Source organism: Trifolium pratense, linkage group LG3, assembly GCF_020283565.1.
Source record: "Trifolium pratense cultivar HEN17-A07 linkage group LG3, ARS_RC_1.1, whole genome shotgun sequence".
Classification (NCBI taxonomy): Eukaryota; Viridiplantae; Streptophyta; class Magnoliopsida; order Fabales; family Fabaceae; genus Trifolium; species Trifolium pratense.
The window spans coordinates 50,672,649-50,787,147 of record NC_060061.1 but is presented as its reverse complement, the minus strand read 5'-3'; the positions used below and the strand labels follow the sequence as shown (position 1 = coordinate 50,787,147).

The 114,499-nt window shown below is 32.7% G+C and overlaps 16 protein-coding genes and 1 long non-coding RNA gene across 19 annotated transcripts; 7 read left to right on the top strand and 10 right to left on the bottom strand.

Moving 5' to 3' along the window:
• The first annotated feature begins 3,962 nt into the window (after window positions 1-3,962).
• On the top strand, window positions 3,963-7,410 carry LOC123916358. The gene is made up of 3 exons (XM_045967801.1): window positions 3,963-4,198; window positions 5,258-5,752; window positions 6,757-7,410. The coding sequence occupies exons 1-3, from the start codon at window positions 4,111-4,113 to the stop codon at window positions 7,275-7,277; spliced, it is 1,104 nt and encodes a 367-aa protein (XP_045823757.1). The 5' UTR covers window positions 3,963-4,110; the 3' UTR covers window positions 7,278-7,410.
• Window positions 7,411-26,736: 19,326 nt separating this feature from the next.
• On the bottom strand, window positions 26,737-30,034 carry LOC123916160 (ent-kaurenoic acid oxidase 2-like). The gene is made up of 8 exons (XM_045967540.1): window positions 29,788-30,034; window positions 29,037-29,361; window positions 28,598-28,747; window positions 28,080-28,337; window positions 27,512-27,674; window positions 27,273-27,379; window positions 27,022-27,140; window positions 26,737-26,829 (listed from the first exon to the last, which is right to left on the bottom strand). Exons 1-8 carry the CDS (start codon window positions 30,012-30,014, stop codon window positions 26,739-26,741), a joined length of 1,440 nt encoding a protein of 479 aa, XP_045823496.1. The 5' UTR covers window positions 30,015-30,034; the 3' UTR covers window positions 26,737-26,738.
• Window positions 30,035-33,693: 3,659 nt separating this feature from the next.
• Window positions 33,694-37,735, bottom strand: LOC123916161 (ent-kaurenoic acid oxidase 1-like). The gene is made up of 9 exons (XM_045967542.1): window positions 37,417-37,735; window positions 36,040-36,364; window positions 35,663-35,812; window positions 35,316-35,567; window positions 34,934-35,017; window positions 34,767-34,845; window positions 34,381-34,487; window positions 34,003-34,121; window positions 33,694-33,908 (listed from the first exon to the last, which is right to left on the bottom strand). The coding sequence occupies exons 1-9, from the start codon at window positions 37,641-37,643 to the stop codon at window positions 33,818-33,820; spliced, it is 1,434 nt and encodes a 477-aa protein (XP_045823498.1). The 5' UTR covers window positions 37,644-37,735; the 3' UTR covers window positions 33,694-33,817.
• Window positions 37,736-41,410: 3,675 nt separating this feature from the next.
• On the top strand, window positions 41,411-49,858 carry LOC123914007 (DNA topoisomerase 2). 2 transcript variants are annotated; one of them, XM_045964969.1, is made up of 20 exons: window positions 41,411-42,366; window positions 43,489-43,781; window positions 43,876-43,942; window positions 44,031-44,301; window positions 44,392-44,591; window positions 44,905-45,114; window positions 45,261-45,374; window positions 45,536-45,643; window positions 45,864-46,028; window positions 46,125-46,466; window positions 46,546-46,679; window positions 46,768-47,116; window positions 47,200-47,386; window positions 47,476-47,525; window positions 47,617-48,057; window positions 48,154-48,319; window positions 48,435-48,530; window positions 48,636-48,697; window positions 48,785-48,863; window positions 48,994-49,858. In XM_045964969.1, exons 1-20 carry the CDS (start codon window positions 41,827-41,829, stop codon window positions 49,596-49,598), a joined length of 4,479 nt encoding a protein of 1,492 aa, XP_045820925.1. In that variant the 5' UTR covers window positions 41,411-41,826; the 3' UTR covers window positions 49,599-49,858. The 2 variants fall into 2 exon arrangements, with proteins under 2 accessions (XP_045820925.1, XP_045820926.1); XM_045964970.1 differs by lacking the exon at window positions 48,435-48,530 and having other exon boundaries at window positions 41,691-42,366.
• A 222-nt stretch (window positions 49,859-50,080) lies between these two features.
• Window positions 50,081-53,065, bottom strand: LOC123915327 (cation/H(+) antiporter 28-like). Its single transcript, XM_045966459.1, has 3 exons — window positions 52,801-53,065; window positions 51,039-52,631; window positions 50,081-50,707 (listed from the first exon to the last, which is right to left on the bottom strand). The coding sequence occupies exons 1-3, from the start codon at window positions 52,972-52,974 to the stop codon at window positions 50,081-50,083; spliced, it is 2,394 nt and encodes a 797-aa protein (XP_045822415.1). The 5' UTR covers window positions 52,975-53,065.
• A 1,057-nt stretch (window positions 53,066-54,122) lies between these two features.
• Window positions 54,123-56,679, bottom strand: LOC123915877. Of its 2 annotated transcripts, XR_006811999.1 has the most exons (5): window positions 56,400-56,678; window positions 56,056-56,107; window positions 55,354-55,872; window positions 54,669-54,820; window positions 54,124-54,564 (listed from the first exon to the last, which is right to left on the bottom strand). It is a non-coding gene; the product is annotated as an uncharacterized LOC123915877 (long non-coding RNA). The 2 variants fall into 2 exon arrangements; XR_006811998.1 differs by having other exon boundaries at window positions 54,123-54,564; window positions 55,354-56,107; window positions 56,400-56,679.
• Window positions 56,680-57,127: 448 nt separating this feature from the next.
• Window positions 57,128-58,395, bottom strand: LOC123917079. Its single transcript, XM_045968701.1, has one exon. The coding sequence runs from the start codon at window positions 58,386-58,388 to the stop codon at window positions 57,198-57,200; it is 1,191 nt and encodes a 396-aa protein (XP_045824657.1). The 5' UTR covers window positions 58,389-58,395; the 3' UTR covers window positions 57,128-57,197.
• A 3,115-nt stretch (window positions 58,396-61,510) lies between these two features.
• LOC123919068 (protein TAB2 homolog, chloroplastic-like) lies at window positions 61,511-64,537 on the bottom strand. The gene is made up of 5 exons (XM_045971290.1): window positions 64,102-64,537; window positions 63,195-63,264; window positions 62,408-62,579; window positions 62,181-62,324; window positions 61,511-61,829 (listed from the first exon to the last, which is right to left on the bottom strand). Exons 1-5 carry the CDS (start codon window positions 64,404-64,406, stop codon window positions 61,570-61,572), a joined length of 951 nt encoding a protein of 316 aa, XP_045827246.1. The 5' UTR covers window positions 64,407-64,537; the 3' UTR covers window positions 61,511-61,569.
• A 1,630-nt stretch (window positions 64,538-66,167) lies between these two features.
• Window positions 66,168-67,710, bottom strand: LOC123916835. Its single transcript, XM_045968397.1, has one exon. It carries the CDS (start codon window positions 67,548-67,550, stop codon window positions 66,273-66,275), a length of 1,278 nt encoding a protein of 425 aa, XP_045824353.1. The 5' UTR covers window positions 67,551-67,710; the 3' UTR covers window positions 66,168-66,272.
• Window positions 67,711-71,445: 3,735 nt separating this feature from the next.
• On the bottom strand, window positions 71,446-75,193 carry LOC123916593 (protein TAB2 homolog, chloroplastic-like). The gene is made up of 5 exons (XM_045968082.1): window positions 74,674-75,193; window positions 73,771-73,840; window positions 72,609-72,780; window positions 72,198-72,341; window positions 71,446-71,776 (listed from the first exon to the last, which is right to left on the bottom strand). Exons 1-5 carry the CDS (start codon window positions 75,156-75,158, stop codon window positions 71,517-71,519), a joined length of 1,131 nt encoding a protein of 376 aa, XP_045824038.1. The 5' UTR covers window positions 75,159-75,193; the 3' UTR covers window positions 71,446-71,516.
• A 1,739-nt stretch (window positions 75,194-76,932) lies between these two features.
• Window positions 76,933-78,455, top strand: LOC123915326. The gene is made up of 5 exons (XM_045966457.1): window positions 76,933-77,031; window positions 77,205-77,435; window positions 77,520-77,608; window positions 78,095-78,239; window positions 78,354-78,455. The coding sequence occupies exons 1-5, from the start codon at window positions 76,993-76,995 to the stop codon at window positions 78,453-78,455; spliced, it is 606 nt and encodes a 201-aa protein (XP_045822413.1). The 5' UTR covers window positions 76,933-76,992.
• A 3,757-nt stretch (window positions 78,456-82,212) lies between these two features.
• LOC123913800 (tRNA-dihydrouridine(20/20a) synthase-like) lies at window positions 82,213-89,839 on the top strand. The gene is made up of 13 exons (XM_045964660.1): window positions 82,213-82,350; window positions 82,463-82,575; window positions 82,673-82,799; window positions 83,050-83,177; window positions 83,267-83,336; window positions 83,438-83,540; window positions 84,310-84,427; window positions 84,504-84,585; window positions 86,061-86,122; window positions 87,584-87,656; window positions 87,797-87,877; window positions 88,412-88,492; window positions 89,384-89,839. Exons 2-13 carry the CDS (start codon window positions 82,541-82,543, stop codon window positions 89,540-89,542), a joined length of 1,119 nt encoding a protein of 372 aa, XP_045820616.1. The 5' UTR covers window positions 82,213-82,350; window positions 82,463-82,540; the 3' UTR covers window positions 89,543-89,839.
• A 338-nt stretch (window positions 89,840-90,177) lies between these two features.
• On the top strand, window positions 90,178-90,675 carry LOC123913803 (photosystem II 5 kDa protein, chloroplastic-like). Its single transcript, XM_045964663.1, has one exon. The coding sequence runs from the start codon at window positions 90,249-90,251 to the stop codon at window positions 90,564-90,566; it is 318 nt and encodes a 105-aa protein (XP_045820619.1). The 5' UTR covers window positions 90,178-90,248; the 3' UTR covers window positions 90,567-90,675.
• An 896-nt stretch (window positions 90,676-91,571) lies between these two features.
• On the bottom strand, window positions 91,572-92,080 carry LOC123913802 (photosystem II 5 kDa protein, chloroplastic-like). Its single transcript, XM_045964662.1, has one exon. It carries the CDS (start codon window positions 91,993-91,995, stop codon window positions 91,678-91,680), a length of 318 nt encoding a protein of 105 aa, XP_045820618.1. The 5' UTR covers window positions 91,996-92,080; the 3' UTR covers window positions 91,572-91,677.
• An 83-nt stretch (window positions 92,081-92,163) lies between these two features.
• LOC123913801 (F-box protein SKIP23-like) lies at window positions 92,164-94,924 on the top strand. Its single transcript, XM_045964661.1, has 2 exons — window positions 92,164-94,276; window positions 94,662-94,924. The coding sequence occupies exons 1-2, from the start codon at window positions 93,196-93,198 to the stop codon at window positions 94,733-94,735; spliced, it is 1,155 nt and encodes a 384-aa protein (XP_045820617.1). The 5' UTR covers window positions 92,164-93,195; the 3' UTR covers window positions 94,736-94,924.
• A 2,056-nt stretch (window positions 94,925-96,980) lies between these two features.
• On the top strand, window positions 96,981-103,791 carry LOC123913799 (actin-related protein 7-like). The gene is made up of 7 exons (XM_045964659.1): window positions 96,981-97,308; window positions 97,401-97,631; window positions 98,680-98,821; window positions 101,040-101,284; window positions 102,021-102,204; window positions 102,873-102,940; window positions 103,337-103,791. The coding sequence occupies exons 1-7, from the start codon at window positions 97,231-97,233 to the stop codon at window positions 103,487-103,489; spliced, it is 1,101 nt and encodes a 366-aa protein (XP_045820615.1). The 5' UTR covers window positions 96,981-97,230; the 3' UTR covers window positions 103,490-103,791.
• Window positions 103,792-105,684: 1,893 nt separating this feature from the next.
• On the bottom strand, window positions 105,685-111,435 carry LOC123916874 (polygalacturonase QRT2-like). The gene is made up of 9 exons (XM_045968448.1): window positions 110,999-111,435; window positions 110,549-110,674; window positions 110,268-110,435; window positions 109,534-109,554; window positions 109,215-109,422; window positions 108,688-108,769; window positions 108,475-108,583; window positions 107,019-107,135; window positions 105,685-106,181 (listed from the first exon to the last, which is right to left on the bottom strand). Exons 1-9 carry the CDS (start codon window positions 111,212-111,214, stop codon window positions 105,960-105,962), a joined length of 1,269 nt encoding a protein of 422 aa, XP_045824404.1. The 5' UTR covers window positions 111,215-111,435; the 3' UTR covers window positions 105,685-105,959.
• Window positions 111,436-114,499: the final 3,064 nt, after the last annotated feature.

Below are 114,499 nucleotides of genomic sequence, written 5' to 3'. Positions count from 1 at the left end.
ACATGCAATACCTCAGTAATCAGAACATGCCATTTCATTGGTCCCACCCAAAATATTAAAATGACTATAATAACAAAAATAAATACTTGCACCGTGTTAATTTGTTTCTATTTTGAGGACATGATCTTAGTTAAGCCCATGATTATTAATTTAACAAGGATCTATATTCAATTTACGCCTAAGATCCATTTGACACGGAACAAACACTTGCACCCGAGAGACGCATATAGTAATTAATATTTCCTCAGGAACACATATAGCAAAAATTTCCTTTCTAGATTTGTATAATTAATGTATTTGCTTAATTAATTGAGTCCGGGTAACGAGTGTCCTGGACATTCTTTAACCATTCTAGTTTTTTTTAAAAAAATTATTTTAAAAGTTAAATACTACAATTTTTAATGAGTTGATTTTATAAATTTTCAAAAAAAAAAATCTATAAAAATTACTATTTAAGATCTTAAAGAGTGTTCCGAGACGCTCGTTATCATTTACCTAATTAAAATTAGGAGTTGTTGTGGTGCATAAGCGAATTCCTTATGCACCATGTATAAATAACACACAAAATTATTCCATAGCAAAATGATTTTGGATCACAATCCTCTGAAACCATTCTAAAGTAAAAATGGTTTCGGCATTATTAAGTACATCTAATGTGAAACCATTCAACAACAAAAATGGTTTTGGCATGATTTTAGTTTAAAACTAACTACAAACAATCTGATGACATTCAGGGGTTGTTGTTGATTTGAGGGTGAGAAATGGTGCGTTTAGAGATTTGTTATATTCAATTTGATGGTGGAGATTTGTTTATGCACCATGCATAAGTTTATTCTTTATGTATAATAACTCATGCCTTAAAATTATAGTGTTTAAACTTAAACAAACTCCGAAATATTCAAAGTTTGTGCTCACAAAGATTTCATTACAAAATTTTTTATATAATCCAATTCAAAAGCTTCGTGCCACCCTAAACTATCCTTAGATTTCCTCGAATTGTAACGCCTTGGCGGCATTTAATAGTATTAGATCTTGATATTGATGAGTGTTGTCTCGTAAATGGCCACACATTAATGCTTCCAATGCACTATCAATCACTATAAAAGGCGTTCTCCTATAACACCACATTATATACAATTTCTAATACTTATTTAAACATCACAGTGTTTGCAGGTACTCCCATAAACTACAACTTTGACAGGTACTCTCGACGTTGACCATCGATTATGATCATTCCAAATCAGTGGAGTTATTTGTGCGGACCTAAGTTTTCCTCATTTTTTCTTCAAAAGATAAAAACTTATTTAAAAAATTTAAACACCTGAAATGACCACCGAATAGAACTGTTCCAAAAATACCATTTGTTTCATAAATTTGGAGGATGAAAGAATCGCCTCACCTTTGCCAAATGGTGCTCCACGAATGGCAAGGCCGCCACCGCCACCGTTGACAATAGTATCTACACCATCCAAACTTGTAAGAGGTGAAGGTATTATGTGTAACTTGATTCAAATTGTGAAGAATCAAAAATATATCATATATAGAGAATTAAAACTTACATCGACAATTCTAGATTGTCGAAAGGTATGTGCTCACCACTTTAACCTGACAAATTCCCCCGAATCATAACGTGCGCCTCCATGACATTCAATAACAGCGATCACTGGGACTGAGGCTTAATTTTAATGAATGTTGTCTCGAAATGGTCACACATCATTGTTAGATAATAGGTTTGGGGGTTGATAACTTACATAAATAGTTTTTATCTCTTCTATTAAGTGTATGTTTGGTTTCAATTCTGGAGTGGCCATAATTGATTCTGGACATGTAGAATGAAGTCTGACTTGTTTGGTTCCTCAAAAGTAGAATTGATTCTGCCTCCAGAATGAATTCTGCTTGAAGCTAGAAATTGTAGCTTCTCATTCTAAAATTGATTTTTACACTCAAATTCTTTGTCCAACTCATTTTTGTATGAATATATCTAAACATAAATCAATTCTATCAAACTTAATTTTATCAAAATCAATTATGTCAAACTCAATTCTATCAAAATCAATTATATCTACCGCAGAACCAAACACATACTAAGCTTCTCTACCAAAAGTTTATGAAAAATAGATTGCGGATAGGAGGATTATTATTTCTACTCTTTGTCATCATAATCATAATATCATGGAAGAAAGTACTTTACTTAACATCTTCAAAAACATACTAATAAGTAATAATCAAATAAAAAGGTAGTAATATTTTTTCCACGGATTAATTGGGACCCAATTAAATTACCCTTCTTTAAAAAAGTAAAATAAAAAGATGCATTTTTTGTCCTAAAGAAAGTGACATACTACTGTATATCAGATTGTGTAGGCCCATTAGCACATGCTATTGTCTCTTTTCCCATAATCCTCTATAATTCAAAATCTTCAAAATGTTCTTCGGGCTCTAATTAAGTGGCTAGCTAGACCAAGTATAAGATTAATTTAAGGTAGACCCTAATGTTTAATCTCTCAAATTTTTGTTTTTAAATGAAATTTTGATCTCATCTCAAAAACTACTAATTTAAAAGGTGAAAATGTTCAAATACATTTATACATTTAATAGTTCAGAAATTTGTGCAATGTGCGACTTAAAATAACTTCTATAATAGGGACTAAGACTAAAATTATTTATTTTTTATAATTCACCCAAAAAAATCAATAGGCCCGAAAATACTTGCAAAAAACTGTGTGTTCTTTTTCTTGTCAAGATAAACAGTGAATTTATTTAAGATTTAAAAGAGTACATAGAAAAAATGTAATAGACTGTAGTAGAACATGAGATCACCTTGACTTGCGTTTGAAAATTGCAACCCATAATAAAAGATTAAACAATACACCCACCGACATTATTGAAAAACAATAAACAAAGAAGAGTTAGTGAAATATACATTATGATATTTTAGTGTGTTTTGGTTGAAATGGTTCTAAGCAGGGACGGTTGTATGTGTATATGAGACTGGGGGCAAATGGCTCCATTAAAATTTAAAATTTAAATAATAGTATTTCATAAACAACTTTTTAGTATTATATAGTCCATTATAAAACCATTTTATATATGTAGGTATGGTTTGAAGTGTATTTTCTGAATTAGGGGTTAGTGATCTTATTCTATAAAGCTTGTGGAGGCCACAAAATATTGCATAGATTTCTTGGTGTATTTTATTGGTGTATTTATTTTTATAGTTAATGTCATACTAACTAATGTTTTAAAGACACTTGTTTCAATTGATAAGGAAATAAAAATAAAATTTTGTGTGGAAAATATCACTCTTACCTTAAACTTTTCTCATGATCCATTAGTAATATCATAATCTGATTTGACGTAGGGTTTAACCAGTTCTTTATATCAAAAAATTTTCTCACAATTATGGTTAAACAACATTTGACATGTCAATTGAAGAACATGTAAATGATCTTCCTCTGACTCTCTTATGACCCAACAAGATTAACATAATTTTACTTACTCCCTCCGTTCCAATTTGATTGACACACTTGACTGTTGTGCACTATTCACACATGTTGCTTTGACCTTATTTTTCTACTAATAAACAAAAATAAATATTAGCATATAAAATGTTGTTTAATTCGTCTCGATAAGTATTTTCAAAATATTAAATTTTTATAATTTTTACTATTATACAATTAAAAATATTAATAGTCAAAATTATGCATCGACATAAAATGATCAATTGTGTCGATCAAATTGGGACGGAGGACTAAGCGAGTATAAGAAAAGAATCGCAAGACCAATTGAGATCCTCTCACTCAGTCACTCACAGCATGAATTATGGAGAAAAAGGCGGTTAGAAAAAATAAATCAAAACTTTGAACTTTAGACACAAAACATGTGCTACTAAATAGCTTTTTCTACACATATCAAGAAAAAAAATTAAAAATAGCTTTTTCTAAATTATTATTTTTCATTTTTGGTAAGTGCTATCCATCATAAGTTCCATTTCTCTCTCCAATATAAAAACCAAGCCAACCTCTCAAATGTATCTATCTATCTATCTACTTCACTTCCATTTATACTTAGCGCTGCTTTCTCAGAGCAACCAAACAATACACTCCTCAAATGGCGGTGACTCTCTTTTCTACAATCTTTTTAGCTTTTCTTTTTGCTGTTTCAGCTTTTGCTTCTCTTCAGCCTAGAATACCAGAAGGTAATACTCACATATCTAAAACCTTTTCAGTTAGATATTTTTATGTAACAACAACAATGTTCAACATTTTTTTATGTTCCTGTAGGAAAAAAAAACATTTTGCTTATGCTTTATTTTTATATTAAGTTGAATCGATGTTACATTTTTTACTTTCATATATATTCTTTTGTTGGATTGGGTACATTTTGTTAGAGGACTAAATTATGTTTCATACATTTATTGCATTTCATGTGCGTTCATTTAGATAAGTTTATTTTTTTAAAATAAAAATAATCAATGTTAGTCATTTTTCACTATACTTTGATGTGAATGTGATTGTTGGAGTCATTTTATTGGTTCATTTCATCTAAAAAATTTGTGGGTAGCCTTAAGATCTGTCATTTATGGTGAAGCTTGAGTGAGTAGAAAAGACAGATACATATTGTGCTTGACTGCTTGGATCTGATTGTTTATAGGCTAAATTACATTTTTGGCCCTATAACTTTAACCAACTTGCACTTTTGGCCCCCTAACCGTTATAATAGCATTTTTTACCTTCTAATTTTAGTCTCGTTTGCAAAAAAGCCCCGTATTGATTTTGACCAAATTAACGCACACGTGAACAACATATGTGGCAAGACATGAGTCACTATCTAGGTGTGCGTTGAATTTGTTCGGTTCATAGCATCGTTTTCTAAGGTATTGTCTGGTTTGTCCTTTGTTAAGGTGTCTCTGTGAATTCAGGTAAGTGGATGTTTATAAACCACTTTTAATCTCGGTGTCAAAAAAAAAAAACCACTTTTAATCTCAATGGAAAGACATTTTTATGTATCGGAACAAAATCTAAAGTTTGTTTTGGTGTAATGTTTTTTTACCTTTGAAGCGCTAACATAGACAAGGATTCTGGACACGACATTAATACTGACACATCGATACATGTAATAATTTGAGAAAATTGAAGTGATTGAACATAAATATATCACACACATAAGATGCCTTTAATCTGAAGTGGCGGTGCTATATATGTTAATAGACCTAATCTAAAGTTACTTTTGTGAAACTTTTTTCTTTTCTTTGCAGTTTATCTTCAAAATGGAAACTTTGAGGAGAAGCCAAACCCAAAAGACCTGAAAAATACAAAACTCATAGGAAAATACTCACTGCCAAAATGGGAAATCAATGGTTTGGTTGAGTATGTTTCTGGAGGTCCACAACCAGGAGGCATGTTTTTCCCAGTGTCTCATGGAATACATGCTATTAGGCTTGGAAATGATGCTTCAATTTCTCAAACAATTAAGGTCAAACCTGGTCAACGTTATGCTCTAATTCTCGGCGCATCAAGGACTTGTGCACAAGATGAAGTTTTGAGAATCTCTGTCCCTCCACAAACCGGTGATGTTCCTTTGCAAACATTGTATAGTCTCGATGGCGATGTTATTGCTTGGGGATTTAAAGCTACGTCTAATGTTGCTAAAGTGACTTTTCATAACCCTGGTGTTCAAGAAGATCCTGCTTGTGGTCCACTTCTTGATGCAATTGCCATTAGAGAGTTTTATCCTCCAATGCCTACAAGAGGTAATGAAACTTCTCTAGATTATTGTTGTTAAATCATGATTACAATAGGGATTTAGATTTGCCGCAGTCAGCCATCGACACATTCATACAGTTACTACATCGGGAGCCCTTGTATCGAGATCAAACAATGGCTACCAATGCGGTGACTGTGTGAATGCGTGGATTTGCTGATTGCAACAAATCCATATATACAACTGAGCTATGGCGTAGCGGAGTTTGAGCAAAATGTTAATACTGGCTGTAGCGGTACTATATCAGTGTTGCTTAGTGGTATTGGAACAAATCGCTATTTTCTATGATTGAAAACACTGATCCACACGGTATGCCTGTGCTCTTCACGGCTAGGATCCTAACATAATTAAATTCGAACAAGTACTTGATAGGAAGTTAGGAACTAGTTTAAGATTGAGAATGTAAAAAATCTTATGACTATCAATTCTCCACTACTTAGGTATGATATGTGAGATTATATCCATGTTATTTGGTTAGGAGTTCCTTAGTTATTAAATTGCTAAGGAGTTTCTTAGTCAAGGAACAAAAAATGAATATTATTGTTTGAAAAGTGCAGCAGTTAATGCATTGATAACCAACTGTTTATTCGGTTGGCATATCAACTTCAAATATTTATTTATACCCCAAATGTATGTTTTTTGCAACTGCAATACCAAACACACTTAAAAACCCTGCACTTTTTAATGAATCTTATCATTTTTGTCAATTTCTTATTTAATGCACTGAAAGTGTTTGTTTTGCATTCACCTTTACAAAATTAAGTTACATTTATGCAGTAGAAGGAAATTGGATCCCTACCTATGAAACATCGACACAGACACATATATCCGGCATGTTCACACCAATTATAATGAGAAAATGAATGCACCCTTATGTGTTGGCGTCGTGTCAGACACCGGACACACTTTCAATATAAAGTTTCGGTACTATTCTTTTGCTGTATAGTGATTGAAACTCTCAATCTCTGATCAAAATATGGTTTATTCTTGCAGCTAATTTGGTGAAAAATCCTAGCTTTGAGGAAGGTCCATTCCCAATTTTCAACTCAACCAATGGCGTTTTACTCCCACCGCAACAAGAAGATCTCTTTTCACCACTTCCTGGTTGGATCGTCGAGTCTCTCAAAGCAGTGAAATTCATCGACTCAAAGCATTTCAACGTCCCATTTGGACTAGGAGCAATTGAGCTCGTTGCCGGCCGAGAAAGCGCCATCGCTCAAATCCTCAGAACAGAAACTAACAAAGTCTACAAAATGACATTCTCGGTTGGAGATGCGAAAAATGGCTGTCATGGATCAATGATGGTTGAAGCATTCGCTGCAAAAGATACTTTTAAAGTTCCGTTTAAATCGGAAGGGAAGGGTAAATTCGTAACTGTGAGTTTCAAGTTTAAAGCTATTGCACCAAGGACTAGACTTACATTCTACAGCTCTTTCTATCATACTAGAATTGATGATTTTGGATCTCTTTGTGGTCCTGTTCTTGATCAGGTTATAGTCTCCCCTTTGGCCTAAATATGAATTTAAGTTATAGAGTTTTAATGTAAGGTATGGTAATTGAGATTTTTGCAAGTCTTTTGAGCTGTGTTTTTTGTATAATTGCATGAATATTAAATATAATATTTTCTCAACTATTATTCAGTTATCATTTTAGATTTCTGTTTTGCTTCTTCTTTTGTTGAAAACAAATAATTTGAGTGAACTCAGAGTTTAAATCATTACTAAAATATTTATTAGCCAGATTTTACTCATCTTCGGACTCAAACTATTTTTTCTTGGAAGTGGAAAATAAAATACAAAAGAAAGAAAACACTGAAACACAAATTAAGAAAGAGTCACGATCTATCAGGATTGAAATACATTGGATTGTTAAAATTCTCTAAATTGGTGTGAAGATAACGAAGAAGGAGAATTACATTCCATCCTTTTGGTATATTATAAACTACAGAAAAAGAAAGAAAGTGGGTTCATCACAAAGAGATATTAGTTATAGTTATAAACTCTATATTAGTAAACATGTCATTATTACCGGTTGTTAGTTGGTTTAGTGGTGATTAGCGCTAAAGTTGATAGGGAGGATCACGGTTTGATCTCTCGCAACTGCGATCAAGAGGGAGCTGGAATCACTTGATACTAGAACTGACCCCGAACCATTGGTGGCAAAAAAAAAACACATTATTTAAATAATAATTTATTCTTGCACATATTTTTTTGACAAATTGCACATCATTGAAAAGGCCTTCGAGGGTGTTGCGGTTCTAGTCGTATGCACAGACTTATCCCTTATAAAGGTATGATGTTCCAGTTTTGTTAAAACAAGTAGTTTTTATAAAATTCGTATTCGGCAGATCACTTGGAACATTATACTTTCAATCTAACGGTAAATTTTATAAAATTCGTGTTCGGTAGATCACTTGTTCACGGTGAACCACTTGTGAAGGCCGTCTAGCGTAGCATTAGCCCACATTAGATAGCTCTGAACATTATATAAATGTTTAACGTGCAAAACGTAAATTTCCCATAGGGCATCTAGTAGGTCGTGCGTTCAACTGATCCATAAAGAAAGAACGCATCCGTTATTTAACTGACGGACGAATTCCACTACCCCCTATTTTTTTTGGCGGATCCGTTTGATACAACGGAAAGAAAATTACGCAAATCAATGCATTAATTTAGACTAAAGTTAGTCCAAGTTCATGCATTGGTTTGCGTAATTTTCTTTCCTCCTACTTTCTTTCCGTTGTAACAAACGAGTGCCTTCAAGCCTCATTTCCATTAACAAGTTTTTTGGAATTTTTTTTCCAAATTTTGATCCTAAAACAAATTAGAAACTTGTCAATTTTTTCTTTCTAAAACTTTTTTACTTACCCCACCCAGCGACGACCGATGCACTTAAACTAGAAAAATCAAAACATCAAAAGAATATCCTCAGCTGAAATGCAATTGAGGAAAGAAAAAAGGATTATGTTATTTTTGTGATGATAAATGTTAAGATTTCCATGGTTTGGAGAAAATGGAGAAAACTTTAGAAAGTCTTCAAGATAGTAAAAATCATAAGGATTCATATTTGATAAAAGATAGTGAAAATAGTATAATAGTGGCTCTTATATAGAGCAATTTAGGGGTTAACTAACTAACCAACCTAATAACTAACTAATGGAAGTGTTTGTCAAAAAAAAAACTAACTAATGGAAGATATTAGCTAATCACCATTATTCTTAACATCCTCCCTCAAACTCAACATTGGAAAATTTTCAATTTGAGTTTGAATCACAATGAAAATACAAACTAAAATTCTATTGCAGCAAACAACATGAGACCCACATCCAATAGGAATCCAACCATGCGATCCAGGGCTCAAACATGAAAAGAATCCAAGTTTCGTCATTCTCCTAAACCTTAAAGTAGTAGTACGGGCATTCCATCATAATATGAATTTGCCTCTAGAACAAGCTTGAGATCATTACAAAATAATCAACAAACTCTAACCAAGAGCACTTCATTCCAATAATATCTGTAATGCCCTCAAGCAACGAAACAGAGAGTTTGAGGCTTCAAATTAAAACGCCAATCACTAATATCTGCTGCTCCAAATTGAATTCCTTTCAAACACATCTAACAATCCAACACCAGTAAGCTAAAATCCACATTGGAAAGTAGTAAATTCAAACCAACTTTACTCTACAATTGATGCTGCCACTTGTATGCAACCAAAAGTATCAATAACAGTGATACAAAAGCCAAACCTTCAACAGCCATTTGATTGACGAAAAACATTCAGAACCTAATACATTCAAAACCTGATAACGCTTCAGACTCTATAAACCTTCAGAATCAAACTTGAACAATGTTGTAGAACTAACTTCTATATTGTAATAGTCTCCCTCAAACTCATAGTAAGAGAATTCTCAGTATGAGTTTGGAAAACAAAGACCAAACAGAACCAAAACGGATCAATCAACTTCAACAAATATCATCAACTATTTCAATTCTTAGAGTTGCTCCAAAAAAAATTCCAAAACAAGGATGAAATTGCAAACTCAAGACTGTAATAAAATCCAATAACAGATGATGGATACAAAAGTTTGAAGTTGTATCAGAAGGTATACCAGAGGCCAGATTGAGTTCTGAAGCAAACATGAGTTCAGAATCCAGATTGAGTTCAGAGTCAATGAAGAACGATGGAGATTCTGAATCACTGACTTGTGTGTGCTTTTCTTCTGAAGTGAGGATAGTAGTTAGAGACTTTAACTGCGATTGGTGACGATTCCCGCCGGGATCGAAAACAAGGACGGCAAATTCACCGGAAAATTCAACAACTAACACGATGAGCAAACCAAAGGTTGACGGTGAGACGAATATCATCGCGCCATAAAGTAGCGTTACAAAGAAAGGCGTAACTACACCGCCGGGATCAAAAACAGTGTCGAGAATACCATAGAGATCGAGATGCTCAAAGTGATTTGCAGCAGAAACAGAAAAAATTGAATTGTGAGATTCCAATACCTCTACAATGATGGCAAGACTTTGTTCGATTGATTCCAATCTTGACGAAATCGGATCTTGTTCGATGAAGACGTCAATGAAACGATCAATTGCAGAAAAAGAATTTTCAGATAACACGTTATGATTCGATGTTTGTGTCTTGAATTTATGCAATTTTTCTTCTACCTTTGCCTCTTGATTCAACAGATCAAGATTCTTCAATTTCTCATTTTCTTCTGAAGCGGAAAACGCAGATTCGATGCTGCAGCTTGAAATAACGAGAATGCATGTTATTTCCCCGATCTTGACAGTGCGGTCTTTGATCTCTGGTTTCACAAACTCAATCGATTTGATCGAAACAATTTCCGAATGAAAATTACCAAACCTGAAATTGTAGTGATCTTTTGCTGTAGATGAAACAAGAACAGAGGTAGATGGTGATGAAATCTCCCCCTCTGCCTCTGGAATTGAAACACTCAAAAGTTCTTGAACATGAATCGAAGATTCTTGTGGTGATTTTCGAAGTGGTGGAAGTGGCAAGAATTTCTTCTCCATCTTCGATTTCTTCCATAAGTGACAAAAAATGGAGTGAACCATTAGAAATGAAGGTGGATCAAAAAGTACAGTGTAAATTTCTTTGTGGTAAGCAATGGAGGGATTCTCCGGTATCGGTACAATGGCGGAAGCGGGACGGATTCTCGGTGATCGAAACCGAGGCAATGATACCATGTTAAGATTTCCATGGTTTGGAGAAAATGGAGAAAACTTTAGAAAGTCTTCAAGATAGTAAAAATCATAAGGATTCATATTTGATACAAGATAGTGAAAATAGTACAATAGTGGCTCTTATATAGAGCAATTTAGGGGTTAACTAACTAACCAACCTAATAACTAACTAATGGAAGTGTTTGTCAAAAAAAAAACTAACTAATGGAAGATATTAGCTAATCACCATTATTCTTAACAATAAATTCTCTTTTTCTCACAAGTGCCCCCAACAAGTGCTCCAATTTTATGATGAAGACTTGCCAACTGAACCAGACCTTGACCCACTAATTCAATTACATCCACAGAATTTCCAAATACAACTGAACATCACTTATCCCTGAATGCCATGAAAGGAGGGGGTGTTTGGGCATAACCAAATTTAAGGGCAGCATTGGCTTTTTAAGTGGTTTATTTTAGACAATTTTATGCAACCTCGCATCATTCATTACTTGGAACTTCCCGATGAGGCCGAGCCGATCAACAGTGTCAAGTATTAGTGGGGAATGGACAAAAGATGATTGTTGAGGGTACATGCAAGTATTAACCATGCAAGTGAATGATGAAGATATCGCAGTTTCTAATCAAAAAGAGCAAATAGAAAAGATGGTACATGAGATGTTACAACAAGGTATCATTCAATCTAGTACTAGTCTGTTTTCTTCTCCTATTGCATATGTATCTTCAAACAAAATATTCATATTGGCTGATATTGTATCACAATGGAGAGGAGTACCGATCAAGTACATACAAGCATGTTTGGTGACATGTTAACAACTAATATTAGGAAGTAAGAACTTCAAACATACTATACTACTAGTAAGTGTTGGCTGGTGTTTTAGATTACTATGTCTCAATTGAGATGCTAATATTGGACAGAAACAAAGTACTCAAACTGAAGGAAAAAAAAATTCATGAGAATTCTACATACATACTGAGACATCCTGTTATTATACTAGATACTTACTATGCAACTATTATATTTTCTATTATGAATCAAGTTAAAATACTAATATGTGAGAGATATTAATTGTTTCAAAAAAAAAAAAGAAATCCAGAATTTCTTAAAATTCACATATGGAGTATACAAGATGCAAACTCTATGGTAGGCTAATAAAATGCATGGTAGTTCAATCAATTAGCTCAAACTCTTTCCGGGGTTAATTTTATCAGCAGATCTTACAGTGGAGATTTGTGTTCTATGTCTACTCTTTTGAGCATTTCTTATGCAGATAACTCGATCAATATGCAAACCACTCCATCAAATTATTAATTATTAAGAACTAGGATGTTAAAGGACAATCACCTTTTGTTATTAATATTATGTTTTCTTGTTCCTTATTTTGCTTGTCAACATAAAAAGCAATTGGGATTTAAATAGAATACCTCAATTTCTTGAAGATAGAATCCTTTGTTGGGTGCTGGTACAAATGATTCCAGGTCTCCACCAAGCTTCTCCACAAATTTAGTCAAACGATAAAAGAATTCCACATATTATTGTTTCAATAATTTTGATTTTTCTTTCTTCCCTGCCTTCATATCTCTGAATTATTCACCTTTCACAATTCTCATGCAGATAGAGAAGTCCACAAGCTATTCCAAAAGCAACTTTATACCTTTTACTCCAATCCAATTTGGTTTTATTTGAACCATGAAGAACAGATCATATACTTCCCAGTAGACAGTTCAAAGACGACTGAACCAGATGTCAATGCATTATTAATACTAATACTCGTCAACAAAACAAATCAGAGATATTAGAAAATAGAAATAAGAATAAATCATAGGTAGGATTGACTTGGTAGCACAACTAGAAGAGAGGAGGTATTTGTGATTTCTCATAAAATAAAATGCAGTAGAATAGATCAATTGAATATATTCTTAAACTTGTCACATTGTCATGAAGAAATCAGCGAACAAAATTTTCTACAGCACAGGAAGAGTAACTTTGAAGTACATGTGCTAACACTTACTTTAACCGTTTTTGCTATGTTAAACACAAACAAAAAGAATAACACAAATTTATCACATGACCAAATCTTATGAAGGCATTCCCTATGATTATTAATTTCACGTGTATTCAATTCTTTTTATTACTTAAAATTGCTGAAGGTTCAAAACAGAACCATCAATCTATGATAGATAAGCAATGCAAACCAAAGTAAAACATCTTTAATAAAAGGATGATTTCTTCAAACAAAAATATAAGTCAAAGGTGGTGCTAAGCACAAAAATCTGAAAGGTAAGAACAGGTGCATCTTTCTAATTTCTTCAATTCTACTGATAGAGCTTTGTTGTGCTCTCTAGTCTAGACATAGTTAGCTGATACTACTTCATCACAACCACCACCCATTTAAGTAATCATTGCTCTAGCTTTCAGTTCACAACCCAAAGGTCCTGCAAGTGCATTTTGAAAAGCATCTTTTCTACCTCTAAGAATATAACCTTCCTCAAACATATTCAAGTATTGAACAAGCAGCAAAGGAAACAATTCCTCCCAATCAACATTGTGGTAATTTTTTACAGCATAGGCTGTGACATCTGCCCACTGACTGTTCCAAAATTGACAATTTGGTATAGATTCCCACAAGTATATACACTATGTAATCCAATCACTGTGAATTCAACTGAAAGACTGCACATGAAATCAAATCAGATATTACACAAAATAAATTTTCTATCAAACTTATGCTTCTTAGTGTGTATAAAAGGCTCGATTGTGCAGATTTGTGGGGAGAAACAGTCTAGCAGAAATGACACATTCAATTAAGAGCATGAAAAGTCACTTCATATCTCATCAAATACAAAATGCAGCACCTGAGCATAAAGCTTATTTTGTGACATTTGAAAAGAGAGTAAGAACACTCAATCATATATTGTACTAAGAGTGAGAAAAGTGGAACACTCAATCATGTCCTAAGAGTAAGAAAACATAACATATACAGTATGTATTCAGCCAATGACAAAGAGAGTAATCAATCAAACACACTTCACATTTGTATCATTCATCAGCTTTATTTACGTTTCTCGACAAATTTTCTTTAATCAGTTGATGACAGAAACAACAAACATATCATACCAACTAATTCAATTTCTACCAAATAGTGTCTATAAATGTTCAAATTTATTTTCCTTATCTCTACAGTATCTAACTCAATTCAACTACTTGTCCTCACTGATAGATTATAACATATAATTTCAATTCCCATGCAAACTTTTGGACATTGTGACATTCATTGTACACCTCTTATTCAAATAATAAATAAATATCAATCTAAAGTAAATGGATCATTAGATGTTCATCAGCAGTCTGATGATTTGCATTTCAGATTATCATCATTCCCTTGATCAAAATCATAAATTGAGGTCAAACAAATCCAAACATTTGTCAGAATAGTTCTAATTGAGGTCAAACACATCCAAACATTTGTCAGAATAGTTCTAATTGAGGTCAAACACATCCAAACATTTGTCAGAATAGTTCTAACTTCTAAGATATCGGGAAAAAAATAATAAAGGATTGAAGGCACCTGAACGAAATTGGTTCACACCACCAGGGCTACTTCATAACCGCTCCAAGACAGAGTCGCAATCGTCTAGGCTCCTCCCATGTAATCAGCGAAGACATCACACTCCACCTAACTTCACTCAGTGCCAGACTCATCATCAACTACTTTTCCAACTACAAGCCATAATAAATGTCTGCGACGACATCTCCAATCCAGTCGGTGTAAAGTTTCTCTTCGATTCCGCCATTGAAGCCTTCACATCTTAGTCAACTAAGCTGGCGTCACCGCCGCCGAGTCACCTACCATAGAAGACTGAATGCTAGAGGACTGGATTTTTGAAACACAGAGCAAAAATTGAAGCCTTTGAAAGTGAAAAGTATTGCTCTTCGTATGATGGCATCGAGAAAAGTTTGATTGATGACACATTTGCTGCTGCCTCTTCACTTGGTAACTTAGTTTATTTTCCCGATTTTGCTCATTGTTCGTTTCACACCTGTCTTCTTTGACATTTGTCTTCCCTTTATGATTGCACTCATGTGCTTGTCTACAGGTGGTTTGAATCGTGTGAAGAGCCTCATGAGTGGGAAAGGGGATTTGAAACTTTCTCTCTTCTAGATCACAACATTTTGCTAAGCCCGAGTATACATTTCAGTTCGTCAACACTTAGGTGGCCATCACTTTGGTTTAAACTTAAACAAATAAAAAACCATACTATTCAAATAAAATATCATCAAAATTCAAAAGCATCATGCCAAGTTTGAGAAAAACAACTAAAAAGGCATCCAATTCTTCGGAAGGTTTCTAATCTAGTAACTATAAGTCGGCTTATTAAAGGCATCGTTGCCGATACAAAGGGCTTGATCGGCCTATCTTATCAGCATCTTAGCCGACTTATTAAAGGCGATTATACTTTCCAAGTGTTTTACTCTCTTATTTGAAATGATCAGCAGCAATTCGGGCCCATCTCTCCGGATGGAACAAGCCGACTTATAAAATCTTGAATCTTGCCCAGAACAGTATATAATAATATTCCCCGTCAATTCAGTTTATCAAATTTAGGACCACATAATTCCAATATCAAATTTCAAATACAATGCCATTCTCCATCAATTCAGTTTATCAAATTTAGGACGGCATAATACAAATATTAAATTTCGTATCCAATCTCATTTGCGCACAATATCATCATCCTACCAATTTTGAACCATATAACTTCAAATATCATATTTTCCATCCAAAGAGGCACAATACGATCATTCTAATTTATCAAATTTAAAATCATGTAGACTTAAATGTCAAATTTCACAACCAAAATTAGTCATCTCAATTTATCGGCATAGATTAAAGTGTTTCTGTTGTCATTCCATTAAGGGTCTGTTTGGTTCGGGGGTTTTGGAGGGGAGGGGAGGGGAGGTGAGGGGATATTTTAAATTAATTGTGTTTGGTTCAATTTTTAGGAGGGGAGGGGAGGTGAGAGGAGGTGAGCAAAATACCTCCAAATCCCAATTTTTGCTTCCCCCCAAATTGGGGGGATTTGGAGGGGAGGGAAGGAGAAAGATATCATTATCATTTTAATTATTTTGACATAATTGTCCTCATAATTATTTTAAAATGCCAAAATTATCCATTTTTTAGTTCTAATTTTTTTTTCAAACTTTTTTTTATTGTTACACATGTCTTTTTATATTCATAAACTGTTGTGCTAATTTTTTTTGTATTACATTGTTATCTTGTAAAGTTCATATAATTTTTTGAATCAACGTTGTTATATTTTTTTTATAGAAAATCAACGTTGTTACTTACTTTGTACCTCCATCATATTAGTTAGTATTTATATGCACTATTATATTTTTTAAAATATCATTAACTTTGTTACGTTATAACTTATAATACAAGAGTTTTTTTTTTTTTACAATATTAGTATTAGTACAAGATCTTTATACTTATAAATAAATATTACTTTTTTTGTACAATATTAGTATCAGTACAAGGTTTTTTTTTTTGTTAATAATTATCAAAAAATTCTTTTAAATATATTTATAGGTAATTTAAACTTATAAATATTATTTTTGGGTTAGATCAATCATAAAAATTGAGAAAATATTGCGGATATATAGGTTAATTCACACCAAGTAGCTATAAAATTGTCAGACTACATGAAAATTATAAGGATAAAAAAGTAAATTAATTTTAAAATCTATCCCCTCACCCTCTTGAACCAAACATATATCTTAAAATCCCTCACCTCCCCTCCCCTTCCTTCTTTTGAACCAAACATATGTGTAAGTACAAATTTCACCTCCCCTCCCCTCACCTCCCTTCCCCTTCATTAAAATACCTCCCCTCCCCTCCCCCTATGTTGAACCAAACAGACCCTAAGGATCATCATAACATGCATTTCATTTTATAAATATGTTTGAAATGACTGCAGATTCAGTAAAAGGTCCAATCAAAACGGAGAAGGTTTGTCAACCAACGACAAAACTTGGTAGACAATGCATCCGTCCAGCTATCACTGTGTGCTATTTAGGCACAAATAAGAAACCATGGAAAAAGAAAGAGTTGAGCAACGACTAAAAAATCAAATTAAGACAAACTATCAGGTAAACTTAAAAGGACATCAAATTCATTGAAGACCCAATCTAAAAACAATGTATGTTTGCTAAAAGAAACACAATACTAGATAATTCCAAAAGATGGAAAGAAATCAAATTCAGAATAGTTACAAAGCATACCTTTAAGGGACAGCAGACTTATTGAAGGTTCAACCAAAACGTTTTACATTTCTGTTACTCAAACTATATCTCTCCTTTTATTAATATTTCGCATCTGAAGGAGAATATCAAACACTAAAACAGAGATGAACAATAGATCAAATAAATCAAATTCAGATGACAATCATTATAAGACACAGTACTATCAATTCCGTATGAACCAAATATCAAATTTTGTATCCAATGTCATTCGCCGTCAACTCAATTTATCAAATTCCGAACCACATAATCCAAATATAAATTCGGTGTCTAATGTCACTCTCCGTCAATTCAGTAAATCAAATTAGTACCACATAATCCATCTCCGTCAATTCAATAAATCAAATTTAGGACCACATAATCCATCTCCGTCAATTCAATTTATCAAATTTAGACCACATAATCCAAATATCAAAAACTGTATCCAATATAATAATTCGCCGTCAATTCAGTTTTTCAAATTTCGAACCACATAATCCAAATATCAAATTCCGCAGCTATTGTCATTCTCCGTCAATTCGATTTATCAAATTTAGGACCACATAATCTAAATATCAAATTTCGTATCCAATTTCATTCGGCACAATACCATCATCTTTCCAATTTATCGAATTTTTAACCATATAGCCTCAAATATCATATTTCCAACAAGGCATAACACAATGCAATCATTTTCATTTAGCGAATTAAAGCCATGTAGGATTAAATGTCAAAATTTTGCACCCAAAATTATTTATCTTAATTTATCACAATAGATAAATGTGTTTCTATTGTAACTCCAATAAAGGCTGTGTCATAACATGCATTTCATGTTATCAATATGTTTCAGAGGACTGCAGATTCATTGAAAGTCCAATCAAAACAATGTTTCTCGGCCAAAGACAAAACTTGATAAATAAAAAAATCCCAAGGACAACGGGTCAAAAATGGAAGGAAAAAAAATCCAATTGATTTATTAAATTTAGTTACATCACATCATAACTTGCCACTTATTTTAAAGATTGCATTTGTTCAACTATTAAAGTGCTACTTAGGCACATATAATCACCAATGGAAAAAGAGATAGGCGAACAACAGACTAAGAAATCAAATTCACACAAACTATCAGGTAAACTTAAAAGGACTTCAAATTCATTGAAGACCCATTCCAAAAACAATGTATGTTTGCTAAAAGAAACACAATACTAGATAATTCCAAATGATGGAAAGAAATCAAATTCAGAATAGTTACAAAGCATACCTTTAAGGGACAGCAGACTTATTGTACTCATGTGCTTACAGGTGGTTTGAATCGTGTGAAGAGCCTCATGAGTGGGGAAGGGGATTTGAAACTTTCTCTCTTCTAGATCACAACATTTTGCTAAACCCGAGTATACATTTCAGTTCGTCAACACTTAGGTGGCCATCATTTTGGTTTACACAAATAAAAAATCAAAATAAAATATCATCAAAATTCAAAAGCATCATGCCAGGTTTGAGAAAAACAAATAAAAAGGCATCCAATTCTTAGGAAAGTTTCTAATCCAGTAACTATAATTCGGCTTATTAAAGGCATCGTTGCCAATACAAAGGGCTTGATCGGCCTATCTTATCAGTAACTTAGCCAACTTATTAAAGGTGATTATACTTTCCAAGTGTTCTACTAGCTTAGGTGGATTAAGCCCTTTGAAATGATCAGCAGACCTTCAGGCCCATCTCTCCGGATGTACCAAGCCGACTTATAAAATCTTGAATCTCGCCCAGAACAGTATATAATAACATTTTCCATCAATCCAGTTTATCAAATTTAGGACCACGTAATTCCAATATCAAATTTCATATACGATGTCATTCTCCATCAATTCAGTTTATCAAATTTAGGACAGCATAATACAAATATCAAGTTTTGTATCCAATCTCATTTGCACACAATATCATCATCCTACCAATCTATCGAATTTTGAACCATATAACTTCAAATATAATATTTTCCATCCAAAGAGGCACAATACGACCATTCTACTTTATCAAATTTAAAATCATGTAGACTTAAATGTTAAATTTCACAACCAAAATTAGTCATCTCAATTTATCGACATGGATAAAAGTGTTTCTATTGTCATTCCATTAAGGATCATCATAACATGCATTTCATGTTATAAATATGATTGAAAGGACTGCAAATTCAGTAAAAGGTCCAATCAAAACGGAGAATGTTTGTCAACCAAAGACAAAACTTGGTAGACAATGCATCCGTCCAGCTATCACTGTGTGCTATTTAGGCACAAATAAGAAACCATGGAAAAAGAAAGAGTTGAGCAACGACTAAAAAATCAAATTAAGACAAACTATCAGGTAAACTTAAAAGGACTTCAAATTTAGGACCACATAATCCATCTCCGTCAATTCCGTTTATCAAATTTAGACACCATAATCCAAATATCAAATTCTGTATCCAATGTAATTTGCCGTCAATTCAAATTTTCAAATTCCGAACCACATAATCCAAATATCAAATTCCGCATCCATTGTCATTTTCCGTCAATTCCGTTTATCAAATTTAGGACCACATAATCTAAATTTCGTATCCAATATCATTCGGGCACAATATCATCATCTTTCCATTTTATCGAATTTTGAACCATATAGCCTCAAATATCATATTTCCAACAAGGCACAACACAATGCAATTATTTTCAATTATCGAATTAAAACCATGTAGGAATGTCAAATTTGGCACCCAAAATTATTTATCTTAATTTATCACCATAGATAACTGTGTTTCTATTGTAATTCCATTAAAGGTCGTGTCATAACATGCATTTCATGTTATCAATATGTTTGAGAGGACTGCAGATTCATTGAAAGTCCAATCAAAACAGAGTATGTTTGTCAGCCAAAGACAACTTGATAAATAAAAAAATCCCAAGGACAACGGGTCAAAAATGGGAAATATCCAATTTGATTTATTAAATTTAGTGGCATCATATCATAACTTCCCACTTATTTTAAAGATTGCATTTGTCCAACTATTAAAGTGCTAGTTAGGCACATATAATCACCAATGGAAAAAGAGATAGACGAACAACAGACTAAGAAATCAAATTCAGACAAACTATCAGGTAAACTTAAAAGGACTTCAGATTCATTGAACACCCAATCAAAAAACAAGGTATACAAAACTAGATAAGTCCAACAAAAGATGGAAAGAAATCAAATCCAGAATAGTTACAAAGCATACCACCTATAAGGGACTGCAGACTTATTGAAAGTTCAATCAAAATGTTTTATATTAAGATGACAATCTTTGTAAGACATGGTACTGTCAATTACGTATGATCCAAATATCAAATTTTGTATCCAATGTCATTCAACGTCAATTCAGTTTATCAACTTTCGAACCACATAATCTAAATATCAAGTTCCGTATCTAATGTCATTCTCCGTCAATTCAGTATATCAAATTTAGCGCCACATATAATCCATCTCCGTCAATTCAGTATATCAAATTTAGGGGCACATATAATCCATCTCCGTCAATTCAATTTAGGGCCATATAATCCATCTCCGTCAATTCAATTTAGGGCTACATAATCCATCTCCGTCAATTCAGTATATCAAATTTAGGGAAACATATAATCCATCTCCATCAATTCAATTTATGGCCACATAATCCATCTCCTCCGTCAATTCAGTATATCAAATTTAGGGCCACATAATCCATCTCCGTCAATTCAATTTATCGAATTTGGAACCACTTAATCCAAAGATCAAATTTCGCATCCAATGTCATTCTCCGTCAATTCAATTTATCAAATTTCGAATCACATAATCCAAATATCAAATTTTGCATCCATTGTCATTCTCCGTCAATTCAGTGTATCGAATTTAGGACCACATAATCTAAATATCAAATTTCGTATCCAATATCATTTGGGCACAATACCATGATCATCTTTCCAATTTATCGAATTTTGAACCATATAGTCTCAAATATCAAATTTCCGACAAGGCACAATACAATCATTCTAATTTATCGAATCAAAAGTGGAAAACAATTGATTAAATATTTATTTTACACCAATTACATCGCTCTCTTTTATTTGTATTTCCCATCTGAAAGAGAATATCAAACAACCGTAAAAAAGAGGATTGAACAATTGATTAAATAAATCAAATTCTGACGAGCATCACTACAAAACACAGTACAGTCAATTCAGTTTAGCAAGTTTAAAAGCAAACAATGAAATTGGAGAAAACAGTTTACAGTTTAAACATTTGAAATTTGAATTCAATAAATCCACTATTTATCATAGGTTTGTACGTGTTCATAACTCATCTATCAAAAATCCCCAATCACAAAGGATGGCATAAAACCCCACCCCATAACAAAACCACTATCCTCCAACTGTTTCTATGAATCCTCTCCACATATGACCAAATCACCAAAAAATTCTGACCTTTGGTGCGATGGGAGAAAATGGAAAATGAAAAACTCTGACCTTTGATTCCTATTCCCATACTTTCTCTACTAAAACCTCAACACCATAAGAAGAATCCGATTTTCTAGAACATTAGATATTGCACAAAACTAAAGCTATGATGAATAAAAAAATAGAAAAGAGAGGAATGAACCAAAATCAAATTCAGAAGAGTTACAAAGCAAAGGTTACCTTGAGAGACCAAAGATTCGTTGAATGTCAAATCAAGAAACTATCTCTATGTCTTTTATTCGCATTTTTTTCTGCACGAATTCAAAACACATTTCTAGGGTTTGAAGATTCTTCAAGAACATTGACGCCAAACACGAATCCAGATGGAGAAAAAGAAATCTCCTTTTCATTTTCTTAATTGATTGCAAACACGAATCCTGAAGTATCAAATAAAAAAGTGAAATCAAACGCCAAATTCAAAAATCAAACGCAACAGTTTCAAAATTCACCAAAAGCGATTACAGGATAACGCATGAAAAAGCGATTACCGTTCGAGTGAACTTTCTCCGTGCAGATTCCGATATGTAGAAACAATTTTGAATTGCGATTCCGACGAAAGCAATGAAATGAAATAAGGGGAAGAATTGGAAAGTGATTTGAAGGGATTCGCGAATTCATCATCATCGTCGTCGTCGTACAAGAAATGGAAGATTGTGGATTTGGGAAGATCGGACGGTGTAGAAGGACTAGGGTTTGGAATGGGAAGAGGGATTAAGATGGCGGTGATCGGAGAGAATCCCAAAAACATAGTCAAGGGTTTCACTTCACTACTTATAGAGTTATAGTTTACTCTGCTTATATTTTAAGCCAAAAGAAACGTTAACCTAAAAATCTAATTGTGAACAAAAAAGCTTAACGGTTATTTATAAGTGCCAGCTACACAAGACTTTTCTTAAAGTACATGCTTTTATTTATATAAAATTATTTTTAATGTGTATTTTCAATAAGTTTATTTATTTTTCTCTTTTTAAATATTTATTTTATAAAATTATTTTTAATGATAAGAAAAGATGTAGTAGTATATTGCAATTTGATGAAAAAAAAATTTTTTGCATGAACAAAATTAAACTAACAAAGACAAAAATGAACGGAACGTGAAAACTGCCATAAGAGATAAAAAAAATTAAAAAACTTTGTCGAAACTTTATCAAGAGTTTACAACGAGTCCAATCGATTAAATTCTCATATTTTTTAGTTTATTAAAATTCAAATTTACGGTCGAGTCAACTTGAAACTGTTGTCTAGGCTCTTTCAATTGTATTGTTTCTTGAGTTGATTTGAGATTTTAACAACTATGAACCACGATAAACACTAGTTATAATTAAGAAAGCATCAATAACAACTATAATTCAACTATCTCTTCTTCAACACTTTTACTTTTCAAAGAAAACTTCAATTTTCCTCAAGTTAGCATGTGTTACAAACTTATTCCAAATGTCTATTGTACATACAGGGTCGTCCTAACACATTTTTAGGCCCCGGGTAAAATAGTCATAACACGGAAACTATTCAGAACAATGGTAGCAACAAGCAAACATCAATGTTCAATGCTACCGTTTTATTGAGCACGATCTATTTCCCATGAATTTCCCTTCACAATTCGCTGAACTTGACCTCAACCCCATCAATAGGAGCAGGATGTGGAAGATAAGTTATATCCGTGTTTGGATTAATGAGCTCCCACCTACATTAAATTCACACACACACAACACACAACCATTAGATCGAAGAAAATGGAGAATAACTATCTTTGGACTTTACTTATCTTCGGTTGAAAATGGAGAATAACCATTAAATTCACACACACTTTTACTTATCTTCGGACTAAAACCATTTTTCCTTAAAAGTGGAGAATAAATACAAAAAAAAAAAAGAAAAAAATCATTGAAATCCAAATTAAGGAAAAGTCACAATACATACATTCCATCTATCAGGATTGAAATAACGAAGGACGAGAATTACATTCCATCTTTTGGTATCTTATAACCTACAAAAAAAATTGGTTTCATCATAAAAATATATTAGTTATAAACTCTATATTAGTAAACATGACATTATTTAAATAATAATTAATTCTTGCACATATTTTTTTGACAAATTGCACATCAGTATATTGACGGTTGGAAAATATCTAACTGCATCGTTATTTTGTTCATCGTTTTAGTACAATGTTGTTTTATTTTCAGTTGGAGCTTCATATCTAAGTGTCTGAATTGAAAAAGTTTAGAACCCACATTACATTGGACACATTGGTAATTAGCTTTTAACTCTATAAATACTAAAGTCTCATGGTGGTTATTCTTCACACATTAGATAGCTATCAACCATTATATAAAGAGTGTTCAATCTTTTGTGAAAAGTACACAAAGTTGAACTCATTTCTCACCTTTCTTATCTCCCTCTTTTGCTTGAAGCATTTCCGAGCCATTTGTCTAAGTAACATATATAATTGTTGAGTGACTTCTGCCAAGACATGACAAAATAATTTTTATCCGTGCGGTCTCATTAGAACCCGCCCCGACTTTGAATGAAGAAACCAAAATGTTTTAGTTTGGATTTTTCATTGATTTTAAAAGACGGGGAATATGTAATGTGGACACGGATATCCACCCAAAATATCCCTACTTAAATAGTTTGAGTTTTTTATTTTATTTTTTTTATATAAAAAAATAGTAAAATGTATTCCAAGTTCACGCGGGGATACCTAATTCCCTTTGAGGTATGGAACTGAAATCAGGATGAATACGTGAATACCCAAACCCCATTGAATTGGGTGACAGTGAAAACAAAATCCACCCTATTTTCATTAGATCTATTGTTTCCATTAGATCTATTGTTTCCACCCTATTTTCATGCTTTCTCTTACTTAACTCCACCCAAAAAATGTCCTCAAGATTTCTTCTACACTAAAATGTTAAGGACAACATGAGTTATTAATTATGAAAATACAATCACTATACACTAATGACTAATTAATTATGGATCAAGATTTTTCGTCGAAGAGATTGTACGCAGTTTCACGTTGTTCAGCTATTAATTTTAATTCGAACGACTCATAATATAAGCTCAATTTTATACTGAAAAACAATGTTAACCGCCAATTTGAAATCAAACGGGTCAGATTAAATATATAGTATTATAGAATCAAGGAATTAATTGAAGCAAACTTGTTGACAATTGAAATGGGAATTTAATTAAACATCAACCTGAAGAGCATGGTTGTATGCAAAACCAGGAATATTAGTTGGATAGGCTCTCACTCCTGGAAGCACACCTTGATAGAGCTTATCCAAAGAATTTATAAAAGGGCATGGCTCCTTGCCCAAGAATAATTTCACAATGTTCTCAACTCAAGTGTCAGCTGCATTCAATATTATATAATATATCTATATGAGTTAAATATCTTTTTTCCTATAAAATTACCAAATTTTATTTTTATTCTCTATAAAAAAGTGACATGTTTTGGTCCTTATAAAATTATTATGCACGCGATTTTAGTCCTTAATATTAAACCAATGCGTATTTTTGAATGATTATTTCACAGATATGTTTAGAACATTGTAAAAATTTACTCGAAAAAAAAAAACTCAAAATTTGATTTATAAGTCAAAATTTTCGTTACTTTTATCTTTATCTTTTAAAATTTTAAAAATTTATAATTAATTTTTCTCATTTTAATTTTTTTTTGAAAGTTTTGTAAAGAAACTTTTTATAGTAACTATTCTATCTAAATATGTCTCGAAAAAAATTATTCAAAAAATTTAAAAGTTTAAGGACAACTAAATATAATTTTCCGGCTGATTTCGTGCCACTCTACTTTGGACTCTCTTATAGAAGCTCGGACTGAGTCTAGTTTAGGTCTATCTGAGGTAAAATTAGGAGGGAATAAAACTGCATACATAAATTTTTTACGGGGATTAAAACATGTCACTTTTTTATAGGACAAAAAACCAATTCAATGCTTTTAATTATTTTTATAGGAACAAAAAGCAAAATTTGGTAATTTTATAGAAATTAAAAACATATTTAACCCCTCTACCAAAAAAAAACATATTTAGAGAGAACTAAACAACATAAATAAAAAGGAAGAAAAAACATAGAGATAGAGAATAAGAGAAAGAAATATAATAACCACCTATTAAATATCCTAAGACCACCAAAAACTCCCCAAAGATGGTACTTGGAGGAAAAAAAAAAGAATCTGATTCAAAGATAAAAACACCCCGAAAAGACAGCTCAATCAGTGCCATGAAAAGCTTGATAAAAAAGTCCCACCACACCCTAGCGAGCCCAGCACAAGAGGGATTGCATCTCCCACTCACAAGAGAGGATGACCATATGTGAACGTGTCTATTTTCTAACCGCAACAAATCTCTACAACGAAGCTATGGCGTACAAATCGCTATTTTATGTGAAAACTGATCCACATATATGCTTGTGCTCTTCACTTCTAGGATCCTAACATGATTGAATCTTAACAAGTAATAGATAGGAACCAGTTGGGATTAGTGATGTAAAAAATGTTATATATACTAACTATAATAAATAGATCTATCACACTGCAAGAAATTTTGTTATTACTCACAAAAAAAGCCGTCTGTAATTGACCAAAGTCTTGGGTAACATTGAATTAGTGATGAATTACCCACGACATAGATATATATTAGTTCTTCACTATTTAGGTATTATGTGAGTGAAATTCTTAGAAGCTAGAACAAGTTACACAAATTTATTTATTTATAGTATAAGAAATCTAAACAACTTGTTACAGTTATCACTATTCCACTACACATACAAATGTTAAGGAAAATGCTAACTATTTATAGGATACAATTCTACCACACAACCAATTCGACTATCTCTTATTCAACACTTTTATTCATAAAACACTTCAATTTTACATTTTCAAACATACATCAAAGTTCAAAGCTAGCATCTTCTTAGTTTACAACTTTACATATTTTTTTCATTTGTTTTCCATTTTTTTTTCCTTCACAATTTGCTGAACTTGACCTCGACCCCGTCAATAGGAGAAGGATGCGAAAGATAAATTATATTTGCGTTCGGATTAATGAGCTCCCACCTGCAACAAATGTGTAAGATAGTCAATTTAATTTACAAAATTACTAATATATAAGACTTTTTTGAAATTTAAATACATTCAAATTCGACATTGATACCGTCTCACACTTTAAAATATCAAAAAATCAATTTAGTCATTCTGCCCTATTATCAAAGTAATAAAACCAAAAACATGTTATATATCAAACATTACTTGTATCCTATGGACAAATGATGAAGCATAAGTGTTAGTTGAATTCTTGCAAGCATGTTTCCAGGGCATAGTCTTTGTCCGCCACCAAACACTTGGTATGTTCCCGGCTTTGCTGGCTCCTAAGAATTTATGGATAATAAAATGGTCACTCACCGGCTTCATAAAATAATTATCAATTTAGGAAATTAAAGTTAACTAACAAAAAAATAATAATATCAAAACACTAATTATGGAAGAGTCACCATTCGTACATTCCATCTATCAGGATTGAAATATAGAGGATCTTTATAGTTCTCTGGATTTGTATGAATATAACGAATGAGGAGAATTACATTCCATCCCTTTGGTATCTTATAACCTACAAAAATAGTGTTTTTATGATCACATAATTAGTTGTAAAATCTATACACACATAAACATGATATTTTTTGGTGAAAACATAAACATAACATTATTTAAATACATAATTAGTTCTAGCAACCATGTATACCTTTATAGTCGACTTCATTTACGGCTTTTCTGAAAATAAAAGGTGTAACATTAGTTATTCTTATAACTTCTTCAACGACCTTGTTTGTGTATTTTAAATTTGAAACATCTTTAGTTGTAATAAAATCCTCTGGACTTCCCTTTTGGAAAGCCATGTTCTCTTCCTACAATTGCAAACAGAAATTAGTAAACAAAGTTAAACAAATTATTGTTATAACTATAAGCTTAAAATCGTCGTTGCGATCGATCTATATTTAATTATAAGAAAAAATGAGCCAACAAAAATTTATGTAAAATATATTAACTTTTATTGACTTGGTTTTTCTTATAACCCAGGACGAAGGAACAAATATGCAATTTTAGAGAAAAATTATTATCAACTAGCAAGAAAATTAGAGACAAATAATTTTAGGATGCAAAATATATCAACACTTAATTTTGAAATTTTAACATTTAGAGAACCTACTTTTTTTTATCACTAATTGTTATCATTCATTCAAATTCTTTTTGTATACCGCAATTTAAAATCATGAATGAATATAAGAAACAAAGTTAATATATATATATACCCTTAGCTTTTGTAGCACAATTGGATTCTTGGCAAGAAGGTAAATAGCCCACATTGATACAACAGATGTAGAGATATATCCACCAAACACTAGAGAGACAATATTGTCTATAACTTCTTTGTCACTTAATTTGTCACCATCACTATCTTCAATTTGTATCAACCCGTCCATTAGATCTATTAATGTTTCCACATTATTTTCATTATTCTTTCTCTTATCTAACTCCATCAAAAAAATGTCCTCAAGCTTTCTTCTACACTATAATTTTAAGGAGCACACATGAGTTAATTATAAAAGTAGAACTATCAATACACTAATTTCATTTAGAGAAGAAAAACGTGAAATCGCTAATTTTGTAACTAAATTTTGCGAGGAGATAATTAGAAAGTCATTTCATTTTTCCATCGCTAGTTTTCGTAGCTAATTTTTTTTAGTAGTCCATATTACAGAATCAAGGAATTAATTGAAGCAAACTTAACTATTGATGATTGAATTGAGAATTTAAATAACGTATTAACCTTAAGAGCATGATGGTATGCAAAACCAGGAAAGTTAATTGGATAGGCTCTCACTCCAGGAAGCACACCTTGATAGAGCTTATCCAAAGAATTTATAAAAGGGCCTGACTCCTTGCCCAAGAATAATTTCCCAATGTTCTCAAGGGTTAGCTGCATTAAATATTTAATAATTTAGCTCACAAATTGCTTAATAAGAAATTCCACATTACTATATGCATGTTTGATATATCATTGCACGTTTGAGATAAAATTAAAACTGTGTATATTAATTTTACATGAAGTTTTTACAGAATTAGTGCATATACTATATAATTTAGAGATTAATTTTATGCATCAACGATGATAGTGGTATCTAAGTAAATTATATTCAACAAACAATAATGTGTGCGAATAGAAGCACAAGAGAGTTTTACTAACAACTATATATATCGGCTAATACCTTTTCGGTTTCAACCTTGGCATTGATTTTACCCATTTGTGCCCAAGATCGAAGAGCAGCGACTTGTCGAGGTTGGACAAGAGCAGCAATGCGGGTTAGGGCATCAGGACGATTAATGGCATTGGTGATACAGTTGCGGACCCTTGTATGGGCCTTCCCATGGACGGCCGCTATTGAAGTTTGGCCCAAAAGTTCAACACTAGGCCATTCTAGTTTGAAGTTGGTGTCTGAGAATAGCACAAATTTGTTAACAGCCGGAGTGTATACTATGATAGATGGCTTTCCAAAGAGGTGTGTCCTAAACATGCCTACTCCATCTCCATATCTGTTTCATTGTTTATCAACAATTGTGTGTCATGATGATATTGAGTATAAATAACAAATGTATCAAATATATAGTGTTTGATTAAAATTAATTATTTTTTTGATTTTTAAATGTTTAAAAATGTTAACCTATCTTTATTGGTTTGATTTAGTACGGATTTCGCAAAAATAAATTATACAAATTAGACCAACTATATGATGGGATAGGTAGCTCAATTGGTTAAGCTAGTTGAGCTAAGGGGTTAAAGAATTGGAGGTTCAGGGTTCAAGTCCTGACAAAGTGGAAAAAAAACTAACGTAACATTGTAATATACTAACAATTTGACATTAAAAAAAATTAAACCAACTATGTTTCATGGTTCGAATTTATTTTCAAAAAAACTAAACTAAATCGACGCTTCACACCTTAGACATGGGGTAAACTTACTTGCGTCTCTTAGAATTAATGAAATCATCTGGACGTCGAACAATTTTGAAATACCAAAGAAAAAGAATCATTTCTCCAATGAAAGGGAATCCCAAGTGACCTGGTGGCAATTTTGTAGCTGATTTTGAGCATTTAAACTTGAGAGGAACAACATACCAATACTCATTCCACCACCATAACACAAACCCAATTACTAGACCAAACCATCCTATATAAATTACATCCATTGTAATATAATTCTCACTGTGTTTATGAATTAATTTACATGTCATGAATATATTTATAACAATAGTACTCATTTGTTTTAGGTAAGATTCTTAATCGTTTATTCGTTTAGCCTAGGGTTACTTGCAAACAAATATATTGAACCTACTTTCTTTATTTGACAAAAAGACAATTGGAAACAAACAAATATCTTATTATCTTATTGTATTCTATCCACAATAATGCTTTACTAAGGGAGGACATTACTGAGGGAGGACATTAGTAAAAAAAAATGCTTTCATTATCATTATTAAGGGTGGACATTATTATATCTTAAATTAAAAGTTAATTAAATTGCAGAAAAGGATGACAATTGGACTCATATTTAATAAGTATCCGCAAAAAATATCCATATCAAGTAAGGTAAAAACCTACCCAGGTATGGGTAAAAAACCTATATCAATTATGATATAATTTCCATAGATTCTTCCCCTTAATCAGTTCTGCTTTTGAACCCTAACACAATCCATCTAGCTAATTCAAAAGTTAGTTTCATAGAGTTAGTTAACAAGTTAGTTTTGTTAGTTAAAATTGTTTTAGTGAGCTAACCAATATGCATGGGACTTTCATAGAGTTAGTGTGTGATTGGTTTTCTACAATACGGGATTCTCTGACCGTTTATAAATTTGTTGAGATTTGTAGGATTCTTTTTTTGAGTGTTTATTGATGTTGAGTTAGAGTCTAGTGACATTTTTATGGGTTGGGTTGATGGTCTTTTTTGGTGCTCTGGAGGATGAGAAATGTCCTTCTAAAAATGGGATTAGAAGTGTACCTCAATTAGGTGGTGTCTGTTTTTGGCTTTTTTCATTGGTGTTCTGCTTATATATGACGTCTTTGTTTTATAGTTCCGCTTTTTTCAACCTCTGTTTGTCTTGAGAAGAGATCGGTTATTAATAATAATATTTTTGCCGTTAAAAACAAAAGGACTCGTGTGTATTGCTTGTATATATAAAAGCTCCTTGATTAGTGTGAAATAAACAAGCATTGAATCATTGAATTTTACTCTCTCCTTTTCTTCACATTTCATTCATTATTTTTCTCAAGTGTGTGAACTCTTGATCATAATGCAATAGAATTGGCATCAGAGGGCGAGCTAGGTTCTGATCCTGAGAAAACAAAATGTTTTGGATGTGTCAATGGGAAGAATTCCGAAAAACTTTGTACTCAAATGAAGGTATTTTTGGATATCAGTATGTATGGGAGATCATCACAACCGAACTCTCGAAAACTTTGGCAACAATGCGACGATAGATGCACAAAGATTTGCATTCAAAGAATTAAAGAAAAAAGACTGCAAAGCGCTCTTCATCCTTCATCAATGCGTGGATACAACGAGTTGTGATTGAAAATGAATGTGTGATTTATTCTTATACACAGTGCCTCTAGATTAGCAACCTTAATGTACATTTTAATTAAGAGTCTTAACACTTTCTAATTAGTCAATCTAAAAGTGTATTTGACTTGAACTTTTTTAAAAAATTTGTTTTACACGTCTTGGATAATCAAAATAAACCTTGTTCAAATTGTGTAATCTCTAAGCGTGTGTTTGGTTCTGCGGCGGAGAGAATTGATTTTGGCAGAATTGATTCTGTAAAATTGATTCTGGCCAAAATTGATTTTAAGCTGAAGTGGTTTATGTTTGGATATATTCATGAAAAAGTGAGTTGAACAAAAAATTTGAGTGTAAAAATCAATTCTAGAATCAGAAGCTACGATTTCTAGCTTCAAGTAGAATTAATTCTGGAGGCAGAATCAATTCTACTTTTGAGAAACCAAACAAGTCAGAATCAATTCTACACGTCCAGAATCAATTCTGGATGCTCCAGAATTGAAACCAAACATACACTAAGAGTGTAAATTTGGCAAAACAAATTGAGGGTTTTTAAGAATATATAAGGAGAATTTTTTTTCCCTAAGCTAATATAATTCCTTCTAACTCACTAACTATAGAGATTTTCTTTTGTCACCTTACCAATTTCTTGCGCGTCCTACAAGTTTTCATTTTTACCCTTCCGCTATTTAAGCAACGGACGTTATAAAAATGAAAAATTTTGAGAAAAAAAGCACCCTACATGAAATTCAAGATTTTTAGGACATCCGCTACTTAAGTAGCAGACATTATAAAAATCGTGAAATTTGAGAGAAAAAAAAAACATCTACCTAACATGTGTTTAGACCAGCCATCTCACATTAATTTGATTTTGTCAATTTATTGTAATACCTATAATCAAGTGATTGCTTACTGTGTTGTAATTATATGAGCTACAATTAGGGATTTGTTTTGATTAGCATTGATGTAACTATATAGGAATTATCTCATTGCATTCATTCGATTGTATTGACTTTTATCTATATAAATAGAGCTCTCCTCTCATTGGTGATCAAGAGAGGAAATTACCTTCATTTACAACATGAACATCCACGCATTGACCTTTTAAATTGGTTGAAGTTTTAACCGATTTCATATTTAATTTTTTAGCATCAGCAACTACTAATGCTAATTAGCGTTAGTATATTGTAGCTTCGGTTTTAGCGTCCATAACAGTAAACACCAATTAACGTCAACATGGACGCTAGTGTTTAGCATCAAAGCTTTTACTGTCCTCAAATTTTTAGACACTAATTTTGACGCTAAAGTGCTTTGGCGTTCACATTGAGAAAAACACCCTCCTAAAAAGAAATTTTCTCATTTTTATAACGTCTGATACTTAAATAGCTAGCATACGAGAGTATTTTGATAATTTTGTAAAGCGCGCGAGAAAATAAGTAGAGTAACAGAAGAAAATCTCCTAATCATTTACTACATTACAATAAGACAATAAACCCAACAAATCATCCCTTCACTAAACTTCGAGCTTGAAGACAGTTTATCAATTTATGTAGGGCCCAATTTATCCCACTTCAAAAATTTGTGATTTACTCCCTCTCTTATAAGGTTATGTAGAAAATAAAATCCCACATCTATATATTTATTTCTACCATGAAGAACTATATTATCACAATACACCACAATAGATGTACATTTCATGTGAGTTTCCAAACTTATCAATAGTTCTTTATGAGAAAAAGTCCTTGACAAACACAAGATGCAATGCAACTGCAATAAACTCTGCTTTAGTGGTGGATAGAGTTGCTACTTTGTTTCCAAACTAATAAAAAAAAAAAATCTCACTTTAAATTTTACACTTACTTGAAATTACAAATTATATGGAAAAGTTGATAATATGCACTCCATTGTTTTGTTAGCAGATTCATTTCAACTGCAAGACCAAAATATACAGGTTTTATTTTTATATTTGTTTTTCCTTATTAAGACAAATCAAGATCACAAAACAATATTAATAATATTTGATTTTATGTTATATTTTAAATTGAAACGAAAATCACACAATAAATACAATAAGTGATAAAGCACAATACATTAAGCGTAACAGAAATGAGGACAAACACGTGTCTCCCTAATTTCGCACTAGTCGTAAGTAAAATAGTAAGAACAATAGTAGCAACTACTATAACAAACATAAGGATCACAATTCGATCTTCCACGATTGCGATCGAAGGGGTTGAAATCATTTGATGTCAAAACTGACCATCGAACTAGATTATGCGATTCAGTAGGTCGGATACTGATGACAAAAAAACTAACAAATATAAAGGCTTAATATCAGCATGTTCATTGTCTACAATTCTACAAATAGAAAGGAAAAATGATTGTTTGAGTACATATGGTCAAATTGGCAAACAATCCATATTTCATAATTTTTCTTCACAATGTGCTGAACTTAACCTCGACCCCATCAATCGGAGCAGGATGTGAAAGATAACCTATATTTGCATCTGGATTAATGAGCTCCCACCTGCATTAAATTTAAATATAAAAAAAATTAGATCGTAGCTTGAAGTTTTCTACCTTGAATGTAACAAAGTTATAAGACACTGATCAAACATTACTTGTATCCTATAGACAGATGATGAAGCAGAAGTGCAAGTTGCATTCTTGCAAGTGTGTTTCCGGGGCATAGTCTTTGTCCACCACCAAATGGTTGGTATGATCCGGCCTTTGCTGGCTCCTAATTAAGAATTCATATATAAACATTATTATCACAAGAAAATAGTTTGGGAAAAAAAAATTAACTAGCATATATGACATTAATATTATGGTGATCTTCAGTTAGAAATAAATTATTTGAAAGAATTTGAGTTAAAAATCGTGCTGATTAAAATAATTATTGTCTAAATTTATTAATCTTCTGATTGAAATCACTTTCTTATGAAAGAAGATAATAAAATACAAAAAATGAAAACAAATTAAAGAGTCACGATACGCACATCCCATCGATCAGGATTAAAACACGTTGGATCCTTGAAGTTTTCTGAATTTGTATGGAGATAACGAAACATGAGAATTACATTCCATCCCTTTGGTATCTTGTAACCTAAAAAAACAATTGTGGTATAAATATAGGAAAACTTGTTAGTGTACCATTAAAAGGAATTTGGTATTGAAACTTGTGCATTTCATACTTTTAAAAGTCAAACATTGTATTTTTCAAGATAAAATTACTATTTAAAGTAGTCTTAACATGTGTCTTAATGACACATGTTAGCATGACCCTTTTTAAATAATGAGTATAAATAATCTGGAAAAAAAATGTATAATCTTAAATGAAAAAAAATGAGACAAGAGAACTTTCTCAAAAACTACAACTATTTACCTTTATAATTGACTTCAGTGTCAGATTTTCTGAAAGCACAAGCAGCAACATTGGCCATTCTTATCACTTCTTCAACGACCTGTGTTCAAATTAATTTATAATGAAACTAAAGTTTTGCACTACATACAAAAGTTTTGCAAAACCTTAGTACTTAACAAATGAAATACCTTGTTTGTGTATTTTAAATTGGAAATATCTTTAGGTGTAATAAAATCCTCTGGACTTTTCTTTTTCAAAGCCATGTTCTCTTCCTACAATTGCAAACAAAAATAAAGAAAGTTAAACTTAATAACCGATGTTATAACAAAGCTTAAAATCGTCGTTGCGATCTTTAGACGAATGCAATTTTAGGCTAAAAAACATATATAATCAACAAATTAGAGAAAAATTGCAACTCTAACATTTAACAAAAATGTTAGAGATAGACTTATTTTTTGTCTCATTTTTATCGTTATTTCAACTTTTTTTAATAAAATCGAGACAAATGCAACCGTAATTTTTGCCACAATTGCATATAAACAAAACTATAATAATCAAAATTTAGCATACCCTTAGCTTTTTTAACACAATTGGATACTTGTCAAGAAGATATATAGCCCACATTGATACAAGGGAAGTAGAGATATATCCAGCAGCCACTAGAGAGACAATGTTTTCTACAACTTCTTTGTCACTTAATTTGTCACTTTCACCATCTTCAATTTGTATCAACCCATCCATTATATCAATTGTTTCCACCTTATTTTTATTTTTTCTCTTGTCTAATTCCATCCAAAAAATGTGCTCAAGCTTTTTTCTACACTATAATTTAAAGAACACATGTTAGTTATAAAGTCCAATATATATATTTTTGGTCTAGATAAAGTCCAATATTATAGGTTAATTAAGATATGTACCTGAAGAGCACGGTGGTATGCAAAACCAGGAATGTTAATTGGATAAGCTCTCACTCCTAAAAGCAAGGCTTGATAGAGCTTATCCATAGATTGTAGTAAAGGGCCTGGCTCCATGCTCATGAATAATTTCCCAATGTTGTCAAATGTCAACTGCATTTAATATTTATAAGCATCTTGAGTGCTTAATAATGAGAAGAAATCACTTCTGACCACATCAATGACAAGAAAATAATGGGGAAAAAAAAAACATGGTATCACTTCCTTTTCAATAGTAGTTCCTAAACTAGTTATAAAAAAATTATCAATTTAGTCTTTGATATTTTAATAGCAGACACTAAAATGACGGATTTTATATAGATTAAGATATAAATAAATACCTTTTGAGTTTCAAACCGGGCATTGATTTTACCCGACTGTGCCCATGATTGAAGAGCTATGACCATGCGTGGTTGGACATGAGCAGCAATGCGGTTTAGGGCCTCAGGGCGATTGATGGCGTTGGTAACAAAGCTACGGACTCGTGTATGGGCTTTTCCGTGGACAGCCGCCATTGAAGTTCGGCCCATAAGTTCAATAGTGGGCCAATCTGCTTTGAATATGTCCTCTTTATGTAGCACATATTTGTGAACGCTTGCATTGTATACTATGATTGATGGTACCCCAAAGAGGTGTGTTCTAAACATGCCATCTCCATCACCATATCTGTTTCATTGTTTATCAACAAACATGGGTTAACATGAGTACAATGAATGAACATAACAATATGAAATTCCATCGATGGGTTATTTAAATTTTATGTTTTTTTTTTTACAAATTTTATGTTGTGAATGTGTGATATTGAATTATATGGTTAGGTTATATAAATGTTGAAGTTGTCTTAAATTTTTTAATGTATTTTTTTTTATAAGCAAATTTTTTGAATGCATAGTTATTGAAATTGAAATATTTCTCAAAACATGATTCAACACTTTGATCACTAAAATTCACATTCTACACAAAATTAGTCTAGATATCATCGCGCTAAGTTGGAAACATATATGATTGGTGTCAATAGACCGCCTCATATATTAAGGCTTTGATTTCCTTCAAACTTCAAATTTTCGACTTCTCCGCACTTAAAATGAATGACTCTAACCATTAAATTAGTGAGCAAAGCCATTCAAAAAGACTATTATGGACAAAAAAAAATCTAATTAAACCTTAAAATTGTATAATGATCACTAAAATCATGAAATATCAACTAGATTTTTTTTTGTCAGAAAACCTATTGACTAGAATTTCACATTTAAAGCGAATAAATGAAGTATTTGAAATTAAAACTTCAACTCATACATATAAAATATAATGTCCCTACCAATTTAATTAAACTCACATGACACGACTTAGATTAATTCTAAACATGCCTAAACTAGTATGGTAATATTTAATCGAATATTTGTTCTTTTGATAAAACTTAAAGCATGTTATAGCTGGTCCATCTAAAATTAGGTAGTATGTTTTGATAACTCTAATTTTTAACAACAATAAATTAATATTCAAAAATGATTATTATTTTAAAATACTTAACAAATTTATATAAGAAGTTAGTTAATCTTAACGTATCTCAGTTACAAATAATTTTATTATTAATTTTAGAAACTAACAAGGTTTTTCCATAGAAAAAAGGTTACCTATAATTAGAGGGAATTTTTTTTAGTAATTCATTTTAAATTAGAAGATATCCCCTTGACACAGGGCTAAAACCTAAAACTTACTTGCGTCTCTTAGCATTAATGAAATCATCTGGACGTCGAACAATTTTGAAATACCAAAGAAAACTAATCATTTCTCCAATGAAAGGAAATCCCATGTGACCTGGTGGCAATTTTGTAGCTGATTTTGAGCATTGATACTTGAGAGGAAAAACATACCAATACTCATTCCACCACCATAACACAAACCCAATTACTAGACCAAACCATCCTAAATAAATTGTATCCATTTTAATTCTCACTATGTTTCTGAATTAATTTACATGTCATGCATATATTTATAATAGTACTCCTTTCTTTTTAGGTAAGATTCTTAATCGTTTATTCCATCAGCTTATAGCTACTTGCAAACAACTTTCTTCATTTGAATAAAAAAACAATTGGAACAAACAAATAGCTTATTGTATTTTATTCACTATGATGCTTTTCATTCCTTAGGGGGATATTCTTTGTGTAATCTAAAATAATTGCATAGTGACATACACAAAAACTATAAAACTTATTTGAGAGGTAGTAAGCAGGGACGGACTTACTTGTGTGCCTACGTTTGTCAGATATTTGAGTATTTTAAAAAAGTTATTACAAAATTAATTTTTTATCATTAAATTAACATGTCGCATCATATTTTATTTGATTTAATGATAAGACTTATTGATTTGAAAATATAAATTTGTATTATAATCGGAGTTCGAATTTCGATGCTTCAAAAATTGATGTTAGTGTTTAGGATCTAGACTTTGATCCATTTCCCATTCATAATCGGCATTAATTTATTCATTCATCCTCCAATTCCAAAGAGCAATATGAAAGCATAATACCAAGACCCCACTTATTTAATTGGAAAATGGTGGTCCCCATCAAGTGTCTAATTGGGTGTGGTTTATGAAGTACTAGTAGTTTTATTTTTTGGGTTTTGAGTGTCTCGGGGCATTTTTTAAGCATTCTATTAAAAGAAATTTTTTATTCAAAAAATTAAACACTCCAATTTTCAATGCGTTGATTTTACGTATTTCCATAAAATTTTATAAAAAACTTATTATTTAAGAGTTTAAAAAGTATCCCGAGAACACTATTTAGTATTTGCCTTATTTTTTTTAGTTTAATCAACCAAACAGCCAAATAATATAAATCAAAACTCTAATTTGGTACTACTAAGTACTAACTCTAATTTGGCACAAGATGTATACAAACCCCTAATGCACATCCCTCGTCCCCAAATAATACAAGGAATTATCATATTACATGCTAAAAATACAATCATAGTTTTTATCTTCAACTTTAAGTGTTAAATAGTATTTTCGAGGTACCAGAACAATTTAATATAGTGAAATTACATTAAATTTTTTGTAATTAAAATTTATAAAATATAAAAAAAATGTTTTCATTTTGATTTGATCATAAATTAAGTACAGAAAATGTATGAAATTCATCTTTAAAATAATAGGTGCACAGTGCACAATGGATTGTATTCTTAGATAGTGGGCAGGGTTTTGGTCTTAGTGCGCGCTATTTTTATTGAGAGCTGTTGCTTAAACTCTTCCTCTTGATTTGGTATATAAATATATTTTGCCTGTTTGTGATCGTAGAAAAGAAATTGTGATGTTAAAATAACATTTTATATAAACTATTAGGTAGACAATAGTTTGGTATTCAATTGGTTAGTGATTGAGATGCCAGTTGCATTACAGAGATTCTTCAAAATCAACTTGATTTTTATTTTTTAAAAGAAAAATTATGTATAGTGACATGACCTCCACATAAAATTATGTGGCGAATATTATAAAATGAGTCACTTTTTAATTTTTTAGTAGTTTAGTGATTAGACTCACGATAAAGCTTAAATAAAAAGAAGATATTATTATTTTTTTAAGAAACCAAAAGAACATATTAAAATTAAGTATAAGATTTGTTAATAAGAAGAAAAAAAAATACAAGTTAAAAAAGAAAAAAATATAAATAATGTCAGTTATCCACTACTAAGCCCCCAAACGATTCAAAGGGTTATACCACTACAAATTCAAGTCATACGAAAAGCTTTTCTTTCGAGACTTCATCCACTACCAAGATACAATATTCACCCTATCAACCACAATTTTCAACCGAAGACTCTTTGTGTGCAAATGACCTATTATTTCTTTCTTTCCAAAGAATCCAAAAACATGCCAACCAAATCATTCATAAACCAGATTGTACATCCTTAGCAAAAACATTAGAATTAAAAAATTGCAAATCATGATCATCAACGACATTGGCTAAAGGGCATAAGACACCTAACCAGCTTAAAATTTTACTCCATACCGATTTAGAGAAATCACAATCTAGAAACAAGTGATTGGAGGTTTCATCGACTTTGCAACCACATGCATACAATAACAAATCCTAAAGAATCATTCTACGCCGCACCAAAATTGTCCTTTGACGGTAATATATTATTTAGTAGTCTCCAAGCAAAGAGGGATACCTTGAGCGAGATAATCGTGTTCCAAATAACATCCTTGTGGGCAGCCATCGCAACCGAAACTAGATGAGTTAACAACTGATAAGTTCATCGAACTAAATACCCTATATCAGGATGCCGCATCCATTTTTCCGGTACATCAGCTTGCAAGTAAAACCGATCCAAACCTGCACAACACCCCTCATACAACTCATCCTCCCACACATAGAAAACTATGTCGCCATCTCCAACCCTTACCCCCAACATCCGCATATCCGCCACCATAATATTTTTTGTCTACGGTTAAATAAAAAATTATATTAAATCTAATGCAAAGAGCTTCCTCACCCATCCATCTATCCGTCCAAAATAGTGTTTGCTCTCTATTCCCCACCTTTCTACTAATATTATCTGCAAACCATCAACCTACATTCAACCCAACCTCTTCTCTAACATCACACATCTTTCAACAATAAAGAAGTCTTTCTCACCCTACTCTCCCATCTACCACACCATATTTAGCAACCAAGACATTGAACCACAAACCTTCTTTGTCCACTAATAACCACAAGCTCCACATCCTTAAAAGAGATAAATTAAATTCTCTGACCTATGCACTCTCAAACCTCCAACTCATGAACTAGACACTCTTTGTCCCATTTTATGCAATTAGTCTTCCTAATATCCTCACTCCCACCCATAAAAAGATTTAAACAGAGACTCAATGGATATAATGATACTACGGGAGTCTTAAAGAAGGAAAAAAATAAACCGACAACGATGACCGGACAAATTTGACGTACTCATATTTCTAATTTTGTGATAATATGAAATAATTTCTTGCATTTATATACACACAAACATATAAAAGTAATTTTGATAAAGTTATCCATCTAACATAATTTTTTTTAGTACTATCCAAATTTAAATTGATAATTTTTAAACATCCAATCATAAAATTTCTTAAACCAACATCAACCTTATAAAGTTGAGGAAAAAAATATAAAAATATTGTCTGTGTAAATTAAATTTTTTTTAATACAAAATTTCTCAATTTTAAAATCATTAATATATACGAGTTTTCTCAATTTTAAAATCATTAATGTATACGGGTAAGGTAAAGGTAACCATAACAATAAAATCAATTCAATAAAAAGAACTTTTTGTTAATATAGAACCAACGACTACTACTATGGTGGACCATTGTCATAAGTGGTTCACTATGAATCAATTCTTAAAATTATGAAAAATTCAAGCGACTATCAATGATATTCCTTAAAAGTAAAAAATCACGGTTCTTCTAATCTTTACGGTTAAAATAATGACATGATTGACGTTAATTCATACGAATTATATATTTATTTTTCATTATTCTAATCAAATTAGTATCAATTTCAATAGTAAAAAAAAAAGAACGACCATTAAATTATATTCTCATACTACATTAAAATTTGTCGTTAAATTTAAATATTTTATGAATAATAATCCACGGTAGATCAATTTTTGAAGTATCCCATTTTCTTGATAAAAAGAAGTATCCCATTTTAAAAATTTTCAACCAAGAGTCCAAGACACACTTCCGATACATCTAGTATCTTCTTTTGACCCACACAGGCCACATGTAACATGTAGTCACCCGGATCCAATACATAACCCGACCCACACCCGTAATCTTACTTTCCAAGTTCCCACAAAACAAACGTCCCTTCTCTTTCATCACTCAGACGAATCACCCAAACCCGAGAACCTGAATCCAAATACACAAACCCTAGTCAAAACTCAAAATTTCAAACTCCCGCTCTATACTCTTCATTCAAATTTCAAACTCCAAAACCAACCGTTAGATTCTTTCACCCCTTTCTCTTCAAATTAAAATCAAACCCTTCTTACATTCATTTCCATCACCACATTCACACTCTCTCTCTCATTTCTCTCTCCGACGACACTACCTCCGTGTCAACCACCACCACGCCACCATGGAAAAACGACCTCTCCAAACCAGCAACGCCGCGAACATTCCTTCGAAAACAATCGAAGAAATGTACCAAAAGAAAACACAGCTCGAACACATTCTCCTCCGTCCTGATACCTACGTAGGTTCAATTGAAAAACACACTCAAAATCTATGGGTTTACGAAAACGACGAAATGGTTAACCGTTCAATTTCATACGTTCCTGGACTTTACAAGATCTTCGATGAGATTCTTGTTAACGCTGCCGATAACAAACAGCGAGATCCGTCCATGGATTCACTCAAAGTTACGATCGATCCGGAAGCAAATACCGTTTCTGTTTATAATAACGGTGACGGTGTTCCGGTTGAGATTCATCAAGAAGAGAAGGTTTATGTTCCTGAGTTGATTTTTGGTCATCTTCTTACTAGTAGTAACTATGATGATAATGTGAAGAAAACTACTGGTGGACGTAACGGTTATGGTGCTAAGCTCACGAATATTTTCTCGACTGAGTTTATCATTGAGACTGCTGATGGACGTCGTCTGAAGAAGTATAAGCAGGTAGTGATTCGTTGATTTGTTGAATTTGATTGGATTTTTTTGATTTAGGATTCGCCTAGGGTTTTGAATATTTGATGTTATGAACTGAAATTGATTTTTAATTTGTTGATTTAGAAATTGCTTTTTAATTCGTTGATTTGTTTAATTTGTTTGGTGTTATGAACTAAAATTGAAGTTGTGGATATAGGATTGTGCTAGCGTTTTGAATGTTTGGTGTTATGAACTGAAATTGATTTTGAACTTGTGGATTTAGGATTTGCTAGGGTTTTGAATGTTTGGTATAATGAACTGAAATTGAAGCTGTGGATATAGGATTGTGCTAGCGTTGCCGTTTTGAATCTTTGGTGTTATGAACTGAAATTAATTGATTTTCAATTTGTGGATTTAGGATTTGCTATGGTTTTGATTGTTTGATGTAATGAACTGTTGAAGTTGTTGATATAGGACCATGCTAGGGTTTTTAATGTATGGAATAATTAACTGAAATTGAGTTTGTTGATTTGGGCTCTTGCTAGGGTTTTGATGCATGGTGAAATGAACTTAAGTTTTTGTTTGTTTGATTGATTATATTTTGGTATGTTCTCAATCGGTGACTACATTTTGGGGAATACGCTTTAGATTCATTGCAGTTTATGTGTAAATTTAGGTGTATTAATTGTGGATTTAGAATCCTGTTATGGTTTCAAATTTTAAAGGAAATGAACTGAAGTTTGGTGTATTTGACTGTTGTTAGGTTGATTTTTAATTTTTTATCTGTGTTTTTTTCTTTTTGGTCTTTGATTTTGTTGCTTTCATTGCTTCTGCCAGTTCCTTTTATTTTATTTTAATTGCTGATGATTAACTGATTAGCTGAAGTTCGGGTGTATTTGACAGTTCTTAGGTATATGCTCAGTCAGTGCTTTCTTTTATACTGCTAACATTGCAGAATCATTGGAATGTTTGTTTTAGTTTTGGCTTTCATTTGTATGGTTCTCCTTATTTTTTTGTTACTCATTAAACCTAATTTTTTGTTAGTTGAAGCTCATCTTCTATATATTAGTTAAGTTTATGGGCCATTTATGAAGCTGTTTGTGGTTATTTATATGGCTATTGATGATTGGGTTGATTGTTTGTGTTACTAAGGTGTTCTCAAACAATATGGGGAAGAAGTCCGAACCAGTCATAACCAAATGCAAAGCTAGTGAGAACTGGACAAAGGTGACCTTTAAGCCTGACTTGGAGAAGTTCAAAATGACCTATCTTGAAGAGGACGTTGTTGCTTTGATGAAAAAGCGTGTGCTGGACATGGCAGGGTGCCTTGGAAAGACTGTTAAAGTTGAACTCAATGGCACCTTGATTCGTTTTAAGTCGTTCCGTGATTATGCTGATCTCTTCCTGAAATCTGCGGAGAAGTCCAAACCCATGCCCCTGCCAAGGTTTATTTCTATTGATATATAGTTTGAGAACTCAATTGTGTATGTGTGGGTGTGTTTTTCCTGTTGTTATATAACTTGATTTGGTTGTTATTAGGATTCATGCCAAAGTAGGTGATAGGTGGGAGATTTGCGTGAGTCTAAGTGAGGGGCAATTTCAACAGGTGACTAGTGACTTTTGAAGTATACTAACTTTGAGGTTCTTTGGTGTTAACTTTTTGTCTTACACACCTTAATTTAATTTTTTACCAGGTCAGCTTTGTTAACTCCATTGCTACAATCAAGGGTGGGACTCACGTTGATTACATCACCAATCAGATTACCGCCCATGTAATGAATAAAGTAAATAAGAAAAAGAAGGATGCCAATGTGAAAGCTCACACTGTGAAGAATCATTTGTGGGTTTTCGTCAATGCTCTTATTGACAACCCTGCTTTTGATTCTCAAACTAAGGAGACTCTCACTACAAGACAAGCTAGTTTTGGTTCTAAATGTGATGTTCCAGAATCAATGCTGAAGGATGGTTAGTAGAGCTTCATTGGTTAGCTGTAATGTGATGAATTAACCGCAAATTGTGCTCATATTTACACTCACATGTTGTAAACTTCTGCAGTTGAAAAATCTGGAATAGTGGACACCCTCCTATCATGGGCAGATTTTAAACAAAGTAAAGATTTGAAGAAAACTGATGGAACTAAGACCCAGAGGATCCGTGGGATTGTAAAGCTTGAGGATGCCAATGATGCTGGTGGAAGGAACTCTGAAAAGTGTACCTTGATATTGACAGAGGGAGATTCTGCTAAGGCCCTTGCGGTAAGTGGTTATACATTGTTTGCTATTGTCTATATTCAAGTTCGATTCACTCCCGTGACATAACCCTCCAGTGCAAGTGCAACCACAGGCTTTGGATTGAAAATAAAAAATTAAGAAACAGAATTTTAAGGATTGTGATCCACACTTCTCCCTCAAGTAAACTCATAGAAAAATTTATATTTCAAATTTTGGTGTGAATATTGTCATTTAAGTAAAAGAGGAAATGGTTGAAGCATGTAGTCATTTAAATTTAAAGTAAACCACAAAGAATGAGGAAAACTTGACTTAATTTGACTTATTTTTTGGTGTGTAGATGGCTGGGCTCTCTGTTGTGGGTCGAGACCACTATGGTGTGTTTCCATTGAGAGGCAAATTGCTCAATGTGCGGGAAGCTAGTAGTAAACAGATAATGGAGAACGAAGAAATTCAAAATATAAAGAAGATTCTTGGACTGCAGCAAAACAAAGAGTACACAAATGTGAAGTCTTTGAGATATGGTCATTTGATGATTATGGCTGATCAGGTGAGAATTACTTAAAGATCTGTTTATTAATGTTTTGACTTTTATGTTCAGTTTCAGTAGGATATGATGAGGCACAAGTATGTATTATGTATGATTTTCTTAATCCCCATAATTATAATAATAGCCCAACCTTATGTGTGATTCAGGATCATGATGGCTCCCACATCAAAGGGCTGCTGATAAATTTCATTCATTCATTCTGGCCATCACTGCTTAAAGTTCCATCTTTCATGGTTGAGTTTACTACTCCCATTATAAGGGTTAGTATTATTAATGCTGTATGCTTTATATTTGTTTTGATGAAGAAAACTCTGAACTTTACATATTGTTGAGTAAAGGATCCCTTTTGGATATCATTTCTATTATCTACATTTATCTTTTTGTCTTGTTTTTTTTGAGATACATTTATCTTTCTCTGCAGGCTACTCATTCAAACGGGACCAAACTATCATTTTATTCGATGCCGGAATATGAAGCGTGGAAAGAAACATTGGGGAATGCAAGTGGTTGGCAGATAAAATACTATAAGGTTTGTTGTTGTAAGCATTAACAACCCTTATGGGTTAGGTCACATTAGCAACCCCTTCTTCCCTTATCACTTTTATTTCATTTTTCTTTTATTTCCGCCATAGCTGCACATCCCGCGAAAGGATTTTTGCTGGGCACAGAATCTGTCAAACCAAAATAATTTTTGCGTTTATAATTGTTCCTTTCAGTGTTTGCTTATTTTGTTTTTGTTGTTTCTTTAGGGGTTGGGTACAAGTACTCCCCAAGAAGGGCGAGAGTACTTTCGAGATCTTGATAAGCACAAAAAAGACTTCGTTTGGGATGATGAACTCGATGGAAATGCAATTGAGCTGGCATTCAGTAAGAAAAAAGCTGAAGACCGGAAGATCTGGATTCGTAATTTTGAGGTTTGACTTTTACCAATATGCGATTCTGCGAACAGAAGCTTACTTTTCTAGGGTGTATATAGCTAACATATATTTTACCATTCTCTGTTGTTGCAGCCTGGCACTTGTCGTGATCATGAAGCCAAACTTATAAACTACAAGGACTTTGTTAACAAAGAGCTTATATTGTTCTCAATGGCAGATCTCCAAAGGTCCATTCCCTCCATGGTTGATGGCCTTAAACCTGGTCAAAGGAAAATTCTTTTCTGTTCATTTAAGAAAAAGTTGGTCAAAGAAATTAAAGTTGGGCAATTCATAGGTTATGTGTCTGAGCACTCTGCTTACCACCATGGTGAGCAAAGTCTTGCTAGCACAATTATTGGAATGGCACAGGACTTTGTCGGCAGTAACAACATCAATCTTCTCAAACCAAATGGTCAATTTGGTACTCGAAACTTGGTGAGTTGATCCTGCTTCGTTGTTGCATTATTCATCATTTTCTTTTTTAAATTTGTCCTTGATAATTTTCTCTTTCCAGGGCGGTAAAGACCATGCAAGTTCCAGATACATTTACACTGAGCTAAATACGGTTACTCGAAGCCTCTTCCATGAGGATGATGATAAGCTTCTTGAATACTTGAATGAGGATGGGAGGTCCATTGAACCAACCTGGTATTTTGTTTCTCCTTTGTTTCTAAAGGCTATTTTGTTTGTGATTAGTAATTTGTAACTGATTCAAATACTGCTTGTTACAACTCAGGTACATACCAATTATTCCTCTGGTTCTTGTCAATGGTAGTGAGGGAATTGGGACGGGATGGAGTTCTTACATTCCCAACTATAATCCACGAGAAATTAGTGCCAATGTTAGACGTTTGTTGAATGGTGAGGAAATGGTGCCAATGGATCCATGGTACAGAGGATTCAGAGGAACCATTGAGAAAAGCGCCAAGGAAGGAGGCTACATAGTCAATGGCTCAGTAGTGGAAATAGATGAACAAACTTTCAGAATCACAGAGCTTCCAGTACGGAAGTGGACTCAAGATTATAAGCAGTTCCTGGAATCCATAACTGATGGGACTCCTAATGTCAAGGATCCTCTCATTGAGGTAACATGACCTATACATTTACTATCCATTTACACAATAGGTTAATTTGTGCCTTTTTCATATGTAAATTTCCTTTGTTGCAGGATTTTAGGCAAAATGGGGATGATGAAATTGTAGACATTGAAGTCAAGATGAAGGCAGACAAAATAGCTACAATAATGCAAGAGGGATTATTCAAGAAATTTAAATTGACTGGCACTATTAGCACAAGCAACATGCATCTTTTTGACGCAGAGGGAAATATTAAGAAATTTGACAATCCAGAACAAAGTATACCCTTCTCTACGCATATTGTTTTGAAGTACAATATCATGTAATGTTTTTAACACTACTCACTTTCTGTGTCCTTTCTTATGTAGTTCTTGAAGAGTTCTATCCACTTCGGCTGGAGTATTATGAAAAAAGAAAGGTGAGTTATTATGGTAATTGCATAGATCCGTCTCTATATTTTGTACCTATTAATTAATGTGAACTGAAATGCAAGTTGTGCACAAATGCAGAAATATATACTGGGCAACCTTGAAAGACTTTTGTTGATTTTGGACAACAAAGTCAGGTTTATATTAGGGGTTGTGAATGGAGAAATTATCGTGAGTAACCGGAAAAAAGCTGAATTGTTGAAAGAGCTGAAGCAGAAAGGTTTTACTCCCATGCCAAGGAAAGGTAAATCCTCAGAACCACAAGTTGCAGGGGCAAATGATGACAATTCAGAAGAGAGGGAAGATGGCGAGCAGGAAACTGGGACTGTCAGGGTTGAAGAAGCAACTTGGGGTGACTATGAGTATCTTTTATCCTTATCTATTGGAACTTTGACCCTTGAAAGTGTTCAGAAGCTGCTTGATGAAAAGGCTGAAAAGGAAAAGGAGTTTGAAATTTTGATGGGAACCCCATCAAAGTCATTGTGGTTGAAGGATCTGGATGAGTTTGAAAAGAAACTTGATGTAAGAGACAGTTACTTAATTTTGTTAGTTGTATTTGAAATAATGATGGTCTGTATTATTATCGTTTATTCATTATTGTGTTTTACTGTGTTTCAGGAGCTAGATAGCAAAGACGCAGAAGCGGGTCGAAAGAGATCAAGCCAAGCAAAAAAAAATAATGGTTTTGTTTCCAAACCTGCAAAGAAGCCGCCACAACCACGAAAGAATACTAAGAAGACACAAAATGTTGAGCCAGATAATGATAATTCTCCAATGGAAATTGGTAAGTCTGAGTTGTTTTATTATTAATTTATAAATTTAATTTTAATATCACATGACTTGGGAATTTTAATTTTAATATCCATTCGGTTATGAACTTTCTTGATTTCCATCATCAGAGAATGCTGTTGGTAAGAAGCCACCACAACCACGAAAGAACACTAAGAAAACCCAAAATGTTGAGCCAGAGAATGATAATTCTTCAATGGAAGTTGGTAAGCCGAATTGTTTTATTATTAATTTTTAATTTTAATATTATGTGAAATATTTTGAATTTTAATATCCATTTGGGTATGAACTTTCTCGATTTGCATTGTCAGAGAATGCTGTTGATATTGCAAAACCAAAAGGGCGAGCAGGTTCTAAGAAGAATACTCCCAAGGTATACCAGTTGCCAATTTCCTGTATTGTATGTTTCTTTTCCTTCCAATCATGTTTAGCCCTTACACTTTCATGTGCCTATCATCAGGAACCTGATGAAGAAATGCTATCTCTTCAAGAACGTCTAGCTGCATATAACATTGAATCATCTGGTGAAAAGTCGCAAGGTAATTTTTTTGAGATGAAGTACAAATATGTTCTCAAATCATCAATTCATTTGCCATGCTAATATATATATAGTACATAGCACATATGGTTACACATGCTTGTTACTAAAGTTGGTGTTTTCTTCCACAGCCATGGAAAGTGAAGAACCTGTGCCTGCTATGAAGAAACAGATTAACAGAGGGGGTGGTGCAAAAAAGAAGTCAAGTACTATAGTGTTGGATAGTGATAATGAAGTTAATGATGTTGATGATGATGACGACTTCGAAGTACATGAGAAGGCTGCCCCAGTTAAGAAGGGAGGGAGAAAGCCTGCTGCTCAAAATGCCAAGAAGGCACCTGCAAAGGCACCTGCTGCCCCCAAGAAACGAAATGTAGGAACCAAGCAATTATCAGGTCAAAAAATATTGACTGATATGTTGCAGCCAGCTGAATCACCAGAGAAGAAAGTGAGGAAGATGAGGGAGTCTCCATTTAACAAGAAAAGTGGTTCTATACTGGGAAGGGATGCTAACAAGGATATAAGTCCACTTGCTGATTTGTCTGAAGGTTCTACTTCTAACTCTCCTATTGCAGAGGAGGAGGTGGTTGAGATTCCACCACAGCCATCAAGGGCTAGACCTCAGAGGGCCAATCGTACTCAAAAGAAATATGTTGTGAGTGAATCTGAACCTGAGATTGATGATGATTCTGATGACGATGCCGAATTATCTGATTTTGAAGAAGATGATGACTAGACTATTCCTTTAAATATTGCATTACAGTGTACCTGAAATTTTATGCTTTAGTACAACTAGATGAGGGCTGGGCTGCACCGTTTAGTAAAACTTCGATCTGTCTCTTGCAGATTTTCTTTTCTTTGTGTGATGACTCTGAACTCAATGAGTTTGAATGACTGAATCAGATTTATTACTTTAACCAATAAAAATCTTCTATTCACATTTGAATTGTATTATTCACAAGTTTGTTTTTATATATTTTTAGGATTTCTTATTTATATTTTCTGGCATTATTCTCATGAGTGGATTATCAATTACTAATTATGCATCTTTTTAACTTTTCTGAATCATCATTACCCGTAGCTATGTATATCACAATTTTCAAATTTTCGACTCGAGTTTTTCTATTTCTGTTTTGCTACATACAATTGTGTCTACATCTACACTACCACCTATCCAGCTGTCTATTTTTTTTTTCTTTTCTTCGATATGGCTACTATCTAACCATACTTATTATATGACATGATAGAAAAGTCATCATCTAATCCATCTATTTGTCCTGTAACTTTGTGTTGCTGTATGATCAAAACTGAGATAGTCCTTGAGAAGTCTGGTCCTGAAAGAACATCCCCTATTGGTCCTAGTTCAGGACACTGTTGCCAATCATTCATCCCCCTTGTTAAAATAGAGTTTATCCCTCCTTCTCTTCCTAAAATAACCAATGAATATTGTCCTTCAAATGATTTGAGAATAGAGAATGTCTCAGCAGCATTTGCAAGATGCTTCTCCGCGTATGCAATTTTCCCTCCAATCACATGCTTCTCATAGAACTCTGCAAAACATTCATCATCTAACTGCATTTCTTTTTCTTGATCTGGTAGGATGATTCTGTATCCAGCTAATCTAGAGGATTCTGCACTTGTATCTACTAGGAATCTTAATACAGATAGCTTTACTCCTGGATGTTGCGAGACACGGCTAGCATAGGCAAGTGCTTCTCTATCATCTTTCCCACCAATGAATATGACTGCCACATTCATTTTTGTTTGAGATCTTGATAAACGTTCAAATGATCCAAGGCCTCTATCTACTAGAATTCCGACAGAACAAGGAGCACTTCTCAGGACCTGCTCAAAACAATATTATCTATAGGGTTAGCTATTAAAATGCTACCATATTAAACATATATAAGTCTGTCTAACTATTGTTGATATAAAATATGTTCAATATACATGATTTTCATGTGTTCAAATCAACTTTGAAAATCATGAATAGTGATGTTTAAAATTGTGGTTAATTATGTTCATTGACTGATTACCGAGTTGCGATACTTGTTTTTATTCATTAGCTGTGAACTTAACATAAATAACTGCTCCACGAATTCAAAACTACGTTAAGCATCCAAATTATTGCCGAATTATTTTTCAAGAAAGTCAACTCTAGTTTTAAAGATATTACCTTTCTGTTGACATATCTGAACCCTTGATTACCACCATCCAATGTTCCGTCCTGACGCTGAACCCTATGGAATGGTAATACGACAAGGGCAACCATCATGTCCTCTGCTAAAACACAAATGTCGTGCGGCATGTTAGTAATTGTTGACAGTGCCAGGGTTCTTTTCAATGTAATACCTTCACCACTATCTAAAATATGTGCCTGGAATGCGTTTGTTATTTTTTCTCTCATGTCCAATATTTCCCTGTCTTTCACAGTTGTTGTGTGCAATCCTTCCTCCGTCTCTAAAGTTGGAGATATATCATTGGTTAGTTCAATCATGTCAGTGACATATACTAGAATACCAGGATCAGCTGCTCCTTTTGAAATCTCCGCGAAGTTTATGGAAGCAGGAGCATTGTGAGGTCCATGAACACATAAGAGGATCCTTAGTTCGCTCAATGGGTCGAGCGATTGAATGACCATGTGACGAGTAGGTACCCGTTTTTTTGCACGTCTTATGATTTGTGCTACAACTGATGGTGTGTATATAACTGTAAAAAATATTGCAATTATCATCCCAATGCCATTGGACTTACTTGTTGCTACACAATTCATCACTTTGACAGCCAAGTAGATATGCACATGTCCCTTTGTCGTAAGAAGTAATCCTATTGCAGTTGCTTCTGGCCAATGAAATCCTTGTACTGCCCCAGAAACAAGTGCTCCAGAAATTTTTCCAGTTATTGACACAGTGATAAGCACCACTATATTTATCCATGTACGATACCTTGTAGCTTCAAATTGGCTCAAATCAGCTTCAAACCCAACCCACAAGAAAAAAATTGGAAAAAAAATTGTATTCAACAAGTAATTGATTTTTGTGATAACCCATCTTGAAACCCTACCTTCTCTAGGGAAACAAACACCTACTAGAAATGCACTTAAAATTGGAGTAAAACCAGCTAAAACAGAAGAGGAACACATTAACACCACAAATGCAATTGAAAGTATCAAATGTGGACCTTTCATAGGTCTACCATCTGGATTTTCTTCATCAACCCAACTCATGAAAAACGGCGAAAACATTAGTGTGAATAAAACTTCTCCCAAAACTGCCAAACCCATTTTGCTTGTTTTTGAAAGATAAGGTTTGTTCAAATCATCGCAAAGTTCGGGGAGTGGAGAAAACATGTAACCAACCGAAAGTACACAATAGCACACAAAATCCGAGTGCATTGCGGATGCGATTACAAGCTTCCCAATATCTGATTTTCCGATTTTGAGCTGTGTTAATAAACGCGTCAATGCAGGCGAATCCGTGCTAGCTAGAAGGATGGAGAGAGCTGTGGTGTACTCTAATAGTCTTTGTAAGTGTGGGAAGAACCTATTAAAAGGGGATACAATAGCTGCTAGCATGAATGTTATGCCAACTCCTGAATAAGCAACTCTAACATGTCTTGGTGGTTTTTGTAATAGTACATATGGGTCCATTTCTACTCCTAATGCAAACATGTAACCCATCATACCAAAATCAATTATAAATCCAAATGTCTTGTTGAATTCTGTAAATAGATCACGTACATAACCTAAGTTTCCAAAAATTACTCCTACCTGCATTCATATAGAAGAGAAAAATTATTTTTTATAAGCATTACAAAATCTTTCATTTTGAACTTTTGTCTAATAAACCAATTTTTTATAGCAATGGAAAGAGATCGTTATGAGAGACATATACCAACTAGGTTGACATCTAAAAACGAAAAGAGATAGAGAAACTTACAAATATGTCGGAAGTGATTCGAGGTTGTGAATAAGGCTTTAGAAAATAGTGTAAACCATTGGTCATAATCACCATTGCAACAAATAGAAAAAAGTTTTGTGCTACTCCCCAAATGAGATTACCCAACTTGTCACCACAAAATAAGGCTGACTTTGGCAAGCCAATTCTCACCATATTGACAAGCCAAAATCAATCAATCTTTCTTTGTCTAGATTATCTTGTTTTTTTTCTTCTTCTTCTTTGAAGTTTCAAACACTAAGGACAACATTGTATTTTTTTTTTCTTGTAACTTTTGTTTAGCTAATGAATATTTGTCACAAAATGTTTTTGTGAAAGCAAGTGGTTGTTATTTCTTAGCTTTGTTTAAGGAGACAATAGAGGAGCACTCTTAGGACAACAAAGACTTATAATGTGATAGTACATTTTTGAGACAGTGTGTGGAAAGTTATAAAACGAAAAATATGGATAAATCACAAATGTTAGACTTCATCCCTATCACTAATTCATACATACTTGTAAACAATAATGTCTTTAAGTAATTAAAAACAAAATCCACGTGGCTTAAACAATATGCCTTATTGGCTATTCGTCAATTAGTAAAACTTTGGATAGAAAAATACTATTGTTAATGAAGAAATAAATATAAAAAAAATTTTAAAAAAAAACTAGCTTTTTATATTATGAAAAAACTTGCTTTTTAAAAATTCTAGTATAAAATTATTAAAATATTTATTAACAACTGCTTACTTAAAATTAACTTTCTTAATCATGTGTTAAATTATGAGTCTCCAATAGAGCCACTAAAGACAATTGAATAAGCAAATTTGTGACTTACAATTACAATTGAAAAGAAAAACCAACAACCTTCCAAACACATTGAAGGATGTTTTGAGTCAAATATAACAATTACACTAAAAATTTAAACTAAATACAAGTAATCTAGTAGCCCTGTAATACAAATCTAAACTAGTACAGAATGAGGATTCCACGTCTGGCAGAAACCACTTTCCACGTCGATTTCTGACCCGACGTAAAGACCATCGTCGTTGTAAGTCCGGGGATTCCACGTCGGTTCGGTTTATAACCGAAGTGGTATCCTGGTTTTTCAATTAATTTTTATTAATAATAATGGGGATTCCACGTCGGTTTTATGTATTACCCGAAGTGAAAAATGGGGATTGCACGTCAGTTTTATATTATAACCGACGTGAAATCTATTACTATTAAAAAAAAAAGTTTTTTTGCTGCTGCTTTAAAAAACCATTTTTTTCCTGCTATACAAAAAAACAAAATACTCCAAAATCATACACAACTCATAATTCAAAACAAATTACTTGAGTCTCTTGGAATGACTAACAGAAATAAGGATAGAACCTCCACTATCATTCTTACATTACAATCCATAACTAATAAGAAAATTATGTAATTGCAAGTCATCCTCTATTGCAATTTACATAAAATAAATGCAAGGTTTGTTTTTCAATACTATCTCTTAACTGCAAAAGCCTAGAAACTGAGAATAATCAATAATACAAGTCATTTAGTATATAGTACACCCTCATAGAATCAATAAACTCTTGCTACAACAACTCCCGGTAACTGATTATTAACTATTAATATATCTAATAATCTTTAAGCATTAAAATCAATATACACCTCAAGTCTACGTGCATGTGTCCGCAACTGCTCAACAGCTCCTAATCGAAATGTATCACAAGCAGCTATCATGACTTTAACATCGTGTTCCAGAAGCCAGTAAGCAACCTGCACATTTGCAAATAAAATGGAATATCACCTTCCAGTTAAAAAGCAAGCCAAACATATGAAATTTATATAAATAGGAGAAACAATATATGAATTTCCTTCACCTTAGCAAGATCAATAGATTTCCAACTCCAACTCCAACAAATACAACAATATATGGTTTCCTTTGCTCTTTAGCAGCATGAACATCCCTCAATATGTTGCCAATATAATGCCTAGGAGTTAAAATCCGAACAAGTGCTTCTTCCATTGCCGTCTGCATTTTTTGAAAAATAGCATCGGTATTAATAAGATGAAATTGTATATATAAAGAATATCAATTTCTGAATACCTAATATCATTACAAATTAAATCTTAGCATCTCAATGATGCACATATACCTTAAAAGCAAAAGCAAAGGACAGCAGATGATACCATATGTATTATATGGAAAGGAAATATCAATAAGGTTTCAAATTTCAATCAAAGGAAGTTGACAATGTAATGTTATTACTACCACCAAATTGCCGAAAATCGCCATTAGAATTAGAAAGAACAGTCAAATTGTCAAGGTATCATGGATTAGAAACAATGAAACAGACAACAAAATCTTCACATGCATTCAAAAAATAATAATATTCTTCACATAATCCAATTCACATGTATATACCAATTTCACTATTTCAAGCAACACAAAATCAATCCTAAACTACACGGTTAGCTGCTTAATATAAATCTGAATGAAGCCAATGATGTAAACAAACTTGACAAAATATATAACAATAAAAGAATCTAATTCAGCAATATTACCTCTGAAACATAGATGAAAACCAACCCTTCATTTTGGCATCAGACTTGCTATTCTTCCCAGCATCATCGTCATCATCATCCTCTTCATCCTCACTATCACTACTAAGAATATCATCTTTATCCATCATACTCTCCCCTTGTTCCTTAGCAAAAAAATCAACTTTGGTAAAATTCTCGGACGAGAAAATGGGGCAGCAAAGGGAATTTAATCTTTCCACCACAGCCACGGGGTTTTAATCCGATGCAATAACCTTTCCACCATTTCATAAAATCCTACTAATACATATAGCAAGAGCACCACTTCCAGTCCATAAATCAGCCCAAACCCCTCTTTTCAAATCATCATTCTTTGACAAAACAACATATACCAAATCAACAATAAGTTCAGTCTCAGGTTTAGGAATCAAAACCCCTTCTTCAACACTCAAAACCAAATCCTTCCAATGCTCGCATCCCACTATATACTAAAAAGGTTTCCTATCTTCAATCCTTTGCTTCCATAAAGAATCCAAAGACTTTCTAAAATGAAATTATTAGAAATAGTTTCCAATGGTAATTAGGCTGTAAACACAGATGATTAAACAAGGAAAGCAAATTTTCAACAGTCCTAACTTTACAAATTGCATTGAAGTGCTAGAAAAAACATCTTCAAATATCCTTAATTTATAATTCTGATTAAATATATAGAATAGAATTACTTACCCTGGAATGGTGCAGCAATTGCAATCCAATTCTTAACATATTTCTCAAAAATCTGCAAACAACAATAAAATTGCAGACTTTGCAAATTAACTTTCACAGCAAATTCATAAACCAATTTGGGGTACTGTTTTCAAACTTGATAAGTTCAGATTTACCCATAAATAATCATAATCAAAGACAAAAATCAGATTACAATCAACCAACATAAGCGTTGTTTAACAAAAACCCTAAAAATGACATAAACCAAAGACTCTAAACATATCACAATCAAAGGGAAAAAAAAAATGAATGCTTAAACTAAATAGAACGAAGAACAGAACACGAAACATCAAAAATCAGCATACCGGGACAAAACTTCGTTCAATCGCAAACAGAAAAGAAACTTCGTTCAATCGCGAAAACGAAGAACAGTTCACGAACAGGAGAGATATTGCTGAGTTAGGGTTTCAGTGAGATTCACGAGCGATTTTGATGTACGGCTAAAACGAAGAACAGTTCACGACGAGAGAGAATCAGTGAGGGATTCACTGAGATTCACGAACACCACCAGAGAAAACGATGATTCAGAGAATGAGAGAGAGATTCAGAGAATATGAGAGTTAGGGCAATGAGTACGCGTATACAAATTTTCAAGGGAGAGATTTCACTACGGTGGAACCAAACACGGAAGTGGAATCGTTAAAACAAAATTTCATGGTAATTACCAGAATGCCACCGTATCTTTTTCCACTTTAGTTATACAAAAAAACCGTAGTGGAATCTTTATCAATTATCAATGAATTTTTCACTTGCCTAATTTTTTCCACTTCAGATATACCAATACCTGAAGTGAAATCCCTTAACCAAATGTCATATTTCTAGTAGTGCTATGACAACATAAGAAATCTAGCAGCCCTGTAATACAAGTGATCAGGGGTAAAAAACACTCTTGCAGAAAAATTAAAGCCAGAAGGGTTGAACTCAATCAGATTATAAAAATAAGGCACATAAAAGGGACAAAAACAACAAACACCAATGATCTATATAAAGTACTTTAACAAAAATCTCAAACCTTAATAAAAATTCATTGAATATCACGAATGTAATCATCATATACAATCTCTAGTATATACCACAACTAATGAAACATAATAACAAACAACTTATTCTCTAGTGTTGCTGGTAGGTAATTCAAACCTACACAAAGGGCAACAATGACCTATCACTAACCAATCTTCAATACAGTTCTTATGAAACATGTGGGAACATGGTAATGGGACACCAACATTAACACCCTCAAGACAAATAGTACATTTTGTTACTTCTTCTACTTTTACCATCTTCAATTCTTCAATACATGACTTATCTGCAGGAATAAATCTAGTATATTCTTCTTCAACCATAATTTCTTCTTCCTCATCCTCAATAGCCATTGTAACAGAAAAATCGACTCGAATAGTAAGATGCTTTCGCTCATCATCAACTGCATCAGAAGCAACTTGCATGATTTCTTCTATCACCAATGTAAAAGCATCTTGAGGAACATTTATTAGAGAAAGCCATGACACAAAGGTATTTTCATCCATCATCTTATCCATTGAGATGTTGCGAAGAGCATCACGTTGAATGTGTTCAACAGAAGATTGAAACATATCTGTCGAAACATGCCTAGTTTTGTATTCGAATTGAATGTCGAAATACTTCTTATCATCACATGAAATACGTTGTGTGTTGGAATCGGACTTACGTAGCCATGCCTTACAATGATATTCGTTAGCAGGTATAAACCTAGCAGCTTCTTCTTCAAGCATCATTGGCTCTTCTTCATCCTCTTCCAAACCGTGTTCATCTTCATCACTTTCAATTTCAATAATTGTAACATCATCAACCAACCCATTATCTTCTTCTTCTTCAACATCTATTATCTCGACATCCTCTTCCAAACTATTGTTCTCCTCTTCTTCTTCTTCTTCACAATCAACATATTCAATAGCCCTTTTAACAGAAAAATCGACTCGAATAGTAAGAAACTTTAGGTTCTTATAAGTCTCATCATCAACTATATCAGAAGCACATTGCATAATTGCTTCTACCACCATTGTGAAAGCATCTTGAGGAACATTTACTTGAGAAAGCCATGACACGAAGGTATTTTCATCCATCATCTTATCCATTGAGATGTTATGAAGAGCGTGACATTGGATGTCTTCGAACGAAGATTGAGACGTATCAGTTGGAACATATGTAGTTTTGTAAACAAATTGAACCTTGAAAAATTTGTTGCCATCACCTGAAATACTCTGTGTGCTGGAATCACACAAACGTAGCCATGCCTTACACCGATATTCATCCATGATGAATTTAAGAAACAGTAGTAGCAAAGTTGATAAAGATATATGATATATCACAAAGGAAACTACTAATTCTTGATATTGATAGGTAACTGTCACTCGTGTCGTGTATATATAGATATTATAATCTTGGTGATCAAGTTAGATATCTTTTTCTAAAAAAGATTTGATTTTAATTTATATATCTTTTTCTAAAAAAGATTTGATTTTAATTTCTATATCTTTTTTGAAAAAAGATTTGATTTTAGCTGGTTTTATCTTTTTTGATATTAGATTTGATTTTATCTTCACTGCCGCGTTTCTAGATTCTCCCACAGATTGTACCGTTATATGTCAATATTTTCGAATCCACGAATAAAAAATAAAAATATATTACCAAAAAAAAATATAAACTCTTAAATACTTAGGTTAAGTTTGACCCTACTTTTTTTTTACAAAAATTTGACCCTACTAATTTTCTACTTCTCAACTTGTTTTTTTTTTGTCAAAAAAGAAGTTTTTTTTTTTTAAAACTATATTTTAAAAAAAGCCAATGCCAGAGCTCCAAAAATCGTCGAAATCCCTAAAATCAGTAGAAAAATTTAAAATCAACCTAGAATACTAAAATCGACCCTAAACCAGACCTGGACCTTAAAACCGATCAAAAAACCTAAAATCGACCATAGACACAAAAAAATCAGCCGAAAAACCCTAAAATCGAATATAAACCCTAAACTCGGCTAAAAATCTAAAAAATCGGCCGAAAATCCTTAAATCGATCTGAAACCGTAAAAACGACTATAAACCCTAAAATCGGCCGCTAATCGGAAAAATCGGACGAAAAACCTAAAATTGGCAAAAAACCATAAAATCGATCGAAAAACCTAAAATCGACCATAAACCATAAAATCGGCCGAAAAACCGAAAAAATCGTCCGAACAACCTAAAATCGACTATAAACCATAAAATTGGCCGAAAAACATAAAATCAACCTGAAACCCGAAAAATCGGCTGCAAAACCTAAAATCGGCAAAAAACTATAAAAACGACTATAAACCCTAAAATCGGCCGCTAACCGGAAAAATCGGCCGAAAAACCTAAAATCGGCCAAAAACTATAAAATTGATCGAAAAACCTAAAATCGACTCTAAACCATAAAATCGGCCGAAAAACCTAAAATCGACTCTAAACCATAAAATCGGCCGAAAAATCGAAAAAATCGCCCGAACACCTTAAAATCGGCCAAAAAACATTAAATCGAAGAAAAACCTAAAATCAACTATAAACCATAAAATCGGCAAAAAACCATAAAATCGACCGAAAAACCTAAAATCAACTATAAACCATAAAAACGGATGAAAAACCTAAAATTAACTATAAACCATAAATTAGCATAAAACATAAGACATGTTTTTTTTTTACATAAGTTAGACACAACCTGACCCCTAGTTATTAGGATAATTAGCTTTTTTTTACCGGTTATTTTTTTTTTCGGTCTTTGTTATTATTATTATGATCCTTTTTGTTTATCCAAATATTATAATTATTTTTCAAAACTCACATCTTTATATAGTATAATTTTTTTTTAGGGTTAATAGATCTATACCCCTGTAATGTTAGCAAATTTTGACTTATCACGTCTTATTTTTTATATTATTTTTTTTGCAATTGTCCTCCGTGATGTCAAGATTTTTCTCTTTTCCCATGGTTGGGCTACTTGGCACATGACTGAATATAATAGGTGATGTGGCACGCTGACTTGAATTTTTATTTTATTATTCATTTACTTTAATTCCACTTGGCATTTTAATTTTATTTTTCATTATTATTTTCTAAAATTAAACTTTTTTATTTCTTCCAACAAAAAACCACCATCTTCCACTTCGTAACCGCCGCATCAAAAACCGCTTCCACCGTCATCATCCTCAACACGAATACTGTAACGCGAATTTCAGCAACTATTTTACACGAATCTTTCGCTTTCGTTATGGTGGAGCACCGTCATCCACTTCTTCAAGTAACAGAAATCATTCCTCGCTTTGACTCGGACGATTCCTCTTCTATTCCACTCGTTCCTAAAAGAAGAGCTTGTGTTGGAAACCTTACTGATTTAGTTTCTAGATTGTTTCCATCTTCAACCTCGTTTAAAACCAAACAACAATGTTAAAAACAAGAAAGAGAATAATGAAGAACAATGAAGGTTCTGGGTTCTTGCCAATTTTCAATTTCTTTATTTTAATTTTCAATTTTCAAATTTTCTTACAAAAATTAAAATTTATGATGTGGTATTAAAAAATAAGTAAAAATAAAGATTTTTTTTTAATATTATTATTATTTTTTTACATAACATATAGCCGTTGTTTTTTTTTTTTTTTTTTTTTTTTTTTTTGATAAGCAACATATAGCCGTTGTGGTTAAGTGTAAATAAGATTGAGACGCCTCATGATGACTTTGCAATTTATGTGCAACAATTTGGGAGGTAATTCTCTGAACCTAGGAGAATGTTCTCTCATCTGGAGAAAATTTGTCAATCATATTTGTACCACAAAGAAAAAAAAGAAGAAACTTGGAAAAAAAGAAACAAAGTGACTTGGACAATTTTTTTTTGCGGATAACCTCATACCAATTAATCGAATATGCATTCATATGGAATCGGTCAAGAAAACGGCCGGTGCTTTGCAAGTTGTTATGAACATTATTGTTGCTTTATCATTAGTCTAAATAAAATCTCAATAGTTATCTTGTGGACTACAAAAACCTTGACATGAGATATGATTTTGGATTCCTTAAAATGACTTTAAAAAGAATGTTCTCTTTTCATAATTTATTCCTTGACTTAGATGACTTATTTTACTGTTATGATCGTTGAAATAATTCTTATATAAAAGCTCATTGTCTTGTACCAATGTCAAGATTATGTCCATTATGGACCAAAAATGAAATAGAAAATTTTGAGAGGATAAAAATGTCCCTTTTTTATTTTTCTGAACTAAAATTTACTATATTTTTAAGAAAACTTTAAGCAATTTTCACATATATATTAAGAAAAGTTAGAAATATAATTAATGTTCCGGTTTTTATCACCAAAGATAAATTGATAGTCTTAATAATTTTATTATAACCTTAGGTAAAACATCTGAAATCTAATGATTCTATTATAAGAATTTTGTTCTTTTAAAATATTCAATCATAATAATTTGTATGATTATACAGGTGGAGGTGGCAAGTCTAGCAAAAGCCAGAAGCCAACACAATTTTCAGAATCTAACTCATCTTGGATTGCAAGGAAATGCAAGCCTCCAGAAGCTTTCTTAGCTGCTTCCCAAGCATCAGCTTCTTTAGTTGTGGTAGGACTTTTCTTATAGGTCGCGTATACATAACGAGTCGAAATTCCAACTGAAAGAGTCAGGTTACCGCGAGCAGTGTCTGCTTCAATAGCACAGAGCTCCAATCCATTCATAAAAGCTGTCGCAGTAAAGTGGCAAAAGAAAATAACAGTTATGAGAAGTATACTTAGTTATGATAACGCACATCAAAAGTGCGTCTGAGTGTTTTCATGTAATCAGTGGAGGAATGTTTCGAAAGTTAAATATGTCATAAGTTATTTTCATCGGTTATATAAAATACTGACAAAAGTGTATATGTCATACGACAAACCAAAATAAGCTGTAAATAAGCTCATCCGAATACACAAAGAGTACGCACAAGGTTTTCAGCATGAAAATAACCAAAAACCTACTATTACATTGCTCGGAAAGAAACCAAGTGTATATGAAAAATGAAGTTCAAATAAAATATGAAAATGAAGTTCTTTACCTGATAATATTTTAGCACGAGAAGATGCAACAGCCAGTCCTGGGATCAACGTCTTGTCCTCAATTTCAATACCCAATAAATCAAGATCTAGCCCAGAACCATAGCCAAACCTTTCCTCTGATGTCGAGGCCTCCTCTCGAACAGCTTTAAAATAGGTTATTAAAAGTAAGAGATGTATATCTTAGGAAAACAATTTAAAGTATTAACAAATGCTGATGAATCTATACCTGAGTAAGGTAACTGAACAAATGCCCATCTTTCGCCAAAAAGATCTTCTGGATGTTTCGTGGGAAAGGGATTGTCTAATGGCAAAAGAGGCTGGGATCCCTTTTGAAATCCAGGATGTTTTGTATATACAGTTTCATAGCGTTCCTCTAGCCATAAAAGTAATGACAAGCACTGAAAAGGATCAAATGAAGCGCATAAAATATACACCGGTGCATCTCTGAAAAGGAAATAGAATCGCCAAATGAAATACAGTCACCAAAAGATTTCAATTTTTATCTTTTACTTTTGTGCAACAAATGTCTCTTGAAACATGTAAAAGCTGATACATATTCTCAGGGAGGAACTTTTTTACCCCTCATACTAAAAATTCATACATATTTTCGGAAGTGTACTTTTGGACGATAATATTTTGTCTGGAAGTGTACTTCCATACGCCACAAACTTACAATTTTTTCAAATATATACAGACAATTCATATTTGGAGTAGAGAAAATTCCTCCCATATTCTTATTACTTCATAAGTTAATTAGAGGTCATACAGCCATTCCACACAAATCAATACATACGGAACCAATTTTTTGAACCTTCGTCTAATGGACAAGTTAAGTTTTTTCATCCATGTTTTGTCGGCCAAATTACAAGACCAGTTAGGTTTATTTCCAAGAAGTGTCTCAGACTATCAATCGTTCAGCAAACTAACTTATTTCTATCAGCAAGGAAACCTATATAGTTTTCTGTTGAGCAATGAAATTTCACATCCACAGCAAAATTTAAAATCAGACTCACCCGTTTACTGGGAAGAGCTCTTATGCCAAGCTCCTTACATGCTTTTGTAATAATTGTCTGCATCTGTGACCTACAAAGCAATAATAATACACTTCAAAATTCCTTACTCCAGTATGAACACTGAATAAAGCAATGTCTTAACGTAGCATTTGGTACATAAGCTATAACATATGATACAATAGTAAATATAATTTACAAATCGCTTTCTAACAATATTCTTAGGACAAATTAATTTTCTATACTTTAGGGACTAAGATAGAGAGAGAGAGTGTGTGTGTGTGTGATATTTTAGGAATTAAAATGGGGGTTCATTCCCACTCGAATAGTCCAATGGCATGTTTGGATGGGCTCATTTGAGCTTATCTACTAGCATAAGCATGAGTGAGACTGTTTAGCAGAGCTTATGGAAACAACTTATGACATGTCCATATTTGTTTTCAGCTTATCTCCATAAGCTCTCCAACTTATGAAATTAGTTTATAGCATATATGAAAACAAGTTTATTTTATCTTTTATTATAGAAATAGTGTATGTTTGGATAAACAGCTTATTTATAGCTTATAGAACAAACACTTTTCATAATAAGTGCTTATGCATAAGCTTACATAACCTATGTAGGAGAACTAATGAAAATAAGTTAAGAACGACTTATGAAAATTGTCGTAAGTTGTTTTCATAAGTTCTCTCAACCAGTCTCACAAAACTTATACCAGTTGATAAGCTCAAATAAGTTTATACATAAGCACTTACATGATAAACACTTATGCTATATAAGCGCTTAATTAAACTATTTATCCAAATATGGCCTATGTGCTAACAGAAAGAATAGTAACTGCTAGTATGCAAGTAAAAGAAACAATAACTACTGAAACTGTCATAACTGAATGATATAATTTAAGCAATTTACCTAAAGAAGCGAATGTTTCTAAGCACAGGTATATCCAACTCATCACAAATAGCAACAATAGAATCCTTAAGAGTAATACTATTAATAACATTATTAGGAAAATACTTAGTATATTGAAGTGAAAGAGATTTATCACAAACAACAAGCTCCCAAAGTTTCTTTCCATTAATATCAAGAATGGGTCTAGAACAAAAATCCAATTCCCAGCTTAATAAGTTATCAGGATCAGTTTCTGGATCAAGATAACATGTTTCAGCAGTTGGGTCTTCTTTGTCTTCTTCTTCTTCTTCAAATTCTTTCTGCATTGTTGTTACTGAGGTATCTGAGACAGAACATGTTTGAAATTTAAGGAAGTGTTTTTTGTTGGAGGAAGTGAAAAATGGGAACTTGATTGTGGGTTTTGAAGATGAGAGTTTGGTGAATTATGGATTGAGAATAATCGATTATTAGATGTTGTTTCCGAGGTTCAAAATTGTTAAATATAATTTTCAACCACCGAAGAGATTACTGGATTGAGTCGCGGGTGAATACGCTTTCTTTAAGACGTTTCGCGGCACTGCCCAAAATTGTGCAAGGCAGACGATCAACCACGAAGTCTCCAGGATAAAACAGCCCAGTTCTCTACTGATACCGATAAATACTGCACTGTAGATATCGGGCAAGAATTACACCCTCAAATATGGTACTAAAACCATTGCGCTATGATTTTAAGTCCATTCTCATACGGTACTATGACCGTTCTAATATGGTACCATGACCATTCTTATATGGTAATTAAGACCATTCAAATCATAGGGAATATGGCGCTATGACCATTCTTAAATTTGAAGGAACTCACTGTGATACTAGAATCACTCTTAAAACACAATAATAATACTAATACTAGTATATCAGAACAAATAGAATAAACTTCAATATTATTCTCTAATTATTCTCTAAGTTATTAGTAACACATCCTAATACAAATCTTTCTAATTAATTTGCATAACCGAATAATGAAACCAATTGATATGAATAATTCATTCATTCTAACTTTAATATGGCTCATTTCAATCAACTAAATATTTCAAATGAATATGTAAACCATTGATTCATAATCACTTACAAACCAAGAACATCAAATAATCTCTAAAGTCAGTGGATATGATTATTTGTTCCATAAAAGAAAATAGGACTTACCGTTGCCGCAGGTTTTAATGAGCAAAACCATCAAGCACCAACATAGTGCTATGGGTGCTTGTACAATTGATAAGCTATAATTCTTTGAACAACAATTGGAGTATTGTCATATATTTGATGAGAGAGCCACCATTGAGAGAGCCACCCACGAGATAGATATTTTACTGTGAGATATGTAACTTGCTTTCTCCGAGTAACAACAAGTGCTATATATCATCATCTATGATATGCTGGTGGCTAGGATTTAATTTTATATAAATAAGTGGATTATGCTCATGACTCAATAAAACTAGTGAGGTGGTCATTAAAAATAGGAACACATGCTTTTACTTTTTCTACTACCATTCCTATTATTTAGTAACTCAAGTAAGTTTCTACAACATAATCTATATTCATTATTTTTTTTATTCTCAAAATACACACTAGTATATAATACATATTAATATGTTCTAATACCCGATGTGAGACTCAAATATTTTATTTTCAATTCACACATAATGTGTTATTTGTTCCAACATTAGAAATTATTATTAATATAAATTATGGTTTATTGTTATTAAGCACTTAAAAATGATGAATTATATAATTGGACTCTTGTCTGTTATGGATTAGACCATTTAGGTAAGCCTAATGAGAGGTCTTTGCGCTCAGCAGTTAGCTACATTAACATTATCCCATCAAACGTTAAGACATAGGGTGAAAACCTAACTCTGAAACACCGACAGTAATGAGGGTAGTTCCGCTTCTCATGATTGTTATGTCACCGCTCTCTAAAATTCTAACATGTACGCGTCATGATCTTCTATAATACCATAATATGCTATAACTTGTATAAAATGATTCATGGCTTATTTATATTTAAATCCTTCATACATGACCAAGAAATATAAGAAATTAAATTGAGACAATTACTATGAACAAAGAGATCAACATTCATCTACAAATTCTAAAAAACCTCTGTTTTATTACATAATAACTAATAATTTCACTATTTATTCACTCATCATGTTGCTGGTTGGCAACTGAAATCGACACAAAGGACAGCAATGACCTATCACCAACCAATCGCGAATGCAATTCGTATGAAATATGTGGGAACATGGCAATGCAACACCAATGTTAACATCTTCAAGACAAATGGTACATTTTGTTACATCTTCTACTTTTACCATCTTCAATTCTTCAATACATGATTTGGTTGCAGGAATAAATCTCGTATGTTCTTCCTCGAACATCATTAGCTCTTCATCCTCTTCTAAATCATAATCAACTTCATAATCACCTTCATCAATTTCAATTTCAATAACCCTTGTAACATCATCAACAAACCCATTATCTTCTTCTTCTTCTTCAACATCTATTATCTCGACATCCTCTTCCAAACTATTACTCTCTTCTTCTTCCTCCTCTTCTTCTTCTTCCTCTTCTTCTTCAATAGCCTTTGCGACAGCAAAATCGACTCGAATAGTAAGAACCTTTAGGTTCTTATAAGTCTCATCATGAACTATACTAGAAGCAGATTGCATGATTTCTTTTAGCACCAATCTAAAAGCATCTTGAGGAACATTTATATCAGAAAACCATGACACAAAAGTATTTTCATCCATCATTTTATCCATTGAGACGCTATACATAGTGTAGCGTCGAATGTCTTCGAAAGAAGATTGAAGAGTTGAAACATATATAGTTTTGTAATAAAATTGAATGTTGAAATACTTGTTGTCATCACATGAAATAGTTTGTGTGTTGGAATCTGTCAAATGTAGCAGCCGTGCTTTACAATCATATTCACCACATTCAAGAACCCTTCTAACTTCTTCTTCTTCTTCTTCTTCAACATCTATTATCTTCACATCCTCTTGCAAACTATTCTTCTCCTCCTCCTCTTCTTCTTCTTCTTCTTCTTCTTCAAAAGCCCTTGTAACAGAAAAATCGACTCGAATAGTATTCTTATAAGTCTCATGAAAAACTATATCAGAAGCGACTTTCATGATTTCATCTTGCACCAATGTGAAAGCATCTTGAGGAACATTTATATGAGAAAACCATGACACAAAGGTAGTTCCATCCATCATGTTATCCATCGAGACGTTTCGAAGAGTGTATTGTCGGAAATTTCCAAAAGAAGATTGATGAAACATTGTATTAATTGGAACATACCTAGTTGTGTAATCAAATTGAATGTTGAAATACTTGTTGTCATCAGATGAAATAGTTTGTCTATTGGAATCGGACAAACCTAGCCATGCCTTACAACGATATTCTTCCATGATGAATTTTATAAAAAGTAGCAAAGAAAGAGAAAAGCTTTGATATTGATTGGTAATTGGTATAACTCGTGTCTATATATATATCTTGTTGATCAAGTGATTAAGATTTTGTATTTAATTCATATCTTTTCTTTTTTATTTGATTTTAGATTCATATCTTTTTTTTATTATTTGATTTTAGATAGATTTAATCTTGGATTGCACGTTTCTAGATTCTCCTAGTCCTAAGCCCCACCGATTACCGAACATCGTGTGGCCTATATTTTATAGTCTGTATTATTATTTTCTTGATATGGATTTTTTTTTTGGTATCCCTATATTTATTTTCCACGTATAAAAAAAAATCTTGCTAAACTTTTAAAAATTACTAATTGATCGAAAAACTAAAATCGGTCGAAAATACAAAAAATTGGCAGAAAAGACCTAAAACAGCAAAAAACCCAAAAATCGACTATAAATCCTAAAATCAGCCGAAAACCCAAAAAATCGGCAAAAAAACCTAAAATCGGTCAAAATCCCAAAAATCGACTATAACCCCTAAAATCGGCCGAAAACCCAAAAAATCGGCAGAAAACTCAAAAATCGACTATAAACCCTAAAAATCAGCCGAAAACCCAAAAAATCGGCTGAAAACTTAAAATCGACCGAAAACCCAAAAACTCAGCCGAAAAACAAAAAAATATGCTGAAAAACCAAAAGTCGACCTTAAACCTAAAAAACTCGGGCGAAAACCTAAAATTGACCAAAATCCCAAAAATCGACTATAAACCCAAAAAATCGGCCAAAATCTCAAAAATTGACCGTAAACCTTAAAATCGGCCGAAAAACCTAAAATCGACAAAAAATCCAAAAAATCAATCGAAAAACTTAAAATCGGCCAAAAACCTTAAAATTGACTATAAACCCTAAAACCGGCCGAAAGATCTAAAATCGTCCCTAAACCCAAAAAAATCGGCCGAAAACATAAAATCGGCTATAAACCCTAAAATCGACTATAAAACCTAAAATCGGCCAAAATCCCAAAACTAGACTATAAACCCAAAAAATCGGCCAAAATCTCATAAATTGGCTATGAACCTTACAATCATCCGAAAAACCTAAAATTGACTGAAAACTCAAAAAATCGACCGAAAAACTAAAAATCGGCCAAAAACCTTGAAATCGACTATAAACCATAAAATCGTCAGAAAACCCAAAGAATCGCCCGAAAAAATCTAAAATCGTCCCTAAACCGAAAAAAAAAACTCGGCCGAAAACCCAAAAATCAACTATAATCCACTTTACTACCGATTTTAGTGTTTATAGTTGATTTTTGGGTTTTCAGTCGATTTTAGGGTTTATAGTTATTTTTTGGGTTTTCGGCCGATTTTTTGGGTTTATGGCCGACTTTTTGGTTTTCGACTGATTTTTTGTGTTTTTGGCTGATTTTAGAGTTTACAGTTTGAAAAAAATTTAACTACATTACCCTAACAAAGAATTTTACAATTGATGGAATTTCACTGCTTTATCCAAACAATGAAATTTGAAAATCAAGAGAATTCAATTGAATCAATTGAATTCCCCAGTATTTAAAATCGCTTAAATTTCTAGAATCCCCCATTATGGTGAGTTTATTAATAAAATAATTTGGTATTAAAAAAATGTGTCTTATGTTAGGGTGAGTTTGTTAATAAAAGACTATTGGTGTTACAAAAAAAAAAAGGGTATTATTAGTATTATGAAAATTCCACACCAAAACTCATGTATAGTATAAATATATCTTTTAAATTTCCAATATATTTTATTCATTAATTTTTGTGTAGCAAAAATATCTCAATAAACTAAATATATTACTCCCTCCGTTTCTTTTTAAGTGGCCATTAATGTCGGATTTAACGTTCATATTTAATTGTCTTTTTGATGTTTTAAGGTTACATTTGTCGATTATACTCATTTTTAATTACTCTTATCTTTTTTAATAAAACTAATTAATACTATATATTTAAAAAATTAAAGTTTTTATTTTTTTTATACATAACATGTTAATTTTTTTGGGACATAATTTGTACATAATTCTCCCTCCTATTTTTCGAACACTATCCGACGAAAACAACAATCATTTGCCAAATGACAATGTTAGGAAGAGTACCTTTGCCATGGTAGGATTAGAAAACTCCTTCAGCTTCCAAGTAGTTGATGCCATCTATAGAGCTTTGATTCTAACGGGATGAAAATTGCTTTTTAGACCCCCTATTATGCTCCCAGGCCCCATGTTTGTCTTTATAAACCACTTTGGTACATGCGACCTGAAATGCAGTTACTTCGTATCCTACAACCCGAAGTAATGCTACGTAAGGAAAACATGGGGCCTGTGAGCATATTACATGACTTCGGTAGTTAGATGGGTCCCATTCATAGCCAAGAAAACATTAGAATTTCTATCGTTTTGAGCTAGCATTTTAAACCCGTTTTGCAAAGGGAACCAACTATTCTCCAAAACCTTTTTAGAGTTGACGTTACGACTTGAATACTCTTGATTGAAAATTTAATTTTGAGGTTAAACTAAAATTAAGAATTTTACTTTTAATTTAAAAAATTTGTTCTTCGACCTTCTGGTTTGTCTTCATTCAAACTTGCCACCGCTTGACCTTCTGGTTTTGCAGTGGTAGTTTGTGCTTTGTCATTTTCTGATGTCGTGTCTGTGGGTGGTTGTTCCGGATGTTTCGTCGGCACTGCTCCTCTGTTTTGGGTTATTGCCGGAGATGCTTCAGGTAGATGTTGGTTTCAGTTTTGCTTCAACCACCACCACTTCCCTCGCGGTATGTCCATATTATGTTAAAGAAATACCAATGACATGTCAAAATTATGTCCATTAAGGACTAAAAATTAAATAGGAAATTTTGAAAATGTATGTTCGTATTATGTTAAATAAATACCAATGGCAGGCCAAAATTATTTCCTTTTTTGACCAAAATTTAAATAGAAAATTTTGAGGGGATGAAAATATCGCTTTTTTATTTTTATGAACTAAAATAAAAATTTAATATATTTTTAAAGACAAAAAACTTATTTAATAAAAATAAACTCATCATCTTATTTAACTAGTTTTGCATTGTAACACAATTTACCAATACTACTATTCAAGATTATCAGAACCGGACCGGACATCGAACCGGCAAGCTTACTGGTTCAAGGTTTAACTGATCGGACTGGCAGAACCACTAAACGGTCTGACCCGGCCGGTTTACTGGTTTTTCCGGTTCTGCGCCGGTTCAAACGTTTTTTTCCCGATTCCTTCGCTGTCCGGTTTTCAGGCCCAACCGAACCGGATTGCTCACCGGTTCACGGTCCGACCGGCCGGTCGGGTCCGGTTTTGACAACCTTGCTACTATTTTACACATTTTTTTTAACTATGAAGCCCTACGCAACGGCCCATGTGACACATACATTGAAGATAACTTCTCTTCCGACCCCGTGATTCTTTTCTATCCTCTGAAATTCCAATTTTGCCGTTGCAGAAAATTTCGATTAAAAAAAACCGAATTTTTTCTTAGTGCAAATTCGGTTAATAGAAACCGAATTATTTATATAACGGCAAAAATGGAAATCCAAGGGTAGAAAAGAATCACAGGGGTCGGGAGAGAAATTATCCACATTGAAGCCAAATCTGAGTGGATAGATGATTAGACTAGAACAATGTAAAAAAGTACTAGTCAATTGTAAAAGGTGTATAATCAGAAAGTCTCTCTTTAAGCCCCCATATTTCTATTAAAACCCCAAAATTCCATTTTTTCCCTCTTCAACTTAGTTCGTAATTTAGTTTCCGAATCACTGTTCATCATCTTTGTCCATCACTGTTAACCAGACACAATAGTGAAGAGGGTAAAAAGAGAATTTTGAGGGGTCTAAAAGAGAATTTTAGCTAGTAATGATTCTATTATAAGAATTTATTTCTTTTAAAATATTCAGTCATAATAATTTGTATGATTATACAGGTGGAGGTGGCAAGTCTAGCAAAAGCCAGAAGCCAACACAATTTTCAGAATCTAACTCATCTTGGATTGCAAGGAAATGCAAGCCTCCAGAAGCTTTCTTAGCTGCTTCCCAAGCATCAGCTTCTTTAGTTGTGGTAGGACTTTTCTTATAGGTCGCGTATACATACCGAGTCGAAATTCCAACTGAAAGAGTCAGGTTACCGCGAGCAGTGTCTGCTTCAATAGCACAGAGCTCCAATCCATTCATAAAAGCTGTCGCAGTAAAATGGCAAGCGTTACACTTTTTCTTGGATATAAAGAAAATGACAATACGAGAACTATACTTGGTTATGATATAGCACATATCAAAAGTGCGTAGAGTAAACACCTTAATTAAGTGGTTATGTATATACTATGTCTCTATTATAGAAGGAGGAATGTGGATAAACTATTTTCATATAAATTATAAGTTTTTTCAAAAGTTAACTTTTTAGAGAGTATTGAATGGATATTTCATAAGTCGTATGAAACACTTACAAAAGTGTATATGTCATACGACAAACCAAAATAAGCTGTAAAAAAGTTCATCTGAATACAGTGTACGCAAAAGCTTTTCAGCATGAAAATATCCAAAAACCTACAATTATGGTGCTTGGAAAGAAACCAAGTGTATATGAAAAATGAAGTTCTTTACCTGATAATATTTTTGCACGAGAAGATGCAACAGCCAGTCCTGGGATCAACGTCTTGTCGTCGATTTCAATACCCAATAAATCAAGATCTAGCCCAGAACCATAGCCAAATCTTTCCTCTGATGCCGAGGCCTCCTCTCGAACAGCTTTAAAATAGGTTATTAAAAGTAAGAGATGTATAAAAGTATTAACAAATAATCAGAACCTTTCAATTATAATCTATGTAATGTAACAAATCTAAACTTTAAACTAGTATAAGCAAAGCAAATGATGAATAAGCATGAGCATGAGACTCTATATACATGGAGGATGTGTCGATACCATAAAAACATGTGACAGCTGCCTATGTTATACATGAAAAACCATGTCATGCAATTGTGAAACAAATGACATAAAGGCCGATGAATCTATACCTGAGTAAGGTAACTGAACAAATGCCCATCTTTCACCAAAAAGATCTTCTGGAAGTTTCGTGGGAAAGGGATTGTCTAATGGCAAAAGAGGCTTGGATCCCTTTTGAAATCCAGGATGTTTTGTATATACAGTTTCGTAGCGTTCCTCTAGCCATAAAAGTAATGACAAACACTGAAAAGGATCAAATGAAGCTCATAAAATATACACCGGTGCATCTCTGAAAAGGAAATAGAATCGCCAAATGAAATACAGTCACCAAAAGATTCTCAATTTTTTATCATTTACTTTTGTGCAACAAATGTCTCTTGAAACATGTAAAAGCTGTTGCGTATTCTTAAGGAGGAACTTTTTCCACCCCTCATACTAAAAATTCACACATATTCCCGGAAGTGTACTTTTGGACGATATATTTTGTCTGGAAGTGTACTTCCATATGCCACAAATTTACAATTTTTTCAAATGTAAACATCTGAAGTCATATTTGGAGTAGAGAAAATTCCTCCCATATTCTTATTACTTCATAGGAAAATTTGAGGTCATCGACAGTGTTTGAAATTGTGTTTGCTTTATTGCTAGCACACTACTATCAATTTTCCAAAGCATGTTAACGCCAAAACAACGATTGTTGTTGACTCAACATGTGATTGGCCTTTTCCAACGTCAAATCCAAATAAGCCTACAAGTATTGACTATTTTCCATTGTTCCCCCTTGCCATTGTTGACCAATTTTACACTGATATCCAATAAAAATCTATTATTTTGTATCACCCACTTTTGTAACTGCATTTTTAAATTTATGGTATGACATGAAAAAATGGACGCTTCTCATTGGATGTCGGTGTTAAATTGATTTACATGGCCATTAAACTCATTGAATATTTATAAAATCCTTCCCTTTCATAAGCTAACTAGAGGGAAGTCATACAGACATTCCACACAAATCAATACACATGGAACCTATTTTTGGAACCTTCGTCTTAATGGACAACTGTTTTTATCCAAGTTTTGTCGGCCACGCCACATTACAAGACCAGTTAGGTTTATTTCCAAGAAGTGTCTCAGACTATCAATCGTTCAGCAAACTAACTTATTTCTATCAGCAAGGAAACCTATATAGTTTTACAAATTTACATCGACAGAAAAATCTAAAACCGTACTCACCCGTTTACTGGGAAGAGCTCTTATGCCAAGCTCCTTACATGCTTTTGTAATAATTGTCTGCATCTGTGACCTATAAAGCAATAATAATACACTTATATTCGCTATAACATGATACAATAGTAAATATAATTTACAAATCGCTTTCTCCCAATATTCTTAGGACAAATTGATTTTATATACTTTAGGTACTAAGATGGAGAGAGAGTGTGTGATATTTTAGGATTGAAAATGGGGGTTCATTCCCACTCGAATAGTCCAATGGCATGTTTGGATGGGCTCATTTGAGCTTATCTACTAGCATGAGTGAGACTGTTTAGCAGAGCTTATGGAAACAACTTATGACATGTCCATATTTGTTTTCAGCTTATCTCCATAAGCTCTCCAACTTATGAAAATAGCTTATACAATATATGAAAACAATTTTATTTTATCTTTTGTTATAGAAAGAAATAGGGTCTGTTTGGATAAACAGCTTATTTGCAGCTTATAGCACAAGCACTTTTCATAATAAGTGCTTATGTAGAACCTTACATAAGCTATTTTATAGCAAAAGCTAAAATAAAAATAAATTATTTTTATATATGCTACTAGCTATTTTCATAAACTATATTGGAGAACTTATGAAAATTGTCTAAGTTGTTTCCATAAGTTCTTTAAAACAGTCTCACAAAACTTATACCAGTTGATAAGCTCAAATAAGTTTATACATAAGCACTTACATGATAAACACTTATGCTATAAGCGCTTAATTAAACTGTTTATCCACATATATTTTTTTTAGGTGAAATTGGGGAATTTAGGTGAAAAGTTTATCCACATATATAGTTACTGCTAGTATGCAAGTAAAAGAAACAATAACTACTAAAACGGTCATAACTGAATGATATAGTTTAAGCAATTTACCTAAAGAAGCGAATGTTTCTAGGCACAGGTATATCCAACTCATCACAAATAGCAACAATAGAATCCTTAAGAGTAATACTATTAATAACATTATTAGGAAAATACTTAGTATATTGAAGTGAAAGAGATTTATCACAAACAACAAGCTCCCAAAGTTTCTTTCCTCTAATATCAAGAATGGGTCTAGAACAAAAATCCAATTCCCAGCTTAATAAGTTATCAGGATCAGTTTCTGGATCAAGATAACATGTTTCAGCAGTTGGGTCTTCTTTGTCTTCTTCTTCTTCAAATTCTTTCTGCGTTGTTGTTACTGAGGTATCTGAGACAGAACATGTTTGAAATTTAAGGAAGTGTTTTTTGTTGGAGGAAGTGAAAAATGGGAACTTGATTATGGGTTTTGAAGAGGTGAGTTTGGTGAGTATTGGGTTGGTGTAGTTGAAAGATGGGGTTTTGATTCTTGTGGAGTTGAAGCTTAGAGTAGCCATGGTTATGGCTCTGTGTAACTGATTTGGGTGTGTGGGTGAGGTAGTTATCTACTGCCACATGTTTTTCTTTTTCTCGGGTCAAACCGTAGTAACCCGGGTTATTCCATACTTTACATTGGGTCGGGTCCTATTGTCCATTGGGTTTCCACCCACCATTTTCTCTTGAATTTGCTCCGAATCCTTGTACTTTGTAGTGTATTTTTTTTTTGAATTTAACAAAAGCAATTAAATCCACAATATAAAAACAAAGCAATTAAATCCACACCAAAAACCAATCTAACACTACTATTATCACTACTACCTACAGGCTAAATGTGATAGTAGCAACACCAAATCTCAAGCTAACAACTATCACCATCTATGATTATATGCCGCTAAAATACACCAATCTCTTGATCCATTCCATCAAAAGCACACCACTGCAACACCAAAACTCAGCTCCTGACCAACTAAAGACCTGCAACATCATTATACTGGAAAAAATTGACTTAAATACTTACATTTTATAAATTTTCAAAAACTTTTTGAAAACAACATTAGTGGTGGACTTTAATGCTTGATTTCCTTTGTCATGGATTAAATTTTTAAATCTTTTTTTTCTCTTTACCCTGGATTAAAATTGACCATGACTAAAGACACTTCTAGGCAAATATAATCCAACATTATCCAATGATATATCAAAACGGAAATTGTGAAACAAATACATTGAAAATTTAACGAAAGTAATTAAAATAAATGTTTAAGTTACTCCCTTCAGGTCTTTCTAACTTGCATTTGCCTTAAAATAAATGTTTAAGTTACTCCCTTCAAGCCTTAAAATGCACACAAAGATATATCAAAACCGAAATTGTGAATAAAGATTTAACGAAAGTAAAAATAAATGTTTAAGTTACCCCTTTCAAATCTTTCTAACTTGCATTTGCCTTTTAGAATGTCATCAAAATCCGTAAAAAAAGTATTGTTTTGGTGGTAAATCTTTGATATCTTGTACTTTCGCAGTTGTACCACAAAGAAAGACAAACTTTTTAGGGTGGTCACATAACTTCCATGAAAAATCATTGTCATACACATTAGCGTTGTTGGATAACACATGTCATGTTCTCTTGCAACTTTGATTTCCATTTGGGTGTGTGATCATTCCGAATCAAAACTTGAATCCTATCACCCTATATGACAAAAGTTAAGTTAAAAAAATTATGTTACGAAGGAATCAACAATTAAAAAAACCATGAAGATGAATAGTAGTGCAGATGAAACAATAGTTGATACGCAAACAGTAGTACAGATGAAAGAAAGTACTAAAAAAAATAGGGAAACGTTAATGAACATGATAAATTAGTGCAGATGAAACAATATAGTACATATGAAAACAGTAGTGCGGATGAAAAGTTAGATGTTTATATTTGAACCAAGGATCTGGATTGCATGCAGTCAATGCAGTCATGCAATCCAAATCCTTGAATCAATAACCTTTAAAGAAGAAAATTATCTACTACTACACTAATAAAATTAGTGACTACCATTTGATTTTCATTTCTCCACTCTGCCGCTGCATATGCCTTCCCTTTTTATCCTTGGATTTGGCATTCTTTTGTTTGCAATTTCATATATGAGCTGTCAATCATAAGCCACTCTGGTTCTGAGATGGATCAGGTTGATTGATGCTTCATTGCATATGTTGTGAAGTTACATTACACACACTATTTGCATATGTTTATTTTACATTACATACACTCTTAGGGGAATTAGGCACATAACAATTTTTTTTCACCCAATTCAGGGGGCCAACACTAACATCACTGCTGAAAATGATGGAAGTGGACGGTGTGAAGGGATGGACAATGATTCCGAGGATGCATCGCAACAACCACAGGTAATGTTATTATTATTTTTTATTAATCTTCCGGTGGCAAGTAAGGCACAGAACAAATTTAACATATTTTTATATAATATAATTAATTTTTTTGCTTATATTTTTTGTGGATTTGGCATTCTTTTGTTTGCAATTTCACTAGGCACATAACAGTTTTTTTTTACCCAATTCAGGGGCGCGACACTGACAGTGCTGGAAATAATGTGAATGATGGCAAAGGGATGGACAATGATTCTGAGGATGCCATTGCTGGAAATGGAGATGAAGAGAGGTGCGACACTGACACTGCTGGAAATAATGTGAATGATGGCAAAGGGATGGACAATGATTCTGAGGATGCCATTGCTGGAAATGGAGAGGATGAAGAGAGGTCTTCACGGCCACCTGCATCGCAAAAACCACAGGTAATGTTATTATTATTTTTTATTAAATTTAGGGAGCCGGTAGGGGAACTAGGCACATAACAGTTTTTTTTTACCCAAATTCAGGGGGGCGAAACTGACACTGCTGGAAATAATGTGAATGATGGCAATGGACCTACGCTCAGAAACAGAGAAGCCATTGGAAGGCCTAAAAGGTATATATCACCAACTCCTATAAAAAAACAGTGGCGAAAAAAGTAAGGTAGAGTATTAGCTATATGTTAGTTGAGCAATTTTAACTCAGATATTTTAGTCAAGTTCTTTCATCTGTCAGATCCATGTATGGATATTTTTCTGTCATTTTGTCATTTTTTTGGTGTAATGATGATATGTTTGGTTTGTTGATTTATCTTCTGAGATGTTGTTTTAGGGTAAAACTTATGTACAATACCTTAGGTGCTGGTCTTACTGTTTGCCAATCATAGGTGAACACATGGATTAAAACCCCAATATTCAACGCTAATTATAAAAAAATAGGATAAAAACATTCACGTCTCTGTTAACATAATTTTTTACGTTAACTACGCTCTCAATCAGTGCTATCTCAACGCTTCATTTTTTGCCATGGCTAAGGCCAAGAAATCATGATGGCCGAGAAATCAAGATTATTTAGAGCATGATCCCAATTATTCCAATTTCAGGGGATCAAGGCTCCATACTGAGTTAGAGAGGGGGATCAGTCCTAATGTGCCAAAACCAAAACGAATGCGAGGTATTGCTACGCCTGGTACTATTCAACTAGTACCAAGAGCGATAAAAACACCGCGTGGATATAAAGAACATAAGGTATGTTTTGGTATTTCATTCCCTCGTTTTTTTTTTATTTATAGTTCAGGCACAACACCATGAAGTGTTTTAAATGATCAGAAATGATATGTAATTCTTTCTTCTGATTTACAGTCGTGGCGAAACAATGAAAGTCTTTTTCTTTTTATCCCTCTTACACCGGAGGAAGAAAGTGCTGTTACCGCAGCATTTGAGAAGGATATCATTGTTAAATAAACATGATCACCTCATCATTTAACCATCCACCCGGTTTAAGGCACTGAAGTTTCTCTGATGGGATCTGAATGTTTGACTTCTCGTGCTTAACAATGATATCCTTCTCAAATGCAGCGGTAACAGCACTTTCTTCCTCTGGTGTAAGAGGGATAAAAAGAAAAAGACTTTCATTGTTTCGCCACGACTGTAAATCAGAAGAAAAAATTACATATCATTTCTGATCATTTAAAACACTTCATGGTGTTGTGCCTGAACTATAAATAAAAAAAAACGAGGGAATGAAATACCAAAACATACCTTATGTTCTTTATATCCACGCGGTGTTTTTATCGCTCTTGGTACTAGTTGAATAGTACCAGGCGTAGCAATACCTCGCATTCGTTTTGGTTTTGGCACATTAGGACTGATCCCCCTCTCTAACTCAGTATGGAGCCTTGATCCCCTGAAATTGGAATAATTGGGATCATGCTCTAAATAATCTTGATTTCTCGGCCATCATGATTTCTTGGCCTTAGCCATGGCAAAAAATGAAGCGTTGAGATAGCACTGATTGAGAGCGTAGTTAACGTAAAAAATTATGTTAACAGAGACGTGAATGTTTTTATCCTATTTTTTTATAATTAGCGTTGAGTATTGGGTTTTAATCCATGTGTTCACCTATGATTGGCAAACAGTAAGACCAGCACCTAAGGTATTGTACATAAGTTTTACCCTAAAACAACATCTCAGAAGATAAATCAACAAACCAAACATATCATCATTACACCAAAAAAATGACAAAATGACAGAAAAATATCCATACATGGATCTGACAGATGAAAGAACTTGACTAAAATATCTGAGTTAAAATTGCTCAACTAACATATAGCTAATACTCTACCTTACTTTTTTCGCCACTGTTTTTTTATAGGAGTTGGTGATATATACCTTTTAGGCCTTCTAATGGCTTCTCTGTTTCTGAGCGTAGGTCCATTGCCATCATTCACATTATTTCCAGCAGTGTCAGTTTCGCCCCCCTGAATTTGGGTAAAAAAAAAACTGTTATGTGCCTAGTTCCCCTACCGGCTCCCTAAATTTAATAAAAAATAATAATAACATTACCTGTGGTTTTTGCGATGCAGGTGGCCGTGAAGACCTCTCTTCATCCTCTCCATTTCCAGCAATGGCATCCTCAGAATCATTGTCCATCCCTTTGCCATCATTCACATTATTTCCAGCAGTGTCAGTGTCGCACATCTCTTCATCTCCATTTCCAGCAATGGCATCCTCAGAATCATTGTCCATCCCTTTGCCATCATTCACATTATTTCCAGCACTGTCAGTGTCGCGCCCCTGAATTGGGTAAAAAAAAACTGTTATGTGCCTAGTGAAATTGCAAACAAAAGAATGCCAAATCCACAAAAAATATAAGCAAAAAAATTAATTATATTATATAAAAATATGTTAAATTTGTTCTGTGCCTTACTTGCCACCGGAAGATTAATAAAAAATAATAATAACATTACCTGTGGTTGTTGCGATGCATCCTCGGAATCATTGTCCATCCCTTCACACCGTCCACTTCCATCATTTTCAGCAGTGATGTTAGTGTTGGCCCCCTGAATTGGGTGAAAAAAAATTGTTATGTGCCTAATTCCCCTGAATCTCTTACCCTTATGTGTCAAATCGCTTATAATTTTGTTTTATTTTATTATTGGTTATGAATGAAGCAAAAAGAAAACAATTAATGTGTTAAAATTCCAACACCTAAAATATTGGAGTGTGGATCTTTTCTCTCTATTTTTTCTTTTCTTTTCTGCACAGTGACTATTTGTTTCCTCTTCTTTTTTTACAACTTTCTATTCTTCTATTTCTTCAGTTGTATAATCATTTTGTCTCTTCCAACTTTCTTTCATTTTTGCTTCACTTAACTGTTTCTACCCAAGCCATTAAGGATTTTTTTTTTTGTGTATTCTTATTTGTCATTCACACACAGTTTCTACCCAAACCATTATGAAAATGGTTTTTTTTTTTATTCTTATTTGATTTATCATATTGACCATTTGTCACTCATAATAATACAAAATCATGTCAGCTATTGATTTTGTCAAAGATATCAATGAATTTAAGGAAACATGAAAGCTTCATATGCATATTGTTGATATATGAACCGTTGTCAACACTGTTAGGGGGACTGAGCATATTGAGATGGTTGAGATGGATTCAAAGTTAATCACTTTAATTTTTCATCTGCACTACTATATTCTGTGTTTAAATGTTCATCTGCAATATTGTTTTCCTTTTTAAAATGTTACATTTGAATCAATAACCTTTAAAGAAGGAAACTATTAGTGCAATAACAAATGGTTTCCTTCTTTAAAGGTTATTGATTCAAATGTAACATTTTAAAAAGGAAAACAATATTGTTGATGAACATTTAGACAGAGAATACAGTAGTGCAGATGAAAAAATTAAGTAGTTACATTTGAATCCATCACAATCATCTCAATATGCTCAGTTCCCCTAGCAGTGTTGACAACAGTCCATATATCAACAATATATGAAGCTTCCATGTTTCCTTAGATTCGTTGTTAACTTTGATAAAATCAATAGTTGACATGATTATGTATTATTATAAGTAACAAGTGATCAATATGAGAAATCAAATAAGAATAAAAAAAAAATCCATTTTATGAATGATTTGGGTAGAAAATGTGAATGACAAATAAAAATACACAAAAAACTTTCCTTAATGGTTTGGGTAGAAACTAGAAACACTTAAGTGAAACACAATTTAAAGAAAGTTGTAAGAGACAGAATGATTATATAGCAGAAGAAATAGAAGAATAGAAAGTTGTAAAAAAGAAGAGGAAACAAATAGTCAGGTGTAGAAAAAAATAAAAAAAAATAGAGAGAAAAGATTCACACTCCAATATTTTAGGTGTTGAAAGTTGTAACACATTAATTGTTTTCTTTATTCACAACCAATAATAAAATAATAAAATTAAATAAAATTAAACAATTATAAGTGATTTGACTTTGACACATAAGAGTAAAAGATTTAGGACTTGCTTAAAATTTGTTAGAACAAATTAGGAATTTTGGTAGTCACTAATTTTTTTTTGGTAGTCAGTAGTCACTAATTTTATTAGTGCAGCGGTAGATATTATTAAATGATACAAATGATATTGTAAAAAAAAAAAGTGATACAAATGTCTTGTTAGTATAAACAACTTATTTTCAATTTATAGTATGTGTAAAAATAAAAAATTACATCAAAATAATAAAAAAATTATTATAGCACAAACACTTATCAAATTGTTAATAAAAATTAAATTATTTTTGTATAAGTTATGTTTTGATAAATTATCTCAAACAACCTTATAAATTTTATCTGAATAGCTAATCTAAACAAACCCAAAATTAGATTTTAAAATTAAATACGAGAACGGGAAATCAAACATTTGCAGATCATCTTCAATCAATTGCAGATTCAATCAATAATTTGTGTATCAACGTTGCAGTTCCGAAAGCATGGACATTCTGGTGACTTTAATTTTATCATATTATTTGTAGGCATTTTGCCGTTGTATGCTATTAACTTAAATGATGTGAGTTTGATGTTGAATTTATATTTGTATCAGATGTACTCTATTGATTATTGAAACGAATGAATATCGTTATTTTTTTAGTAAAAAAAAAAAAAAAAAAAAAGAGGATAGGGGTATTTTTAGTATTATTGTTAAATGTATTGGGTTTGAGGGATATAATCAGAAAATTGGGGGTGTAACTGTAAAGTAAATAGAACTTAGAAGCAGGTCACATTTGGTTCGAGAGGAAACTGGCAAACTAGAGAAAACAACAGAGAAGAAAACACAAAAACTTACCAATTTGCCGCCGGATTCTGTCAACAACGGTAAGTTCCTTCCGCCACTTTCTCACTCACTCTCCTTAATCTAATTTCTCTTCAATTAATGATATGATTCATTTCTTACTATATCATTTTCTAATACCTTTTTTTGTTGCAGATTTGTGGTAGTTAGATACATCTTTAGAGGAATTTTTCAAGGTTAGGGTTACTTGAAGAAACACACAGTGTAGCTGCAATGGTTGAAAATGACTATTTTCCTCCTTGGTTTAGGTATCTACGCTTTCTTTTTTTTCATACTTTATGCTTGTGTTATCTATAGGCATGATGTTATGATTTGACATTTTTTTTGTTGTTGATTGGATTTCAGTGTGGCTCCAATGATGGATTGGACAGACAATCATTATAGAACTCTTGCACGCCTCATGTCGAAACATGCTTGGCTTTATACTGAGATGCTTGCTGCTGAAACAATTGTTTATCAAAAGGGTAATCTGGTAAGTTTATAATCATAATTCTGCTTTTACTAAGCTGTAAAATAAGAAATAGGAAAAAAAAAGCTAGGAAGGAAATGTGTGAATAACGAGGTTTGCGATTGCAATTTATTGTTTGCAAGTTTCAATTAATCAATAGTAGCATAACATGTGAAAAAGAAGATTTAGAGCGAAAACTGTATATAAAAGCATCATTTTGGGATGAATGGTTTGTGAAAAATCATTGATTTTTTTTTTTGTTACTTATGCTCAGGACAGATTCTTAGCATTTTCTCCAGACCAACATCCTATTGTGCTTCAAATTGGAGGCAGTAATTTAGAGAATTTGGCGAAAGCAACTGAACTGGCTGATGCTTACGGCTATGATGAGATAAACCTCAAGTTAGTTTGTTTCTTACGTTAAGTATTGAGATGCCATTGTTATATTGATCGCTGACAGATCCATTTATTTATTTTTCAACATATAACAGTTGTGGGTGCCCTAGTCCTAAAGTAGCAGGACGTGGATGCTTTGGTGCACGCCTTATGCTTGAACCAAAGGTTAGAAAACTACGTGTAGTTAAATATTACATGAGAAGAAATTGGAGATTTGTTTTCTTCATCATTGTGTATTAATAGTACTCTAATTTATACAAGGAAAGTTCGTTGCTGAGGCTGTTTCAGTAATTGCTGCCAATACAAATGTACCTGTCAGTGTCAAATGTCGAATCGGTGTGGATGATCATGATTCATACAATGAACTATGTAAGGCCTTTTCTTAACAACATTTTTTGTCTATCAATGTTAGAAGGATGTAGAGTTAGGATTTTTTGTATTCGGTACTTCTTAACTAAGGGAGGAAGGTTGCTCCATTCCAAGGTCAAGGCATACTACAATCCTTAACTAGGGCTTATAAGTTACTTGACCAATGAATGCTAGGCGGGCATGATGGGGGAATATTGAAAATATTCACTCAAAACGGGTTGCAGTATAACATAATGAAGGTGGCACCTGGGGAGTGTGATTTCTATCGATACTATAGCGCTTTCTCTCCTTGGTTTATTCTTAATTGTTGTCCAGTCCTCCATATGGATAAAAATAAGTCTTGGAGCCTCATCTCAAGATTCAACTCTCATTAAGACCTCTGTTTTTTAGGCAAAACTTGAAAGAATATCTGATCTAATTTTGTTATGTGTGTTATATTTCCAAGGATATCTGGATTACCGACTATAGGCCACTGACCACGACCTTCCATTGCCCATTTTTTTTCGTTTTATAAACCTTTTGAAAAGCAATATATAACTGTATTTTGTAGCAAATGGCTCTCAAACTTTAGATGCTGGTTTGATACTCCTTAGAATTTGGGATTGGGCATAATAAGATGGGCACTTTTTATGAAACAACTTTCGTAAATCTTATTGTTCTTAATATAATTTAGAAACCCAAGAGCACAACTTCTTTAAAATATTTGTGCCTTTGGTTGTTGAGAATTCACGTTGATCTTTATGTGGAACTCTTATTGTTTGTCTGTCAGGTGATTTCATTTACAAGGTTTCTTCTCAATCACCTGCTCGGCATTTCATTATTCACTCCAGAAAGGCACTGCTGAATGGCCTCAGTCCTGCTGAAAATCGGAGTATTCCTCCACTGAAGTATGTCCCGATAAAATTTGATTTTTATTTATATTATTTATATTTAGGATTGGAGATAACACATTCCTTACCGCAGATACGAATATTTTTATGGCCTCTTGCGCGACTTTCCTGACTTAACATTTACAATCAATGGTGGCATTACTGGTATTGATGAGGTGAGTTGCAGTCACACTGATTATTCTGTGTAATTGGGGACTTGGTATTCATTATAGAGAGATATTTGGCGACCAAAATTTTTCACTATGATTTTATGATCACACAAAATATGTTACTGTATATTTTAAGTACAAATGTATAGGAAGTGTATAGTAGACATGGACTCCAGCATGGGGATATACCAAATTCTACGAATTGTAATACACACACGCGCACACACACACACACACAAAGAAAGAGGTGAGTCATACATGAAGACACATCACAAAATGGGGTGTTCATGCTTTATTGGTATATTACCTACTTATATGTGCAATAAAACCAATTCAGTGTTTTTACAGTCATTTTGTTTTGTCACTGAGCTGCTGCATATTCAAACTTTGTTGATTTTTTAAAATGGGCTATATAGGTTTATCATACATCTTCATATGGAATTCTCTTTTTTCATTTTGGTCTGTCTCCGGATGTAGATATCTAGAGATGAGGAGTTTTATTTATGCGTTGCTTTGGCAACTAGGGGCTTGGATTTTTTTTCTTCTGTTTTTCCCCTTTTTCATTTGATTGGGAAATTAATAATCTTTTGATTGGGAGTGCTTGAATGAGATTGAGTAGATTTTCCACATTTTTACTGGGAATTTGCCAAATATAGTCCTAGTTGATGGATCAGTATATTTTTGGTTCAGGCAACAATAAAGCTGGAAACTTTCTCCATTTCTTGGAATGAGGAGCAACTCCATAACTGATATACTCCTGGGAGTTTTTGGAAATCAATAAACTGATTTGGTAAATCCTTGGTTTAGATTCTAATCAAGACCTCACATGGTTCTAGATGTTTATTCACAGTCGAAGTATTGGAATGCTGATTAATTGAGGCTCTTATATATTTACTGAATATGGTGAATGCATAATTAATAATGTTGTTTTGGCTCAAGCTTTCTCAATAACATCCATTGTCTTGTTTAAATTAAGTTCCATGTCTTGGATCTTACTAGTGTTTTAGGTGAAGAAACATGAATGGTTGTATCTCTCTAACATGCCCTTCTAAGCAAGATCACTTCACACTGAAAATGTGGACTTAGACAGGTCCACACACCATATGTTAAAATTTAACTTTTATTCGGAGAACGGAAGAAACAATAATAGAAGTTTAGACATTTGATCATAACGTCTTTGATTCTATGTCATGATATCTATAATGTTCAAGATATCATTTCGCTTCTTCATGAGATTGGACTGCACTTTTTTGCACTCAAAATTCCAGTGAATGGGTTCTAAAATTTTACTGATACATCTGTTGTTTGTGTTGTTCAGTATTAAATCAATTCTTCCCTTTCTTTGTGACTTCGGACATGGTTTGGTGTAGTCATGAGTTTAGCGAATGTATAGGAATTATTGTATTTGTTGTTATTATAAAAGATACACATTGATCTGATGCCTCCTCTGTGATATCCTTACACGTAGATTTTGATTGTAGATCAATGCAGCTCTAAAGACTGGTGCTCATGGTGTTATGGTTGGACGTGCTGCTTATCATAAGTAAGTGTTAAATGCTTTCAAACAATAAGAATCTGCATTTCAATACTAGAGGAACAAGTTTTCCCTTTGACTCATAAATGATCACGTGATTACATAAAAAAATTGTAGAATGTGATGGGATTTAATACTCACAATTAGCTAAAGCCTAAAACAAAGGTCAGTGTAGAGCTAAGACTGGAGAACTGAATGTGATTTACTTAAGAAAAATGGGGTGGAAAGGGGCTAGAGGAGAGAGAGAAGGAGAGTCTGATGAAAAAGTCAAGTCTGATGAAAATGGGGTGATTTTCTTCTGCCTTTTCTTTGAGCTTAAAGCTAGGGCTAGGTGAGATCCTCTATAGATGAGAGTTTTCTGCTCTTTTCCTCTATATCATTTCCAGTTTCTCAGAATTAAATTGTCTCCCATTTTTGGATAGGAATTACTTCATGTCAGAATTTATATATATATTTTTTGAAATGGCTGGAATTTATATTTTAAATTGAAAGTTGGACAAGAATTGGAAGTCAATTACCACCTAAAATATTTTATGGAATTTTCCTTTATTTTTACTTTGAAATTTATCTATTTGATTGATACAAAATATAGAGTACAACTCCGTACAATTTTAAATTAAGCTAAAAAACTAGAAGAAAAGAAACATGAACTTAAGGGTCTGTTTGGGAAGGGAGGTTTGGATGCAAAGTCTGTATTTTAATATATATTTGAGATTTTAACAAATTGAAAGAATACGATGATAATATGACCATATAACAATTCAATCACACTTCACTCATTTTTTGAAACAGACCCTAAAGGGTCTGCAACCTCCCAAGCCGAATGGCTCCAAATCTTTACCCAACAAATTGCCTACCCTTCTCTCTTCTTTCCCACTATTTATAAGTCTAACATATTCCCATTCTAACTAACTGCTGTGTGGCTAGTTTGTTACAAAGTTCAATCCATCCTCTCACGGTCTGGATAAGGAGTCTATCATTGATAAACAACTTTTGATAACAGAAGTTTTTCAAATATCAAACATGGGAATGTATGACATGCGCCATCTCAAAGATCTATCGACATAAACATAAAACCATTGGATATTCACAGTTTTTAGATCAGTGGTCTAGATTGAATGATAGCTAAAGGAACAAGCTGTAAGGTGGAGATCCATGTATCTATCCTGTCTTTTAATGTGAAGGTCCTTTGGATTAAACAATTAGACAAAGTACAGGCGTAACATATTTTATGCCGAAATTCAGAAATAAGGACCGATAAGGATACAACTATTGGCTAGTTAGCTGTTGTGGTTATGTTACCATGTGAAGAACCAATGGTCCTAATTTCTTAAACCATAAATTGTTAGGTTGAAGTCCATAAATGATTCGGTCTATCTCAATGTTTTCACGGTTGATTGAACATTTTTTATGTTGTTTATATAAACTGATACTTGATAGCTCAAGTAACCATTTTTATAATTTCAACAGCCCTTGGCATCTTTTGGGAAATGTTGATTCTGCAATTTATGGTGTACCAAGCATTGGTCTTACACGTCGTCAGGTTCAGTTACATACTATTTGAATTTGAATGTACTAAGTTGCTCAAATTCCTTATTTCATTTTTGCCATTCCTTAGAATTTGCTAATATTTATTTTGTTTTGATTATTATTATTATTATTATTATTATTTGTTTAATCAAGGTCATTGAGAAATATCAAGTATATGGAGACTCTGTGTTGCTACAATATGGACTTCGACCGACTGTGCGAGACATTGTGAAGGTGTGAACAGACAAATAGAACTCGTTATTTGATTTGCAAACTTCATACTATTTCTTCTATTCAATGAAAGGTCTTCCTTAGTCTTGACATATTGCAAAATGAAAAACATGAGTGAATCCATGTGCTTGAATTATACATTGGACGATATTATGCATAATAATACGAAACACAAGCTGCCCATAATTACCCTATTACATCATTTCTAATAGGCAGCTAAGCTGTAAAAAGTAAAGACATAATAAACCTATATTGTTTCAAATATACATTTGATGTCACTTTAATTATACATTTGATGTCCTCGTTAATTTAACAAACTCGAGTATTTTGTTTTGGTATTGTGGTTCAAAGCATCGACTAAATAAACTTTCCTGTTTTATGTTCAAAGCATCAACTAAATAAGGTTTTCTGTTTTATATTTTGGGTTAAAACTTTGAACATGCACTGGAAAGTTTTTTCACTTTTTTCCTTCTCCCTACATATATCAGTGATATTAATCTTCTGTTAATCACATGACCCTTGTTTATTTTGCTGCAGCCTTTACTTGGTTTTTTCCATGGTGAGCCTGGGAATGGACTTTGGAAGCGCAAAGCAGATTCCGCTTTCCACACTTGCACGGTATACTTACTATGAAACACCTAATTATTTAAGTACTATGATGTATGGTATTTCACTTGCATCAAATGTGATCAGTTGAATTTGTCAAACAGCCAGATAGACATACTTAAATCATCAAGATAATCTTACTAGTCTTCTTAATTTTGTGTAATTTTCCCTAATTTCCATTCATGGATAATAAGGTGGCTTGGCATTTGTTAATTATGTAATTAACAGAGTTAGTGCTTACAAGTTGGGAATTAATTAGTCAGCACTCAACTGTTAATAGCACATTGATGAACCAATTAAGACAGCTAATAAGGAAATAGTTTGTCAGTAGGTTTCACCTTGTCCTCTATCCTCAAGGTGAAATTTCACTTCGTATTACCTTGGAAGTGCAAGAAATAAATTGTTGTGTTTGGATGTTGCCCTGAAGTTGAATGCCTTGCCATTACTCATCATTTGTGAGCTAATTTGGTTGAAATGAGTTGTAAATGACACTATTTTAGGATAGAATATTTTTCATGCTTTATTTTTTCTTCTTTTGTCTCATGAGCTAATTTGTTTAATGTTCTATGTATTAAAAACCCTATAAACTGTGATTTATCAATCCATAATATTCAGATTAGTCAGAACCTTGTCGTCGGTATTAATGGGAATTAGGGATGTGTGCGTACTGTTATTGTTACTTTCTTTCTCTTTTATATACAAGGGGACAAGGGGATTATTAAAATGTTACGGGGTTTGTTAGGTCAATTTTATGGCTTTGCAGATACCATTTGACCAGTTTGTAGCTATCCTTTGGCATAATATGTACATATTTCTCCTTTGTTGATGACTTAACCGTCATTTTATACTCAAGTAACTGCATTAGTTTCTTCAAACACTTAACAAAATTCTTGAACCATGCAGACAATAAAATCATTTCTTGAAGAAACTCTTGTAGCAATTCCAGATTCGGTCTTGGATTCGTCGTTTGCGAAAGCACCACTTGGCCGTGAAGATATTTTTGCTAACATTGGCAGTTTAATGCCTCCACCATACAGAACAAGAGATGAAGATGCTGTATAATCCATTAGGTATCTGTTATATGCAAATGACTTTAAAAATGTAATCTTTTACTATGTAGAAAGTTAAGTAAAAATATTAGGGGATTACTATTCTTTTTGGCTTCTGCTTTTACCGTTGGTTTTAACCAAAGTAGTATTGTGTTATCTTTTAAGAGTGGTGGGTGGCTTATTTTACTCCATATCAGATAAGCCTGACCCCACCCCATTAAAAGGAAACAAAAATGTTACAACAAGTATATTCTTAATTTTCGTGGCAGATTAATTTTAATGCATTGTCAGTGTAAAATTGTTTTGCACGATCAACAAATCACAAGTAATCTTTTGTATGACTTTTAAGGCAACTTTTAAGATAGATATGATATGATGTAGGTCATATTTTTACTGTCGTTTTCCCCTAATACAAATTTTTTACTGACATTGTACACAATTTTTACTGTCAAAACATACCAATTAGATAGTTTTCCTAATCCTTCAAATTCACATTTCTTAATGAGCATCTCACATGCCCCCTAATATCTCCAAGTTCCAATATTATCAACTATTCAACGTGGCAATACCTTATTAGCCATTTCGTTTATGAGATAAGATATTGCATGGTCCTAAAACAAAAGGTCCTTTTTTTGTATGATTTACAAACCATATATTCATTCTTCCATTCAACAACTACTTGCACACAATAGAAGATAACACAGAGACACTGATTCAAAATGGCATCAATCACCATGACATCTTCAATCCTTGGCTGCCCAGCTGTAACCAAACGCTCAACCGTCGCAACACAGAGGAGATTTGTTGTCAACGCTGTCCGTGCAGTTGAAGGGGAAAAGATTGTCAGCTCTGACAATGACAAAGAGGGTAGCAATGGAAGAAGGGACTTGATGTTTGCTGCAGCAGCTGCCGCTCTTTGCTCTGCTGCTGGTGTTGCAATGGCAGATGATGAACCAAGAAGAGGTACCCCTGAAGCCAAGAAAAAGTATGGCCCTGTTTGTGTCACAAACCCAACAGCTAGGATCTGTCGCTATTGAGTGGCTTTGATGATTTGTAATGTACAATGGAGCTGTTGTGTTTATATTTCATTTTAATCGTTATTGTACTACTATGCTAGTTGTTCATAAAAGCATAAACTTTGCCTTATCTCTTTGGTGGTGTCACCAGTTTAATGCTCAACCAAGGAATTAATTAATTATCATGTTTAACCATGCTTTTTTAGGGTAAGAACAAGATTTGTCTAGAAAGATAAAATGGAGCAACTTATACAGATTTAACGTATCATTTTTTTTTCCTTTCAATAAAAGTATGTGATATATTTAATATTTTGATCTGTTGAGAACAAAGGTAAGCCCCAATGTCACATGCACCCCCGTTGTAACAAGTGCATGCTATAATGAAGGATTATCCTCACTTATAAATATATATTCGGATATATGTCTTAATCGATGTGAGACTTCGTAACAACTTATATGACAATGAGCAGATAGGAATTTAATTGACACGGTTGAAATGTCTCAAAACCTCTATGTTTAAACCACTAATAAAAAATATTTATGGGTCGAATTGTTCTCTTCAAAGTTGTCTTGTTTAATGTAACATCCTATACTAATTGGTGGTTTAGAAGTAAATTAAATAGTACTATAAACTGGAGGTTTCTTAGTGATTCGATTTGAAATTCCTTGGTCGAATTATGCTCTTTGTGCAGCTCAATTTGGTAAAGAGAAAATGACTCAAAATGCACTTTTTGATCGTTCGATTTTCAACTAGGTTTGGTTTTCATTCTCGAATTGATTTTTTGGCCAAATATACCTTCTCGTCATTTAAGTTAGATGTTTCTAACAAGTTAGTCTTTGGAACTGCATCAACTTTCAGAACAAGTTAGTCTTTATATTTTTTTTATAATAACTTGGTCTAATTAAGTAAGGAAAATCAAATAAATAGTGACAAAATCTAAAAAGTTAATAAATATTTTTTATGAATGAGATTTAATTAACTAAGCCCTTAGTTGAGTAATATAAACTAGTGACACACCAAAGAGATAAGATAAGATAAACTTTATTATGATGATATGAACAACTAGTATAATAGTACAGTAACGAACAACCTTATTGTACATTACCAATCAAGAAAAATAAACCAAGACACTCAATTGCGACAGATTCTAGCTGTTGGCATAGTGACACAAACAGGTGCATACTTTTTCTTGGCTTCTGGAGTACCTCTTTTTGGTTCATCATCTGCCATTGCAACACCAGCAACAGAGCAAACAGCCGCTGCTGCTGCAGCAAACATCAAGTTTCTTCTTCCATTGTTACCCTCTTTGTCATTTTCATACCTCACCATCTTTTCTCCTTCGACTGCTCGGATAGCTTTGACAACAAGTCTCCTCGGTGTTGCGACGGTTGAGCGGTTGCTTACGGCCGGACAACCAAGGATTGAAGCTGTCATGGTGATTGATGCCATTTTTAGTATGTGATTGTAAATGTGAACTAGTCTCTCTATGTTATCTTCTATGATGTGCAAGTGGTTGGACTTGGATGGAAGAATGAATATATAAATATATATGGAGGTAGGGCCAGGCTTATCTGATATAGAGTAATATAAGCCACTCAACATTCTTCTGAACAGAAAATACCATATTAATTTGGCCAAACAAAAAAGGATTAAATAGTAATCCTCTAATTTTTTTTACTTAAACTTTCTACATAGAATAGAATGGATTACATATTTGAAGTCATTAGCATAATAAGACAGATAACTAATGGATTTACAAATTAAGCATTCTCATCTGTTGTTCTGTATGATGGATCATTCAGTTTGGTTGATTAGTTTGGAATGGAACATCGCCACTCAGAATAGACTGAACGAAAGCGAATGAGGTAGATTTCAGTGTCGAGCTTTTCGGATATTAATTGAGCACAAGTTCCTTTGAAAGTTGAGACCAATCTGCCATGGAAGAGTAGGTTTAATTTCCATTGTTAAACTCCGAAATTGATATTTTAATTTAAAAAGTGTTAGACATAAACTTTTTAGCTAAAGATATGAAATAAATTCATATGTGGGTTCTAGTTGTTGGACATAGGGCTAGGTTTACGGTCATGTATACTATTGTATCTTAATGACATTATATTTATTAACTCATCGGAAGTTAATAGGTAGAAAGAATCTCTAGCCATTTTCGGTACACAAAAACGTATGATGAGCGACATGTGCAGATATAATTGAAATAGTGAAAGTATATAATCGATTAAGAGAATGCACTAGATGAATATTTAACGACATCTAATCCCGCCACAATTTGAAATTGTTACTTGAAAACAACATTTCAACCAATTACCAAGTCCCTATAGATACGATAATCACTGAAATTTGAACAGTAAAACAATTACCAAGTCCTTGTAGATACGATAATCACAAACCTCCTCCTGCCTTTTATTTTGGTGTTGAAGTTAGTAGAATCTTCTTGCAACATTTCTAAACCTGGTGAGAAAACAGTTATGTTCTTAGTTAAATATACTAAAGAGACTTGACAAAAAAAAAAAATATACTAAAGAGATAAAAAAACCTAAAAATTCAATTTTTGTTTTTTCTGGGTTTGAATTTTTTCTTTTTTCTTTTTTGGTTTGTTGAAGATTGAGAAAGAACAGTGATGATGGGTGAGGAATGTGGGTTGAAGGTGGAGATGGTGATGTGCTAATACTCTGTATTTTGAAACCAATTTTGAAACTCAACAACAGTGAACTATACCTTCTTCGCTTTCGTTCTGTCTGTTCTTCGTGGAGGCGAGCTTCCGTCCAAAATTGCCACCACAATCACGTACCCTCCAAGCTTCCTCAATTCCTCCACTCCGACAAAATCAATTTTCTTCGTAGCTGGTCAAAACAAAACATCTTTCTCATCAAACCACCGGAAACCCTAACATCAACCCATCACCGCCCCTGGTTGATCAGAATTGGTCCAGATGTATCCGGCAAACCACAAATGTGGCACCCCTTCGACCTTTTCCTCCTATGTCCTTTCCATCAACCCATCATCGACTTCAACCAAATTCCTGTCATCCATCTTGGACACCAGTTCTATATCCACGACCATTATCATAAGGTCGTTGCTGCAACTTGTGAGGTTGGACAACCTCTTGTTGTCCTGACATACGACATGGATAATATACTGAACATCTTTCGATGCGAGGACAATTCTTGGACTACTATCCCCACCGTGCCGCCCATGTTATATGGGGGAGACATCTGCATTTTTAAAGGGCGAACTTGTGTTGCAGACAAAAACGGTCGCACTTTGATGATTGGAGAGAATTTTAGTGTCCTCTTGCTGGCCAACCCGGTGTCTGGTGGCGATGTGAAATTCTTGGTGGAGAGTGAATGTGATTTGTTGTTAGTGGATGGTCATGAAGTTTATACTAGTGTTGCTGATAAGGATGTAAAGTTTGATGTATACAGGCTTGATGAGAAGGAGAAGAAGTGGGTCAAGTTGACCACTTTAGGTGACAGGGTTCTGTTTGTGCAGCAAGAGGGTTCATTCTCTGCTTCAGCTTCAGATTTGCATGTTGCAAAGGGAAACTGTATCATCTTTTGTATGAATTATATCTCCCAGAGTCTTAAAAATATACAATCTGAAATGCGTATTTTTCACTTGGATCAAGGTCAGGTTTCATGTTTGTCTGATTATCCCGAGTACATTAAGTTATTTTGGCCGCCTCCAAAGTGGATCCTCGAGCTGCATAACTCGGGTATGTTCTCTTGCATTAGATTGGATAAACTTAATTTGCAACTTGTACTTATGGAAATACTAGTATGAATATTGAAAGGATCTTGAATATTTACTTAGTTTTTCTAACTAATGCCGTCTTGGATAAGTTGAAATTAATTGGTATTTGAAATTCAATTTTCTTTTGGAAGCTCTTTAATTTAACCTTTTCATATACAGCTAGAATCATGGTTATCAAATTACTGTTAAATGAGGAAGCTTATATTATATAATATAGTTAAATGAAGAAATTTATAAGCATAGTTCTAGAAATATATGAAAAGGTAAATGAAGTTAGCATAATAACCATGTGATGTGATATATACGTTATATGACACCCTATGTTCAATTATTTTTGCCACCCTTAGGTATATATAATGTTGTTACTACACCTACATATCAATTTAATGATGATGATGATGATGATGATGATGATGATTGAAGATGAAATGAAGAGATTAATGAAAGATGAAAGCGTTGATATTATAAGAGATGATCTGGCGTGTTCGTCATATTATGTAGTCTCTACTCTAGGCTTTAAATATCTTATTTTGTGGACTTGGCTTTTTTTATGCTTAAGATGTGAAACTTATGCACTATAGTATATATTATTATTTTCGTTTTGGTAAAATCTTATGACCTTGCTACCCCCTCTCGATTCTACAAATTTAATTGGGTAGAATCTTCCAATCTTAGTTACGATTTTGCTCCCCTCTCCCAATCTTATGCAAAATCTTGATTCTGACAACCTTGACGGTGAAAATGTTAAGAATTTCTAGTTTGCTTACTACTATCATGGTTTCAAATTTCTGATAGAATTGGAATTTACAGTAAATGAGAGAGAGTATATACCGAATAGATACACATTCTAAACTAGTTGTAACAATGTTGATGAGTTATATTATCTTTTTTTTTACTGTTACTTTTGCTGCACCTATGTGTTTAGCGGTAGAAGTTATGCTATTTTGATTTGATCATGACCACTTGGATTATTATGGCGCTGTAGATCAGTTGAGTATTAACTCTTAATTGATCGGATACACTTATATCTCAACTGATTTTACTTGAGGTTGATCTTCTTTGGTGGTTAGGGTTTTAATTTACAGGTTCAAATCTGTTTAGTTGTTTAGAGGCAAGACAACATACCTTCTTAGACAACATACCTTCGTAGCATCCCCTGACCAGCGGACAGAAAGAATTCCTCCAGCGGCAGCCCCGTGAGGAATCACGCTGCTCCCGATGGAGAGCACCCCATCGGTGGCACTAAATAGTGCTCGCACCATAAAGCCAATAGCCAAGGCGGCCAGACCCTCGAACCCGAGTCAGAAAAAAGAGACTTAAAACTGTCCGACTTATTCAATAGTTATGAACTAAACTTGCATTGTCAACCGTCATCCTAGGTTATATATCTTGGTTGTGTAATAGAAAAACCAATGTGGAACTTTCTTGTGTTAAAGATGATTTTTGTGTTTATTTATTTGTGGTATGGTGTTTTTATTTATAAAGAGATATATACAAGGAATATGAATAGTGGAATATTGCAGTTTCAAAGTGCACAGAAGAACTTCATTTAGTATATTGAATTCTAACATTTGAAAGTAATTTACTCTACATTATATTCAATATCCAAACTAAATTGATATTTATGGCTGATTTTATATTTTTATCCAGTTATCCTAAACTATGGTTCTAATCCAAACTAAATTCTCTTCAATATCCTTATGTTTGAAACAAGCTTTGATTCAGAGTCATGATTTAATGGTTAAATTTGCTAACTAAAAACATAAGTTTTTAAAATAGTTACATTCTCTATGTTTCTTACAAACATTGAATTTACTGCAAATGGATTGTTGATCTTTCAGTATTTCTAATTTGCTTTGGCATGTTAACTGAATTCATTCTCATAATCTCATATATATTTCAATTAGCTGCCTGCACTGCGGTAGGCACCACCCTGTTGTGTAAGCAGCCAACTTCGGCGCGTCAGCTTAGTTATCCTCGTCAAGCCACTTACTTGATGTTTAGCTTGTCAACTGGTAGACGACAAATCAAAATATAAAAAGTTGGCCATATGGTATTAATGTAACCTAAAAATTATTCACGTGAAGCAATCATATGGATCTGGATCCTCTTTAGCCAATTATCTCTGACTATCTCTGCTGCAATCGTCTCAACCATCCATTCATGTTCTCTCTCTCTAAAATTGTTTCTTTTAATCAATTTATTTATCCACCGTTGGATCAAGAGCAGGAGAAATAACTCAATAACTCAATTTATTTATCCGATAATACACGTTTTTGCATTAACATAGTATGTCATGTCACATAATTATGTGGAGGAGACGGAATTGTAGAAATTAATCTTTTGAATTGGGTAGAATCATAAAAGGTGACAAAAACACCGTTGCATTCTTAGATTATATTCGAACTTAGGATTTCTGATGAAACTACAAAAAATCCTTATCGTATCATAAGAAAACAAATATTTACTAGATTAAAATTTCACCTCAACATAATAAATATTCCCGCAATATTTTACCATGTGACCTAGAAGTTAATGCGAAGATATTTTTAGGTACATTAATTTTTTTGGGTGTGACTATTTTACTATTTTTATTTATGTTTTGAATAAATTTTAGTATTTTACTACTATTTTTAAAATAATATGTTTTAATAAAAAAATGAAATATTGGAGCAAAATTCACATCTACCTTTTTTTTTTTTGACTAAATTCACATCTACCTTTAGAAAACAAAAGGGAAATACACAAAAACGAACCACGAAAACATCACAATTCAAATCGAATCCCGCTAAATAATTTAACTGCAATCTTCTTCTTCTTCATTTCCTCGAGTTGCAGCTCCTCACAAGTGCCACTTCACACTCGATCCCCTTTCAGAAACTAGGGTTAGGGTTTTAGTTCCTCCGCTACACAGCCATGGAAGCCGCAGTAATCGACGCCGGTTCCAGCCTCCTCAAAGCTGGTTTTGCAATTCCCGATCAAACTCCCGCCATGGTAATAAATCCTTACGATTCTCATTTCTCATTTCTCGAAAACAGCAATGCGTGTCTCTAATTTTTTATGTTTGTGTATGTGTGTGGGTTTAGATAATTCCTAGTCAGATGAAACGAATGGCTGATGATAAGGGATCAGCAGATGATAATGGTAATGGTCAGTTGGTGGTGGATGATGTTGCTGTTGAACCGGTGGTTCGAGGTTATGTTAGAGATTGGGATGCTATGGAGGATTTGTTGAATTATGTTTTGTATTCTGGTCTTGGATGGGAAATTGGTAATGAAGGACAAATATTGTTTACAGATCCACTTTGTACCCCAAAGGTATTTGATTTCAGGAGTTTTTATCTATTTTTATTTAATGTTTTTGAAAGGCTCAATTTTTATTATCTTATGTTATTGTTCAGCTTGTTTGTATTTTGTTTGTGAGTTTAATGGAGATAAATGTAGTGTAATTTTTATTGAAACGACCAAAGCTAGTAATTAGTTGTTAATGTTAGTATTTTCTCCTTCACCAGGACTTGAATCCGGGTCCTTTTATACCTTAATACCTTTAACCCTTAGTTCAAACGAGTTGAGCTACCCATCCCCCCTAAACCAGTTGACATCCAGTGAGATGATTTTAATTGATGTTAGTGTAAACTAGGACGTGTATAGCCTTTAAATCTGTTGTTTACTACAATGCGAACTTGCAAACTGTTTTTTTTCTGCTTTGATTTGATGAGCTTATTTAGCCTTTAATGTCAAATGCTACCAATTTAAGGCTGTGAAAATAAGTCATCGTGGTTACTGTTTTTATAGGCTCAAACTGTAAACAGACGCTGTTGATCGCGTTTCACCATCTTGTAACATGATAATATTACACACGTATCTGATTACATCAACATCTTGTTACTTACTATTTATCTATATTGTGATCGGATTGTGAAATGTTATTGCATGTGTCCATGTTAAATCTGTTTACATAGTTGGTGTATAGTTATTTATTTTTTATAATTATGATAATTTCTGACTAAAATGAACAAACTTTATTCAAATCAGTAATTATTTATACCTTTTATCCAAACCGGGTTTTAATGTATCATGGGGTTGTGTTTGTTAGCTTGTGCATTATAACATTTGTCTCCTAGGTTAACTGATTTTATTATATGATGATCCTAGATAAAATTGACATCATTTATGTGAACTTTTTCTTCTTGGGAATCTTTATATTTCCTGTTTATGATTTATCCAACCAGGCACTGAGTTGTTTGTTTTTATATACTCCTGCAGTATTTTCTTGACAATGAAATAGGGGGTGGAAATATTTTTTTTTTGATGTATTATTATACAGATTTTTCTTTTAACAGATGTATTTGTTATTGTTTTCCAGGCTAACAAAGAACAGCTAGTGCAACTAATGTTTGAAACATTCAACATATCAGGGTTTTATGCATCGGAACAGGCAGTGCTGTCGCTCTATGCCGTGGGAAGGATCTCTGGATGCACGGTTGATATTGGTCATGGAAAAATAGGTATCTATATTTGAATAGGGATTTCAAGATTTGTTAGAATTTATGAATAAGTTTTGCATTTAACTGATGGTTTATTTGATGTGCTTTCTATATGTCAAAGGCCATAAAATTGGCCCAATGCGTGCAATTGCATATTGTATACCCCATTTTTTTTCAAGTCAAATGCTAAAGAGTGCCCTTAGGGCATTGGTAAAGGAAACAAATATAGTCATAGAATTGTTCTATTGGAAAGTGGTAAATTCAACCTTTAGAAGTTCAAAAATCGTTGTTTCCAATGTAAAACAACTATTTTTGACTCCCTTAGGGCACTCGTTAGCATGACCCCTTTTTTTAATTATTTATTTGTTTGTTTATCCGTTTTTCCATTATCTTCATAACAATGTGAAAAGAATCAAATGCTTCATGCTTGGGATCTGTATTGGTTAATGTAATTGAATTAAATAGTTTACTTGAAAGAAATCCTCTCAGCCTCCGTGGATTTATATTCATAGACTAGACATAGACTACATATAGTTTCAAATTCCTCAATTTAGAGATTCACATATCTGTCTTCAGGAAGTACACATTTGGTTTCGTATTCTAATGTTATGACATAAAACATCAAACAAATCAAAGAATATCAACACTTCACCGAAAGCTGGTGCATAAATGTATGCATGAAGCTTGTTACATATTTATTATTAACTTGGAACCCAAAGAAACTTAAGATGTTTACTAGTTTATATTTGGAATTAACAAGGTAGTAAATAATAATTTCCTCCCTTTAAAAAAAAACAAAAATTCCTTGTATGACATTTTCTTCGATGAAATGGCATTCAATCGCTACATGTTCGGTTAGCTCTTGCATTCAAGTCTGATATAGTTTGGAAAGTTCACATTTTATAGTTTTTATTTTATTTGAACTGTTCAAGTTTAGAAAGAGCCATCACTTGCTAGCCCACTTCCACACCTTATTTTGCGACTGAACTTTTTTTTTTCTCTCCATAAAATGAGATCCCCCCCCCTCCAACCAGAATACATTATCCAAAAATTGACTTTTTATTATTAAGAGATCCTTCCCAATTTGCATTTGCCCAAGCAACAATATCTGTAATGTATAGCCTCTATTTTCATTAATCAACCCTATTCTTGGAGGTCATATAATACATTTTAAAATTCAAATTACTATATCCCAATGGATCTCAAAATAAGAGTTGAGAAACTACCACACAGTTTGTATTTGGTTTGGTTATGGTGAGATTATTCTACTTTTAAACCATTCTTCAATATCTTACTGGTTCTGAATATGAATCTCCCTGCTTTGGCATGCACTTAATGTTCAGGTCCATAGGAGTATTTTTTGACTCACAACCTGTTAGATCCCAGGACAATCCTTTACCAAAGGATAAAATCCTTCATGTGGATCATAGGAGGAAAGGTGGCAACCAAGGAACCTAACACAATCCATCATCTCAATTTTTTCCATTAAGATACTTCTTTAGTAAATGCTAGAATATGTGCTGTTCTACTTCTACACCTTTAATACTCTAATGATCAATACCTGTAATTATAATATCTATGTACAGAATGTGGGTATTCTGATTCCCATTCTAATATATAAGCAAGTCAAATAGTATCAACAGGTCTTATGACAAGTTTCTTTCCCACTTTTTATTCCCTGCAAAGATGAGAGAGTTTAGTTTACTATGAATTTAACTTTCAGCCGTGTAAATTAGTAACTTTTGATTGTAAAATGCAGTTGGAGATTGTTAAGTAGACAAGAAAGTTATGGTCACAAAGTTATACAGAAAGGAAAAGCAAATTCATTTAAGGTTCATATTTTAATTGCATTTTTTCGGGTAGTTTCTATCGTATCAAACTAAGTAACAGTTAGAATACTATTATCAAAGGTATTGTCTATGATTTGAAATTATCTTTCACATGGTGGTAACTTGGAAGGCAAACAGTTCTGATGTGCTTGCTTTATATCGTGGTTCAACTGTTCAAGATAGCCATTCTAATGAAGTTGTAATGCAAATTATATAGATGACTTGTGTTTTTCTTTCAGTTTGACTTTACTCTTGATATTATTGGTTGTTCTATGTAACTTTATCGTTTGCTCTATCTATTCTTTATACTTTTGTTATTCACCATACCCCTTTGTACGTTTAATAGTTTTTGGATATATTTTTTGGCCTTTTCAAAATAATGACTTTCTTATTTTTGATTTTGTAACTAGATATTGCTCCAGTAATTGAGGGTGCTGTTAACCACATTGCCTCAAGAAGATTTGAGTTTGGAGGTACTGATCTAACTAATTTCCTGGCTCAAGAACTTGGCAAATCCAATCCGCTAGTGAATATCAGCATGTCGGATGTTGAGAAAATAAAACAGCAATACTCGTGTTGTGCTGAAGACGACTTAGCATATCAGAAGACCGGAAATTCTTGTCCTGTGGAGACACATACCCTTCCTGATGGACAGGTCTGCTTTTTTATTCTTCTATTAATAGTTACGACTTAATATTGTTAGGAACCCGAGCATTGAATGGAATAGAAAGAACAATTGAATTAAGAAAATCAGAAAGAATAGGAGTAAATCTCTCACCCAATGGTTTCCCGTTCATGCTTAGTTTTGATATTAGTTAGGAAAATTAGTTAGTTATTTGTTTAGTTAGAAATTTTTTGTATAAAGGGGGGAATACATTGATAGATTAGAGATCATCCTTGAATATTTGTAAAGTTTGTTGTGAATAGAGTAGGGACTCTATTGTGAAAGGAAAACACTTAGAGGAGAGATTCCTCTTGTATTCTTTCCTATTTATTAATAATAGTGTTCTTTCCTTTTAATCTAATTCTTAGGTTCCTAACAATTGGAATTGCACATTTACATGTTCCTAATCTTATGCATGTTCAGTTCGCCAATCTAGTTTGTGTTCCCCTAGATCTGAAAATCGGTTCGTCAATCTGTTTCTTCTTTATATGGAAGTAATTAATATGGATGCATAGTTATATCATAGTTCGTAATGATTTGATGGGCACTAGTAGATTTGTCACCATATCATTCCAGAGGAAAAATTTGATTAATCCGACCTGAAACATGTAATTTTCTTTGTTTGATCAATGTTAGTAAGTTATCAGTCCTGTATGTTGAAGTTGAATGGTATGATCATAGAGTTGATCTGGAAGGCCATGGACCTTTAACCAACTTTCTCGTGCAGGTGATAACAATTGGAAGAGAAAGATATACAGTTGGTGAAGCTTTATTCCAGCCAAGTCTATTGGGTTTAGAGGCTCATGGCATTGTAGAGCAGCTTGTCCGTACTATTTCAACTGTTACATCTGATAATCACCGGCAACTTCTGGAAAATACTGTGGTTTGTGGTGGCACTTCTTCTATGACTGGTAAACTATTATTTTTGTTAGCTCTGGTGAATCAAGTACAAGTTTGATCAAAGCTTCAATTCTATTCTGTTAATTTTTATTTTTTTTGTATTTAAAGAATAATAAACATATTTTACCTCTGCATTTAATTTTTACTAAATGGAATCACAAAAATTTATGCTTAGTATAGGTCATATGCTTTGTTAATTACAGTGCAATATAGCTGAATATTGGGCCATTATTAGGTTACATTTAATTTTAGTCTGAAAATACAGCATTTCAGTTGTTTTATTCACTATTAATTTTTAGGACCACTTACATACAAAGTCAATCTGTATTTGAATGTGGAATGTTGTGGTGATCTGTCTGGTCATGTTTAGACTTCGAAGCAAATTGAATGTGTCTTCTAGTTTGTGTATAACTGAGATGCCCTGCTTGCCGAGTGATACTACTCATATCTCAGATAGACAGAATTTACTATTCTTCTGTCAGTGATTTATTCACATATAGTTTCGTATAGTATTTAGGCTTTCCTGGCTAGAAAGTTAATCCCTATTGTCTTGTTCATCATTTGACTCATTATGTTCATGATAAGATGAGGGTCATCTTGTAGCAATTTGACCTCTTTCTTTATGATGCTGTTGTTTTTCTTGTAGATTCTTACATGCTAATGTTTTTTCTTTCTGTAGGATTTGAAGAGAGATTTCAGAAGGAATCTTTGCTAAGTTCATCTGCTGTTCGACCTACCTTGGTTAAGGTAATTTGGTCTAGTTTCAATTAGCTTCTACCCTGTGACTGTGAGAACATTTCAATTAAAATAAGTTTAAGGTTTTTCACATACGAAAAAGTCAAGATGCAGAAGTTAATTTCACCTTATACAAGAAGCCATTGTTCAACAAATTAGAAATTATTGCAATATTTTAATTTTAATTTTTTTCATAAATGCTTATGAAGAAGTTTATCTAAAGTGACTTGTAGTCCTGTAAAGTAAATCATGCAACATGTCTCATAGGCATATTATTAGGCATTTATAGTCTTTGTAAAATTGTAATTATTCATTATTGTCCTATACTTCTCTGTGCATGATCTTTATCATTTTTCATCTTCTAATTATGTTTTTTCTGGTGGATAATCAATCTCTGGTTGATTGCAGCCTCCAGAATATATGCCGGAAAATTTAACTACATATTCTGCATGGGTGGGAGGTGCCATACTTGCCAAAGTAGTTTTTCCTCAAAATCAGCATGTAACTAAGGCAGACTATGATGAAAACGGGCCTTCCATTGTTCACCGGAAATGCTTCTGAAGGATATCCTGAAACTGCCGGTTCCTTTACACATGTGTTAGAACATGTGGTAGGCCTTCATTTGACTTCAGATTCTAAATGCTAGTCTTGCTAGATGTCCAGGTATTTGTATGATTTTAAAAATTATATAGTGGATCTCCATTAATTAAACTCCGATTATATTTCCGTGTACCAGTGTTTAGACACCAAATCTAGATGATTTCAGTAAAGTTAGGGTTTGAAAAGTATCATAAAAACATGTAAGGTACCTAAGTTATCTTGTAATGAGTAGAGCCTGCAAGAGATTAAGTTTGGTCCTCCGACATCTACTTGCACAGTTTTTACTATTTTACTGCTGACATGCACTTTTTGTTTGTAATTTATTGTGCTTGGTTGAAACATTATTTAATCAGATGATATTTTAAAAGCTACTAACATGAGGTTACAGAATTTGCCTTAAAAAAATAGTTACAGAATTTCAAAACCGCATAAAAATATACAATGAGGTGGTGTCTATATGCCAGTGTACTGGACTTGTAAATCTGCTTTCTTCCTATGTTTATATATATATCTTATATGAATAGAACTTAGACATGAAATGGAATGAAGTTTTTATTTTTTTTAAAACTATTATATACTAACAGATTGTAAATATACGTTTTTAATGTTATTATTTTCATTTTAAATGAGAATGGTATTAAACCAATGTTTTAAAATATGTTTAGTTCATATTGTCGAAAAGTATTCTCTTTTTTGGTAAGGTGTCGAAAAGTATTCTTTGAATACAAATCTTCCAGATCAATTTTGTTTTTTTTTTTCTTTTCATTTCGTCTTTGCAAAATCATTATTTTATACTTCTTTATATTTCTATTTTTGACATGCCTACACGGACTAGTGATTTAGTGTGGCATCTTAATCATTATTTTATACTTTTTAGGTGTGTTTGATTGGTAAAACAGTAAATATTGGACTGAACATAATAGTACATGTCATGACAAAACTGTACCGAAGAGAAATATAGCGATAATATTTTTTATATTCGAAAATAAAATAGATATTTTGGTATTTTTTATAGTTCTATAAATGAAAAGTTGTCATGCGGTTCAGAGTGGGACGAAAATTCTTATTTTTGTCGAGTCACTTATTACATATTTAGTCTAGTCCCATGACTAATTTTTAAATCAAATAGGGTATAACAAAAGTTGTCGACTCCAAACCCTTGTTTTTTATGCATCCTTATTTAGTTTTTAAAAAAAGTTAGGTTTCCTTCATTCTCTCTTCCCTGCAGTGTTATACCTCTGCCATCAAATCTTTTTCCTTGTCATGTGTTTGTGAGATTATGACAGTCTCAAAACCACTAATTTTCCCAACCCAACCTCACCAGTTATCACCAAGTATCCTCCTTCACAATATCGTTGCAAACCATGAAGGAAACAAAATACTCAAACATTTGGAGAGAAAAGAAAAAGAAAAACCCAGAAAAGTACACTTTTAACACATTGAATGAAAACTTCAACAATTAAGCCCTTCAGATTATGAAATTCACCCCTTCACATTAAGCTCCATTTTAAATTTGCATCCTATATACCAACTAAGAAGCCACCAAAGTACCGACACAACTGCCTTCATTGTTATAGCTAGTGATTGGTTGTGGCTTGTGAGGAAGTTTAATGATGAATGATGCATGTGTTCGATCTTAGATTTCCACCCTTCTCTCCCTATGTGTGTGTATCTATGCGCGCCCAACGCTAAACCCAAATGAAAATCTCAGGGGATAACAAGACCCAACCAAAATTTGCGCTAGCTTGGCTTTTCCACCCCCATTTCCCAAGCTCAAGAGAAATCCCAGAATGTCTCCATTTTTGTAAGGTATTTTCGCTCTGTTGTGTGCACATGAAATGTATGGAGATGAACTTGAAGATTATGGTTTGTTGACAATTTCTAGTATATGGTTGATTGACTGTAGTGGAAAGGAAAGAGAGCAGGGAAGAGAGAAAAGAGGGAAACCCTGCTTTTTTTTACTATTCTAAGATTAATTAAAATATTAAATGTGACTAATGAATGTCGATTAAGATAAAATTCTGATCAATAATTGTTGCTTCTATTAATAACTCAAGTTTTCCTGAACAATTATTCCTTAACGGGAAACTTTTTAATCACTTGAGCTCAGTCACTCTACTAATGCGAGAGTTTCATTAAAAAAAAAGAAAATCAAGTGATCAAATGAATGAGTTTTGATTGCAATTTGTTCTACCAAAAGAAAGAAAAATCAAGAGTAAATCAACAATATGATCTCACACAATTACCCTAAATTTTATTTTTTTTATTGTTTGTCAAAAATCAGTGTAAACAATATTATGTTTAAATTATTCTTTAATTGTTTTTTCAATAGTTTTTGTCTAACATGTGGTATGCCTTTGTGCCTAATCCTGAATAACTGATAACTGATTTTGTATATACACAAATCCTAATTAATTTGATTCTTCTTTCTTCATGGATGGCATTTAGGATTTAACATTCCACTGTGTGAATATCTAACATTGTCACATTTTGCAATGGTGTGATCATTGTCTTCTGGTGTTAAAATCACATCTTGCAAGTGAATTCCTTTGCATGGGATAGCTTTGCTGCATTCAAGTTTGATTGCCACTTCTGAGGCACTTGTTCCTTTTATGTTTTGGTACAAAATGTTGCTTACTTGCACTGCTGAGTCCTGCAATTTAACCATGATGCTTTTGATTAATTATAATAATTACGATAAAAAAAGTAAACTAAAACTTAGACAAAATATGAAATACACATATAATTCTCTACCTAAATTTAGTGACTAAATAATTAGAGAAAAAATTCATCTTACCAGCAGGGTCAATTTATAACTAATCACTAAATCAGATTTAAAGTGAACACGAAATGACAAGACCTTTATATTCTAGTAATCCAATTTAAAGTTTAAGATTTGACATTTTATATATTGTAAAAAAAAAACATTGAAAATTAAGTATTAAGACTAAATAATTTATAAATCAAGAAAAGGATAACCTATAAAGTTCAAATAAAATAGACCATATAAAATCAAGAAAAAAAGAGACTATAAAATTAAAATAAAAGTACTTAATTCCAACAACACATAAAAATTAATTGGGGGTGGGGTGTATTAAAAGGAATGAAGAGATGGGCTTGGAGCCCTTATTGCAAAAATAAGATGGGCTTCGGGAATTGGAGGCCTTTCTATTTTGATATATTTTTGAGTTTTAGTCTCCTTCTTCGAGTTGTTCATATACTTTACTGAAAAATAGTTTCTGATAATTTATTTTGTCTATTTTTTTTTTCTTTTGCAAAATATACTATCGAGCGGTACCTTTTGGTAAGATGTGTGAACAACATAGAAGGAGGAGAACAAATCTCAAAAAAAAAATTTTGACCGAAAATCTTAATTTAGATTTTTTGGTCTTTGAACCGTCTTGCTTTTAGATCTCTAATTTTGTTCATTATTTTTTTCTAGTAATAATAAAGATAAAAAGTAGTTAAGACATTTAAAAACAATATTCACCTTCTCTTGACATTCCTCTTTTTGGTCACAATAGTTTTGATCTATGATAATGGGATTTGTCACATTTCGCATAACTATGTTGTGAAATTTGATGTTTTTTGCATAGCCAGAACCTCCCTGCGTTGATATAAATATATAGAATGTGAAAAATATGATATTAGCACAAAAACATTTCTTATCTTTCAAGATAAATACTAAGGTAACAAGTTAAGGTAGCTATACTGGGTTAAGTTAAAGTAAAAAAGTTGGAAGTCCTGAGTTCCAAAATAAATAATAAAGAAAATTTATCTAACAATTAAGGTGGGGATTAGCCCACCTCTTCATAATTTAGAGGTATTTTTCTATCAACCAACGAAAACAAACTATAAATATATTTGCAGGTGGTACCTATAAATAAGTCTCTTTTTTTTACAAGACCCACAACTAAGTTGTAACCAACTTTTATCTAAAATATATTTCTTTTCTTTTTTTTTAATCATTGAATATATTTCTATATTTTATCTAAATATTTTAAATAAATTTTTATAGTCTAGTCAAATCAAAGTTTGTTCATCGAGTATATGTACATATTTATTAAAATTTTGTCAAAAATATAAAACATTATAAATAAAAAAACTTTTGAACTATCTAAAGATACTACTACTATAGTCAAATAAATCAACCCTTTATGACTTATAGCTCATATATTTACAATTTGACACCATGCATCATTATATGAATGAATCTCTAACATGAACGATATACAATATTAAAAAGGATGTAGGCAATATATTATAATAAATGTCAAATGAATTTTCTCCAATTGTTCATATAAAATTTTACCAACCCAATTGTCATGCCACTTCCACGAAAAAAATATGATAAATAAAACTCTTTGTTGGTTCAAATTAGTTAAGAAGAAGGTCTAAAGAAAGTTGAACAACAAAGTTTTTTAAGTAAAAAATATTGTTGACTTGTTTGAAGTAATAAAGTCAGGAATTGGTAGACTATAAACTTGCCAAACTTGTTTAGTTAAAGTTTCTCAATTCAAACTTTGTTAGTTAGATATGATAATCAACCAAATTAAACTTATTTACACATGGTCCTTTGTAACTCAAATTTTAATTTTATAATATAGTCAAGAGCTAGCATTAGCAAAGTGGAGGTTTTGCAAACTTTGGGGATATACCATTGCCCAATTTATCAATTGGTCAAGTTTCCAATATATAATAATGTTAGATTATATAATGCACTTATATTGCTCCTAGACATGAAAATAAAACTCATACTCGCAGATATCCGCCTAAACTATACCTGTTTTAACGAGCAAACCTAAAATGATTGAGTTTGGATTTGGGTCAATTTAACCCTAATTAACAAAGTTTAACAACAACAAAAAAAAAGTATTCTTGAAGAAGGCCTTGAGGTAATTTTAGTAAAACAACAACAAATTAAACTAAGTGCTTAATTAATTTACCTGCCAAGTCTTTATTCTAACTCCATTAGTGGTTCCTTTTAGTGTGGCTCTATTCACTTCCACATTGGTCACTTCAGCTTCTGAGTTACCTTTTCCTAAGCTTCCAATACTACAAAACAATATATTACCAAATCAACGTTTTTAGCCAATTAATAGAAAATTCAATGAGACAAGAATAAAAACTTCAACTAAGAGAATCATAAATAAACCTACCTTATTCCATGTCCTGGTCCACAAATGATATCTGTAGCACGAATATTTTTGGACCCACTTACAATTGAAATGCAATCATCACCTTCATTAAAATAGTGAGATAGAAAATTAGAAATTTTAAAATTCAAGTATCTTTTTATTTATTTATTGGATTAGGTTAGATATTTTTTTTATTAACACTACAAATATGATATGATTTTTTTTTTGTCTAACTATTAGTTATAAAAATCTTCAATTTAATGATTAAAATATCACATAGTTTTGAATAATTTGATGATAAATATATACTCAACCAAACTCTGAAATATAGAGATGTTCACTGTAAAAGAACTTTGTAATATTTATAATATGAAATATTTTATAAAAAATTATTCGATGCTACTTCTTTCGGTCTCTATTAGGTTGATTGAATAATTGGTGTATTTTTATTTTTTTTTATCTTTATGCCAATAAAACCCAAAAAGTGATTTTTTGTCTTATAATAAAAATAAGAAGGAGTATTATTTTTTCATTTAATTTTTTTTTACCTGTCCCAATGATGCAGTTACTTATGACAACATTTTGTGAATGGGTGACATGAATTCCATCAGTATTGGGGCTGTGCCCTGGTGCTCTGACTATTAACTTTGAAGCCAAAACATTGTTGCAACTTTGAATCACTACATGCATTTGTTGTGCATTTTTGAACCTTAGGTTAACCACTTTCAAGTTGTTGCAATCACTGAAAGTCACAGCCTATTATATGTAACAAATTTTCCATAAGAAAAATAAATAAATTAAAGTTAGTATGAAAACAGACCAGAGCAAGTAATAAATTAAGGTTACAAAAATGCAAATTTAACTTACAGTTGGTGCTCCTATGCATGGCTGTAAAACAAAAGGAGAGTAAAGAAATTCAGGTTAGTATTAAGAATCCCAACCAAATTAAAATGAGGATAAAAAAAATGAGGATAAAAAAACCATATATTAATTCATTAAAACTTAAATCACTAATTGAAAATAAACTAATAATAAATGGTTATTGATGTATACAATATTCTCTAATGTAGATGAAATAGGGGTCTCTTCAATTAAATTTTTGTTTCTATTTTTAAAGATTAAAAAAAAATATTGAGATCAATTATAAGTTATTTTCTAACCTAAATTTTTGTTTTTTGTTTTGGTCAAGTAGCCTAGTGCCTATAAATTTCACCTTAAAGGTGAATAAGTGGAGTGTCACGAGTTCGAACTCGGGCTCCTGTACATATAGTGTGATGTCCCTACAAAATGAGCTAAGCTCACGAGGACCCTAAATTTTTGTTTCTATTTTTACATATATATATATATATATATATATATATATATATATACACATATTTTTGTTAAAAAAAATATACATAATTGTTTCAACAAAAATATCCATATAAATTTTTAAAAAGAAAAGTGTATAATAGCATATGATTTTTTGTAATTACTAAAAAGTTAACAAGAAAAAAAATGGAGACATAAAATATTTGTCTTTAATTAAACAAATCCAAAATCAACCCATGGAATAAAATTAAATAAATAAACTACTATAGGAGTTTGAGTCAATATCTTACAAGGCTTTCATTGACTTTGCAAGAATTCTTCCACCAAATTTTTCCATTGCCATTTATGGTTCCACCACCATCAACTTTAAAATTTGTGAGATTATCAAACTTAATCCATAGCCTTGTATCTTCTCCATATGCTGATCTTTTAGGCCATGCTTTTATTGTTCCATAAATCTAACATAATGAAACATTGATTAAATATAAAACCGTTACAATGAAATATTATATACATTTAAGTGCATATTGAAATATTAGTAAATCACTTTAATTTTACACTAAAACGTTACCTTAAATGCAGTTTTGGGTTGGCATGGACCTGAAAATATTATAGGCTTTAGATGATAGACACTATTTTCAGGTACCACAAGAGTAGCCCCTTCAGAACATGCCTTATCCCATGCCTTTTCAAATGCCTAAATTGAAAAATTAAGGCAAAACAAAAAATTGAGAACTCAATCCAAATGGACTTAAATATCACATACAAGATTTTAAAATTCCGCAATGTCAATTTTTTTTGGTACAAGCCGCAATGTCAAGTTTTTTCACCACAATTGCAATTATAACGGTTAACTAATAGTATTAATATTGACTGTTTTAACAAAAAATTGTATTAAACCGCAAATTGTGATCACAATATGAAATGTCATGATGCAATCTTAATGTGATCGCATTGTGGCACTAAACATTGATCACATACATATGAATATATATACTTTGTATTATTTTTGTTAAGTTACCTCATTATCAACTCGTCCATCGTTAGCTATGGCTCCATAGTTCTTTACATTAACCGTATTTTGAGACCGCGAAGGTGTGATAGATCGATGATGAGCTTTCTTCATCATCCTCTCATTGTAATGTTGATGATTTGTTTCTTGTAAGTAAGATCCAAAACACAAGCCAAATGAGACAAAAATGATGAAAAGTGAAAGAACTAAACTTTGTGAATACATTATTCCTATGTTTTCACTTTATAGGAAAAAGAAAAAAAAAAGAACAAGCTCAATATGAATTGAAGGAATGAAAAAGTTGTAAAGATGATGATAGAGATATTTGAGGTGAGGTAAATGACAAATGTAGAGTTATCATATATTTATAGGAATGTTTGGAGCTTGGTTACTAAAGAGAAATAATGAGAATTGAATAGGGAGAAAGAGAAAGAGAGAGAGAGAGAGAGAAAATTGATTGTGAAATAGAAGCAAAGTTTTCTTAGGATTGGAATTCTAGAGACTTGGACGAAAAACTAATGATGGGGTGTTACCAGAATTTAGGAAAAAAATCAATTTGGGGTTAGTTATTTTCTGGTGCTATGTTATGTGCTTGTTTACCAACAATACAAGCATTTTATGAATTGAAACATTGTTGTTATTTGTTCATGTGTGTGTGTGTGTCTACACCCATTGACTAAAGGAAGGTATTTTGTACGTATGCAGTATAGGACTGTTACTTCAATATTATTATTTTATTTTGTTTCTTTTTTTGTCAAAAAATTATTACGTCGGGAATAAATTGATTTAAGTGATAATGATATTTATAATCTCTTAAGTAAATGGTTCGATGTTTGATGTGTCACTCTTACGTATTGTTTAAAGAGGAAAACTATCTTGTGTGGCCAACAAATACTCCAAAAATAAGATTATTGACTACTAAGTGGTCGTAGTAAGTATGTACTTATCATGATATTAAAGAAAAAAACTATTACTGAACATTTACATATAATTTAATTAAGTACTTCTATGAGTATAATTCAATTGGTAGGGATATCCCATAATCCGAAGTACTCCACTTACTCATTTCAATGGAAAAAAAAAATAGTGTAAAGACATCTGTCGTAGAAACTTGACATCCCCAACTATGGGATATCTCCACTTCTATGGACATTCTATTGGTCTTTACACTATATTAACTTTTATTTAAAAAGTTTAATACTCCATTTGCTTAACGGAGATTCTTTTTTCCGGTCAGAAAAAGTAGATAAAGGTCGAATTTGGTAACATTGAATTGAATCATTCGTTTATAAGATATTATTAATTTGGGAAAAACTAACTTACTTACATCACATCAATTTTGTGTTTATTAAGGTAACGACATTTGCAAATTAAGTAACTCAGGCATTTATTTTCCCAACATACATAATCAAAATTTGGATATATAATCTGGTGAAGGGTAGAAAATAGAAACTAACTTTGAAATGCAGTCCTTAAAATAACCTTGAAACGTAGAACCATATCACATTTTAAAAAATTTTTTAATGGCAAAATATATTATTATTAATAATAACCGGTCTCCATATAAGACAAACAGAGACCGAGATAAATGGAATTACAAAATCAGAGGCGCTGTATATAAGCGGAACACATTTTAATCTATAATCTGACTGTTGAAGAAGTAAATAATTAAAATTAATTTTAAGTAAAGAAATCAATCAAATATTGATACATAATTTAATTTATTCGACCAACTGGAATTGGTTTAAATCATGGCTAGGAGGGCATTTCATTTAATATTTAACAGTATCTCAAATTTCAAATGTTAATATATATAAGTGTTGGGTGATGAGAGGGTCCGGGGATCATCACATCGGTCATTGAATAAGTGAGTTGAACACCACACTTTAAGCCAAAATTTAACGTGTTAGGTTTATAAATATTCTCACTTATAAACGATTCAACATTCATAGTTTCATCTAATGTGTGGACTCAACTCATACTTAAAATACCAATAATAGATTCGAATTATAGCTAATAGAATGTCCATATTTAGTTCACGTGAACATAGTTTGATACATGGTTTAATTTTAATGTCCATATTTGGGTAAAAAAAATTGGTTGGAACATTGTATGTACTCCATCCGAACACAAATATAAGAAAAAATGCATTTTCTAGATTTATTGAATAATGAATGTATCTGGACAATATTATAATTCAGATATATTCATTATTCAATTAATCTAAAAAGTGCAATTTTGCTTATATTTGTGTTCGGATGGAGTATGTAATATGTGGAGACTGATTATTCATCTTTAAAGGATGTACATACTATGAAACACCGATACCTCTATGATTAGGCGTGTGACAGTGTCCGACACTCGTATGACACTCGTACAACACGTGTCGGATAGCTCAGATTAGTGTAAAAAAACTCAATTTTTCCTTTACATGGACACTTCTTGATCGGTGTCCGGCACCTATAAAACACTCGTACAACACGTGTCGGACAAGTGTCACCAAAAAATTGTTTTTTCTTTGTTTATATTATCATTAGGCACATATCAGACATATCTACAAGTGTTAAAGATGTGTCGAAACAAAAATTTTGATCAATGAGAGATTGAAGACATTACTTTTTTATTACAATATTTTTAATTTTTTCGATAGTAGATGAATAAATAAAGATAAAATATTATCATATCTTGTTTTAAAACTTTTTTCAAGAAATAACTTGTTCAACTTAGATTTATATGTATATATTTTGACTCTCAATTTATATTTTTTATAAATATGTAGCGGTGTCCGTGTCATATGTTTTTTATATTAGCGGTGTCATTATATCCGTGTCGATCTCGTGTCGCGGTTAATATACATATAAATATACTGGCTCAAATATAATTTTGCCAGCTATTTTCTCAAATTCGGGATTTTTGGTTTCCCTTTTCATTATTTTTAGAGAATTTTTTTTTTTATCAAATTATTTTTAGAGAAACTATAACCCCACATATTATTAATTGAAGTTTTGGTCTCATGTTTTGGCCTTTTGTGGTTTCTCTCTGCAGGCCTTGATTTTGGAGTGTTGTTGCTTCTCATTTTGCTAATAATGAGGGTATTTATTTACTTTTTTTACAAAAAGAATATTTAATTGTTTATCTTGTCTTCATGTAATTGTATGAGGTACATTAAAATATTTTTTAAGAAAATTTTATCAAAAAGATTTTGGAGTTGGCTTACATCATGCTTCCAATTATGCCTAAAATATTGAGCTCAAGTGATTAATAAGCTCCCTATGACAGATTATTCGGAGAATCCGAGTTTGACTCCTGCTAGAACAATTTGAGGTAAGACTTTATTTACTTCACAGCCGAACTCTGGATTACTGGAACTCATTTCTCTAAGAACATAAAACCAAAAATACCTCTATTGTTGATTTTTTTAATATCTTTTGGTTCTAAAAAATTGTTATCTTGGAGACCAAAAATTTTAAATCACTCTTTATAAAATTGAAGGACCAACAGATGAATTAA

Coding starts and splice junctions, on each gene's coding strand:
- LOC123913799 (XM_045964659.1), top strand. CDS start 97,231: ATGGAAGCCGCAGTAATCGACGCCGGTTCCAGCCTCCTCAAAGCTGGT. Junction 101,285..102,020: donor ATACCCTTCCTGATGGACAG/GTCTGCTTTTTT, acceptor TTTCTCGTGCAG/GTGATAACAATTGGAAGAGA. Junction 102,941..103,336: donor TTCGACCTACCTTGGTTAAG/GTAATTTGGTCT, acceptor GGTTGATTGCAG/CCTCCAGAATATATGCCGGA.
- LOC123916160 (XM_045967540.1), bottom strand. CDS start 30,014: ATGGATGTAATTTATATAGGATGGTTTGGTCTAGTAATTGGGTTTGTG. Junction 27,675..28,079: donor TTGTGCTACAAAAGCTAAGG/GTATATATATAT, acceptor TTGCAATTGTAG/GAAGAGAACATGGCTTTCCA. Junction 27,380..27,511: donor AAATGAAGTCGACTATAAAG/GTATACATGGTT, acceptor CTATTTTTGTAG/GTTATAAGATACCAAAGGGA.
- LOC123913802 (XM_045964662.1), bottom strand. CDS start 91,995: ATGGCATCAATCACCATGACAGCTTCAATCCTTGGTTGTCCGGCCGTA.
- LOC123913801 (XM_045964661.1), top strand. CDS start 93,196: ATGTGGGTTGAAGGTGGAGATGGTGATGTGCTAATACTCTGTATTTTG. Junction 94,277..94,661: donor CCTCGAGCTGCATAACTCGG/GTATGTTCTCTT, acceptor TGCCACCCTTAG/GTATATATAATGTTGTTACT.
- LOC123919068 (XM_045971290.1), bottom strand. CDS start 64,406: ATGCAGAAAGAATTTGAAGAAGAAGAAGAAGACAAAGAAGACCCAACT. Junction 63,265..64,101: donor AGAAACATTCGCTTCTTTAG/GTAAATTGCTTA, acceptor ATTGCTTTGTAG/GTCACAGATGCAGACAATTA. Junction 62,580..63,194: donor GAGCTCTTCCCAGTAAACGG/GTGAGTCTGATT, acceptor GATCCTTTTCAG/TGCTTGTCATTACTTTTATG.
- LOC123914007 (XM_045964969.1), top strand. CDS start 41,827: ATGGAAAAACGACCTCTCCAAACCAGCAACGCCGCGAACATTCCTTCG. Junction 45,115..45,260: donor TGATGATTATGGCTGATCAG/GTGAGAATTACT, acceptor TGTGTGATTCAG/GATCATGATGGCTCCCACAT. Junction 46,680..46,767: donor AGGTCCATTGAACCAACCTG/GTATTTTGTTTC, acceptor GTTACAACTCAG/GTACATACCAATTATTCCTC.
- LOC123916874 (XM_045968448.1), bottom strand. CDS start 111,214: ATGTATTCACAAAGTTTAGTTCTTTCACTTTTCATCATTTTTGTCTCA. Junction 108,584..108,687: donor GGACCAGGACATGGAATAAG/GTAGGTTTATTT, acceptor ATTGTTTTGTAG/TATTGGAAGCTTAGGAAAAG. Junction 106,182..107,018: donor AAGAGGAATGTCAAGAGAAG/GTGAATATTGTT, acceptor GTTAAATTGCAG/GACTCAGCAGTGCAAGTAAG.
- LOC123915326 (XM_045966457.1), top strand. CDS start 76,993: ATGGACAATGATTCCGAGGATGCATCGCAACAACCACAG. Junction 77,032..77,204: donor ATGCATCGCAACAACCACAG/GTAATGTTATTA, acceptor TACCCAATTCAG/GGGCGCGACACTGACAGTGC. Junction 77,609..78,094: donor GCCATTGGAAGGCCTAAAAG/GTATATATCACC, acceptor TTCCAATTTCAG/GGGATCAAGGCTCCATACTG.
- LOC123915327 (XM_045966459.1), bottom strand. CDS start 52,974: ATGGTGAGAATTGGCTTGCCAAAGTCAGCCTTATTTTGTGGTGACAAG. Junction 52,632..52,800: donor GAATCACTTCCGACATATTT/GTAAGTTTCTCT, acceptor ATATGAATGCAG/GTAGGAGTAATTTTTGGAAA. Junction 50,708..51,038: donor TCAGATATGTCAACAGAAAG/GTAATATCTTTA, acceptor TGTTTTGAGCAG/GTCCTGAGAAGTGCTCCTTG.
- LOC123913800 (XM_045964660.1), top strand. CDS start 82,541: ATGGTTGAAAATGACTATTTTCCTCCTTGGTTTAG. Junction 82,800..83,049: donor TTTATCAAAAGGGTAATCTG/GTAAGTTTATAA, acceptor ACTTATGCTCAG/GACAGATTCTTAGCATTTTC. Junction 83,541..84,309: donor TGATTCATACAATGAACTAT/GTAAGGCCTTTT, acceptor TTTGTCTGTCAG/GTGATTTCATTTACAAGGTT.
- LOC123916835 (XM_045968397.1), bottom strand. CDS start 67,550: ATGGAAGAATATCGTTGTAAGGCATGGCTAGGTTTGTCCGATTCCAAT.
- LOC123916358 (XM_045967801.1), top strand. CDS start 4,111: ATGGCGGTGACTCTCTTTTCTACAATCTTTTTAGCTTTTCTTTTTGCT. Junction 4,199..5,257: donor TCAGCCTAGAATACCAGAAG/GTAATACTCACA, acceptor TTTTCTTTGCAG/TTTATCTTCAAAATGGAAAC. Junction 5,753..6,756: donor TCCTCCAATGCCTACAAGAG/GTAATGAAACTT, acceptor TTATTCTTGCAG/CTAATTTGGTGAAAAATCCT.
- LOC123913803 (XM_045964663.1), top strand. CDS start 90,249: ATGGCATCAATCACCATGACATCTTCAATCCTTGGCTGCCCAGCTGTA.
- LOC123916161 (XM_045967542.1), bottom strand. CDS start 37,643: ATGGATACAATTTATTTAGGATGGTTTGGTCTAGTAATTGGGTTTGTG. Junction 36,365..37,416: donor ATTAATGCTAAGAGACGCAA/GTAAGTTTTAGG, acceptor ACAATGAAACAG/ATATGGTGATGGAGATGGCA. Junction 34,846..34,933: donor ATTTAAAATACACAAACAAG/GTATTTCATTTG, acceptor ATTTGAACACAG/GTCGTTGAAGAAGTGATAAG.
- LOC123917079 (XM_045968701.1), bottom strand. CDS start 58,388: ATGGATGAATATCGGTGTAAGGCATGGCTACGTTTGTGTGATTCCAGC.
- LOC123916593 (XM_045968082.1), bottom strand. CDS start 75,158: ATGGCTACTCTAAGCTTCAACTCCACAAGAATCAAAACCCCATCTTTC. Junction 72,781..73,770: donor GAGCTCTTCCCAGTAAACGG/GTGAGTACGGTT, acceptor GATCCTTTTCAG/TGTTTGTCATTACTTTTATG. Junction 72,342..72,608: donor TGTTCAGTTACCTTACTCAG/GTATAGATTCAT, acceptor CCTATTTTAAAG/CTGTTCGAGAGGAGGCCTCG.